The sequence below is a fragment of the Lissotriton vulgaris genome, chromosome 2_1, assembly GCF_964263255.1.
Source record: "Lissotriton vulgaris chromosome 2_1, aLisVul1.2, whole genome shotgun sequence".
NCBI lineage: Eukaryota > Metazoa > Chordata > Amphibia > Caudata > Salamandridae > Lissotriton > Lissotriton vulgaris.
The window spans coordinates 2,082,003,925-2,082,148,103 of NC_141687.1; positions in this window are offsets into that span (position 1 = coordinate 2,082,003,925).

Consider the following 144,179-nt stretch of genomic DNA (forward strand, 5'->3'; position numbering starts at 1 on the left):
AATTCAGACGGCCAGTCTCGTTCAGCTAGAAGAATGTCATAACCCTTAGAGAGCTTCTCCCAAAAGAGTACTATTATTTTTCTAATTATGTCCCCCTCTATCCGGAGTGTTACTTCATATAACTTGTGGGGTACACTAACCCTGGTGTCTGCAGTTTCAACTTGAATGCATTCATTCAAGTCCACTGTCTCCAGATGATCCTTCAGGATCCTGCGAACTATGGTGACTTCTGCTGCACTGTCTAGCATTGTCTGAGCCCACTCCCCGTTCTTGAGTTGTGTCCTCAATATCCTCGGCATGTCTGATCTTTATGCTTGCTACCTTCTTTTTGGAAAATTTTGCTTTTTTACTTTGGTGAACGGGTTCTTTGTCTTTGGACTAGACGTGTTCTTCCTTGTTTTCTGACCGTACTCTTCTTTCCGATTTCTGCGAGGTAGTCTGAAAAGATCGAGAGGGACGTATATCATTATCTTGATATCTGTCAGGTTCTTTCAAATTATCCCTATTCCTAAGGTTATACCTTTTTTCAGAGGGCTCCCGTCCCCCTCTATCCGGTGTGTTACTTCATATAACTTGTGGGGTAAACTAACCCTGGTGTCTGCAGTTTCAACTTGAATGCATTCATTCAAGTCCACTGTCTCCAGATGATCCTTCAGGATCCTGCGAACTATGGTGACTTCTGCTGCACTGTCTAGCATTGTCTGAGCCCACTCCCCGTTCTTGAGTTGTGTCCTCAATATCCTCCACATGTCTGATCTTTATGCTTGCTACCTTCTTTTTGGAAAATTTAGCTTTTTTACTTTGGTGAACGGGTTCTTTGTCTTTGGACTAGACGCGTTCTTCCTTGTGTTCTGACTGTCCTCTTCTTTCCGATTTCAGCGAGGTAGTCTGAAAAGATCGAGAGGGACGTATATCATTATCTTGATATTTGTCAGGTTCTTTCAAATTATCCCTATTCCTAAGGTTATACCTTTTTTCAGAGTGCTCCCGTTGGGGAGACCTACCTCCCCATTTATTTTATTTTATTTATTTTTAGAGTTTTCTATAGCGCGAACTTGAACCGATTAGGTTATCAGAGCGCTTTACATAGCACCAGTTCCGTTACAAGTTATCACAGCAGTTTACATAGAATCAGTTATGTTGCACATTTCAGGATCTTGAACCGATTAGGTTATCAAAGCGCTTTACATAGGACAGCCTTCGAAGTCCAGTGCCCTCCTCCGCCGTGTAGCGGGGGACCTCTTCCAGCCCTCCGAAGTCGTCGAGCTTTCGGGACTAGGCTCCTGGAATTTCAGCTGCCCCTTTACAACTAATTTGTTTGAGGTCATGCAAACACTAGTGATAAGGGTCAATTACGTACACATAGGAAGGGATATGACTGGCCAAACTCTAGAAGACGCATAGGGGTGGAATATGGTGTAAGGACTTCAGCGAATACCAAAGCTTAACATTATTGCAATCGGTCAAAGGTCTACTGCATACACTAATGATTAGAGTCATCTCTACACACATAGGGAGGGGATATGACTGGATAAACTCCAAGAGTCACATAGGCATGGTATTGGGGAGATCTTCCTCTGGACTGAGAACGTTTCTCTTTAGAAAGTGTCGGTTTAGTATTTTCCCACTTGTTTTTAGGAGTAGTGAGATTATTTTTAATAAACACCTTTTCAGGATTTTCTGTTAATTCAGGTTTTACTGGTTTTCCACCCAAACTATCTCTTCCTAATTCTTCATAAGATTTTTCAATAATTCTAGCAAGCTCATATGGTCAGTCTGTCATATCTGTTTCTTTTAACTTTTGGCGGATTGCCACGGATGCTGATTCACCTCTAATGTTAACTAATAATATAGCTGAGACCTGTTTGAAATCTTTCAGTAATTTCATACCTAGATTTAAGGCTGGTTCTGGATCGTATTCATTTTGAATCTGCCTCAGAACATCTGGTATTACCGCCATGGACGGTACACCACGTGTTTTTGTGTAGCTTGTAGCAAAGACTGTACCCCAAGGGTCACAGTCCTCCACATGGCGCTAGCACCATTGGTAAACAGATTTTCAGAATTCTGTGTTTCTCATGAGGTGTACTTTCAGGGAATACTGCCTCTATCTGAGTAATTTTGTGAGCTAACCAGAACGGAATTTGTTCCCTCTTTGCGGGTAATTTATCAATGACTGATTGTATAGTCTGTGGTGTCATTTTGTTTGTGTTCCCCTGGTGAGGGGTGTGCTGTGGAATCCTTACAGCTGGTTGAACTGTTAAAGTCCGCATGACATATTGAACCAATTGTCTATGTATTTTAATTAACTGTTTCAGCTGAGCTAACAGTTCTGGACCTGTCATTCCGTTAATGTCAGGATGTGGTGTGCAGCTGGCTAGTACCGGCCATGTTGCTCCTGGTCTACCTAGTGGACCGAGCCTGGCAATGTGATTTTGATGTTGTAGGGTACATTTAAACCAGAGCAGATGCTCCTGGTAAGTTAAAGGAATTGCAACGTCCTCGAAAGGAACGTATTCCGCTGGAGGTTCCTCTACTTTGTAGTAGTGGAACTCGTGTGTTACTGCATTTGCTGCAGGAAATGGAATCCATAAATAGAATACCTCTGTCTGCTGATAGTCATGTGCCTCTATAACAAAGATTACCTTACCACCTCTTGATGATACCACATTTTCTATAAGATTTATAGTTATGGTTGTCCTTACATTTACCGGGATGATTATTGAATCTGCGTCATTTTGTTGGAGATTTGTGTCATCTAAGACTGCTTGAGCTGATGCTCTAGCTCTCTCCCTTTCGTCGTCACTCTCCGACATTTTGCCGACTGAAAGTTTTTGCAGAGCAAAGTTTCAAGAAAACAAAGATTAGGTGCACAATATTTTGGAACACTGTATCCTTCAACGTTGAATAAACCCAAAAACTAATACATAGGATTTTCGTCCTACTCAGTTTTGGCGGATATAAACGTTTTACCCACTCCAGACGTCTATTGGAGTATTTTACGGGAAAAAGGGTTCTGTGTGAAAAGCACGACTGAGTTACTCTAGTATCTAGCGTTAAATTATCGCCTTACCAAACGTTGGGCACCATGTAGTGTAGTTCCTATATTCCCAATAGGCTCTGCGCATTGGAATAACATATACTATAGTTTAGACGTAGGACTGAGGTCAACTAGGTCTCTATCATATATATTAAACTTAATTGTGAGTACCAACTAGCTCAGAGGTCACTAGAAACTTTCTCGAATTCACAAGAAGGGATTAGTTTCTGACTACCGCATAAACATGACAACTTTGTTTCCCAAGAATAAGAAATCAATCTCTAGAGTCGCGGGAACAATAGATAACTATTTTAATCAGTCAATCGTGCATGCTTCTTTTCACTAGAGGTGCTGGGAAAATAGAGAGACAGGTGTTTTCAATAAAAAGTATTTATTGAATTGTCTTCTTTCTCAAGCATAGGGAAATGTACTGCTACAATCGTAATACTTGTAATAAAGTACAAGGCATATAATACGAACAGTATTATAAAGTAGTACTGTAAAAGCGTGATATGGTTTCTAAGCCATAAATTGCCTAAAACGTATAAAATACATACAGTGATAAATAATGACTAAAAGTACTCAACTTGTGCTTCTAAAATACGCCTAACCCAGTGTACCTAACCTAAGTCTAGTACAAGGGTAGAAGTAAGTAAGGAGTAGCTTAAGTTTAGTAGTTCTCTGCCAGGAATCTAATCCAAGCATTCTCTAAGAGGTCTAATCAGCTCCGTACCTTGGTTTTAGAATGAAGGAGGTCTTGTATCTCTCTCTCAGGACTCGATTTCCCAGATACCCGCAAGGGTAGCCCGGAAACACTGGAGCTGGATTTCTCGGCAAGAAAAAAGACAGAGTCTCTCAGTGCGTCAGCTGGAGGGTCGGCTTCAATCGGCACTTGCTGCTGCAGGGCGTCCGACAAGTAGATAGTCGATCTGCTCCAAACCACTGTGTGTTTGTCTGGGCAAACCTATGCATATTTATACCTTGAAGGTGCCGAGTTTGACGCATGATTGGACTTAATAACGTCACTCAAAGGCTTAATTCTTTGAAAACTCCAGGATTTCTTGGAGAACTCAATATTCATACAAGGGGAAGTCCCTAGCTGTTGAAGGCGGGTTTTTTCAAGAAATCGTTGTTGATTCTCGGAACTTAGTGGAAGTAGCCATGCCGTATTTGGGCTGCAAGGCTTAGGCCAAATATGGTAGTGATTTATATGTCTATATAAGGATATGATAAAGTATACCTATATAAGGTCGTGAATCGGGAAAATTTACACTAGGGTCCTAGAATCATTTACAACAGCTCTAGAGTAAAAAGAGAAAAAATTGAAAGCATAATCATAAACATAGTTATAAGCATAGCAAAGCATAGCATAATTAGAGTTCATTATACATTGCTCAGATAACCCAATAACAAAGTCATTAGGGTATTCCAGCTAAGAAGTCTCTAGCAGCAATCTCTGAAAGAAAAAAATACTTTTTCTCTTTATAGACAACCTTTAGCTTGGAAGGATTTAGTAGAAATGCTGTTGGAAATGCCATCTTTGTTGAACTGTGGCCTGGCAATAATCAGGGCGAACAAAAAACTCAATATCCTTCCCCTTCCTCTTGGTCTTGCTAAGTCATATAAAGCTTCTCATGATAAAAAGTTATTTAAGTAGATCAAGATTGCTCTAGGTTTCACATCAGTAGAACTGTTGCCAGAGCGTTTGTGGAAGGGAAATCGATGTGCTCTTTGCAGTTCGTACTCCCATCTCCATTGAGTTTGTTCAGGGATGGCTTCTGAGAATAACTCTTGGACAAACTGCCAGATATTACTCCCTTCAGACCCTTCGGGGATGCCTAGGACTCGAAGATTGTTTCTTCTTGCTCTATTCTCCAAATCGATTAATTTCCAGTTGATATCATCTCTAAGAGCAGTTAGTGCGGCGATTTCCGCCTTCTGATGCACCATTTCATCTTCAACTGAAGAAATTCTAGCCTCAGTCTCGGCAACCCGTGTAGTCAGTTCATTAGTTGACTTAATACCCCGGCGTACTGTGTTCTGATGTTTGCGGACTGCTCCTTGTGTGCGAAAAGCTTCTGCCCTTGTCTCCTCCCGATGCAATGTGATTACTTGGAGAATTGTGGCCAAAGTAATCTCAGTCTCAGTCTTAGACACAGACACAGACTCAATCTCCTTGTGAGCACAGTCATTAGAGACATTGGAGGGAACATTATAAGAAAGCCTCTCAGGCTCATTAGACACTGGTGTTATACCCAGATTCAATAAGGGGAGGGGACAACATGGGAGACCCATAATTTTCAAAGTATTCAATAGCAGACACTCGTGTCCCAGGCAAGGATGTTATAGGAGACGCTCTACGAACTGTATTACCTTCCATAAGGCTACCCTCATCCTCCTCCAAAGGCACTGAGCTTGTCAGACTTCTATCATCGGCCCAGTAATTTTCATTATTCTCAGAGCCTGATGAATTCGATAAATATGAGATAGAGTAGAATTTACCAACAGAATCCCCTGAATCAGCATCAGAGATAATTTGTTGCAAAATCCCAGGTTCAGAGGTAGCCACATCCATCTATAATAGGGTTTTACCCCCCCTTACTAACTAATACCTCTGTCATTTTTTGTTGTAAAACAGCAGACTGTTGGGTTTGTGAATCGAAAGTCACAGGTATAGTACTTCTTGTGTAGGATTCTAACTCTTAAGCTGGGTCTTCTTTTAAAACATGGCAGGAATTTAAGGGTTAGCAACGTCGACCTTGCCGGCAGTTTTACCCGAGTTACCCAAGTTCAAGGAGGAAGATCTGACTCTTCGCGCCGAGTTGTTAATCCCTAATTCTACATCAGTGGCAGTACGAGCCTGATCGCAACTTACTTCGCCCTCTGAAGTGCCTCCAACTGTGGCAGTTCACTGACCGTTGCAGCCGCTGCTGACACTGTAGCTGCTGTAGCACGGGTGCATGGTCCTTTTCCCTTTCCTGCAGCTCCGATGCCGGTGGCGTTCTTGGGAGCCATTGAGCCTGTGCGCGTTGGATAGGATGACGGAGTCACAGTCCAGCTCGGATTTTCCAGATTTTCCGAGTGTCTCGCTGCTGCCTGCCTAAGATGCAGCAGAATATCGGTTGCAGGCAAGAAGAGGGATCGGAGACCGAAGCCGGTTCTCAAGGTCGGTAAATAAACAGCAGAGTGGTACGCCAATCGACAATATATTTGTTGTATCTACGGGAGCCGCTGGTATCTAGAAAAGTCACTCAGCATCGCTCAGGATTTCAGAAAGGTAAAAAAACAATCCAATTCTTCCAAGTAGAGGAAGCCAAGGCGGTGGGGGGAATGTTATCGGTGAAGAGCTATCTTGCCTAAGTGATAAAATTCTAACAATGAAAATAAATGTATGTTGTTTCATACAAAGTTAAGTCTCTGCACATTCATTTATATATATATATATATATATATATATATATATATATATATATATATATATATATATATATATATATATATATATATATATATATACACACATTTGTTTCATTAGAGAATTCTTATGCTGAAGCATTTTTGTCCATGAGGAGCATGAATTTATTGAAATCTTAATTGAGCTTATAGTATACATTGGCTAAATTATGTCACATCTGTTTTTGTGCACTCGGTCAACCAGAACTTTCTGAAATGCCAAGTACTATTACAAAATCGGATTCGAAATGGACTAAATGTAATTTTCTCTTGAACTTTAGGGGTAAGCGAGAATCTAAGGAACTTATGAATCAATGCTTATGTCTTGCTGAAAACTGCAATACCAGATTTCTATGAGATTTTATCTACTGCATCTTGTCTAATTCTGTTTTGTCGGCCATCAGTGGGTTTATCAATTTTCATCAAGAACACTGCCAACTTAACAATGATGGCTCTTGACAGTAATTGTTTGGCTGCCCAAAACGGTTTGTATAAATGGGTAGAAATCAAATACCAAACAATTGGTTTTATTTGTGATCAATTGTTATTTGAATGCTACCAGGAAATCAATGTTAGACTTGTTAAATAATTTTCTTGAAGATCTTGAAGACCTCCTGTTAGATTATACGCATTGCAAATTTATAATAACTAGAGATTTTAATAGTAGGGGATGGGGAGAACACTGTGGGAGCTTCTAATGGAAAGGCTGATTATGGAACTAATGGTTTTATGAAAATTCACAACTTAGTGTCTGCCCAGTCGGAATTTGAGCTGAGAAATAAGGAGTTGATATTTCCCCCAACATGTAAAAATATATTGACCATTGACTATACGTTTTTATCCACAGGTCTGGCTGCACGATTACATTACTTTGATATCTCAAATAGAGCAGAAAGTGACCATAATCCATTAAGACGCTCGCTGAGTCTTGACTCAAAACCAGCTGATAATTCCATTAACGTGGGTATTTCAACAGGTGAAGAGTCTGGGAAGTTAGACAGAAGAATTGTGTTGCTATATGATAATAAATTCAAGGTTAGTACCTGGCTAAAAGATCGGGTGTATACTCTAACTAGCAACCATTTAGAAGGGGCCCTGCAGGGGTGGGGGAGGCTTATAGGGAACCTACAAAACTATTTATTGGAAGAGGGGGGTAGGCCCAAAATTCCACAAGGGGGGCACAAACCAATAAGGCCAGGTAATTTTTACAAGGCAATCACTGCGTCTTAAAGAACACTGAGTATCGCGCAGCCAGCTCACAGGTGTAATCCTTCTAAAACTACAGGTGCAGCAGTGAAATTGCCTAGAAGGTTACATAACAAAACAGTCTGGGAGATACAGAAGGATAGAAAGGACAAAGAATGGGCCAAAATCTCTCAGTTATTAAAGGATGCTAATCAAGCCAGTTTTTGGGTCTACATTAATAAATTAAAAAATTGTTATATGGTATTGGAAAATTGGGTTTCAAAGCAGCTTGGGTGTGCCATATTGTGGAGCTGTATGTGGAGCAGACTGACAATTAAATAGAGGCTGGACCGCAGTCCACCACAATTGTAACGTTTCATGGAAATTTGGTGGCATCTAAATGAAGTCTACAACATCAAGAGGACTTGAAAGCTGGGTCAGGCCAGCCTGAGGAAGAGACTTAGGTGGCTCAGAGCAATTTAACAAATAATGGGGAGGTGGCAAATCTATTAAAAAAGCTCAAATCCGATGGAGCCCCTGGCCAGAATGACTTGCCAGCCAGCCTTTTTAAGGAGGCTTATGGTTGGGTAACAATGTTGTCCGCTTTTTACAACTACTGTTTTTTAAATGTTGGTATACCAGATGGTTGGAGATGATCAATTTGATGGCCTATATTTCAGAGTGGAGATCGGACTTGAGCCGTAAATGATAGATTGGTTGACCTACTAGATATTGAGGCAAAAGTCTATGCCCGAATTCTTTTAGAACACTAAGAATCCTGTGTGGCCAGGGGAGGGGGCATTTTGCCGTTCTTTCAAACAGGGTTCAGAGTGGGGCATCTACTGTAGACAATGTATAAGCTCTTTCAGTCCTCAGGCACCATGCCCTCCAGAGGAATAGACCACCTCTCCTGAGCTGTTTTATAATTACAGCACAGCTTTTGACAGAGTGGATAGGGCTATTCTCTGGAGGAAGCTTGCAGCTTATGGCACTCCATTGAATCTGTTAAAAGCTATTACATCACTATATACAGAGACCTGGGTGCGGGTGTAAACTAGTACAACAACAATAATACAGAAAGTGAAAACAAACTGTGGGCTAAAACAGGGTTGCGTCCTGGCATCCGTGTTGTTTAATTTGTATACAGCTGATCTAGGGAAAGCACTGGATGAATGTAGTCTGGTTCCCCTTAATTTAAGCTCAGTCTGATTATAAATAATTCAATATGCTGATGATATTGTGGTCATGGATCATACCAAGTCGCAATTTTAAATGGCTTTAAATGCCTCGAGTAGACTCAACAAGGCCAACCATCTTGTGGTAAATCAGTTCAAAACTAAAGTCCTGATTTTTGGAGGTTACCGTAAGGTATATTGTGCTGACTTGTTGTTGTGGACGAGACAAGGAGACATGCTGGAAGACACTACAAGCTTGAAAGCCAAGTGAAAGTGAGGACTCACATCAGGAGTACCCCAGCATTCGTTCCTGACCCGGGGCGGCCGGTATGATCAACCATGGCTGACTCTGGTTAACACAGAACAAGTGTCCAAGAGTGGAGTGGCAGCATATAGTGCAGCCCTGATGAAACTGCCAAAACTTCAGTGGCAGTGAAACATGTCGGCATTTTAAATAGGTAATGGTATGCAGGACTAGCTACCAGCCTTTTTATTGGTTCAGCACACCGGTTTCCCTACGAATAAAATTGGTTATTGGGATCTGGGTGCTGTGTTTTGTGCACTACTTTATGTTTTTTGTTTGTCACTAACAGATGTCTCTGCTTCCCACTGTTTGTCACACTCCTTTGGTTGTTTGTTTTGGACACTCCTTTTGTTTCTTACTTTGAGAAACAAGTGACTACCGATGATGAGACAGAGGCTTGTCTGGAAATTACATACCAGTTTCCCCGTTGGTGGTGTTTCCATGAGGTGTCACTTGTTTTCTCACACATTTTTATATATATATATATATATATTGATCCAACGTTGCTGTTGTGGATATTTGGTATTGACCGTGGAGGGTCAGACAATCTGCATTTGGTTGTTCTGTGTCGCTGTCAAAGAAGTTGGGCTGTTTTTTAACATTTAAATTGGGACGTTAAGCAGTGAAGTATTCCCTCAAAAAAATTTTAAGGGATTGGAATAGTTATCAGTACAGTCCGACTGGTCTATCTCCAAGTAACTGACATTTGTGTACGTCCATTCAACAGGGTCCTTTGTTGTGTATCTAGTTTTGAGTGGAGGGCGACCCTGTATGATTCCCTCTGTGCTCCCATTGATAGTTGGAATATTGTGCTGACTATCTGAATAACTGAATATTGCTGATTTTAGTGTTAATTAAGTATTTGAAAATTTTGACTATTGTTGTCAATTATTTGTTTGTTGTAATGGTTAATTGTTATGGTTTTAATTAACTATACAATAAATATTCTACTACTACTTTTATGCTTATGAAACCTTACATGTCAGACCTAGATCATTGTTATCTTTTAGCTAGGTTTAGGTTAAGGCTGTTTACTGTTTCCTTGCTGTCAAAAGAGACTGGTATTTTGTAAAAAACTCTGGGCCCTTGTGGATGTGATTGTGTTTTGTCTAAGACATGTTGCACTTTGGGATACGAGTATATCTTACTGTTGTTAAAGGTTTTGAATTTTAAGCAAGCTAGACTGGCTAAATTACATCTGGAAACATTACTCTCTGATCGCATCTGTTTTTGCTATTGTTTGGTTTTTAACAGGTGCTATCAAAAAGAGGTCTTTGATGGATTTTTAATTAATCATACTTATTTAAACATGAATGTGTGGTTGCTGTTGTCCTGATTCTGTGGGGAGTTCTTAGGAATGGACTTTTAATTTGCTTGTATTCTATGTGCTTTTATGGTTTTGCGCAAAACCGAAATAAAGAAACTTAAACTGAAGGAGGTTGGCAGTCCAGGACAGAGAAGACACTGTTACTGTAACAGGAAATTCCATGCTGTTTCTCTTAAAAGCTAGGATCAAGTCTTTGAATGGTACATTTTATTGAGTGTTATTACTTTGTATCAACATCTGCTTGTGAGGAAAGTGCTATTTCTCAAAGCCCAAGACACATAGGCAAATAGTTTTCCTTCAAGGTTAATTTGCTTACCTGTGGGAGGTAACCTAGTGTCAGAGTGTAGTGAATAAGAAACAAATAGAGCAGAATAGTTCAATAAATAAAGAACTTAAGTCACTACATTACAAGTAAGGAAAAGTATACATGTTCAATAAATCAAATTAAGATAAAAATGAAGAAAACTGAGATAGAGGTTTGCACGTTATTTTAAGAAGCAAAGGAATCCATTCAAATCCGAGGGCAGACAGTATTGCTAAGTCTATGGGAAATATAAAACCATTTATAAAAGTTCCACCGTGTCTTCAAGAATGTTTATCAGGACATACTCCATGTGGCTGACTTGATGTACTTTGGTCAAGTTCAAAGAACACATGATGAAAGATGTTACCAATAGATATAGAAGCAAAGAACCCGAAGCCTGAGAAGCGCCCAGGAGTGGTCAGGTACATTTACCTGGCACTCTGAAATAAAGGCAAGCATAGGATTGAATATGATATTATTAGTACAAATTGCTAGATTCAGGTCAGGCAGCATGTGTAGACAGACATAAAGAAGAATGTTTTCCTTAGTGTGAAGTCCCTTTCTGGGACATGGAAAATGTGGAGCGCAAAGATTTCCAGCAAGCTGAGCAAGATGTGAGTAGGTTGTGAAACTCTAATAATTAGGTCCTGCTGCAAATATTGTGTGTACAGTGGATACCTTTGCAGGCTCATCTATTGCTGAAAGGGATTGAAAGGTCAATTGCCACAGAGTAGTAAAAACTATAAACAAACATGGCTCTTTGTTTACATGTTATATTTTGCTGTCGTTGATTGAGCTCACCCCTCCAGAATCAAGGGGTGGAGCCTGGATAGCAATGTTGAAACTGCAGTGTCTGTAAAAGTAGATGAGAAAATCTTTGACTACACTTCAAGTGTTCCCACTGTTTTCTCACTAATTTCCCCAGAGCCTTCCCTTTGGGTGGGGGTGAAATATGGGTGGGACTGTGGTCCAGCTGATAGAGTGCAGGCTCGCCTGCTCATTTTACCATACTCACCTGGGCCCATTAAATAATATACACTTTGAACAGGCAAACCTATGCCAATCAGCAATTTAGTTTAACCATTTAGGACCTATACCATTTGTCTTACCAATCCTTGTCACCTGTACCTAGAGTCCTAAGGGATCAAGGGTGTTAGCATGAGAGGCAGTAAATAAACATTTGCACTCATAAAATAACCACAGACTCGGGAAAGATTTAAACACTTTATCTATGAAAATTCTTAAATGTCAGAGTCCATACTAAATCAGTCAGAGCTTGCTCAATTAGAAAGAATACAATCAAAGCAAGGTGATGCCAAATTATTATGAGACTTTCTTTAAGCACTGAAACATAGGAAGGGTAAAAAAAAAGGAAACACTGCAATTAAATACTCACATGAATTTTATATTTACCTAGAATGATGTCAAGACCTTCCCTCGGCCACGGGCTGGGATAAAAGACAGGACTTCTTGTAGTTCAGATGCCAGTAAGACGGCACAGGTGTAGACCAGGACCAGTGAAGACCAAATTAGCATTGATTCAGGTTGGAACCAGGTACCCTCAGCTAAGTGCAATGCCAGCGTTACACCCCTCACTGCGGCTAACGGTTGGACCCCGATTGGGTTAGCGAATCTTCTCCCTCAGGAACCCCGATTGGGTAAACAAACTCCTTCCCAGAACCCCGATTGGGTTATTGATTCTTCTGACAGAGTGCTCCGCCAGCACCTCTGCTCCTGTATCTTCTGACAGAGTGCTCTGCCAGCACCTCTGCTCTCGATCGCCTATTGAGTGCGTTGAGTCAGTGACAGGTCAGTTATTCGGACAAGTCGAACAATCTAACTTGTTAAGCCTACCATAGTTATACCATTTTCCAGGGCAGTGTACCACAGCCCAATGTTGCAAATGTGTGTATTCCCTCAATTTGATTCGTCAAAAGACGAGGAGAGGTCATCACACTACACCAGACATGAGGTCACTTGATTCAATAATGCAAATTATCTTCCAGCCCATAAATGTTTTTCCCATGCATTTTATTCCACCCAACAATGAATGTTCTAATAGTAAATACAATGTAAAACAAGTTATCAATCTTTCTTCTTCTCAACAGGTCGCAGGGTGAGTTTCCCAGGTGCATCGTCAGGCAAGACTGTCGTTGGCATAGATTCAATGCCATGGCTTGTGGACTCTTGAGAGCGCAGCACATGCGCAGTCGCAGCACCCAAGATGGAGCAACATTGTACTTGATTGGTCCAAACACAAACTAATAGCAAAGTCAAAGAAAATCAGTTTTAGAAAAAAGAATAAATCAATGCACTGTGTACCACTTATCTCTACTCTATTCCCATGAATTTATTTTAACTATAGCATTAGGAATTTAGGCAGAATGAACAATTTAATAAAAGCTGCAATGCAAGCATTAGCACATGAAAACATAGAGCAGCAATCTTTAGTTCTAGTGCGCAGAAGCAAAGTTTTCCCACCAAAGCAGAAAGCACGTCATGTCACGTGAGTGTGACAGACGCATGCGTAGAAATTTAGGCCAATCGAGTTGCGGTTACTAAGAAGCACATTGTTAAGCTTCCCCAGCTTACTAGAAATGTTGTGTGGTGCATTGTTAGTAAGACAAAACATGTTGATTAGTGCATTACGGTTTATTTTGAGAGGGTTGAGTACAAGCACCTCTCTTTTCGTGCGAAACCTTGCTCCATAAATCTCCTCTTTGATGATATTTTATATCATCACATATTACGGAAACAGATGCCAACTTGTCAACATTTACTCATTTCTATTTCTTCAAACACTCTTTTAGGTTTTTCACCATTATTCATGTGGAAGTTTTTCATCTTTCTATACAAATCCCCATTTAATTCTTCAAGCTCCATTTCACTAAAGTTTCTTTCCTGTCCGTTCTGATTTACTTTATATGTCTTTTTATGTTCGCGACATTTGCAACAAATTATTATCTCAAAAAATAAGTAGTGCTACTCCCACCATTGGCATCAGTATTTTACCTACAAAATGTTCAGTAGGTAGTTTGTTTAGTCCTACGTTACTGAACCAACTACCTATTGAAGAGAGACCACTAATTAATCTCTTCAATGCACTATCAACCTCCAGTGGTTTCAATTCTTCTCTCAAATGGGTAATTTTTTTCGCGTACTTCTTAATTTCTACGCTTTTGTCTGGAATGTAAGAGCAACAATGTTGCGTCTTCAACATTCTACAGACTCAGCCCTCTTTTGCCAATAAAATATCAAGAGCAAGTTGATTTCGTAAAACTATTGATCTTACTGCAACTAGTTCGGTATTGATCATTAAAAATCCACGAGCAGTGTCAGCTTCTAAGCGATCCACCACTGTTGACACTTTGCAAATTCTTTAAGTGTTCAGAACTACTCCCACTGAAGGTTTTATTGCACTAAATATGTCACCTACAATTTCAGCAATTGATGCTCTTTTACTACGAGTTAATCCATTAGTTTCTTAATTTTTTCCAGAGATTTTCTCTACATGGTAAACCTTCGGGAATACTATTCCAAAATTGCAACTCCCATACCAATGATCAGACAATTTAAAATAGGCCTTGTTCCAACAAATTTAATAAATTCCAGGATAAACTGGTTCAGTTCCATCTTTGAAACCCCAACCCCCAATAATTTTGAAATTATGTTCACATTCACCGGAACCAATGAATATTTTGTTATAATGATCTGTTTTCTCTCTAAGGAGACGGAGTTTCCCTTTCTTTTTGAAATCCAACATCATAGCAGCTTGAGTCTTGCCATTAGAGGTAAACTCTTTATTTTCAGCCCATTTAGGAATCTTTTTTTTATGATCAGATGCTTTCTTATGGAAATCCTGTCTCCTTTTCTCTATTAATTCTAGACAAATCTTTTCTTTCTCCTGTAATATGCATGTTAGATTATCTTTTTGAGCCTTAGCTATATCTATTGATCCTACTGTAAGAAAATAATCTCCCATAAAATGTGTAGAATCACTAGTACTGGAAATACGATTCAAATTTCTATGTAAAGGAACTTCAGAAAACACTACATACAAATTGGAATAAAAATACTGCAATTTTCCAGTTCTATAAAGCAAACTAGCCAATATGCTACATGAAATACCATGAATCAGAGGTAAGTCATGGTAAGTGACCCCTTCAGTTACTGATGTGAGCAACTTCATGCACACATAGCAATTACTAATTTCCATAGATTCTACATAATGTAGCAAGAGATTAGCAAATACATTTAAATGAGTTCTATTGCAAGCTCTTTTATAATGAAAATCTCCCTCATCTGGTGCTCTAAACCTACTCCAGGTTGCCTAAGACTAACTGCTTTCTCATGTGTTTGTGTATCTACTTTCTTAGGTGAATCTGCTTGTTCAGGTATATTAGTTTTATTCTGCATTTCTTTGCTCATTAGGTAAGGTATAGCTAATGTAAATCCAAACCATACTATAACTACTATTACTATTCTACATGTGCATATTCTACAACATGTCTTTAGACAATTTCTTTTCAGTCTTCCGTTAACATTATAATCAGCCATTTCTGACTAAGGAGATGTTATCCCCTCTTTGTAACTTTTCCACCGACATTAACCTGTGATTCTTTTCTCAAGTTGGTCTCACTTCTTCAGTCTGATCAAAAATCAGTTTGTCATCATTCAGCTCTAGATTTTCGAAATGTTCAAGTATGACGTACGTCCACTCAGGTCCTTTGAACTTGTTATTTAGTCTTTTCAAACATGAACTTCTCCTTCCGGGTTGCTCTGTGGATGGTCCAGCTTGGCTTGATATTTTGTTTACTTGCTCTGGTTCTTAATTTATTGTTTTAAGGTGAAATTTCAGTCTTTTCACAAACCTAGACCATTTATCTCCTTTCCTGAGTCTTTTAGCTGGCACTGTGCTTTAACTTTCTTCAAATGCTCTTTTATTTTCGTTCAGTTGTGGCACTAGTTGTTCTTCATTAACTTCTGAATTTCTCCCTATCTGACTTGGTCCATGGCTTAATTTTGTTTCTTCTGCCTGGATACTAATCTGTTAGAGAGGGACATGGGGAACCCATTAAATGGCTCGGGACCATGGGTATCAAGTATTTATCAAAACAACACGTGGTCCTGAGCATACAAGAATAAGGGAAAGCAAAATTGTTGTATATAGACCACAATGGACTTCTATATAGTTCAGAATTCCTTGACCAGCCGGGCAAGGAATATTTAATGATTTGATAGATTATTTAATCTCAAAATACATTACATAACCCAAAACAGTGGGGTTATAGTAGGGCACAGTCCTGTGCCGTACAGAGGGAGGAAGTGAGAAAGTAAAAGTAAGTGAAAGAAAATATCAGGCAAACAAAGTGAGCTTACAGGTCACTGATATTAATTTACATTGACAGTGTATCCTGGAGTTACTCATACAAACAATAATATAGTGGAGTTACATGTATGAATTACTCTAAAAGGAGTCGACGTTTCGATCCCAAGCTCGGTTATAACGGGATCATCTTCAGGACAAGAGAGTAATTTTGCCTGAACAAAGCTTTTTTTAAAGAAACAAACACCTGTTTTTGGTAGAAAGCAAGAGGGAGAAAAATAAAGATATATATACAATCAATATTTGTATAGAGTAAGTAATAGTCAGCACTAGCATTGCAACTACGTAATTCGGAATCGCAGTGTCGAGTGTTGCCATGAGGCATGGATATTCTGTGCAAGGCCTCTCATAGTCATGCATGCTTGAGAGAAATTCTTATATGAACAGACGATTTCAACTCTTACAGCAATTGGTGATGGCGAACTCTAGGGTTACTTGGGTACGTGAAAGTGATCTGGGATCTTAAGTCGGCTGTGTGGATAGTGAGGCTTGTTGCCGTGATAAGGATGTGATGGTTGTGGGGGCATGGTGAGACCTATGCCATTCTATTGGTGCGTCTAACACGTGTGGTGGTGAATGGTCACTGACATGCGACCTACCAAGTTGGTATCATGAAGTAGGGATTTCTTCAGGTTGAGTGGTCCGATTATTGTGACCACCGCGTGTCACCCTGTTGGCAGTAAGGTATATTTTTAGTAATCATGCTGGACAAAAGGAGGGTAAAAGTAAGGGCGGGGGCATGTCCAATTACCATTTTTGAGGTATTGTTTCTTTTGGGCAAGGATGCTTGTCAGTACTGTGCAGGAGCCGGGTTTTAGTATTCAGTCACGGCGCTACTGTTGGTATAAAAATAGATGTTGGAATGACTTGGGGTTGTCACACGTGTCAGAAGGCTTTTGTTGTAAGGCAATTGTTGGGATTTACACATTACCGTCTGAGTTGCGTAGAAATATGTTTCTAATAAACCGGAGTCATAGCTTTGCGTGCACTCAGCAAAGATTTCACATACGCGTGTAATGCGTTGCTGTCAAAAGAGAATAAAATGTTTTTAAGGTGATGGACCATAGGGGGTGACAGATAATTATGTAAGCTCATGGGGCGGCATTACCCTGCCTTTGTATGGTAGGTATGCTTCCTCGAGGGAAGGGATGGGTGGTGTTGTTAAGGCTCCAAGGGTCTAGGATGCCTGCTGCAGCCGCTATTGGGATAAATTAAAATTAAAATTCAGGGTTATATGCTGAGGATATTTTTTAGAAAAAGGGGGAAAAAAAAAAAATCGAAAAGACCACTTTACCGAAAGGTAGTGGTTTCCGTATGCGCCGGTGGGTGTTGAACTGCAAACTCTGTGGGCAAAGGGACAAGAAGTTAGTCTATCGACGAGTGGTGATGGGACCACTAGGAATGAGCATTACTGTACCAATAGTGTCTTGGCGCGGGGAGTCCGTCGTGCGGCGATTTGAATGACGCCGACCTGGCTGGGCGGCCAGAAGGATGGCTGGTCCGCTGCGGGGCATAATGACAAGGATTAACGAGGATCCATACTGGAGTTAGCATAATGCTCTATCTCGGGGCAGTGGTAGGCGAGCTTACCGGGCGGAGTAGTCGATGCTCTGCAGGCGCTGGTAGCACGAGCTGTCTCTCAGTGGAACGCTTCCGTGTTGTGAAAGATTTGCTTAGTTATTGGTTAAAACGGGATCACGTGACAAGGGGATGCCGTGGTCCGTGTTCGCTTCATTTCTAGGGTGGCGGCCATTTCGAATTGGGGAGAACCCTTCTGATTACGGGATTCTAATGAGGATTAAAACACAGAAATATTCTGATTCAGATTGTGGGGAGGGGCCGCCTTATGGGGGTCAAGGGGGCGTGTGACTGTGAAAAGTGAAAGTGATTTTAAATGAAAGTGCCATAAAACGTACTCAATTTGTGACCAAATGTGATTTTGTGCATAAGTTTGAGTGACATTGATTCAGAGAATACTTTAAAATTAATTGTAGAACAACGAAAACTTTCATAAGATGTTATCGCAGCAAAAACAAAAGAACTTTCAGAATGCTGCAGATTTTTGGACCAAAGTTAGTGGTGCGGGACAGCTACGGATAGTAGCTGTAAGATTGTGCTTACAGCAGGGTTGTCCAGTCCTCACTCCTGTTGAGCCCTGTGTGGATAGTATCGAATTGGATGATTGTCTTGAATTCCTCTCGGTTGAGAAGTTGGGCCAAGTTGCCTCCTCTTTGCGGAAGTTTCACTGTTTTTAGCACTGTCCACTTGATATCATCCGCAGTGTGTTTCAATTCCACAAAATGTTCGACGAGAGGCGCGTTGGGAGTTCCACATCTGATGCGGCTTCGGTGCTGGCCAATGCGGGTCTTTACTTTCTGGGTGGTCTGGCCAACGTACATTTTTGAACAGGGACATAGGATAGCATAAATAACATTATGGCTATTGCAGTTAGTGAAGCTTTTCATTGTCACTGTGACACCATTATGGCTGAAATTCCGTGCCTCAATCGTGAATTCACACACTGTGCAACAACCACACTTAAAGTGCCCCAGGATAGGAGGTAGGCCCCAGTTGGTCTCAATTGTGGTCAATGGAGTAGGGGTTGGTAATGCTGCTCTTACTAGATGGTCCCTTAGTTTCTTGCTTTTCTTAAAAGCAAATAACGGCCTCTCTAGATGTATTGGGCCTGCATTTAGTGTGGGCTAGTGTTTGAGAATGGACTTCCGGATTCTATTGGAGACAGGGGAAAAAGTGGTTACGTACGCTATTCGTTCAGATTTGTCTCTTAGCTTGGGTGTCAGGAGGGCTTCACGTGGGCAGTACCAGGCCCTTTTGGAGGCCGTTTTAATAAATCTCCTCGGGTAGCCGCGTGCTTTTAGTTTGTTTGAGAGCACGTCTGCTTCCCTGAAGTAGTCTGCTTTAACTGAGCAATTCCTCCTGATTCTCAGGAACTGGGTATATGGTAAGGAGTCTTTTAGTGCCCTGGGATGGTTACTGTGGTAGCTCAGAAGGGTGTTACGTTCCGTGGGCTTCCTATGAAGACGTGTCAGTAACTCGTTATCATGATGGAAAATGGTCAGATCTAGTGAAGCTATTTGGTTTTTGTCATAGGCCAGAGTGAAGTTCAGGTCGGCACAGTTGTTATTTAGCCAATGATTAAAAGAATGCAGTGCGGGGATATCCTTGTTCCAGATAAGGAAAATGTCGTCTATATAACGACGCCATATGGAAATGCCTGCAAAAAAAGGATTGCTCTCAGTTAGGATGTTGCCAGTCTCGAGGGCATCCATGAATAGAATTGCCAGGTTGGGGGCAAAAATAGCCCCCATGGAAGTGCCCTTTATTTGTTGGTAATAGGTGTTGTGAAACACAAAATAATTCCTGGTGAGACATAGTTCAAGGAGCTGTAGAATGAAGATGGTGGGTACCCTTTGGGGACGAGGTCGTGAGTCTAGAATTTTCTGGATGACCAGTAGAGCCGCTGTCTGGGGGATGTTTGTGTAAAGCGACTCTACGTCCATAGTGCATAGAGTGTGGATTGTGGGGTCAAATGGGTAGTGTTCCACTAAATTGACCATCTCCATACTGTCCCTAACATAACAGATTGTGGATGGTACAAATTCTTTAATGAAGAAATCAACATACATTCCAAAGGGCTCTAGAATGGAGCCACATGCAGAAACTATGGGTCTGCCTGGGGGAGTGTTGATCTTCTTATGAACCTTTGGAAGGGTATAGATAACTGGCTGACGTGGGCTTTTTACATTGAGGAATAGGTGTTCTTTCTTACTCAAGAAGCCCTGAGAGACTGCATCTGTTGTGATCTTTAGTATAGTCTCTTGTATATTTTTGGTGGGATTCCCTGGTAGTCTCTGGTAATGATTTGTGTTCCCTAGCTGGCGTAAGATCTCTAGTTTATAAGAGTCAATATCCTGGAGGACAATTCCTCCACCCTTGTCAGCACTTTTTATGACAAGAAGGGGGTTATTCTTTAGCGAATCAATGGCGTCTTTTTCTACCCGTGGGATATTGTAAGGAACATAGAGTTTTTTTTTTCAATGGCACAGAGGTCTTTATGTACCAATTTTTCAAAGGTTCTGACCTCCGAAGGGATCATGTTGGCAGATGGAAGGAATGTGGATGGTGGTCGAAATGGGGTGTTAGCATTAGTTACGGGGGGAGGATGCAGTTGAAAGAAGGCTTTCAGGCGGATTAGTCTGAAAAATCTGAGAAGTTCAGTTTGTAACTCCATAAAGTCAGGGCGAATGGTAGGTACAAAGGAAAGGCCTTTCTTTAATAAGGCTATTTCAGGGTCCTGCAGTTAATGTTGGGATAAATTGAAAATTGGTATTGGTTCCGGTGGGGTGGTGGAGGGCAATGAGGAATTAGTGGTACCATTGTAGCTTACCACTGATAAAAATTGTTCCTGGTCTTGCGCTCCCCCGGGGCGTTGAACCATCGTTGCGGTTTCTTGACGCGACCTCTTTGGGGAGTGTTTGGTTGGCCCCTCGATAAAAAATTGGGCTGGGCTCCACCCCCCGTCTTTGATTGCTGGCTCCTTCACCTGGATCAGAGCTGTCGGAGGATTCCTCTGAAGTATCAGAGAAGCCGACTATGTTCTGATGTCTATTATATCTTCCCCAGGGTCTGCTGTTGGGGTTAAATTGGGGCCTATTAATGTGGAAGTCTTTGTGAAGATAGGGGTAGGTGTTTTCAACGTTGTAGTTTTTGATATCTTTTTTTATTTTATTGGACTTCTTGTTCTGTTCGATGCGATGGAATTCTGCTACTGTCTTTTCTACCTGTTCTAGCAGTTTTTTGCACTCTGCGGTGGGGTCAGAGTCATTGATTTGTTTCAGTAGGTCAGTGATTTCTATTTCTAGTGTCTTGAGGGTTTCAGTGGCTATATCAATACCGAGTGCTAGCCAGTGTCTAGAACATGTAGTGCCTATGTAGCTAAAATTAGAGATATACTTGGGGTTATCTGTGAAGATGCCAGGAATATTACGGACCTGTAGTCCTACTGGTATCACATCTGCCTTTAGGTAATCTGTCAACATTAATACCATAAGCTGTAGTCTAACTTGTTTCTTTTTAAGTTTCTCCAGTTGTTCAGGTAAGGAGGAATTGGTGACTGTGGGTACATCAGGGGTATGGGATAGTAAGGAGGGTCCCGAACAAAGCTGTTTAAGGTATTCTGCAGTGTACAAAGGAGCATGGGCTGACATTACTTTCAGGAATGAAGGATTTAAAGTTGGGAAAATGTAAAAAGGTAGTGTAATGGCACCAGGGTGCCCGACCTCGTAAGGACGAGGATTAAGGTTTCAAGAAAAACCCCTGCAATCATGCGATTGCGCTTAGTTCATTAGAGAGGGACAAGGGGAACCCATTAAATGGCTCGGGACCATGGGTATCAAGTATTTATCAAAACAACAAGTGGTCCTGAGCATACAAGAATAAGGGAAAGCAAAATTGTTGTATATAGACCACAATGGACTTCTATATAGTTCAGAATTCCTTGACCAGCCGGGCAAGGAATATTTAATGATTTGATAGATTATTTAATCTCAAAATACATTACATAACCCGAAACAGTGGGGTTATAGTAGGGCACAGTCCTGTGCCGTACAGAGGGAGGAAGTGAGAAAGTAAAAGTAAGTGAAAGAAAATATCAGGCAAACAAAGTGAGCTTACAGGTCACTGATATTAATTTACATTGACAGTGTATCCTGGAGTTACTCATACAAACAATAATATAGTGGAGTTACATGTATGAATTACTCTAAAAGGAGTCGACGTTTCGATCCCAAGCTCGGTTATAACGGGATCATCTTCAGGACAAGAGAGTAATTTTGCCTGAACAAAGCTTTTTTTTTAAAAAACAAACACCTGTTTTTGGAAGAAAGCAAGAGGGAGAAAAACAAAGATATATATACAATCCATATTTGTATAGAGTAGGTAATAGTCAGCACTAGCATTGCAACTACGTAATTCGGAATCGCAGTGTCAGGTGTTGCCATGAGGCGTGGATATTCTGTGCAAGGCCTCTCATAGTCATGCATGCTTGAGAGAAATTCTTATATGAACAGACGATTTCAACTCTTACAGCAATTGGTGATGGTGAACTCTAGGGTTACTTGGGTACGTGAAAGTGATCTGGGATCTTAAGTCGGCTGTGTGGATAGTGAGGCTTGTTGCCGTGATAAAGATGTGATGGTTGTGGGGGCATGGTGAGACCTATGCCGTTCTATTGGTGCGTCTAACATGTGTGGTGGTGAATGGTCACTCACATGCGATCTACCAAGTTGGTATCATGAAGTAGGGATTTCTTCAGGTTGAGTGGTCCGATTATTGTGACCACCGCGTGTCACCCTGTTGGCAGTAAGGTATATTTTTAGTAATCATGCTGGACAAAAGGGCGGGGGCATGTCCAATTACCATTTTTGAGGTATCGTTTCTTTTGGGCAAGGATGCTTGTCAGTACTGTGCAGGAGCCGGGTTTTAGTATTCAGTCACGGCGCCACTGTTGGTATAAAAATAAATGTTGGAATGACTTGGGGCAGTCACACGTGTCAGAAGGCTTTTGTTGTAAGGCAATTGTTGGGAATTACACATTACCGTCTGAGTTGCGTAGAAATATGTTTCTAATAAACCGGAGTCATAGCTTTGCGTGCACTCAGCAAAGGTTTCACATACGCGTGTAATGCGTTGCTGTCAAAAGAGAATAAAACGTTTTTAAGGTGATGGACCATAGGGGGTGACAGATAATTATGTAAGCTCATGGGGCGGCATTACCCTGCCTTTGAATGGTAGGTATGCTTCCTCGAGGGAAGGGATGGGTGGTATTGTTAAGGCTCCGAGGGTCCAGGATGCCTGCTGCAGCCGCTATTGGGATAAATTAAAATTAAAATTCAGGGTTATATGCTGAGGATATTTTTTAGAAAAAGGGGGGAAAAAAAAAATTACATCCTGTTGATCCCGTTTTAACCAGTAACTAAGCAAATCTCTCACAACACGGAAGCGTTCCACTGAGAGACAGCTTGTGCTACCAGCGCCTGCAGAGCATCGACTACTCCGCCCGGTAAACTCGCCTACCACTGCCCCGAGATAGAGCATTATGCTAACTCCAGTATGGATCCTCGTTAATCCTTGTCATTATGCCCCGCAGCGGACCAGCCATCCTTCTCGCCGCCCAGCCAGGTCGGTGTCATTCAAATTGCCGCACGATGGACTCCCCGCGCCAAGACACTATTGGTACAGTAATGCTCATTCCTAGTGGTGCCATCACCACTCGTCGATAGACTAACTTCTTGTCCCTTTGCCCACAGAGTTTGCCCATATCCCTGGTCGCCATTGAGGCATTTCAACACCCACCGGCGCATACGGAAACCACTACCTTTCGGAAAAGTGGTCTTTTCGCTTTTTAATTTTTTTTTTCCCCCCTTTTTCTAAAAAATATCCTCAGCATATAACCCTGAATTTTAATTTTATTTTATCCCAATAGCGGCTGCAGCTGGCATCCTGGACCCTCGGAGCCTTAACAACACCACCCATCCCTTCCCTCGAGGAAGCATGCCTACCATACAAAGGCAGGGTAATGCCGCCCCATGCGCTTACATAATTATCTGTCACCCCGTATGGTCCATCACCTTAAAAACGTTTTATTCTCTTTTGACAGCAACGCATTACACGCGTATGTGAAACCTTTGCTGAGTGCACGCAAAGCTATGACTCCGGTTTATTAGAAACATTTTTCTACGCAACTCAGACGGTAATGTGTAATTCCCAACAATTGCCTTACAAGCCGGTGTTGACCAGCTAAGTACCCTGAGGCAGAAGCCGGGGTGTCTGGGCTGCTACTGAAATAGCATTTCTTTTAAAATCTTGCTAATTTGCACTGTTTTCATGTTTTTATGCTCGATCTGTTAAAACTACCTAAAAAGCACTAAACAGCGCCTGAAGGGGAAGACCTCAATCCCTCATCAGCGTCGCTGCACCACGTGACTCGGGGCCACGCCCACCCACGTAGCCACGCCCACTCCAGGAAGTATAAAATCGCCGTGCTCGCTCTAAGCCGGTGTTGACCAGCTAAGTACCCTGAGGCGGAAGCCGGGGTGTCTGGGCTGCTACTGAAATAGCGTTTCTTTAAAATCTTGCTAATTTGCACTGTTTTCATGTTTTTATGCTCGATCTGTTAAAACTACCTAAAAAGCACTAAACAGCGCCTGAAGGGGAAGACCTCAATCCCTCATCAGCGTCGCTGCACCACGTGACTCGGGGCCACGCCCACCCACGTAGCCACGCCCACTCCAGGAAGTATAAAATCGCCGTGCTCGCTCTAAGCCAGTGTTGACCAGCTAAGTACCCTGAGGCGGAAGCCGGGGTGTCTGGGCTGCTACTGAAATAGCGTTTCTTTTAAAATCTTGCTAATTTGCACTGTTTTCATGTTTTTATGCTCGATCTGTTAAAACTACCTAAAAAGCACTAAACAGCGCCTGAAGGGGAAGACCTCAATCCCTCATCAGCGTCGCTGCACCACGTGACTCGGGGCCACGCCCACCCACGTAGCCACGCCCACTCCTCTCTCCTCCTATAACTATGCTTACTACCCGACAGCGCAGCGGTCGAGCGCAGCGGGCACACCTTCAGCACGCCGAAGACACGCCAAAGACTAGCCCGTCTGTGCCCGTCCGTGCCAGGACGGGGCAAGAGGCCGAGGCTCTCACTCCCACCGCTCCTCCCAGGCTGGTAAGAACATCTTCCGCTTTGAGAGCGCTGCGCCCTACCCCGAAGCCGAATTGCTCTCTGTCCAACCTCCACAAAGTCGGAACTCATGTTTGCTCCGAATGTAAACTATCCACCATCGTATATCAACCCCACCCCAACCCATCTAGGAGACACAGGAAATGCAAAATATTACGTAAAAACTTGCAGCCAACATACGTATTTTACAGTACAAACTGTAGATCATTGCCTAAGCATAAGCATGATATTTTTAATCTCCTCACCGAAGAATGTCCTAGCGCAGTCTTCTTAACCGAGACATGGCTACATGACAGCGCCGGCCCAGATGTTGCTATTGCCCTCCCCGACAACTACGCCATTGTCAGAATTGACAGGGAAAAACAGGTAGGGGGCGGGATAGCTATCATTTTTAACAGATAATTCAAATGTACTTTGGAATCTGTACCAATTCCAGATTGTGAAGCGGGTCTTTTTAAAATCACTTTGAACCCCAATTTTACAATGTCAGGCCTTCTGATTTATCGACCTCCAGGTAACCCCTCTCAATGGGTATCAAACTTTGCAAATCTTATCACTCCCTACTATATGTCATCTAGCAATTTCTCCCTGTTGGGTGATCTAAATCTACACCTTGAAGATCCCACCATCCCCTCATGTTATAATCTGCTGGAAGATCTAGCTGCACTGAATCTATCTATTATAAACTCTAGCCCTACTCACATAGCGGGCCATTTGTTGGACCCCATAATATCTAACGTCAGGGAACCCACGTACATCGCCACCGTACCTTCTGGCTGGTCCGACCATCATCTCATTAGTTTTAGCATTTCTTTCCCACCCTCCCCCAGTGTGAAACAAAATACTGATGCCACTTACAGAAAAAACTGGAAGTCAGTTGACATCGATGCTTTAAATGCGGCACTTAAACAAAACCCTCCTAGCCTTAACTCCAACATGGACCACGTAGCAATTGAAACACAAAATTGGCTAACAAATGCAGCAAATAACTGTCTGCCCTCTACTCGCACCAAAGGGAGTAGGCATCGTCCTCCGGCCCCATGGTTTAACGACAGCCTTAAAATTGAAAAATCAAAATGCAAAGTACTAGAACGCAAATGGCGTAAAAAGTACGACCTCAATGCCAAAAAAAGCTATCATGAAGCCAGAAATCACTATCATGCGGCTTGTACAAAAGCAAGAGCTGCTTTCGTCTCAAAAACAATTATCGAAGCAACTAACATGCCTAAAACTCTTTTCTCCAAAGTTAAGGAACTGGCAGGCGCACATACCACAGCTGCTGCACCCCCCCTAAGCGCTCAACAATGTCAGGCGTTAGCTTGTTTCTTTACTGAGAAAATCGATAAAATTATCTCAGACATCAAAACTAAAATTTCTGTTTCTGACCCACCCCCTCCATCTGACCCTATTCTGCCTCAACCCACTGCTTTGGGTGAAAGCTTACTGGAATCTTGGCCGACTCTTTCATTAGAGAATCTGAAAGGAATCCTAAAAACTGTAAAATCCGGCTCCCCTAGGGACCCCATCCCTATTAAAATTATAAAAAAACTGGATGACCAGTCCTTGAATATCATTGCCAATCTCTTAAACTCGTCCCTCGACCTCGCCACTGTCCCAGCCTTATGGAAGCATGCCATGGTGACACCCCTCTTGAAAAAGCCAAATGCAAACCCAGAAATACTGGCCAATTATAGACCTATATCTCTACTTCCTGCTTTTTCAAAGTGTCTTGAGAGACACGTTCACTCCACTTTAGCCACTTTTGCAGAAGAAAACTCCTTACTCCAACCTTCGCAATCTGGCTTCAGGGCTGGTTTCTCGACGGAAACCGCCCTATTAGGTGTCACCGAACACATCAGAAAACTTCTTGACCAAGGCCAGACGGTCGCACTTGTGTTATTGGACCTAAGTGCGGCGTTCAACACCATCTCTCATGAAACGCTTATTAGAGAGCTATACACAAATGGCGTATGAGGAAAGGCTCTGGATTGGATCAAATCCTTCCTGGCAAACAGAACCTTTCAGATCGCATCTGCACAAGCCGTGTCAGACACCCTACCTGCAGCTCATGGAGTGCCGCAGGGGTCCATCCTGAGCCCTCTGTTTTTTAATATCTATCTCAAACCACTGGCAGAACTTGTTGAAAAGCTAGGTCTAACGCTTATGAACTATGCCGATGACACCCAAATCATTTTTTCCCTATCTAATTCTTGTCCCCACTCCCCGTCGTTACTCAAGGAAGGACTATTAAAAATACTGAACTGGATGACAGCAAACCAGTTAAAACTGAACGGCGACAAGACGGAAATACTGATTTTGGGAAAGGACAAAGCTCTCTGGAACCCTGCGCATTGGCCAGACCAGATGGGCATTTTTCCTACCCCGGTGTCCCATGCTCAAAATCTGGGCTTTGTACTGGACAATGCCTTATCCATGGACAAGCAGGCCAGTAAAGTTACTGGCTTGTGTCTCACCATAGCTAAATGGTTGAGGAAAATCCTGTGGATGTTGCCTATGTCAACACAAAAGACCGTAGTCAATGCCCTTATCACATCAAGGCTTGACTACGGCAACATCCTCTATCTGGGCGCAAATAAATCTGTCATCGGACGACTGCAGGTAGCGCAAAACGCTGCGGTCAGACTCCTATGTAAGATTCCTAAGAATTCTGGAGTCTCAAACCATCGTCGGGATCTTCATTGGCTCAGGATAGAGAGCAGAATTCGTTTCAAGGCCCTGAACTACATGTTCAGAATAAAAACAGGAGTAGCACCAAAATACCTTCAATCCCTTGCCTGCCTCTACACGCCCAAGAGAAACCTCCGGTCTCAGACAGCAGCTTGCTTCTGCATACCAAGGTATAAACGTGCAAGATCAGGGGGCAGATCTTTTGCCTATCTTGGACCCTCCCTGTGGAACACGCTTCCCCCAGGCATCCGGAAGGAAGAAAACTATTGTAGGTTCAGAAAGCTTGTAAAGACCTGGCTGTACAAACAATAACCGCTTAAACAGTTACCTCCTTTCTGTCCTTATTTCTAGCTGTGTCTAGGCGCCGGGAAACCCTTCTTGGGTAGCTGTTGCGCCCTATAAATTGATAAAATAAATAAATAAATAAATAAATAAAACAACAAAAGCCTTCTGACACGTGTGACTGCCCCAAGTCATTCCAACATCTATTTTTATACCAACAGTGGCACCGTGACTGAATACTAAAACCCGGCTCCTGCACAGTACTGACAAGCATCCTTGCCCAAAAGAAATGATACCTCAAAAATGGTAATTGGACATGCCCCTGCCCTTACTTTTACCCTCCTTTTGTCCAGCATGGTTACTAAAAATATACCTTACTGCCAACAGGGTGACACGCAGTGGTTACAATAATCGGACCACTCAACCTGAAGAAATCCCTACTTCATGATACTAACTTGGTAGGTCGCATGGCAGTGACCATTCACCACCACACGTGTTAGACGCACCAATAGAACGGCATAGGTTTCACCATGCCCCCACAACCATCACATCCTAATCACGGCAACAAGCCTCACTATCCACACAGCCGACTTAAGATCCCAGATCACTTTCACGTACCCAAGTAACCCTAGAGTTCACAATAACCAATTGCTGTAAGAGTTGAAATCGTCTGTTCATATAAGAATTTCTCTCAAGCATGCATGACTATGAGAGGCCTTGCACAGAATATCCACGCCTCATGGCAACACCTGACACTGGGATTCCGAATTACGTAGTTGCAATGCTAGTGCTGACTATTACCTACTCTATACAAATATTGATTGTATATATCTTTGTTTTTCTCCCTCTTGCTTTCTTCCAAAAACAGGTGTTTGTTTTTTAAAAAAAAGCTTTGTTCAGGCAAAATTACTCTCTTGTCCTGAAGATGATCCCGTTATAACCGAGCTTGGGATCGAAACGTCGACTCCTTTTAGAGTAATTCATACATGTAACTCCACTATATTATTGTTTGTATGAGTAACTCCAGGATACACTGTCAATGTAAATTAATATCAGTGACCTGTAAGCTCACTTTGTTTGCCTGATATTTTCTTTCACTTACTTTTACTTTCTCACTTCCTCCCTCTGTACGGCACAGGACTGTGCCCTACTATAACCCCACTGTTTCGGGTTATGTAATGTATTTTGAGATTAAATAATCTATCAAATCATTAAATATTCCTTGCCCGGCTGGTCAAGGAATTCTGAACTATATAGAAGTCCATTGTGGTCTATATACAACAATTTTGCTTTCCCTTATTCTTGTATGCTCAGGACCACTTGTTGTTTGGATACTAATCTGGCCTTGTTTAGGAGTTTGCTGTATTTGACTTTGAGTTTGGCTTTGTTCCTCCTCCTCCTGAACAAGCTTTTCTACACCTATCTGGTCCTACTCAGGTCTTTGGATTTCTTGATTGTCTTCGGCCTGAACTTTTGCCCTAATCCCTATCTTTCCCTCCTCAGACTCTGGAGTTCTGGCTGGAGTTTCAAATGTCTGAGTACTCAATCTTTCCTTATCTGGTCCTCCTCAGAATTACTTTTGACTTGTATTTCTGTAATCCTTGTACATTCTTCTATTCCTGACTTATCCTCACTATCACTCTGTCTATCTAGATAAGTTTGACTTCTGGTTCTCACAAATTCTGCAGGTATGTCGACTACTGGAATCCATTCATCCTGACTGGTGCTCGGTTGTTCCTCATGAACTACTTCAGGATCAACTTTCTGAGACCCCTTAGCTGCACAACCTTCCGCTGCTACTTCATCAGGTCTGGTCACCCTCTTGGTATGACTCCCGTCGATCCAGTTTGGGATTCCTCTGCACTTTACAGCTGTTGTAGTAACCAATATCACTTGATGTGGCTCTCCCCACCTTGGTGCTAGGCAAGATTCTCGAGTATGTTCCTTTATCACTAGCCAGTCACCCGTATTCAGATCATGTGCTGGAGTTGATTGTCTGGTGACAGCGTCTTCCCCAACCTGGTGAGAGATAGAACGCACTTTGTCAGCCAGTTCTTTGCAGTACTCAAGCACTAAATCAGCAGATATATTTATCAGCTTGTGTTCTGGTACCCATGCCTGCCTCATTGCTCTTCCCATGAGTATTTCATGGAGACTCAAGCCTGTATTTTTGTCTGGAATGATTCTGAGTCCCATAAAGCATACGGCCACTCCAATTGGGTAGATTCATACATCTTCCCCAATCGTGACTTGATTGTGCCATTTAGTTGTTTTACCACTCCAAAGCCTCTGGGCGGTATGCACGGTGTAGCTTTTGCTCAATTTGCAATGCTTCACAGACCAAGCAAATTATTTCATTATTAAGATGAGACCCTCAGTCTGATTCAATCGTTACTGGAAAACCAAACTTGGTATGAGTTCCTTCAGTAGTAGTTTAGCTACAGTAATGCTATCATTCCTGTGGGTAGGGTAGTCTTCCTCCCATTTTGAAAACAGGCAGACAATGACAAAAAAACGTGCTTCAGTCCTCGGCAAGGAGGTAATTGGATGAAATCAATCATTCTGGAGTCGTGTGAAGGGACCTTCTGCCTTTCCAATCTTACCTGGCAACACTACAGTTCTTTTACCAGGATTCATTCGTTGGCATGTTATACACCTCAGGCAAAGACTCTCTGCTACATTCCTGAATCTCGCATTGAACCAACTCTGTCTGAACTGCCTAATCATCGCGTACCTACCTGAGGTGTGAGAACTTTCATGATACATCATAGCCATAGGAGCAAGCATCCAATCTGGTAACACAGGTCTCCCATCAAGGTAAACAATAACACAATCCTCAACCCTTCTTCGACATCCTATTTTCTCCTACTCTTCCTTTTCCTTCATTTCTGCCTCATTTTGCAAATCTCTCACTTCTTCCCATGTTTTCACTCTTTCAAGCACCATAAGTTGGCAGCTGTTTCCATGTGCATCAATTTTCTTATTTATTGCCATCTTACGTTTGGCACAAGGCTGGGCTAATTGGTCAGCATATCGGTTACCTGCGGTCACTCTGTCATTTTCAGATTGGTGAGCAACACACTTGACCACAGCCACTTCTTTTGGTAATTGAATTGATTCCAGCAAGTCTTTCACATAATTTCCATTCTTATTAGGAGTACCCAAAGAAGTCAGAAACTCCCTTTGCATCCATAGTTGGCCAAAGTCATGCACAACCCTGTAACCATATTGTCAGTGTATATGGTTACTTTCAAATTTTTCCCAAATTTGCAGGCTCTTGTCAATGCAACTAATTTGGCTACTTGTGCAGACTTGACTCCAGGTAAATACGATGCTTCCACTGGACCCCACAAAGTACACACAGCATAAGCAGCACTTAATCCTCCTTCCTCGTGTCTCATGCATGAGCCATCCACAAACAGCTCATATTCAAATGTCAACAATGGCTCTTCTTTTATGTCTGGTCATGGCTTAGTACTGTATTCTGTGAGGTCAATGCAATCATGCTCGAATTCCCCTTTCACTTCTGTGAAGTGTGAATCAGGTAACAGCGTAGCTGGATTTAAGACAGTGCATCTTGCAATGGTCACATTCCCTGCACCTAGAAGAATTTTCTCATATTTAGTCAGCCGACTCGGAGTCAAATACTGAGTACGTGTTCGGGTTAACAGAATCACCACTGAGTGTTGGACATACACAGTTACAGGTTGTCCCATAATGATGGATTCACTTTGCTCAAGACTCATGCAGGTTGCAGCTACTGCTTTCAGACAACCTGGCAATGCAGATGCCACTGGATCTAGTGTAGAAAAAAAATATGCCACAGGACGTCTCATTAAACCATGAGTTTGGGTCAGAACAGACAATGCACAATTGTTGCGTGCATCACAGAACAATGCAAATTCCTTTGAATAATCAGGCATCCCTAAGGCTGGAGCTGAGCAGAGCCAGTCCCGCAGCTTCAAGAAGGCAGTCATGCTTTCATCATCCCAAAAAGTGGGTATTTTGCTCTTTTTGTTGTCATTTGTATCAAAAGTTTAGCTACGACTGCAAATCCCACAATCCACTGCATGCAGTAACTTACAACTCCAAGAAACATTCTGATTTCTTTCTGTGTCTGAGGTAGATTCATGTTTCTGATTATTTTGATTCTTTCAGAGGTAACTCTTCTGACACCTCTTTCTATCTGGTACCCCAGATACTTTACATATGTGGTACAGAATTGTTACTTTTCAGGTGACACTTTATGTCCTCCTTCAGCCAAATGATTCAGCAATGCAATGGTATCAACAACACATTCATTTTTGAGTTTTAGACGCCACCAACAGGTCGTCCATGTACTGCACCAGGACAGACTGTTCGGGCAGCACCAAATATTCAAGACATTTATTCAATATCTGATTTAAAATCAATGGACTCTCTGTGTACCCCTGAGGGACAAGATTCCAAAAGTAAACATGGTCGTCGAATTTCAATGAGAAAATATATTTGCTATCTGGATGCAATGGTATAGAGAAAAATGCATGGCACAAATCAATTACCATGAACGATCCGGCTCCCCACGGTATCTGGTACAGAAGCACTGCAGGATTTGGCACAACTGGACAACATGGGATGACAATTTTATTAACTTTGCGGAGGTCTTGTACAACCCTATATTTTCCACTCGGTTTCTTTATGCCAATTATAGGTGAATTACATGGACTGCTCATAATTTCTTGTAAAATGCCTTGCTCAACCAAACACTTTATTTCTGCTGCAACACCTGCTTTTATTTCTGTGCTCATTTTGTATTGTCGAATATTTGCGTAAACTGCACCTTCTTTTACTGTCACTTTTACTTGGTCAACATTTGCCATTAATCCTACATCTTTTCCAGTGAAATCCCACACTTCAGGATTCACTGTATGCTGCAATTCTTTTGGGAGGTCTTCCACTAACATCTTTTTATTTTAAGCTTCTTGTTTGATTAACATTAATTTGTCTTTGTCTGGGGTTTGAATTTCAACACCACTTGGGATACAAAAGATTGTGCAATTCATTTTGCACAGTAAGTCCCTACATAATTGGTTCACTGGACTGGAGTCGTACACTACAAACTTGTGCATTTCTTTGAAATTACCTATTCTGATTTCCATAGGTTCTGTAATGGGGGTACTAATTTGTTTATTAGAAACGCTCACTACTTGGATCACTTCTCCCGAGAGGGGTAGGTTTGGAATGTCTGCTGTTCTCACAATAGAACAGGTAGCACCAGTATCCAAAAAAAGGTAACATCATTTCCCTCAACTTTTCCCTCAGTGTATTGACCTGACTGATCTACTGGCAAGGATGCGCCAAGCACAGACTCCTCGTCCTCCCCTCTCAGGCACCGTCAGTAACTGTCTTCCTCGAAAAATGCATCACTCAAAAGAAATTGTGATGTCACTGCGTCTCTCCTTCCACTTCCCTCCCGATTTATGGTATCCACTTTGTAATTTGCTTGGCTCCCAGAATCTGGAGTAGGTGCAAGTAGTAACTGATTCTATATTACCTGTTGCTGTGGCTTCCTTGACACCCCATTCTGCGTCTGTGGATCAAAAGTGTCATTTTTCACATTGTTACTCTATACAGCCTTACACTCATTCTTCCTATGCCCAATTTTTCCGCACCCATGACAAGGAAACTTTTTCTTGGCCTCCTCTCTATTGATTCTACCTCTTGGTTTACCCCCATTTACATCTCCTTGATTTTGATTATTTTTCAATTGATTTAACTGGAGTTCCTGCTGCTCTGCTAACTTTACCTGTGCCGCATTTCATTTTCTTCTAAATTATTTTGTTTATTGTCAATTTCATCCCCACAATATTTTGCATACTTAGTATTTCATCTACCGGCTAGGCCTGCCAGCAGATTTTATGATCTATAATCATTTGCAAAATTTCTGGTTTTAACCCTGACAGGAATCGATAAATAAAATGTGTCATGTCTTTTGTATCAATGCTTTCCAAACCACTGTACTGCTTAAATACTTGTAAAAGGCGTTCATAATATGCATGTACTGATTAATTTTTATTTTGGGTTGTTCTGTCTATTCTTGTCCAATCTGTGTCTTTCGGGGACACTTTCCCTTTCAGGAATGTTATGACTTGATGATACTTTTTCATGAAGTCATCTAATGGTGCTCCTGTCTTTGGGTCTCTTGGGTACTTAACATTAGGCCAATCAATCGTGATTTTACATTCTGGTCATAAATTCTCAGTGTGAGAAGTTGGCCTGGTATATGATGCTCACTAGTTCTAGTGATCACCTTGTACCATGCCAAGCAACCCTTATGATGATTGGTTTTAATTCAACCTTATAGACCAGCTATCCTAGAGGTAGCGTGGACAAAGCAGTCTTAGGCTAAACTCAGTAAGGCATGTGAAGCAAGCTGTTTTACCATACACAATCCCCTTGAATACCAAATGAAAGGACACCACACAGATATATATTGAAAATATATATATATATATTTATTAACTACAAATATCCCCTATACTCTTTATGAGCACAGAAGCACAAGCGTTAAAACAAAACACAGTTTAAATATACAAAAGTTGCACAATATGGATGAGCCCTAGGGGCCACCTAAACCATATACTAAAATAGTGGTATAAGAACCACCAATCGGAAAGGAAATAGGCCTAGGGCCTTGGGAATCGCTGGAGCTGATCGGGACTAGCAGTGACTAAGTCGGGAAAGGCCCGCAGGACTCGGGTGCAGCATTTAAAGTGCACGCATTCACCAATGCAATGTCAATGGTGCGTACAAGTTACAAAGTTAGTGTTTAAGGAACCTTCTGAGTGACCTAGAATGATGAAACTTTAGACACAGACACTAAAGGTGTATACCAGTGTGGGAACACCGGCGTTGCTGAGTTACCTCACCCACAGGAAGAGGGTGCACAGGTGCGAAGTAGTGTCGGGTTTTGTCACGCAGGTCGATGGTGCCTGAAGATGAAGATGTGGCAGGCGGCTCGATGTGAAGAGTTCCAGTGGATCCAAGGGTGGATCTGAAGTGGTGAAGACTTGAAAGCAGAGGGGACAATGTTCAAAGTCACTAGCCAGTGACTACTGTGGAACCAGATTGGAACCAGGCAATGTCGGGTGCAAACAGGCGATGAGGTGTAGCTTCTCTCTGCAGCCACGTGGACACGAAGAGGTCAAGGATGTCCAGGAGTCAATCATGAGCTGTCCCACAAAGGCTCTAGCTGATGGCTGTGTCGGCAACTTGATTGGAGCAAACAGGCTGTGGCTAATGCAAGCCACGCAGGAAGTGGAAAATGCTTATCACTTGGACCAGCAAGGTCAGAGCGGGTGCTCCTTTTTACAGGAGCAAGGACAAGTCTGGAGCAACCAGACCCACAGTGTAAATTGTAGGTTTCGTTGCCAAGATGGCCGCTGACCACGTGGCAAGTGGCCAGGATGGAGCATCAAGTGGCACAATGCAAAAGGGCCCCACGCAGATTGTGGAGATGCTGGGGGGCTGATCTTCAGTGAAAGAGCTTCTCGGTTGTGGGACTTTTCAAACCCCAAAGCACATTGTCGAGGGTGCCTTGGGTGCTGCGCAGTCAGCTTCTCGGGGGTCTTTCAAGATGTCCGGTCCCACGTCTCTCACTGCCTCCACGGGTCCCTTCTTTGCAGGGACTGTGGATCGGGCTGTGAGAAATCTGGTAGTCTGGGTCTCCTCAGGCTCTGGGCTCGGGCTCTGGCAGGAGGCGGCAGCAAAGCAGACGTTGAGGTGCTGGATGGTGCCTGTGTTCACAGGGTGGCCACTCCTTGGCCACAAGGGAGATGCTCTTCAGTCTTCTGTGCAGCAGAATGTCGAGCCAGTTTATGGGCCTACATTATTAAATTAAATTTCAGCAAAATGATTTGAAATAAAGCATTTGTAGATTATGCCATTTTGATACTCTGAAGGATGTATTACAAAGGGATTAAATACCAAGACTATTAAGAAATTCCTAGTCAGATATTTAAGATTATGTGGCACATAGCAAAAAAAGTATGTTTTATCTTCAGTATGTACACCATTGATTATTGCATCTATACCATGCTGATGGTTCATGAAGAGCTGCTCTTTGGGACCTTTCAGTCCTGAGCAAATTGAATATTGTTAGAAATGGGGATCTCTAATTGGTAAAGGTAGGTATCTTTGTCCAAGTAGGGACCCCTCTTCCTAGTCAGGGTAAGGGGAATAATTTCTAAAATAACCCCTGCTCACCCCCTTGGTAGCTTGGCATGAGCAGACAGGCTTATCTCAGAGGCAGTGTGTAAAGCATTTGTGCATGCATGCACTAACACAGCTAAAACACTACAAATGAACACCACACCAGTTTTGAAAAATAAGTAGAACTTTATCTTAACCAAACAAGACCAAAAATGGCAAAAATCCAACATGCCATACTGTGAGAAATAGTTATTGAGCAAAATAACCTTTAAATTGCAGGAATAGCTTGAAAAACACAGTTCCTCCAACTCTGTAGCTCCTTTGAGGGCTATCGCGATAATGAACACAACAAAGTTTAACGATTCCAGCCAAACGCGTTGGTATGGGTTAGCTCAAGCTTCAACAGACTCGGAGACAGTACCTTTACTGTTGCAGCCAACACAATGGTACAAGCTGGTCAGTGGCAACCATTGCGGTTGCAATGTAAGATGGAAGGCCTGCAGCGTGCGGTGTCCTCGCGGCTCAGTGCAGGCAGCTGCCCACTGACGGAGTCTGTGAGGTCAAGGCTTGCTTTGCAGGGTGAGGCGTTGCTCAATGCGCTGCTGGCAGGTCATGGTGCGGCGACCGAGCCAGTTGATCGTTGAGCCTGCCAGCGACAGAGTCGGTGATGTCTGTGCAGCGTGTAGCAAGGTGGAGTGTGGTACCCACAGGACACGGTGTAAGCAGTGGCTTGTTGACGGAGTCAGTGAGACCAGGGTTGTGTTGTGAAGCGAGACGGTGCTCTCTGTGGGGCCTTCAGGACACGGAGTCTCTGACAGACTCGGTGACGGAATCGGTTGCCCTTTTCTTCTGTGGCGACTGGAACCAGCAGAACCAGAGATGGTGCCTAGAAGGATGGTGAGGTCCTTGCTGTTCCTGAGACCTCTTGAGCATGGGGCAAGTTCCAATTCAAGCCCATGGAGATACTTTATCAAGTAGGATACACACACAGTTCCTCTCCTTGGCAGAAACAGCCACTGCAGGCCAACACCAGCCAGCACATGGCAAAGGGGCAGTACTTCTACTCCAGCTTCTCTAGCTCTTCTCCTTGGCAGGGGTTCCTGTTGTAAGTCCAAAAGTGATCTAAAGTTCTGGGGTCTGGGCCCCAATATTTATACCACAGCATCCTTTGATTTCTGGTGGCAGAGAAGCGCTGTGCTCAGTCAAAACAAGTTCTGTCCTCTCTGGTGTAGCTTCCTGGAAGGGAGTAGAGAGGGAATTGTGGAAGGCAGGCCCGGCCCATTCAGGTGAAAGGAAACCTCCTACCCCTACTCTACATTCAGCCAAGCCCTGACTAATCCAGACTCCTGGAGTCACTGCACATCCCTAGCCCCCTGTCACTCCAAAGCCAGATAGTCAATACACAGCCTGGCAGAGGCACTCTGGATTGCTAAGCAAGAAAATACCTACTTTCTAATAGTGGTATTTTCAAACACAGAATGTAAACCTCACCCTCGCTAGTAGATGCATTTTAACATTCTGAGTTAAGACATTTATTTTCCTACCTTTTTCCCATGGGTAGTTATGTTTATAAGATGATATAAGCAAGTTCCCCATTCTATTCTTTGGGAACAGGTATGAACAGTGAAAAACTAAATTGGCAGTATTTCACAATCAGGACATGCCACACACACCAGGGCATGGCCTACCTTTTACATACACTGCACACTGCCCACATTGGGCCTACCTTAAGAGTGACGAACATGTAAGAACAGGGAAGGATAGGCCCTGGCAAGTGTGGCAGTACCAGACTGCACACAGGCTCTACAATGGCAGGACTAAGTTACATTTACAGGCTGCTTATGTGGGTGGCACAATCAGTGCTGTAACCCACTAGCAGCATTTGATTTACAGGCACCAAGCACACACAGTGCACGGTACTAGTGACTGACTAGTAAATAAAATATGCCAATAATTGAATTAACAATCCCTAACAATAATTTACAAAAGAAAAAGTTACACTTTGGCACTGAAGAGCAGTGACAAAGTGCCTAAAGCATGTAGACCAGCAAAACAAAGTCAAACACACATCAAAAACACAGGAGGCAAGGGCAAAAATACAGGGGAAATCCTCATCAATGATGCCAGGTCTAACAATTACTATTATATTGAGCAAGAAAAAAATATCAGTTCTCTTTGGCTGAACGTTTTTGTTGTATTTCATAATGGAACTTGGATTATGGGAGAGTAATTAAAGGTCATGACATTCACCATTTATTTTTCTCTTTTATAAGAGAAGCTTAGAATTGCAATGTGCATACCCGTATATGTGGACTGTTCATTTTTAGCTGTCCCTCTGTAGTAGGCCAGTACTGACGTTCAGAATTAAATTTAACAAACTTGTATTAAACTGATTTTTCTTTTCCCTAAAAAATCTATTCTGATTAATGTGTACAGTAACTTTTCCTAGTGGAGGTGAGGGTCATTTTATAACAAGTGAGTTAACCTCGGTCTACCTTCTAGTAAAGAAACAGATTTTACTAATACTATATTTTGAAACTTATTTAGAACTTGGAACCTTCAGACCTTGAATCTAACCTTTTCTTCAGCTAGTGACCAGACTTTTTTGTGATATGTGCAAACGATTGTATTTCCAAGTACGGCATTTTATATTAAGGTATAACTTAAGGAAACTGTAAAAGGCACAATTCGATTTTTAGTCTAATAATGCCCCAATGTCTCGTTGCCGTCCCCCATTGCCTCATTGCATTCAACCCCAGCATGCAATAATATTGTAAAAGTTTCAGGTCCTCCTGTCTGCATGTAAATGCTCGTTTCTTGTAAGCTCCTCTGCTCTTTGGAGTTAAGTTCATGCTATATCAAAAAGTTAGACATTTCCAACTTTTTATTTACAAAGTTAGAGACCCTAACGCTAAGAAAGGTTGGTAAGGCTGCATTCGTTCAATTCCATGTAGTGGTTTATAAAATTATTTGGCATATGAAATGACATATATACATTCTTTGTACAGCCTATTTGAACTAAAATCCCCTCAGATGGTTCAAACAGGTGTTAATACTAAAGTCAGTGACAATCATTATATCAGCCTGTGAAGGATAAGAAGCTAATATGGCCCTTCTGGCCTTGCATTAATGTTTTTTTATATTGGAAGATAAAAAAGATACATATCACATAGTACATTCATTTCTGCGAGAAGGCCATATAATCTTAAATACGTTTCAGTTAGATACATTAATATAGTTTTCATAAAAACTCCTCAATTAATAAATTAAAGACGAATCCATAAATATTACATTACATATCTTAACTCTTTCTATCTTTTACGTTATACTAATTTTTTTCATTCCAAGACCTCCCATAGACTGTGCAACCTTTCATATGAGTCTGATCTTAAAGCATATCTTCTTTCCATTTCTTTAACTTTACTCAATTTTAATCGCAAGTGCCTCAATGTTGGAATTAGTTGCGATCTCCAATTTTGCATAGTAATTGATCTCATCATCAATACAAGAATATATATCCTTTTTCTTTGCAAAAGATCCATTTTTATATCCGACGAATAACCCAAAATTGCAGTTTCAGTGTTTATGGTATGGGGTAATTCTAGAACGCGGAGACAAATTAATTATATCTCAATCCAAAATACTATCATACCCGGACACCTCCAGATTATATGGGTCCTTGTACCCACCCCATCTTGATTACATCGGAAACAATTCGCTCAGATTCCTGGGTTTATGCAGGCGAATGTAAAATGCTTGCTTTAGAGAACACCTGTATTTTTACAAAGAATAAGTCATGCCTTAAAATTGAGAACTTGCAGGTAAAGCCTTATCAGTAGCGGGAATGTTAACTCCTGATCTATATTAGTAGAAGGAAAACGTGCTTCAACTCCCGTGTGAAATGTGTTGAGTTAAATTATTTATGTGAGTGTTCGGAGAGTCTCAGTGCTGTGATCCCAGAGCACAATGTAAGTAAAACATGAGCTGATTTGTGAGAGCTCTGTGGATGTGTCAGTGCTGGGTACCACTGTATTCTTTAATTTGGGATGAGCTGCAGGGTGAGAGCACTGTTTATGTCTCAGTAGTGGAATAATGCTGCAGAGTGCAGGTCAGCAGAGGTATATCACGGGAGCCCCTAAAGACCCATATCTAAATTCAGAGCATTGTGCAGTTAAGGATAGAGGCCGAAGTGAAAGCTGTATTAATGTCATGGTGGCAAGCTCAGACATGTATCCAATTACATCATATCTAACCTTTGAGCCAGTCAAGAACATTATGTGATGGCCCTACTCTACATATATGCGCTTGGCTGTAGTGAAGGCCTGCAAGGTGGGTAAAAGCTATTAACTAATGTTGCTGAATGACTTACGTCAGTAATGCTACTATCTGATTTACACGTGGTTATGTACAATATTTATAGTTAGGATGTTGCGTAGTTTTCAGAAACTCATCCTCCCTTAAAACTGGCGTTCCAATTCAAACAATCCTGTATCTCCCCACCCTCTCCTCATTATACCTTATTTCACGCCTTGTGGCACCATCTTTTTCAGTCTTGAACATTTAATGATGGTCAAGAAATCTCAGGCTCACTGCTCTTCAATTTTCCTGAATAAGACAGGGCTCTGGAAGCACAGTGATTGGCGAGTCGCTCTTCGAAGAAGTGGCATTCATAGCAGCAGTGTGTCACGATGACTTAGCTACATGGATTGATATTGCATTGCTGCTTGGGTATGGATTAGCTAATGTTTGAGAGTGAACCCCCTTACTATGCATCACATCTGATGCAGAGTTCAATCAAGTACAGTTGATGGGCGAGTAGGTCATTTAAGAAGTAGGATCCATAGCAGCATGGTGTCATGTTGACTCAACTAAAAGCAATGATAGCGCATTTGTTTGATTATGGATTAGCTAATGATTGAGGGAGAAAAGCCCTTACTATGCATTAGATCTGATGCAAAGGTCACAATCCATCCACTTCAAGCCCAAACTCAGTACAGTGGGTTTTAATTATTGTGTAAGTGATTGTGTATGGCTATGGTAGAGTCAACCCAAATAAAGTGGAACTAGAAATGGTTAAAAAAAGAAAGCCAACAAGAATGGTTAAATGTGAAATATATATATGTGCAGCATTTAAGTATGCAAAAACAACAGTTGATGGACAGAATGCAGAACAATGTCAGACATCTGTTGAACACATTTGGTTAATTGTTGACAGGGCATGTAGCCAAGAATGGCATATATTGAATCTCTATGTAATTGCAACACATTTACAAGCCATGCTGGTCTACTTGCAGAAATGTTTGGTATTCATTTTATCACAGAACTGATTTAGGTGCGGAAAGTATTTTTATGAGCACAATTGCTTAAGTCAAATTTGTCATCTGAATAACAACTGAGCTCATCAGAGCTTATTTTGTAAAAGAATCAGTGGTAAGCCCCAAAGGTTTTCTCAGAAGACTGCCACTGGTGCCGCTGAATGTCAAGGATGCCACACACCAAAACTGCCTAGCCTTGATTCCACGCATGCCTCTTTCATACCCCACCAATCACTCCCTGCCCCTTCTCCTCAATCTTGCAGGTTATTGTACATCCCTGCTTTCTCCCTTTGCCACTGTTTCCCCTTTCTCTCTTACTCGAGCTTTCTATTGTTTTTGACTTTCTCTTTCTTTTTCTGTAGCAAAGTCTGATAATGAAAAATAATACCTGCCACAAAAAATGAGTGGCAGTGGATGCTACCTGTGGTCAATGTCTCAATTTGAGCATTGTTCCACAACATTACAGTAAAGAATCAAAAGAAACTATGGAAATGTTAACTTGTGAAACGTATGAAGGCTAAAAGATATATATAGGGAGCAGCCGCAGTCAGTTGATAAAGGTGGAGGGGCCCCATCCCTCCACCTTTTTCTGGTCAGGAAGACTGTTTTTCCGCCTGAGCAAAGGTTAGTATGACAGACATACTTCATGGGCGAGTCAGACTGCCAGGTGCTGTACCTGCTCTAAATGCACAGGCACCTGGCTGCCTGACCCGAAATGTGCTGGACTGTAAATTTCACAGCCTGGTGTGGGTGACCTCTTCAGAACATCAAAGTCTTCTGTGAACCTCCACTCATGACGAAAGGGAGTGTCGCCAATAGACTCAGACGTTGTCAATTCATTATTATGCCCTGAAGAGTTTAGGGCTGAGTGTCCATCAGTGACACTCATCACAGAGTGCGGTGGGGATCAGCAGTCTCATTGACTCACCCCACTTTGTGACAGTTAAGGGATCGTTGTCTCATCTCATTGGCTCACACATGACAAGGTCAGCCAGTGAGGCTGTGGAAAGCCCAATCCTCCAGGAACCACAAAGGCTTCCTCTCGACACCACAGATCACAGCTGAAGTCTGTCAAGTTTTTATTTTTATTTTGGGTGCGTACATGCATGAACGGTTCTAGGATTATTGTGGCCCTGGGCAAAAGAGAATATGCGAGGCCCATCTAATTTGAATACCACAAGTCACATTCAGGGCTTTTTGCTTCTCAATACTTGTCCCCTCACTACAAGCTGCTTCATACTGACCCCTCCTGGGCTTGAGCCCACCCTCTCAGCCACCTTCTAGCACCTCTTTTACAGCTGATGAAGAACTAAAGGTGTGAGAGTTGCTTATCATCTGAAAGGGTTAAAACTGCTTGGGCACTAAACTGCGGGACAATGGGTGTCCTGCTGTGCCTTTGTATGGGTAGCAGGGCAGGAGACATGATAGAGGGACAAACCTCCCGGTCGAGAAGAGTATAACCTACAAGCTTCTCAGCCACACCTACAAATCCCTCTACAACATCGGACCCTAATACCTCAACGATAGAGTCTGCTTTCACGCACCCAAAGGAACTCTCCGATCCGTTGACCTCGCCCTAGCGGAGACCCCCACATCCTCAGAAGCAAAGCAGGAGGAATGGGCTTCTCCTACATCGCAGCCAAAACCTGGAACGAGCTCCCAGTCAGCATCAGATGCTCCCCTAACCTGCACATCTTCAGGAAGGACCTCAAGACCTTGCTCTTAAAGTGAGCCGGAGCTGCCTTACCCCTCCTTGCCCCCCCTCAGCGCCTTGAGACCCTCATGGGTGAGTAGCGCGCTTATAAAACCCTAATTGATTGATTGATTGACTGAACCTCTTTCTTTGTGACTGGTACTAAAGGATAGGTTCCCCCTCCCCGAGGCCTTGCCTCACTACACGATAGGAGTGAGGCCCACGAGAAGGCGGGGTACCCTCCTGTGCGCACAATTGCAACAAGACACCTCACTTTCAATTAGATGAGCAGGGGCCAAACCAACCAGTGCACCAAGCCTGCCAGTGGCGTATTAGTGCAGGGTCCCATGCTGGTGGGCTGAGTGCTTGGCCCTGGTCAGCTACCCACACTTTTCATGCCTTTTGTTGGCCCACCCTGCATGTGTGCATGTGTGTGTGTGTGTATAAATGTGTGTGCATTTGTACATTTGTGCATGCTATGAATGGGTGTGTGTATGTACTGGGAGTGTGTGTGTGTGTGTGTGTGTGTGTGGTGTGGGTGTGTGTGTGTGTCCACCTCAGCCCCTCTACACATTACGGGCTGCGACTGACAGGGAGCTGATCATAATGGTGTTAAATCAATAGAAACATAATTTATTGTAAAACATATGCCAATCCACACCCAGTGCCGAACTATATAGTTCACTTTTACTTGTGAAATACCTAGAAATAACATGTTTAGTTCCACACAATAAGAAATTAGTTTAGCATTTGCTTGTCCTTGTTCCAAAAATCCCTTCCAATCAAAGATTAATGAAGTAGGCCCCTGTAGCTTAACACAAAGACCGTGATTTTAAATTAATGTCCTCATTAGAGCTAAGTGTGGAGTTAATTACAGCGCTCTGGGATCCAACCCCGTGTAATTTGAGATTTCTGCGCGGTCCCGAGGTCCCTAATATGGCCCATCTTAAACCTCAGTGCGCTTCCCGCAGCCTCCTTTCTTTGTTCTACTGTCCTGCTGTTAATAGCAGCCGGCAGCAAAAGATACTCATGCAGCCCAGAGCAGTCCAGATAAGAGGAAAGGTCACGACCTTCCACTGCACGCTTCTCAGCGGACGGACACCAATCCGAAAACAAGAGGACACCTGTCAATGTGTGCTTGGCGGCGGGAACAGAGCATCACATTGAAGCAAACGAATACCCCTACAGTTGTAGTGGGCACAAACCTTACACGAAATCAATAATCAACTGGGTATTACACTAAGAAATCACTGAATCGTAGGGAGCAACGGCACCGATGCAAAGATGATGTGCATGTGTTATGGACAATTGTAAATGAGGCAAACAAGACCGCTGAGCGTTCTTAAACTGGGGTCTGATTATGTCACTAATAATACAAGAATTAAAGCAAAGGCACCGTGCTGGTGATGAGCCTGGCTCGGTACACATTGCACAAAGGGGGCGTTTAAACAGTGGATTGGAGCAAGATGAAGAACTTCTTTTAAAATGTTAATGCATACAGAAACAAATAGACACAAGTAAACGTTAAATGTCTAAACAAAATATTTATTAAACTTACAAAAAGGATGCAGGGTGCAAGTAGTATCAGCGTGAGAAAGTTCCATGGTAAAACTTCCAAAATGGAAACTCATAACTTGGCTTTACAGCTGCTTTTTATATTATTTACCGTGCAGCGCAATGAGTGTATATACATGCAGAGATGTGCAGTAGCTGTCAACTGGCCACCTCTGATACGGGTGACTTTCAGCACGTGCTCTCGCACAACATCAAGCATACTGGAGTTTACAGTAGACATTTTTATTTTCTTTATTCCGTTGTACATGACAGCGGGCATTTCTTCTTACCCTTGTGATGTTTAATTCTCCAGATTTTGCCATTATGTCAGTGGATAAACGAGAGTTCAGTTGGCTTAAAAACGTATTACAGGAACAACACTAGGTGGCATTTCTGAGTACTAACGACAGTGGTATTTGCTGTTGTTTGTCGCTGGGCACCCAATAATAAGCTAAATTAATTCCAAGTTGATGTTTTACTCAAAAAGTGCTACAGAGAGTGATGCTACTGTAAATACAGTTGAAGCAGACTCATTCTGTCCTTCTGTCCTCCGTGTTCAACTGTGCGATTTACCCTTCGGTAATGTGCATTTTTTTCCGGAAATCAAGTAAATTCAGTTCAATTCTTTACAAAGAATTTCTTTATGATGGGCTGAGGTTAGGGAGTCACAACAATTTGTTTTTTTTATTGTTTTAGGTTTGCATTGTTTTTCCTGGTGAGCCAAGAGCCTGGATTAAGGGATGCAGGAATCTCCTATGTGGGCAGTAAGGGATTATAGCATTGGGTATTCGGGAAGTGGTGGATGCTTGGGAATATATTTCCTCTGTTTTCTTTAACTTTTGTCCAGATTTTTATTATACACTGTTATTTTACTGCTTGGGTACTAGGCTGTTATAGGTCAATGAAATTTTCGGAGTGATTGTAATGGATTTTTGTCAGTCTCACTTTTGCCGTGATAAAGATATTTTATGGGACTGTGGATGCCAAATGTGAAGTCATGCCCAAACATTTTCTTTTTGGCTGCATGTGCTTCTTGATGGCTGGAGTGGTGTGAGGTGTCTAGGAGTCCAGGCTCAGGAAGGCAACCATTTTTAGAAGCAACCTAGCAACACACGTCCACTGCTTTGCGAGGCATGCGGTATCCAGTTTGGGTGTTTAGACCAAGCCCACCACTTTCCATTTGTTCATTCGTGTGCCTGTCAAAATTGCTGTATTTTCAATCGTGAAACGTTGATGGTTGTCACGCCTTTGGGCGTGTTTTGCCTTTCCTGAGGACTGCCTAGCTGCATGTCCCCTTACTCTGGGCTTTATTTATCATGTGTCTGGCACACGCTTTGTTCAATTGAATGCTCACACGCCATTTCTTGCATCCGCAGTAGACGCTCATGGCTTCAGCTTTGCCATCACACATGGCATCTATGTTTTCTGCTAATCACATTCAGTGGCAGTGTACTGCCTGTTCGATGCACTCCCCTTTCCCAATTGTTTTCTTTTGCTCACAGAACGTTTGTTCACCAGATCAAACATTTGTTCAACCGATGATATTTTTTATGCTTTTAATTTAGTTAATACAATTTGTTACTATCGGCATGTTTTTGGTAGAGTCAACGCCTAAACGTTAATCCAGTTCCCCCAGCTGTATCCCTAGAAGACATTCACACGCAAGTGCGCTGAGCAACAGTGCAAGCTTTTTTCTTGCCCTGCCACTTTCTGCGCTCCACGACTCACTTTCATCCAGCACTTCCTTGTTGAACCTGTAAACTAGTGCTGTCTTTGCCTCCTGGTGCCTCCATAACCAACTAGCAAGAATTCTAGCCACCAGCGTCAGAACAAGGCCATGCAGGAGAGGTGCTGCAGACGAGGCTGGGAGAACTCTAACCGCTGGCCCAGTGCGTCAATTGACGGGTGCTTTACAATTGATCATACTACAACGCCAATAGCTCATACTTTCAGTAATGCAAGACCTATTGCCTTTTTTAGGTCTCGCCTGGCGTCAGCAGCGCGTATGTATTGCTCTCGCCATGCAAAGGCCTTTTGTAATCAATACGGATTCCAGATGGGCACGCGGGCGGAGAGACGATGTGCACACGGACGGACAGAAGATGTGCACACATACAGGTCAGACGCACACATTGCGATCTTTTGCTTGTGATTAGAGGCTCTTTGAAGCCAGCGTTGTAGTGAGAAAGGTTGTCTCATTCAGCTTTGGCAAAGGCAGCCGGGTTTTTATTTTTGCATTGCGCTTTCACTTAAAGTGAAAGCGCGATGCAAATATAAGCAAGAGGCTGCCTTTGTGCAATGCCGAGAGCTTGTTTGTGTATGTCATTCCGAAACTTCACCTAAAATTTGCGCCTCTTCCAATGGTGATTTATAGAACCAGTATGATTTTGTTCATGTACAACCAAGTCCTGGGCACTCACAGAACAATTCACTAAACGTAAGTCCATATTAAAAGTCCATAAAAGAAGTGCGCAGAGGAGTTGTCTCCAGTTACTTTAAATTTTTCTTAAGTTGACAATCATAGAGCAACTAGCCGACACGTGTTTTGTCAGGGTAGAATAGATCCCTGACTCTTCAGGGCTGGGCTAGTGTAAGCTACGTAGTGTAATCGAAATGCCGGTGATAATTCCAAACCAGCACATCAGTAACAAAAGGAAACGTATGGTACGCCAAATCTGTAGGGATATCTGTCAAGGTGTGTACAGGGTGGTGTAACCGAAATGCCGGTGACAATTCCAACCCGGCACGTCTGAGATACAGGTGTAAATGGCAATGCCAAGTCAGTAGTGGTATCTAGATCCGCGGTTGCGGGATACGTATATGGCCACGGTGACGCACACGTGCGTGAATTCGAAGTTAAGAGTTTGGGTGAAAGGTGAACAGGTGTCCCAAGCAGTCAAATCCCATACACGTGAGCGAAGGAAGTTTAATCACGTCGACACGCATAAGTATGTACGTGTGTTGGTAAAAGCGTGCTACCTCCACCGTGGCTCGCCTCCTGAAAATAGTAGTGGTTCATGAAGATTAGGCTCTTTTTTATGCCACCCACTAATGGTAACTCTAGGCACCTGGGAGACCTTAGTACTTTGGAAAGGAGCCGGACTCCAACTACAAATCCCCTACCCCCCTCCGCCCACTCTTCCATGGCTGTTAGGCTTCTAAAAGTGCAGCTAGAGGGAGCAACAAGCTCATCGTTCATGCTCATTCAGTCCTTGAGGTCTCTGCGGAGACTGCTTTTAGGAGTTCCAAAACTACCCAAGGGTCACAAGGGCGACAACCAGTCCTCCTATACTTCATGCAGCATCATTTTCCAGATTTGGGCAGTGAGATGAATGCATGTATTTACCGGGAGTGAGTCCAGCCATGCTTAGTGCTGCTGACTGGAAAGATAGGGCTAGCCTTGAGTCTCTCTTCTGACATGGGGCCAGGTGGCAGCTATGTTGTTTGTTTGAAGTGTAAATCAGCATGTTGTGCACAATAATGCGGTAAAGAAAGTGGTTTGATGGCTGAAAACTTGACACACAAGGTGAGGAGATGATACTGACACATTCAGGGGCAGTCACACATATATTCGATAGAAAAGCCATATCCGTTGTGTAGAGCATTGCCGTCCCTGCAGATTTTAGGTCTTTAATGTGTGCGGTGTTTGCGTAGTGAATTTGTTTCACATTTTATAATCATATCCCTAGTGTGTCAATAATCAAAAGGTGGTATGGACGCATATACTTTAGATTTCTTTAGTTTTTGACACAGCAAATTGAGGACTGAATGTAATTTTGTGGCATTAGGGACTCAACCCCGCACACCCAGGCGTTCCCTTTTAAAACAAACAAGGCTAAGGGGGTTATGTTTAGTTATGAGAGCACATGTATGAATCTTTATACAGCGGTATGCCTTTTGGTGCATACTATGTGGGGATAAACAAGCATTTGCAATGCAATAGGTCTTGAATTACTGAAATGCTGAGCTATTGACGTTGAAAATAATAATGCAACGTCAGTAGCTCAAACGTTCAGTAAAGCAAGACCTACTGCATTGCAAATGCTTGTTCTTTGATCTCAGCTGCCTTCCTGCCCATGTGCTTCTTCACCATTTTCTGTGCATGCCGCTGAGATGGTTGATTAATATATGAGCTACAATTTTAAAAAGTGTTTGGCTGGGGTAATTGCTGAATAGGGCTGTTTGTGTTTAGGGCAGTTTTTACATTGTACTTTCTTTTGTTTGCTAGCTTTTATCTTGCAGTGTTCAATGAGCTACCCGATTGGTTTTACATGGAAAGGGGAGACCTCTCGGTCACCCCGAACATATGGCTGGGTGCCCGACCGCCCGGGAAACCTTTGCAGGCGGGGGGCGTGTTCCCAGTCGGTATGCCCAAAGTGGCGTGGTTGGAGCACGCCCCCGCTGCCTAAGAGGGTTGTCCTAACACCAGCCCCGAAGTCCGTGCACTTTTGGGCGGCAGGGGGATGCTGCCCCGCCTCCCCGCTGCAGGTTAAAAGGCATGGGGTTCCAGGCAGGCTTTCTCTTGTTCCCGCGCTCTGAAGGCTGCACCACTCGTCGCTCGTGAGCCCTCAAGGGAACAAGCTGAAGTTTTTTTAACGTGGTAATCGTTTTTTTTTTTCTGTTTCAGTCGGCGTGGCGTATCTGGCATCAGAGGAGCTGCTGGAAAACAGGCAGAGAGAAAACAGAACGTCGGATATGCCTGGAAAGAAGAGTGGACGCTTTGAAAAAACTCCTAGTGCTCACGCTGGGATCCTGTATTGGAGAGAAACCTTCCTGATTGTACTGCTACTGCTCGCGGAACCCGCTTTGCGGGTCCCGTTTCGTGGGGGGCTTTGAGTAAAAATCTGCGAAGCTTGGCCGTGGAGATTATCGCCCTTCGACAGTGGCTGTGACTGTGGGTGTTTGTACTGAGCAGGGCTGCGAGCGAGTTGCGGGCGCAGGACTTCAAGTCCAAGGAGCGCCCGCCTGACCCAAATGCCAGCACCTGGGCCGCTCTCCCTGCATGCTCCTCCCCACCATCGTGCATTTAAGCCCATGCCCCTGGATGTTTGTTGGGACGCTTTGAAAAAACTCCTAGTGCTCACGCTGGGATCCTGTATTGGAGAGAAACCTGCCTGATTGTACTGCTACAGCTCGCAGAACCCGCTTCGTGGGTCCCGCATCGTGGGGGGCTTTGAGTAAAAATCTGGGAAGCTTGGCCGTGGAGATTATCGCCCTTCGACAGTGGCTGTGGGTGTTTGTACTGAGCAGGGCTGTGAGCGAGTTGCGGGCGCAGGACTTCAAGTCCCAGGAGCGCCCGCCTGACCCAATTGCCAGCACCTGGGCCGCTCTCCCTGCATGCTCCTCCCCACCATCGTGCATTTAAGCCCATGCCCCTGGATGTTTGTTGGGATGCTTTGAAAAAACTCCTAGTGCTCACGCTGGGATTCTGTATTGAAGAGAAACCTTCCTGATTGTACTGCTACAGTTTGCGGAACCCGCATCGCGGGTCCCGCTTTGTGGGGGGCTTTGAGTAAAAATCTGCGAAGCTTGGCCGTGGAGATTATCGCCCTTCGACAGTGGCTGTTACTGTGGGTGTTTGTACTGAGCAGGGCTGCGAGCCTGTTGCGGGCGCAGGACTTCAAGTCCCAGGAGCGCCCGCCTGACCCAATTGCCAGCACATGGGCCGCTCTCCCTGCATGCTCCTCCCCTCTCACACTGACCATATAAATATAACCACCTAGTCCCGCTGCGCGGGAGCGACCGGGAGAAGCCTGGGACAAGGGCGGGACCGTCTTTGGCCATCAGGGGCCTTAGGAGGCTGGGCTGGGCCCGGTCTCTAAGACTTTAATTCCACCAATGTGGCATCAAGGTTAGTTGGATTTCTTAGCACCTTAAGATATACTTTACAGTTATGTCTAACTCCTTACCATCTTGTGTTGTGATGTCGATCCTCGGGCCCCTTGACAAATACTTTGAGAAAATTAATAAGGAAATAGATAAAGAACTTTTACGAGCTGAAAAGCGTGCTGAGCGACGTCGATCCATTGAACATTTGAAACAGAACCCCCTGCCCCCGTGAGTGACAGTAGTCCTACACATTTATTTATTAAGGAGCTTATAGAGCGCACAGCCACCCCAAAGGGGGTGTCCCGGCGCTACAGAGTACATGTCAATCAGAAAATGGAGCTACAGAATACAACAACAGAAAAGAGGTTATTTTAAGGGTTAGTAAACAGCCAAGTCTTGAGTTTCCGACGGAACATTTGCTCTGACTCAATGAACCTAAGGTCCAGTGGGAGGCTGTTCCAAAACTTGGCGGCAGCCACTCCAAATGTTCTGCCCCCGCTCCTGGCGCGACGAAACCTGGGTACCACCAGGAGACGTAGGCTGTTAGATCTTAATGTTCTGACAGATACAGATAATTTGAGTCTTTTACTCAAATAAACCGGGCCTGATCCGTTAATGGCACGAAAGACAAGGATTGGAACTTTAAACTGGATATGACGGGAGATGGGGAGCCAGTGCAGTTCTTTGCGATAAGCCGCTTCAGAGAGGCGGACAGGAATATTTCCGATTAGTCTAGCAGCTGCATTCTGAACAACTTGTAACCTTTCAATAAGGTAAAGGGGGGCGCCTGCATAGAGACTGTTGGCATACTCTAGATGTGCCGTGATAAGGGCATGGACAACAGTCTTGCGTGAGTCCAAAGGGAGATAGGGAAAGATCTTCCTCATCATGCGCAATTTGCCGAAAGAGGCAGATGTAACTTTATTGACCTGGGCTTTACAAGACATAGTGTTATCAAAATGGAAGCCCAGATTGCGAGCTGACTGAACTGGATTTGGAGGGGGGTTCAGAAAGGTAGGCCACCACAGGGTAGCAGGAGGGGCAGATTTTTGATTAAAGAAAAGAACCTCCGTTTTGTCAGTGTTCAAAACCAGATGGTTGGAAGCCATCCAAGAGCAGATGTTGCCAAGGCAGTTGCGAAAGTTGGAACAGTGGGAGTCAGAGTGGTCTCTAAAAGAAAAAACAAGCTGCGTATCATCAGCGTAAGAGACCACCCTGACCCCCCATGACTCAACTATCCTGGCAAGCGGGCCTAGGTAAACATTAAACAAAAGAGGGCTCAAGGCCGAGCCCTGGGGCACTCCACACAGGAGAGGTTTGTCCTCAGATTCAAAGGGTCGAAGAAGTACCCTCTGAGTCCTCCCTCTGAGGAACGATTTAATCCAGGTCAGTACAGTGCCTCCGATACCCAGCTGCTGCAGACGATCCAGTAGTATATCATGGGACACCGTATCGAAAGCAGCGGACAGGTCGAGGAGGACCAACATGGCCTCCTCACCCCTGTCCACACACTCACGAATCGTCTCCGATACCTCTAGCAGTGCAGTCTCTGTGCTGAAGCCGGTTCTAAATCCCGACTGGGAGTCATGCAGCAGCTGGTTAGTTTCTAGGTAATAGGCCAATTGCCTCTGAACAATCTTTTCCAGGATCTTAGCAGGTTTGGGAAGAAGGGATATCGGGTGGTAGTTACCGAATTGTGAGGGATCCGCATCTGGCTTTTTTAGGATGGGGAGCAGCATCGCCTGTTTCCACACTGAAGGGAACTGACCCCGGGTTAAAGAGGAATTCCATATGGAAAGGAGAGGACTAGTTAGAACCGGGGCAAGATTTCCCATCACTTTGGCGGGGACTGGATCCAGTGGTGACCCTGATCTAACCTGACAGATTAGTTTCGTAGCAGTATCAAGCGTAAGCTCTGGTAGGTCGGACAGAAATGTCGATCTATTCTGTACTGACCACCTCCCTAGTATTTTTCGTGATCACAATACATCTGTTATAAATTCTGGAATAAATATTGTTGATAACTGTAACAGTTCACCTACTATCTCTAATAGTATTATCGTTCTAAATACTCCAGTAGCTCCAATTATAGCCAACCAATCACACCTATCTCTGTCCAACCATTTATCCGATAAAGTAACCGCTACTAAGTCAACTCCTATACATAAACTAATGCCTATTCAAAGTAAAAATGATACTGGCACCAAATCCACTAAACTTCAAAGGGTGTCTTACTCCCCGCCTAAGAAGAAGAGGAGAAAAGGTGGGGTCAAAAGGAAAAGTTTAACCAACCAAGTTTCACCTCCCCCGGTAGAAATACCGGACGCTAATATAACAGTCTCGCCCGTGAGGGTTGTTCCTCTAGGGTCTCCTACATACCCCACCCCTCCTGCCATAGATGATCTATTATTCTCTTTGAAGAAAGAGATGATAGAACTTTTAGATAAACATTTAAAAACCCTTTATGCTCCCCCTTTTGGAGAGAGTTAGGATTTTGGGGGAGAAAATGGACAATCTATTAACAACCGCTGTCCAGAAAAATATTCACCATCCAATGAATTGTAACGACGGGTCTCAACCGAAAGACCAATCTCAACCTACAATACCGACCCATAGCAAACCATCTCAAATAACTGGAAAGCCACCTAGCAATAATAAGAAAGCCAACCCAATACCCAATTCAACACTAGCTAAAGAGAAGCATGTGCAGGCTCCAAATAAACCGATCCCCATTGCAAATAGTCAAAGTTTGCCCCCTGTGGTTGATAAATTTACAACCGTATCCCAAAGAAAAACCCTAACTCGTAGGAACAGAGTGGACCTACCCCCCGGATCGTCTAACTTTGTTATTGTTTTGACTGGTGTTCCCTCGCTCACAAATGGTTATCGTGAGCCAAATGCTAACTTGAAGAATAAAGTTATCTATTGGCTGAGAAATAATAGACCCCTTCCAGCCCATCTAAACAGAGACATTATCTCAGTGAGAAGGTGTAACTGGGTGGGTCTCCGTCCAAAGGATACAGAGGGCGACATTGTATCATCAATTTTAGAGATCCCAGAGTTGTTCCCTACATAAGTGACTGGTTCCCAGGAAACAATGAAGGAGGTATATCCACTCGAAATCTGAGTTACTTTTACCCCGAGCCTATGTTAAGACCACCTGTCTATCCTAGTGCTAGTGGATATACCCCCTTCCTGAACATGTTAAAACACTCATCCCTCTTCCCTTATCCTATCAATAATCCTAACTCTTCCTGCCCTCCTATCTGTTGTCAATATCCTCCTAGTTTTTTCCCCACATTAAATAACCGTACTAACTCTAACTGGTCTAATGACTATTGGAATATTCCATTGTCTAATCTGTATGAACCTTTGTCAGGGTTGGAATCAAATGATTGACTTGTTTCCCATAATCAAGTTTTTACGGTCAACCTAGATTGTACGGGTACTTTTATTACCCGAGAAATTGATTCCCATTATGAAATAATGCCAAAGGACATACCAATCTATTGTGGCAGGGAAAAGTATGAAAACTTAGGAGGGAAACGAGGTAGGAGTCAGGAAATTGAAGTTGTAACCCAGGATGCAGTGACTGCTGAGGTAGTTGATATGGTACCAACAGCGTGTCCCTACTGGGAGATGTCCTCTAGTCACAGCTCATTCTTCCCAACTGGGCTATCCAATTAATGATGAGTAATACCGTTGTTTACTTCACATTCATATTTAATGTTTCATTATTTTCAAGAATTCCTTCATTCTTCGTATTTATAAATCCAATCAAGTGTTGTTAATTCTCATTGTTCAAATACATCCATAATCCAATGCATTTCGGCTAACAAAAAGCCTTCATCAGGGATAAGGGTCTATAATTGAAAGAAATTGATGCATGAGGAAACAGAATCTCAAATTCGACATGTTGTAATTTCATAAATAAAGAAACTGAAATGGTGAACAGGCCAACGCCCCCAGGTTCAGATATTGGAGATGAGTCTTTAATCTCAAAACAATATGAGTCAAAAAATAGATCAAAACTAAGTCACCCATGTATACAAGAAAGATATAAACATACAATTGTCTAAGCATTCTCAAGAGATAAATGAACAAAAAATAAGAAAACTATGCAGAGATACAATGGACTATAAACTCGGGGAGGTGTACACCTGGGCTGAGGTGTATGCCCGCCGCTGACAACAGAAACCATATACACAAAGCACAGATACATCTTCTTCCGATAGTGATCAGCACTCTCGACAAACAACAACAGGAAAACCAAGATACCAACGCACCACTGAACAAACAACAGCCTCATTGGACACACAAATTGGCAGACCTAGTTCGAGTACAGATAGACAACAACAACAAAGAAATGGGGAGGCTTTTTTACAGAAAGGCCTTTCGGACAGAGACAAACCCGGAGGAGCAGGAGAAAAGGAAAAAGAGAAAGAGGCGCCCGTCACACGGAGCGTGACCAATACAAAGAAGGACAAGCCAAAGAAAGCTTAAACAAAACTAATCTCGTGATTAACATTTCAGGCACTACATTGGATTATATTACCAATGAAACTTTACAAAAAGGATTATCATTTGTTCCCACTACCGAGGCGGATAAACTGGAAATGGAAGTGACTCTCTACAAATTGATGAGAAAACTCCGGTTGCGTCAATTTTTTGACAATGTAGTTTCTGATAATAAAGAGAAAAAAGAAGATCAACTACTGGGGCTATCACCACATAGCACATACATTGCTCAAATTTCACACAAAACCTTTGACACGTTTGAAAATCTTGTTAAATTGGATATATCAAAACTAAGATTTGACAAAAAAAGAAGACAACACAATTTAACTAATAAACAAAAAGATGCTCTCAAAAACATTTCTAAAAATTCGGAACTTACTTTTCAGAAAGCAGATAAAGGTGGAGCAATTGTTATCTTGAAAACCTCTCATTATGAACAAGAGGTGGAAGCCCATTTAAACGATCAAACCATCTATCTACCATTGGATAATAACCCCACGGAACTGTTTTTTAAACATTTGCAAACTCTGATCAACCAAGCCTATGAAAATGGAACTATTAATGAGAGGACAAAGAAATTCTTGACTACTAGTAACCCAAGAAGTCCCATAATTTATATGTTACCTAAGGTACACAAGTCTCTTGAAAAACCTCCTTTTCGACCAAGTGTCTCTACAGTGGGTAGCATTCACCAACTTATTGGTCAACTGCTTGATCGATATCTTCAACCCTGCATGATGAGAATGAGGACTTATGTCAGAGACACAACCCACTTCCTTGAAATTCTTGAACAAATCAACATCGCTCCTTATGAGCAAATAATAATGTGCAGCATGGATGTCAAATCCCTGTATACGTCGATACCCCATCAAAAAGGCATAAAGGCCATCGAACGTGCCCTCTTGGAATCCGAACTTGAAGAACAATTTAAAGTGTTTCTGATGGAACTTCTTTATTTTACTCTATTCCATAGTAATTTTCGTTGGAAGAATCAATTTTACCTTCAACAGACAGGAACAGCTATGGGAAATTCAGCAGCCCCGGGGTATGCAAATATCTTCATGGAATCTTTTGAGACAGAACACATATTGAATCAAGAACCCTGGAAATCACAAGCAAGACTACTACTACGATATATTGATGATATGTTCATCATTTGGACTGGAACTAAAAAAGCATTAATGGATGCCATTGTAATTCTCAACACTAAAGATGAGCAAATCCAATCTACCTCAGAGATAAACAAGGAAAAGATTACATTCTTGGATGTACAGATATCTAGAACAAACTCTGGGTTTGAAACTGACATTTACAGGAAAGTTACTGATCGTAATAATCTTCTCCATCATAAGAGTTTCCACCCGGATTCTCTCAAAAAACACCTGCCATACTCTCAAATGATTAGAGTTAAGCGAATAGTTTCCTCTGTTAATCAATCTGAAATGAGAATTCAAGAAATGGTTACTAGATTCAAAGAAAGAGATTATCCTACGAAAATTTTGGACGAAGCTCAAACACGCTGTGCAACTAAAAGTAGAAGAGAACTTTTTTTTAAAACACACAAGGAGAAAGAAGCTACCAAGATGGTAGTGGTGTCAAAATATACTACCAAAAGTAACATTTTCAAAAAAATCGTGAAAAAACACTGGATTTTGTTATCCCAGGAACCTGATTTTTATTTAATATTTAAGGACTTTCCACTCTTTGCTTATCAACGAGCTCCTAACTTAGGTAGTCTAATTAAAACCAGAGAATCAAGTACAACCTTAAATTTCAGAGGAACATTGCCATGTATGAACTGCAGTCATTGTAACTGCATCATTAAAGGAAACATCATGACTCATCCGAGTAAAGGAATCAACATAAAACTGAACGTAACGGCAACTTGTGACAGTTCAAATATCATTTATCTTTTAAAATGCCCATGTGGACAAGGATATGTGGGCAAAACCGAAAGAAAAATGAAGGTTCCCCTAAATGAACATAAGTCTAATATTCGCAATAAATCTACTAAATCCACAGTAGCTATACATTTTCAAGGAGCTTCACACAATATCAGTCAACTGAGGTTTCAGATTTTGGAATTGGTCTCAAAACAAGAAGGGGTTGACAACAATAAACTCCTCTTGAAACGTGAAAACTTTTGGATTTACAAACTTGGTACCCTTAAGCCAAATGGGATGAATGATAGAGTTGAATTTAGCTGTTACCTATAGAACAACTATACTGACTTTATATGTGCATGATATGCCATTGAACGTTCTCTGTTAATCTATTCACCTAACCACAATATTTGTATTCCCTAATTGTACCCGATTTTTTTGACTCTTTACTTGTCTTTATTTTTTTGACTTTTTACTTGTCTTTACTAATATTGCGATTACAATGCCAAATCATAACCTCTTATCTTTAATGCGGCTTTTTCACTTCACACAAGTATTATGTGAAGACTTCTGTACCTGTTCCAACATGGCACTGACTTTTCCCTTTAGAAGAGTAGTCCTTTGTTTATTTTGGTTATTGATAGTTTAACCGGCATCATTGCCCGCGGTCTCCAAACGCGAGCAACATGTCGAGTGCAAACTCGGAGCTGCATCTTCTCGTTTTCAAGTTCACTACACTGAAAAGTTTGACCGCGAACAGTTTGTTCCTGTGTATTACATGAGCTGACCTTGATTAACTACGGAATTACCTTTGGCAGTGAAATCATTGTATTGTAATGAAAACAACGTGTGGTTATTTTTGTTTGAACGATTTTTCGAACCTGTATCGTTTACCTTGTAGATGAGGTGTTACTCTTTATTTGACGCTCGTTGTCAATTTGTTTAGATTTAAGTGCTTATTCTCTATTTTTGTGATTAATGCAGGTTATGCACAGTGTAATTTTGCTTGATATTAAGTTTCTTGTATACATGGGTGACTTAGTTTTGATCTATTTTTTGACTCATATTGTTTTGAGATTTAAGACTCATCTCCAATATCTGAACCTGGGGGCGTTGGCCTGTTCACCATTTCACTTTCTTTATTTATGAAATTACAACATGTCGAATTTGAGATTCTGTTTCCTCATGCATCAATTTCTTTCAATTATAGACCCTTATCCCTGATGAAGGCTTTTTGTTAGCTGAAATGCATTGGATTATGGATGTATTTGAACAATGAGAATTAACAACACTTGATTGGATTTATAAATATGAAGAATGAAGGAATTCTTGAAAATAATGAAACATTAAATATGAATGTGAAGTAAACAACGGTGTTACTCATCATTAATTGGATAGCCCAGTTGGGAAGAATGAGCTGTGACTAGGGGACGTCTCCCAGTAGGGACACGCTGTTGGTACATTTTTAACGCACCCAAGTACGGAGGGTGCACCCTAGAGCACGCCTGAATTGATTTATAATAAGAGAGAATTGTGTGTGCAAGTGTGACACAAACCTGTAGTTGATATGGTGACTGGTGACCACGGGGTCTCACAAAATGGGGTTCGGCCAACCAAGTTGGTAGCTTATGGGGAGGCCGACACTGGTAAAAGGAGAGACGATGTTCGCCCAGTAGATAGCTCAAATACTGGGGGTAAAATGTATGATGATACTAGTATCTCTGGGACAGTTTCAAGTGGTACTAAGTTTGGCTCCTGGAATATTGCTGGTCTTGAGTCCAGATTGTGCAACACGGAATGGGTTGATTTTATTAACCAATGTGATGTTTGGACCTTCCAGGAAACCTGGGCACTCCCAGTGGTGTTCCTTGTAGGTTACCTAAATTTCAATAAACCAGCAACGAAAGGCATTAGAGGGCGCGCTATGGGAGGCCTGACTACCTGGGTTCGTCAATATGAGGGTGTAAGAGCAGAGGAGGTATATACTGATAGCCCTGACATATTGACGGTAAGAATAAGATCATTAAAAGGCCTCGATATATTGTTGACTAACATCTATGTCAGGGGTACCCGGGGAGGAATGGTTGCACCAACCCTCCACATTCTGGACAACTTCCTTTCCGGTTCACATGTAAATGGTTTTACGGTTGTAATGGGGGACTTCAACTCCTGTTTTGAACCCTTGAGTGTAGGTGATGATTTAATTACAGAGGCTGAGGATATGACCTGGGGGATTCCCCAGCTTGAGTTAGCCCCGATCAGGAAATGGACGCAAACTGCTACATTTATTAAAGGGATGTGCCTGGACAAGGGTCTGCGAGCACTAAATGGCAGAGTGCGATCCGATAGGATAGGTAGATACACCTTTTGTAACGGCAGATATAATAGCCGTATAGACTACATTTTGGTAGGCGTTAAGATGTGGGCTTTAGTAGAGGACATGGTGGTCACAACTAGACCTGAAAGTGATCACGATCCGCTTGTGATGGAACTTAGGGATCACAGCTTCCTGGGGCGTGAGAACTACTGCCTGGATATTGTTCAGAAGGAAGTTGTCCTTAGTAATGATATGAGGAGGGTGCGGTGGCCAAAAGTCTCTGTTAATGTTGAGGCACGCAAGGAGATTAGAACTCTGGTCTTAAACTCCCTGGATGGAATCTTTTGTTGTGAGTCTCAGGATGATATTAATGTAAAAATTACCAAGACTCACACCAATCTATTTTCAGAGCTAAAAAAACATTTTGTCAAAACCATTTCCAAGCAGGGCAGGAGGGGAAAGCAGAAAACTTTATCCTGGTTTGATGAGGACTGTCGTCGAACTCATGGGGATCTGTTTAAAGCAATAAAGTTAAAAAACCATAGCCTAATAAAGGATTGTAGGAAGGCTTATAAAAATGCAAGCCATAAAGCTAAGTCCAACTGGGATGAGGAACGGTGGGCGATGCTAACCGAAGCATGTAGCTCCCGGAACATGTGCCAGTTTTGGCACCTACTAAAATGGGGTAATTCACAGGAAGATCGTCCAAGCCCCGCCTCGGTAGGTCAATCCCAGTGGGTATGTTTCTTTGAAGAACAATTTAAGAATTGTAGTAATACACAGGAATACATTCCAAATATTATCTCTAGTCCCCCACTTAAATTTACAAGTAGTGAAGTTAAACATATCCTGAAAGCCATTCCTGGGGGCAAGGCTCCCGGTCCGGATTGCATTCCTGCCAACCTATTCCAACAGGATCAGGACCTTTGGGTCCCTTACATAGTCCATCTGGCTAATGCCTTAGCCTCAGGTGCTGAGGTCCCCGAATCTTGGTTTGGGGCAGAAATCCTGCCTATTTATAAGAAAGGCAATCGATCGGTTCCCTCCAACTACTGGCCAATCAGCCTAATTGATGCAGTGCAAAAAATCATAGCCCGCCTTGTCCTTGGCAGAATTTAAGAATGCACTGATGAGTTTAACATTCTCTCCCCACTCCAGGCTGGCTTTCGGCCACATGTGAGTACTCTGGATCAGGCCCTTCGGTTCACCCTTCTTTATTGGAAGATCGTCACCATAGGAAAAGGACATCTATACGCGGCTTTCGTGGACTTAAGGTCTGCATTTGACCTTGTCCCGAGGGCCAAGCTATGGGACTGTCTAGCGAAGGTGGGTATGCCAGCTCCTCTTCTACACTTATTGGTCAACCTTCATGCCCACACATGGGGTAAACCAGGGGAGGTAACATAAACATTTCCAGTTTCTAAAGGTGTAAGGCAAGGGTGCGTTCTTGCACCCATGCTATTCTCTCTGTATATAAATGGGGTTACTCAATATTTTACCAATCAGCATACTGATGCCCCGACCCTGGCAGGATTGAAAATCCCAATCCTCATGTTCGCAGACGACACTCTTTTAATATCTAAGACCAGACAGGGTCTCCAGCAGGCTCTGTCAAGGTTTGAACTGTTTTGCTGCGAACATGAGTTAGAGGTAAATGTATCTAAAACAAAATTTATGGTACTAAGAGGGCACTCACCCATCTCAGCTAGGGTTACTATGGGAGGTACACCTCTGGAACAGACAAAGCTGTTTACCTACCTTGGAGTTACATTTAATGAGACTCTCAGTTGGGCTCACCAGGTTAACTTAATGGCACTGAAGCATATGCAGATTGGAGGAGCCTTGCTTAAAGATCATGAAAGCTCCAGTTCTAGGCCCATGTCCCCTTTAATAAAAATGTATGCCATGAAGGTTTTGCCATCTGTCCTGTACGGAGCGGAGTTATGGGGGCATAGTAACCTTGATTCGTTGAAAGTTGCCCAAAATAAATTCCTAATGCAGGCTATTGGCCTCCCACAATCTACACCTCGGCTTCCACTCTTGTATGATCTTGGGTGTCAGCCGGTGGAGGACATGGCTAGACAGCGCCCAATAGCATTCTGGCGTCGCATCTGGACTACGCCCGAACTTCAGCTCTACGCTAGAGCGTGTCTAGAGGTAATGGATCTCCCGGGCTCCTCAAACATAGGTTGGTTCAAGGTTCGGAGATCCACTCTATGTGCTGTGGGATATGAGGATCTTTGGCTAAACCCTGACACTGCAACTTTTCCTACCAAGAAGGATTTAAAGCTACAATACTGGGATTGGATGGTGAACATTAGACATACTGGATAGTCAGATACAAACCTTACTGGCAAATTCCTCGCTACGAAAGAAGTCTCCAGCTTTGAAAATTATTGGGATGTAATAACTAAGCCCTTGGACCGCAAATTGTTTCACCAGTTTAGGTGCGGCTGCTTGCCCTTAAGGGAACATACAAAACAGTGCGGCAAGGGTGGACCGGGACAGTGTCCTAGGTGCCCAGGACAGAACGAAAGTATTGATCACTTCCTTTTTGTCTGCCCCCTGTATACTGCCCATCGAGCTAAGTGGCTAAGACCAGTTTGTAGGAATCTGGGTATTCGCTCAGCGGCAGTTGCCAGAAGAGTGTTAAAGTCTGATCCATCACCCCTAATCGTAACTGGTGTAGCGAAATATCTAGGCTGGGCCTGGACCCTTAGAACTAGATATATTAACTCACCTTAGGCTATTGCCTTCATTTTACAGAAATGCTACTGATTATGTATAATTGTGTCTTTGCAAAATTTGTTAGTCCCATTAAGGTTATTAGACTAAGGTCTATTTTTTTATGACTCTCAATGAAGTATTGTATTCGATTCAATTTGGTCTTTTGACCGATTTTTATTCTTCCTTTTTATTATGTGAAATGTGTATGTATTTTAGAGTTTTTGTAAACTGTGATATATGTCTTTTATGATTTAATTATCGAATAAAGACTTCTTGATTGATTGAAGAGTGGAAAGAGCTCCGAGATGGAACGGATGCTTCGCACACTGGTAAACCAAGTGTCGGCGATGGACCGGAAATTTGGTAAAGTGGACCGACTGGGTCGCAGCTTAGCGGCGCTCCAGAAGAAAGTGGAAGCTCAGTCGGGGCCCTCAGGCAGACCTAAGAGGATTGTGGGGCCTGCTTTGCCGAACGTTACTCCAGGGGGGGATAAGGGAAAACAGAAGAAAGGGAAAGGGGGTCTTAGCGAGGCTCCGGTCCCGATGGAGGTTCCGCTGGCCCCAGTAACCCCAGCGGCCAGCCCGGTACCAGCACCGGATGGGGGATTGCCAATCCCTCTGATTATCACACCGCTGGATGAGGATCAAGTACCCCCCGAACTAGCGATACATCTGGCGGCCGTGTTGCCTTGGTTAAAGAAGGGAGCGGGGGGATACGCGGCGGCGGAAGATCCAGCTGAGGAGGCTAGGCAAATTATCGATCAGCTCAGGCAGGCAAGGGGCTCTGGGGCAGCGAATGTGCCTTCTATTCCTCTGCAGGTGGCGAACGCGGCCGCTGTCGAGCATCAGAATAAGGCGACGGACACGACCGGAGATACGACAGAAAATGGTAAGAGGTCGCTCCCAATAAAGGGGGAGGGCGCTGTACCTTCAAGGTGGGAATGCCTGGCACAACATGTTCCGATGGCCACAAAAGAGATGGTGTGGGCCAATAAATACATTAATATGTTTTCATTGTTGACGGACAATCGTGAGTTAGAATATGCCAAGACCCAGAAAGATTTGTGGCACCACAGTGAATGGAGGGCAAATATGGCAGAATTCAGGGTGGAAGAGTCTATGATGAACTGGATGAGGGCTTTTTCTGTTTTTGTAGCAATTATGGGTGAGCGAACACCAGAACTGTTGGGAGACCTTGCTTGCTACCAGAGCAGGATCACGGGCTTCCATGAGAAATATGGAGGGGACGCATGGAAAGGGTATGACGTGTTGTTTAGAAAAAAGAAAGAATTTAATGAATCACTGACTTGGGATTGTGTGGACACTGTATCTTGGCATGCGCAGTTCACGCCGGGATCAGTGTCGAGTGCAAACGGCTTCAGGGCTTTTCAGCAGAAACATCCACAGCCCTTTCGACCAGCCCACGGGGGAGAGACTCAGTCTAGATCGGGCGGGAATGGGAATAAGCGAGGGGTATGTTGGGGTTTTAACAAGGGAACGTGTAGGAGGCCGCAGGGAACATGCAGGTTCAGGCATGCCTGCGCAGGTTGTGGTAACACCTCCCACCCCGAAACTAGCTGCCGATCCAGAGGCAATAGTACTGGGGGAAAAGGGGGTACGAAGCAGGATTGACACGGTGCCTCGGATGACTAAACAATCGCCCGTGGATATTTTGGCTTTGACTCCCTGGCTGAACAAATACCCTGATCATGTGTCCGTCGGGATCCTGCGAGATGGCTTCTCGTATGGCTTCAGGATCCCGGCGGGTGATTTTCGGGGGGCCCTTGTATGAAAAAACCAACTGTCCGTTACGCACAACCCGACGGTGGTCGCCACAAAAATTGCAAAAGAGGTTCGCTTGGGGCGGGTTGCAGGACCGTTCGGTGAACTACCAATGGCCAATTTTGTGTGTTCCCCATTAGGGGTAGTTCCCAAGAAGGAGCCGGGAGAATTCAGGCTCATTCATAACCTATTTGCACCAAGGGGGGCTTCCGTGAATGAGGTAATCGATGCAGGCATTTGCAGTGTGAGGTATGCATCATTTGATGACGCAGTGGTAATGTTGAATCGCCTAGGCCCCGGGGCATTGTTAGCAAAATCGGATATTGAATCCGCATTTAGGTTACTACCAGTGCATCCCCAGGATCAGCCCTTGTTGGGTTTCGCATTTCAGGGGAAGTACTACATGGATATGTGCATGTTGATGGGTTGTTCAATTTCTTGTGTCTATTTTGAAATGTTTAGCTCATTTCTGGAGTGGGCATTCTCGAAGGCCTCAGGGCACCAACATGTTATGCATTATCTCGATGATTTCCTGTTTCTCGGCCCGGCGGGCTCTCGGGACTGTGCACGGGCATTGCAGGAATTCTGCGTGCTCATGCAGGGTTTCGGGGTTCCGTTGGTGCCAGGTAAGACAGTGGGTCCAACTACCTCCCTGGAGTTTCTGGGTATTGAACTAGACTCCGTGGAGGGTTGCTACCGTCTGCCGGCGGAGAAGATTGCCAAATTCAGGGCCTCCTTGTTGCAATGTCTTCGGAACGACACGGTGACACTGCATCAACTACAGCAAACAGTGGGACACTGAATTTTGCACTGAGGGTTATACCGATGGCTCCCCCTTTCTCCCGATCCATTGCCCCGGCCAAGGATGGCCTCAAAGAGGGGCACCATCGTACGAGGCTGTCGGCAGAGGTTCGCCAGGACATGCTCATTTGGCTGGCATTCCTGGCGGATTTCAATGGCCGGGTAGTCTAGAGCAAAGCCCCGGCCTCGTCAGCAGAATTAGGTTTATGGACCAACTCTGCGGGCAGTGTGGGGTTTCGCGCGATCCTTGGTAACCGATGGTCGTTCCCAGAAATGGCCAGCATGGTGGGAAACAAGTGGCTTGATGAGCAACATTGGTTTCCTGGAGTTATTCCCCATTTGGGTAGCGTTGTTGGCCTGGCCAGATGAGTTCCGAAACCGCTCGGTGATAATTTGGTCTGATAACATGACTTTGGTTGAGTGCATTAACCAGCAGGCAGTATGCTGCAAGTGGATATTGGGATTGCTGAAAGAAATTGTGTTAAAATGCTTGAAGTTAAATGTACAATTCAGGGCAAAACATGTGCCGGGAGTACTGAATAATGCAGCTGATGCGCTCTCTCGTTTCAAAATGCAGGCATTCAGGGATTGTTTACCCTCAGCGGAGCTAGTGGCTGCGCCATTTCCCGAAGCATTATGGCAAATCGGCGCCCCGGACTACAAAACCTCGTGGCAGCCAGTTTAGTGCCCAGGACATGAAAAGCTTACGAAGGGGCGTTCCGCTTGTACTGCGCCTTTTTGTGCCCTGCATGGGAGCATAGATGGGGTCAGGAGGGGTCCTTTACCCAATTTTTAGTGGCACTTCATGAGGAGGGCCGGTCGGCGGCTACCGCCAGTCGGTATAAGGCCGCCATATCGTTTATGGCTCAGCTCCAGGGGATCAGGGACCCGACGGACTCCTTTATAGTCAGAAAGGCGCTGCGTGGCTGGCGGCGCCTAGAGGGGCGCAAAAAGGATACCAGGCATCTGATAGGATTTGACAGGTTGACCGCTTTGCTGGCTAAACTAGAGGAGACATGCTCCTCACCTAGTGAGGTTGTCCTATTCCGGGCAGCATTTGCGTTGGCATTCTATGGGGCCCTGCGGGTAGGCGAACTAGTGGCTGCCAATAAAAGGGATACCGAGGGGGGTCTGCGCAGGGACCACACGCAAGTGAGGGGGGATTCCCTGCTGATCACGATTGCCAGGTCAAAGACAGACCAGGAGCCCCAGGGGAGTAGCATTGTGTTGCAGCGCGCTCCGGGTAGTCCCTGTTGTCCAGTGAGGCACGTTGAGGCCTACCTAAAACAAAAGGGGGCGATGTGGGGGGGGGGGCTTGCTACGGCATGCTGACGGCACCCCGTTAACAAAGTTTCAGTTCCAGAGGGTGCTGGTGATCACGATTGCAGCTGCGGGCTTGAACCCGAGTGATTTTGGAACTCATTCGTTTAGGATAGGGGCCGCTAACGAAGCGACGGGCCGGGGGTCTGCAGGCAGACAATGTTAAACAGTTGGGGCGCTGGTCTTCAAACTGTTTCAACGTTATGTGCGGTTGGACTACTTGGAGTCCAATAGCCTGCTGCGTGCCTCTCAGACAGGGTTTCGCCCTCACCACGGAACCAAAACCGCCCTCCTAGCGGTAACGGAAGAAGCGAGAGCCGTGTTGGACCGGGGAGGAAAAGTCACCATTATCTTATTAGACCTCAGCGCCGCGTTCGACACGGTTAACCATGTCATGCTATTACAACGACTGGCGGGCATGGGTGTGTCGGGCACGGCCCTGGAATGGCTGACATCCTTCCTGGCTGAACGTTTCTTTCAGGTCTTTGAGGGTGAGGCGGCTTCTCCTAAACACCCACTTAGGTGTGGGGTCCCCCAGGGCTCCTCCCTAAGTCCCACCCTTTTTAATGCCTACATGGAACCTCTAGACAGGATAGTCCATCCCTTCGGTGTGTGTATTGTCACCTACACGGACGATACCCAACTGGTGGTCTCTTTAGACCACTCTGAAGGATCGTCCCCCACCTTAGGCCCCTGTCTAGAGGTGGTTGCTAGATGGATGCAATCTTCTTGTCTGAAACTCAATGGGGAGAAGACAGACATCATCCTATTGGGCATTCCTTCTCCCTCTGCCCTTGCATCCATCTGGCCACCATGTTTGGGCCCACCCCGTCCCTAAGTCCCAGATAAAGAGCCTCGGGATCTGGCTCGACAAAGCCCTGGACTTCTCGGTCCAAGCTACCAAGACCGCCGCTACCTGTTTTGGGCTAATGAGGATGTTGTGGAAGGTGCTCCCTCTGCTCCCATTCCAGGCAAGGAGGGTCATGGTCCCGGCCCTTATACTCTCCCGCCTGGACTATGGGAATGCTCTTTATATGGGAGTCCCGATTTCCGTCACTCAGAAGCTCCAAGTCACACAAAACAGTGCGGCCCGCCTACTTTATAATCTTCCCCGCTGGCAATCAGCGAAGAACGCCCTAAAGGAGCTTCACTGGCTCCCAGTAGTAGCAAGAGTGCAATTCAAGGTTATGTGTATTTTACACAAATCCTTTCACCGAACAGGTCCCGCAATTCTACATCCCATGGCTACACCTTATGTCCCGTCCCGCTCCCTTCGTTCTTGCACCCTCCAGCTGGCAACTTCCATCAAAGTCAAGAAAGCCCACTGGGGAGGCCGCTCCCTTTCCCACAGTGCGGCAAAACCTTGGAATTCCCTTCCTCTATCTCTCCGAGGAAACAGCAACTATATGTCTTTTAGGAAAGCTCTGAAAACGCACTTGTTTGCCAAAACCTGCTGAACTACCTTGAGCCCGCGTTAAGCAATCAGTCACAAGCGCTGCGAGGCCTCCGGGTAGCCAGCGCTATACAAGTGCAATTTTTCATTTCATTTCATTTCATTTCATGTTGTAATTTACTGAAGAACTGCACTCACGCTTGTTGTCTTTTGTTTGGATTACAGTTTCACGAGCCTGTGACGCAGGGCGGAAATTGGGACCGGCCCAGTTTCAGCTAACCAGCACTTCAAGAACAAGGAATGGAAGACGAGTGGTCTGGGTTATGGGCCACTCATACGTGAGGCGTGCCGCGGACATATTCAGGGCAGGTGATGCGATCCACACATCTGAGGAATTTGGTTTCAGGGTGTCCTTCCATGGGAAGTGCGGTTTGTGTATTGACCGTCTACAAAAATTTGTGGAAGAATTGTTAGGGCGGCGCAGGTCACCTCCATCACTAGTCATAGTGCACATTGTGGGCAATGACTTGGTGAGGTTGGGCAGACGGGCTTTAATCGAACACAAACTTTCAGCAGTTAGTTGGTTAGCAAAGACTCTCCCGGGGTGCACCATAGCTTGGTCACACATGATTCCGACAAGGGTATGGAGGGGTGGGTGGTCCACGACAGCATTGAACCATTCGGTAAAGAGGGTCAACAATAAAATGGAGAAATTGTTTCGTTCTACCCACCTTCAAAGTATACCTCACGGTTGTATCTGGGGGGACCACTGTTATTCAGACGATGGGGTACACCTGTCCAGGGTGGGGAATGACATATTGATAGGAGACATGATAGCTTGGCTAGTGGGATTGAGGAGACATGACCTATAGGAGTTGTGGGGTGGCCAGATAGTCGGTCAACTAACTGGCCTGTGGCGGTAAGGTCATGATCGGTGAGCAGTGATTTCAAGGTCCCTAGTGGGGGCGCCACCCATTATGGAAGGGAGCGCCTGGGGAGGCGGCCATTGGCCCCTCCCATGGGGGGGCGGCACCCATTACGGATGGGATCGCCCAGGGGGAGACGGCCATAGGCCCCTCCCAGGGGGAGACAGCTATATGCCCCTCCCACGAATTTCCCGGGGGCCGGATATCCACTCCGGCAGAAGAGAGTGCGGGGAAAGGGGGGGAGTCCACGCTGTCCTTCTTACGGTTACCCCGCACGGGAACTCGGACGACCTTAAGATGGCACCGAGTGGAAGGGGGCCCCCATGACAAGGGAAGTTACGGTTGGCTACGAGGGTAAAGCCCTCTGCGCATGCGCCACTCACACGAGAGGGCGGAAATTTGGTGATAGGGATCTGACACCGGTTAAGACCTTGCCGCTGGCCCCTAACGATAGGATGTACAAAATTTGTATGCAATGCATTATGACATGATGTTAGACTCGGTTAGGAAAATAGAGATTTGTTAAGGTTAGCCTGGATACCTGTCTTCATCAAGTGTAATAAAAGTTGAATTTTGTACATGATAAATGAAACGTTTTAATTTAAAGTTTTAAATTTTGTTTCATATTTTAATAAATACGGCCGGGGGGGGTCGCGAGGCCTCCCTGACTTCCAAAAGTTTAAACTGTGTCTGTCTCCTACCATTGGGATTGGTGGTGGAAGGGGTGGCGGACATCCTGGTCCATATGGAAAGAGGAGACCTCTCGGTCACCCCGAACGTATGGCTGGGTGCCCCGACCGCCCGGGAAACCATTGCAGGCGGGGGGCGTGTTCCCGGCCGGTATGCCCAAAGTGGCATGGTTGGAGCATGCCCCCGCCACCTAAGAGGGTTGTCCTAACATCCTCCCGGAAGTCCATGCACTTTTGGGCGGGAGGGGGATGCTGCCCCGCCTCCCCGCTGCAAGTTAAAAGGCGCGGGGGTCAAGGCAGGTGTCCTCTTGTTCCCGCGCTCTGAAGGCTGCACCTCTCGTCGCTCGTGAGCCCTGAAGGGAACAAGCTGCAGATTTTTGACCCACCCACCAGCCCCTGTTGCAATAGTTTGGGAGTAAACAAAGTTGTGATTTGCAATTGATTGTGATGCATAAAATGTCTTCTTTAGGCAGTTTTTTCCCCATTGTAGACTGATTCCAAGATTGTGTATGCAATTGAACATTTGTCTATAGGCCTTTTTTCCTTTGTCGGAGTGTGATGAAATGTATGCAATAAAATGGTTTCTCTGGTATAGGACCTTTCCTCCTTTGTAGCAATGTTTATAGTAAATTGGATACTATTCTGGGACATCCGCTCTACAAGGGCGGGGTAGCAGGGAGGGATATATCTAGCTATGATTAGGCATAAGTTTGTTTTGTTTAGTTTTCTCCACTAGTAGGTAACTAACTGTCGTATTTATTTAGTCTTCGGTCGGGCGGTAAGGTCATGATCGGTGAGCAGTGATTTTAAGGTCCCTAGTGGGGGCGCAACCCATTATGGATGGGAGCGCCCGGGGGGAGGCGGCCATTGGCCCCTCCCATGGGGGGGCGGCACCCATTACGGATGGGATCGCCCAGGGGGAGACGGCCATATGCCCCTCCCACAAATGTACCGGGGCCGGATATCCGCTCTGGCGGAAGAGAGTGCGGGGAAAGGGAGGGAGTCCACGCTGTCCTTCTTCCGGTTACCCGGCACGGGAACTCTGACGACCTTAAGATGGTGCCAAGTGGAAGGGGGCCCCCATGACAAGGGAAGTTACGGTTGGTTACGAGGGTAAAGCCCTCGGCGCATGCGCCACTCACACGAGAGGGCGGAAATTTGGTGATAGGGATCTGACACCGGTTAAGACCTTGCCGTTGGCCCCTAACGATAGGATGTACAAAATTTGTATGCAAAGCATTATGACATGATGTTAGATTCGGTTAGGAAAATCTTTGTATTACAGATTGTTAGAAACGGGACCCTGGCCGGCCAAGACTCGCGTCGAGGTCAGTCAGGGATCGCCATCTCTAAAGTCAGGGCAAGGGAGTCACACACCAAGGCAACCCCCACTCGCCCTCTAGGTAACGTGGCGCGAGCAGTCTAGGCTAAACTTGGAGGCGGTATGAGTTAAGTATTTGCGCACGCACCCCAGCAACAACACCCAAGGCCCACCACAAAGAAGGACTCCACACAAGGATATATAAAAAAATAGCCTTTGTATTATAATAAACAAAACACATTAGATAACACACAAACTTTACACTGTGCCAGGGGCACGGGCAGAATTTACAAGGGGAATTATGTACAGGACAGGGCCACATGGACCACTGTCAGGGGTAGGCACTTGTCAGAAAATAATACTGGTAGGTATACACTTATGACGTAAACATAGAATGAGTAGCACCAAAATTATAAATGCAACACACTTCCAGTAATCACTGGAACAGAGTCAAGACCTCCTACGCAACCCTAAAACTCTGTAGGCAATTACGCAGGTAACTAGGACCTTCTCAGCAGGACCTAAGGAAGGAATACCAACACCTAAGCAATTCACTCTTAGCAAAGGGAAGGAAACCTAAACATAAAATGGGACATCAACAATCTACTATGCAGGTCACATTTAGCAAAGTGGATAACATAAAATGGGACATCAACAATCTACTATGCAGGTCACATTTAGCAAAGTGGATAAACATAAAATGGGACATCAACAATCTACTATGCAGGTCACATTTAGCAAAGTGGATAAACATAAAATGGGACATCAACAATCCTCTATGCAGGTCACTCTTAGCAAAGTGGATAAACATGAAATACCTAATCAGGTCACTTTTAGAAAAGGTAAGCGGACATAAACAATTGCACATGAGGTGCAGGTTAGAACACATGCGCAAGAATTACATAGCAAGAAATTACAATGCGCGGGGTGCACGTAGCACAACACTCACAAATGTCCCTCAGGCCAACTGGCCTCGAAAGGGGCGGAATGCCCTGAGTCTCAGTGTCAGGGAGGTCTGCGCAGGCAGCACAGAACACAAGCCTAAACGTGGCAACTGTCCACTAAGTGCTGGACAGTTGTAAATACAGATGCACAACGTTGGAGCCAGGAGGGCTCAAGAACAAAGTGGGCAAGGAGCCTCTCAGGGGCTCACAAAGCAAATAGGCAACTTAGAGCTTCAGCGCTCTAGACAAGGAATATGCCCCAGAGCCTCTCTCAGGGCTCACACAGCAAAACAGGCAAGCACTAAAGAGCTCAGCGCTCTAAAACGATAAAAATGCGGGCGAGGAGCCTCCCGGGGCTCGAGAACAGATGTGCCCCCACGAGCTTCTCTGGCTCGCAAATCAACTGGGCAGGTGGAGCCTCTCGTGGCTCAATAAACAAAATATGCCCCTCAAGATCGTTGGAGTCCCTCACGGGGGACTCTGGAATCAAGTACTGCCCCAAGAGCCTTTTAGGCTCACAACACGCAACTTGCCCCTGGAGCCTCGGGGTTCCCAATCGTCACGAGCGCGAGGTCGCGCTACGGGGGAGGGGCGGACACCGGCAATGTGTCCCGACGCCCCTCTCCCTTTTCAGGCACTCACCGGGTATCTGCTGGCGGGGACGGCTCCTCGGCGGCTCTGCTGGGGCCGCGGGCGGGCTCCTCTTCCTCGTCCCGGGGCTCCTCTTCACTCGTGAGCCTCGGGCAGGACACGCCGGCTGCTTCTCTGCTGCGGGGGCGGGACTTCCGGGTTTCCCGTCTCGGGCCGCGCTGCGATTGGTCAGCCGGCCCAATGCTTCTGGGTCGTCGCGGGCAGCGCGGCGGCCCGTTCCAGACAGGCAGGCGGGTTCTCAGTACCCGAGGAGTGGGCTCCCTCATGGTAATTACAAATCATAGAACGGGGCAATGCCGGGTGGGCTCCGGCTCCAAAAGTAAATATAAAGCGAGGTGGCACTCGCTAATGCCGCAAATCGGTGAAATAGGACGGGCAGATGCCGGGTGGGCACCGGCTGCACACAAAGCGCTCCCAAGCGCTTAGGGGCTGAAGAAAGCGCTCCCAGCGCTAGAAAGATAAGCAAAGCGCTATTGAGTGCTGGGGCACAAGGAAAGTGCGCCTAGCGCTATAAATCAAGATCAGGGCGCCTCCAGGCACAGGAAAGCTCCAGCAGGGTCTGGAGGCAGGCAGAGGGGCATGGCAGGGCCAGAGCCAGCACACTGGGTCTCCAGGCAGGGAGACAGCCAAGTGGCGGTCCTCTTGGCACTTGCAGCAGCAGCCCCCTCAGGCAAGATCCTGGAAGAAAACCAAAAACAGGACAAATTGTGTGGGGACACAGCCCCTTCTTATACAGCAAAATCCCTTTGTCTCAGGGTGCAGGGTGGGGGAAAACCAGTTGCAGCCGGTTCTGAAGTACTCTGTTTACCTCAACCACCCTCTCTATTCACTGGCAGGGCTAGGGCCATCAGTCGCACTACAGGGGGTGGAGCCAGCATTGTCCGGGGAATGTCCAGGCCCATCAGGGACCAGGTGCACTCCTCCGAAGCCATCAAGCATGCTGATCTCACACTCACCACCGGGCAGACCCATCCAGCCTTCCTGGAGCCAGGCTCACCAGCCAGCTCCAGCCAATCATACTGCAGACATATTTTACAGTAATATGCCAAGTACTAGAAATGGCATTTCTACACATGCCACACACATACCACATACACCATTGCGAAGCATTCATTCTCACGAACTCGCACATACCAAATTCGAGCATGCACTCCCCACACATCAGGAATTACTAGGGACACAGACATTCCCCATGCATCCCTATGGGAGAGCAGGCCAGCCTAACTACATGCACGCACTTTACTCTGGGACACAGAGAAAAAGTGCGCACAGACCAGAAAATCATCCACGCATATCACAGATTAAAAGCAAAAAGATTAGGGGTGAACCTGCCTTAAGGGCCAAGTCCAACACAACCCCCTTCCATCCCAAACGCAGGGCAGACCAATCACCACCGTGATGGACTTCCCTGCTTGGGGCGATAAAACACGGACGCGGGCCCGCAACTGCAGGGACACCCTCCTGTTTTACGCCACTGTGAACCCCTGGGGTTCTTTCTAAAACTATGGTAGGGACTCACTGGATTACCCCACTGGTACTCTCCAGCTGCCCTCGGCCAGGACCAGGCCCTAGGCCACCCAGGTGCCACTGGATCCTGCCAACTCACAAAGTGGGGGGTAGTAACCCCTGGCACATAACAGCCATTTTCCACTCTTCCTGTCTGCAAGACAGGGCTAGACTGCCACTGGTTCTCCAGCCTAGGGTCTACAACCTTAGGTGGACCAGGAGTCTCAGGGAAGGCTCTCCTCCCCTTACCTCTTCTCCTAGGGTTCCTCCTCCTCCTGCGAGGGGTACCCTCTAAACACCACTCTCCCAACCTAGGGTTTAACCCCTCAGGTGGTACCGGGGTCAGAGGTGGGCTTTCCCACCCTCTGCACTCCCTTCCAGAGTCCTGCTCCCTCCCAACCGGGGCGGTACCTCTGGAGAAAGAACTGGTCAGGACACTGATTACAGTGCTCCCACCCTTCAGGTCAGGCAAACCCTGAACCTGGACCTCCAACCTCCGGTCTAGAACCTTTGGTGGAATCACTGCCTGGCACTCCAGGACTTCTGAGGACTCACAGGTCACTCCCAAATCACTCCTTTCACTGGACTTCTGTACTCTCCCTCCTGGAGCAGTACTGCCAGACTCCACAACTACAGAAGCTTCAGGTCCTCCACACACTAGGAGATCTCCCTCAAGTGGACTAACAGGAAAGCATAGGTCTCCACCCTGGTGTTCCCTAAAGAAACCATCCAAGCTCTGAGGCAGGGCTTCGGGCATCTGGGGACTCTCGGTCTCACACTTAGTTCCGCTCCACTGAGACAGACAGCAAGCCCCTACACCCTCCTCACTATACTGAGACCTAGCTGGGCTACTCTCACCCTCCTCCACCACGCTGGGTTGGAGAAAACCTGACCCACTATTATTGGAATCACTCACTAGCGGTGCTAAGGAACCTCTTGCACCTTCCCATCGGTCGGCTTCCGCTGCAAGCTCACATGCAATGAACGATCCAAACCTCAACAGGTGCTGGCGCAACTCTGGCACACAATAACTGAGCAGGTGCTCTGTGACAACCATGCTAAACAAACTGCCAGACTTGCCGTTCACGTGAGTCTTTCTCCAATCAAACAGTGCTCCACAACACTCATCTTCAAAGTCTTCCCAAGACTGATGAGGCAGTTTCCTAAGTCTCCTGAACTTCAACCCAAACTCTTCTGCGGGGGAAACAGGAACCATACTCGGGGAACTGGGAGTGGGACTGTCTACACTAACACTTAAAAAGCTGCCACCACTGGACTCCACCCTCCCTGGGGAATCCAGACAATTACAAATGCACTCAGGGGGTAACCTACTCTCTTGGGCTACCTTCTCCCTGAACAGGGCCCTCTCAGCCACCAGCTTGGCATGCTCCAACCTGAGCTGTTCCATCGCTAGCTGATGCTCCCTCTCTTCCTTCCTATCCAACCACTCCTCTGGGGACAGGGAAAGGGATGGGGCGCTGGTACTGACACTGGACCCAGCAAGGGACTCCCTATCTATGGGGTCCTCACTCTCTGCTGACATCCATCCACTGTCATCACCATCCAACTCACATTCATCAACAGAATCTTCAGGGCTCCCCATAGACTCACCACCCTTATGGCGTGCGGCCCGGGCCCTATCTCTCTCACTGTGCTCGAGATCCCACTGATCCTTTTGCCATTGGATCAGGCTGTCCCTAAGCTGGGACTGAGTAACCAACTCACTCACCTCTATGCCTCCCTTTTCGCAGAATCTGACCAGCTCTAATCTACTGTACCTAAACAGACTACAGAGATCAAAAACTGGCTCCATTTTGGCGGACGTTCTCAGGAAAAGTTTGACACAGGGAACCTGGGGGTCTGAGCTAAACAGGAGAATACAATCAACAAAATTCAGCAAGATTCCTATCAGAGAACTTGCACTCCACTGTCCAACGTAACACACACTCATTCACACACAACCCTCCCCTCGGACTGGTAAAGCAGTTTCTACCACCCCTGATTTTCTCAACCTGACCACTAGCGACACAGGTACCAAACTCTGGGAGCAGGGCGGGGAACAAGGTACTGGACAAACTACAAATGACACCTTTCAGGAGAAGCAAAACTGAACTTCCCTAAAAAACAATAATTCCCAAAATGCGGTTATCTAAAAAATGCAGAGCTTTGAAGTGTGGCCTGTCGCCACTGTGGTACAATGCAAACACAAATCCTTATCCTCACCGCTTGCCGCCAATGTTAGAAACGGGACCCTGGCCGGCCAAGACTCGCGTCGAGGTCAGTCAGGGATCGCCATCTCTAAAGTCAGGGCAAGGGAGTCACACACCAAGGCAACCCCCACTCGCCCTCCAGGTAACGTGGCGCGAGCAGTCTAGGCTAAACTTGGAGGCGGTATGAGTTAAGTATTTGCGCACGCACCCCAGCAACAACACCCAAGGCCCACCACAAAGAAGGACTCCACACAAGGATATATAAAAAAATAGCCTTTGTATTATAATAAACAAAACACATTAGATAACACACAAACTTTACACTGTGCCAGGGGCACGGGCAGAATTTACAAGGGGAATTATGTACAGGACAGGGCCACATGGACCACTGTCAGGGGTAGGCACTTGTCAGAAAATAATACTGGTAGGTATACACTTATGACGTAAACATAGAATGAGTAGCACCAAAATTATAAATGCAACACACTTCCAGTAATCACTGGAACAGAGTCAAGACCTCCTACGCAACCCTAAAACTCTGTAGGCAATTACGCAGGTAACTAGGACCTTCTCAGCAGGACCTAAGGAAGGAATACCAACACCTAAGCAATTCACTCTTAGCAAAGGGAAGGAAACCTAAACATAAAATGGGACATCAACAATCTACTATGCAGGTCACATTTAGCAAAGTGGATAACATAAAATGGGACATCAACAATCTACTATGCAGGTCACATTTAGCAAAGTGGATAAACATAAAATGGGACATCAACAATCTACTATGCAGGTCACATTTAGCAAAGTGGATAAACATAAAATGGGACATCAACAATCCTCTATGCAGGTCACTCTTAGCAAAGTGGATAAACATGAAATACCTAATCAGGTCACTTTTAGAAAAGGTAAGCGGACATAAACAATTGCACATGAGGTGCAGGTTAGAACACATGCGCAAGAATTACATAGCAAGAAATTACAATGCGCGGGGTGCACGTAGCACAACACTCACAAATGTCCCTCAGGCCAACTGGCCTCGAAAGGGGCGGAATGCCCTGAGTCTCAGTGTCAGGGAGGTCTGCGCAGGCAGCACAGAACACAAGCCTAAACGTGGCAACTGTCCACTAAGTGCTGGACAGTTGTAAATACAGATGCACAACGTTGGAGCCAGGAGGGCTCAAGAACAAAGTGGGCAAGGAGCCTCTCAGGGGCTCACAAAGCAAATAGGCAACTTAGAGCTTCAGCGCTCTAGACAAGGAATATGCCCCAGAGCCTCTCTCAGGGCTCACACAGCAAAATAGGCAAGCACTAAAGAGCTCAGCGCTCTAAAACGATAAAAATGCGGGCGAGGAGCCTCCTGGGGCTCGAGAACAGATGTGCCCCCACGAGCTTCTCTGGCTCGCAAATCAACTGGGCAGGTGGAGCCTCTCGTGGCTCAATAAACAAAATATGCCCCTCAAGATCGTTGGAGTCCCTCACGGGGGACTCTGGAATCAAGTACTGCCCCAAGAGCCTTTTAGGCTCACAACACGCAACTTGCCCCTGGAGCCTCGGGGCTCCCAATCGTCACGAGCGCGAGGTCGCGCTACGGGGGAGGGGCGGACACCGGCAATGTGTCCCGACGCCCCTCTCCCTTTCCAGGCACTCACCAGGTGTCTGCTGGCGGGGACGGCTCCTCGGCGGCTCTGCTGGGGCCGCGGGCGGGCTCCTCTTCCTCGTCCCGGGGCTCCTCTTCACTCGTGAGCCTCGGGCAGGACACGCCGGCTGCTTCTCTGCTGCGGGGCGGGACTTCCGGGTTTCCCGTCTCGGGCCGCGCTGCGATTGGTCAGCCGGCCCAATGCTTCCGGGTCGTCGCGGGCAGCGCGGCGGCCCGTTCCAGACAGGCAGGCGGGTTCTCAGTACCCGAGGAGTGGGCTCCCTCGTGGTAATTACAAATCCAAGAACGGGGCAATGCCGGGTGGGCTCCGGCTCCAAAAGTAAATATAAAGTGAGGTGGCACTCGCTAATGCCGCAAATCGGCGAAATAGGACGGGCAGATGCCGGGTGGGCACCGGCTGCACACAAAGCGCTCCCAAGCGCTTAGGGGCTGAAGAAAGCGCTCCCAGCGCTAGAAAGATAAGCAAAGCGCTATTGAGCGCTTGGGCACAAGGAAAGCGCGCCTAGCGCTATAAATCAAGATCAGGGCGCCTCCAGGCACAGGAAAGCTCCAGCAGGGTCTGGAGGCAGGCAGAGGGGCAAGGCAGGGCCAGAGCCAGCACACTGGGTCTCCAGGCAGGGAGACAGCCAAGTGGCGGTCCTCTTGGCCCCAGCAGCAGCAGCCCCCTCTGGCAAGATCCTGGAAGAAAACCAAAGACAGGACAAATTGTGTGGGGACACAGCCCCTTCTTATACAGCAAAATCCCTTTGTCTCAGGGTGCAGGGTGGGGGAAAACCAGTCGCAGCTGGTTCTGAAGTACTCTGTTTACCTCAACCACCCTCTCTATTCACTGGCAGGGCTAGGGCCATCAGTCGCACTACAGGGGGTGGAGCCAGCATTGTCCGGGGAAAGTCCAGGCCCATCAGGGACCAGGTGCACTCCTCCCAAGCCATCAAGCATGCTGATCTCACACTCACCACCGGGCAGACCCATCCAGCCTTCCTGGAGCCAGGCTCACCAGCCAGCTCCAGCCAATCATACTGCAGACATATTTTACAGTAATATGCCAAGTACTAGAAATGGCATTTCTACACATGCCACACACATACCACATACACCATTGCAAAGCATTCATTCTCACGAACTCACACATACCAAATTCGAGCATGCACTCCCCACACATCAGGAATTACTAGGGACACAGACATTCCCCATGCATCCCTATGGGAGAGCAGGCCAGCCTAACTACATGCACGCACTTTACTCTGGGACACAGAGAAAAAGTGCGCACAGACCAGAAAATCATCCACTAATATCACAGATTAAAAGCAAAAAGATTAGGGGTGAACCTGCCTTAAGGGCCAAGTCCAACACAGATTTGTTAAGGTTAGCCCGGATACCTGTCTTCATCAAGAGTAATGAAAGTTGAATTTTGTACGTGATAAATGAAACGTTTTAATTTAAAGTTTTAAATTTTGTTTCATATTTTATTAAATACGGCCGGGGGGCTCGCGAGGCCCCCCTGCCTTCCAAAAGTTCAAACTGTGTCTGTCTCCTACCATTGGGATTGGTGGTGGAAGGGGTGGCGGGCATCCCAGTCCATATAGGTCTGTGTGTGGGTAAGACGCATTTTGGGCATACATTTGCGCTGTCTGGAGAAGAAGCCTCTGCTTTCCACGACTCAATGGCAGGGTTGACAAAAACACAAATATTAAAATAAAATGGAAAGAATACAGCAGCCGGAGAATAGGACAGACAGTAAAATTAAAGTATAAAAAAGGACAGATTAGGAGGAAAGGGGTAAAAGTGGAGTGGTGTGTTTGGGAGAGCAGGAATAAGGAGCAGGTTGGAGTGAGGAGTAAAAAAGGCCAAAGGGCCACTAGCTCGGTTAAAATTGTTCATGAGCTCGCAAGATGTTTAAAGTGTCCTTGCATTGATTTGCAGGCGTGAGGTGCCATAATTGTTTTTCACATAAATATGCTTACATTTTAGTGAAATTATCAAAATTATCAAAAGCAATATTACACAAATAATGCTACCCGATTAAAAAAACAACACTTTCTTTAATTTCCTTTTTACACTGCTAAGGTTTCATTATACAAATCGTAGGCAGTTGTGAGCATTTGTTTATTTGTAGCACTGCTGGAGTACAAGAGAGCGGAAATCTATGTGCAGGTGAACAGACATTTTTGGAAGTGACTTTCATACCACAGCTTCACATATGACTCTGCAACTGATTCTTACGTGCATATTGAACTGTTTATTTTCCCAGAAAAGATTCAATAGTAATTGTTCTAGATAAGAGCATCTAATGTCCTTTGTAAGGAGAAGCAAGATACCATGAATTTAAAACGTGGCTGCAAGAAAGGTGATATTTAGTGAGACTATGTGTTACAAGGTATAAAATAGTTTCAATGAAATGTTTAAAGCGCATATATGCCACGTTACAGCGCATGTGTTTAGAACACATGCCATTAGAAAGCAGTCATTACAACGACTGCGTTGTAACCCCGCAGTCCATTACAATGCAAATCATTACAACTATTTGCTGTAGGATGTTGGAAAAGTATAATTTACTATTCGAAATCCTGTCTGTGCAACAGTAGGGAAGGTGTTGGATTTAAAATCCAACACCTTCTGCCCACTACAGCAAGGGGTTGTAACAGCTTGTGTTGTAATGTTATGACATGTAACAGCGCAGTCTTTGTAATGACTGGGTTTTAATGGTATGCAATGTGTAAACATTGTTGTTGTAAACGATGTTTACCGTTTAAAGCACAGTACAAGTCACTCAGGTTTTTATGACCTTGTAAAAGAACTCAGCTTTTTGCCTTCTTCCCAAGGGAGTAGCCAAAAAATTAAATACCCACTTTGATCCCTGCCTCCAATGCTATCAGGTGAGCAAAGTAAATAAGCTGTGCCCAGCCTAGATGATCTCCCTTCTTTCCAACTTCCGTTCATCTGCCTCTGCATCCTTTAAGACTTTCATGCATCTATACATCTTTTCATTTTTCCATCCAACCATCCATTTACCATTCTCCTACCACTCCGACTTCTAGTCATTCGCATCCATAAAGGCATTCTGTTTCATACATTAATAATTTCACCCATCCTTTAGGAACTCACCCATCTATTTAGACTTCAATTTGTCCATCCACTCATTAATCCAGCCTTTTATCAATTCCGCCATTCTTTCACCCACCCATGCAGATATATATATATTTTTTTTTGTTTAGGAATTTTTTATTAATCATTTTTAAATAGAAGACAATACATATATCATAAATATTGGGAAAAATTACATATCAATAAGGATTACAAAACATATATACCGAAAAATAAGTAAAATTGAGAAAGGTAAAAAGAAAGGGAAAGGGGAAATATCAGGGGAAGAGAAAAGATAGTGGAATGAAAGGAAAGAAAGGTAAGAAAGAAGGAAAGGAGAAGAAAGAGAAAACAGGATTGTGCACGTGGGAACAATATAAAGCAGTCAAATAGGAAAGTTGGAAGAAAGATAAGTGGTGAAAGGGAGCCAGAGGAGATTGGATTTGATTGTTAGGGGAACAGAAGAGAATGAAGCAATAGCGATCCTATTTTCATCACAAATATAATTCCACCAAGTATGAACAGAAAGCTTAGAATTATCTTTCCAACTCGACAAAATAACTTTAAATGCAAGAGCAATAAACAGGTCCAACAATCTCGTAAAACAGGAAACAATATCAATATCAGTTGACAAAGATCCTAAAAAACATTTTGTAGAGATAACGTTGGCATACAAATATTCCAAACCTTATTCCAAAATGACAAAACAGGGGAACATTCATATAATTGATGTTTAAGTACCTCAGTTTCTTTAGAGCATGACCAACAAAGCGGAGAGGAAGTTTGGGAAAACTTATGAATACTAACAGGGGCAATAATAACTCTATGATATATGAAAAATAAAGATTGAGTAATACGAGCAGCAACAGATACTCTAAACAGTTTGGACCATAAACGATCCCACCACGAAACGGAGAGGGAGACACCAAGGTCAGTTTCCCAAGCAGTCTCTATAGTTGACTTAGGCCTATCCTTAACAGTTAATAACAAAATTGAATAAATAAGTGAAGCCTTAGGTTGATGAGTAGAGAATAAGGGGTATAGCAGAGACATACGGACAAAAGAGGGAAAAACATCAGGTATTGAGAGAGAAGATAGGTGAGACTGAATGCTGTATTCATTTATAAATGAGGAAGGTAAATTAAAGAAATTTTGCATTACCGGAAATGGAATGATAGATCCATCGACAAAAAACTGATGTACAAACAAAATATTCTTTTCCTTCCAGGGCTTAAAGTAAAACGATTTACCTTTGTATCTAAGGAATTTGTTATACCACACAACAGATGATAAAAAGCATTGTAAAGGAGAAAGATTGGAAGAGAAAACATTGTGTAAAACTGTTTGGGAGTATTTTAAAATAGGGTATTTAGTTAAAAAAGAACAATTTGACATAAAAACAGCATGTTGAAATGAAAAATCTTTCAAGATAGAGCGTTCTAGGAGAACCCATTTGATTGATTGTAATACTTTATTCGATGAACATACATCATAAAAGTACAAGCGTACAAACATATAAAACAAATGATCCATAGTACTGCAATTACATCTCATAAAACAGGAAAAAACAGAAATTATTTTAAGAAATTAACTTCCCCTTTCCCGAAATTTACACATTGTTCACCAATCTAGAGCGTAATATCCACGCACCCCCCAAATATTTGGCCACCCCACAAACAATGTACAAAGAAACCGTATTGGTTGTAATAATACGTAAGGCTGACATACAATCTTTAACCCCCAACTCCCTACATACAGGTTTCAGCCATTTAGTTCTAACAACTTTATACGTTGGGCAAGCAAATAGGAAATGGGGAAGGGTTTCCTCAGGACATTGGCACCCTGGACATTTTAATTCAGTTCCCCCCTTAGAATTCCATTTTCCCACAAAACCATTAAGGGGCAGGGTGCCATACCTTAATTTCAAATATAATGTTCTATGGCTGGTTATTTGGATGAAATCTAGGAACGGTTCTAGCTTCATGTGTGGTTTATGAGCAAGAAAGTTCGTTGTTAGCGTTCCCAAGTTTGAACTGTTATTAATTTTGGACTCAACCCAATCCCAGTACAATTTTTTTACACTTTCTTTTGGGGGTGGATCCTGTGACGCCCAAAACTCCCCCAGTCCTACTGACACTACTAGATTTTTGAGGTTGTTAAGCCATTTTATTTGTTTGGAAACATTGAGAGTAATTAGCTCATCCAACACTCGAGCGTACCCCCTTAATTCCTCGGTTCTTCTAAGGCGGACCCAAAATAACAAAGGCCGAAGCCGAACTTTGTCCGCAATTGACTTTTTACCCATGTCAAAAAATAGGGGTAACAAGGGTGAGGAAATCGGAAGTGACACTAAATCTCTGATAAACTTATTTTCAGCAATTACCAGTGGCCTAGTGTTTTCTGCCCCCCAAAGTTCGGCGCCATAAACTGCCGAAGATAAAGCCTTCCCTTCGTAGACTATTAGGGCCGGGGCTACCGGGCGGCTTATGGAAAGTCGTTGATTTTTTGTTATTGTACCGGACACCCTTTTTAAATTCAGTACCATCTTAGAAATATGGGAGTCCCAAGTCATACGGTTAGACAGTCTCACCCCCAGGTAGTCAAACTCACTCACAACCTCCAAGGGTGAACCACACAGGGTAACATGTACCTTTCTCAACTTACTATTGGGGGTTAAGACCATTAGTTTAGTCTTCAAAGTGTTGACAGTTAACCCACGGTCCTCACAAAATAAAGAGAAACGGTCAAGAAGCGTTTGTAAACCTTTGGGGGTTTTAGACATCAAGAGGGTGTCGTCAGCAAAGAGGAGGGTCGGGGTTTTCTCCCCGGCAAGAATGGGGGCATCTGCCGGAACCTCCCTCAAATGGTCCACCACCCCATTTATAAAGAGGGAGAATAGTGTTGGCGCCATCACACATCCCTGCCGTACCCCCCTGCTGACTGGAACCCTCTCTGTCAGTTGGCCCTGCTTTCCCCAACGTATTCTTGCATAGGTGTTCTCATGCATTTTAATAACTAATTGGAGTAGAGGGCATGGAAACCCCATAGCTTCAAGAATTTCCCATAACTTAGCCCGAGGGATAACATCGAATGCCGTTTTTAGATCAATGAAAGCCAAGTACAGGCAACCCTTGGTGATTGATACTGACTTCCAGTATACGGCACAAAACCGGAAGACTTGGTCCATAGCACCAACATTCCGCCTAAAACCAGCCTGAAAATGCGTGAGGATGTCATTATCCATTAACCAGGTCTCTACTCGGTTTATGATGACCCTACCAACTACCTTCTGGATAGTGTCAATCAGACTAATGGGTCTGTAGTTAGCCGGGTCCTCTCTGTCTCCTTTTTTAAAGATTGTAATCACCTCCGCACCTTTCCATGATGCAGGGATTGGGTGGCCTAGCTGGATAAGAGCCAATAAAGTAGCTATATAGTTAGCCCAGAGTGGGGGGTCATGTAATATAAGATCTCCCGGCAGGCCATCTGGGCCAGCTGCTTTCCCTGGATACATCTTTAAAATCGCCGCTTTAACTTCTAACTCGGAGAAAGGTAATCCGTTAGTCAACATTTCCGAACCAGATGCAATTTTACTAAACTCCAACGAAGACGGGATGGGAGCCTGAATAACAGGATTACAGTATAGTTTTAAAAAATGGGCATACCATTGCTGATCAGTAATATGATTTACAATTGGGCTACCAGCCCTCCTGTCTAACTTGTTAATCAATTTCCAAAATATAATGGAATTTTTACCACTGGCAGCAGTTTTAAGCTTCTGCCAGTGCTCTTCCTCCCAATTTTTTTTTGCCAAGGCAATGGCACCACGGTATTCTTTCCTTGCTAATCTAACTAACAGTGGATCCTTTAATTTTATTGCTGTGCCAATAGCTTTCCTCTTGGCTTTGCATTCTGCTGTAAACCACGGATTCTCTTTAGACAATCCGTTGGTCACTGCGGGTTTCCTTTGCGGTGTTTTAACAAAATTTGCTCCTACTTTGTCAATGAAAGTTTGGTATTGGTCCAAAAGTTTTTGGCCCATAGGGGGAGTATTACTTCTTACCATTTCGCCAAGGTTGGAAGTTTCTATTCGGACCAATTCCCTAATTTTATCGATTTTCCCCTCTTCAAGCTTAACCACCTCCCACCTCAGTTTCCGATTGCAATTGGATGGTTGAACATCCTTTGTGATCATCTCGGGGCCACCTTTGTTGTTAATCCTAATGCCCCAGTCAATTTCCATACAAAGTGGGTTGTGGTCACTGTCAGAGGACTGTTTAACTTCCATATCTTTTAGACTAGCCCAAGAAGGTACATCTAGGAAGATATAATCAATACGTGAAGGGCAGTTAATTCTATTGAAGGTCATTGCTCCTTCACGATCAGAATTTGTCCGACCATTTAATGCCCGTAAGTTATGGTCCAGGGCTAATGCATTCAACTGTAATGCTCTTGCTGTCCACTTTTTGATAGGCACCAACGTTAACAGTGGAATAGCCTGACTCACGTCTTCGGTATTTGAACCCATGACATCCTCCTCATCCAAAGGTTCAAATGTACAATTAAAATCTCCCCCCAGCAAGATTCTAGACTTAGGTGGAAGCTCGGACAATTTAACATCTAAAAGCTCAATCGTTGGGGAAATAGAACCACCCGGAGTCCCTCTAGCATATACACAAAACAGATGAACACAGCTCCCATTGGGACTTTTCAGAGAAATATGCAGGATATCGCTTGACAGTGTATTATGTAACATAACAGAATAATTCAAAATCACTTTCACCCAAATAAGCAGGCCGCCAGAGGGGCGCCCTTTGCCTATAGACACCGCTGGCACAAAGTAAGAGGAATACCCATTTTTATATTGGGGAGTCATGCACCATGTTTCCTGAAACATACAAATGTGGAACTTATCAACAAAGTCATTCCATTCTGGGATTTCAAGGTTTTTCCTTAGTCCCGCTATATTCCAAGAGAGAATATGGATGGACCGAGAGTCAGTGACTATTACCGGAGTTGAGGACAGGGGACTGCACTCAGATTCAATCGCTCTAATGGGCATATCGATCAAAGAATCTTCTCTATTTTCTCCACCAGTCTGTATTAGGACCCTATCACCTAGGGTGTGTGTTGGAAGTCAATCTACTCCCTCTAAGCTGCTAAAATGATTGAAACAAGGAAGAGGGGGGGGGTAATGTTGCTGGCCCGACCAATCTCCCTGAAACTGGCTAGCCCCCTGAGGGTATCTGCCTGTTCTCCTTCGTACGGTGCTCCATCCTCTATCTTCCCCTCCATCCCAGAAGTTAGCTTTATGATCACGGAAAGATTCTCTCGATCCCCATCTTGGATTGTTCGGAGCTCTTAACCAACTCCATCTATTGCTACGTTGATCATGAGACATATAAAAGTAAGAGAGCGATTTAACCTGAATAGGCGAGTTAGTGTCACATGGGGATCCGGCACATATGAATTCTACTGTGCGCGGGTCCCTAAATGTCACAACTATACAATCCCCCTGAATGTTTTTGGTCTTCTGGCCCACCCAAGGTGCTCTTTCTAACATAAGCATGTCACTGCGAGTATTTGGCGGTAAAGGATAATTTCTGTCAAGCCAGTAGCATACTTTATTCTTAAGAGCCCAAAATGGTTCAGATGAAGAGGGGGGTAGCTCGGTAACTCCTGTTAAGACAATTACATAAGGGTGAGCATCAGGGGGTAGGTTGATATTCCGTCGTGATTTAATACCTACAGGAGGGGCTGAGGGTGGTTTAGAATCAATTGTATTGGGGGATTTAGTACCTACAGGAGGGGCTGGCGGTGGTTTAGGACCAGTTGTATTGGGAGTTTTAGGGGCAGTAGTTGAGGCAACCTTCCCTAATAAAGGCAAGCTGGTTGACTTAGAGGGAAGGATGTTGGAGCTATTGTTAACAGTCTTGGCAGGGAGGATTTTAGCAGGACGCACATGTGGGGCCGGGACATTCCCTACAGCTGGTAAGGAGGGCAAGGAAGGTATATCGCCAACTAAAACTTGCCCTCCAGTGGTCTTTACTGGAAATGGTATTGGTTTACCTTTTAATTCTAGATTCAAGGCTTTCAGATTATCTTCTATGGCCTTTAATCTAGTTTCCATAGGGGCCAGAAGGGAAGCCATCAGTGTAGCTATAGAGCTCATAAAAATACCTCTCTCGTTTTCCTCCCCATCAGGTTGCTCCACCTGAGAACAATCCTCAAGGAAGTTTTCCAAACTTTGGGTTGAGGCTGTGTCATCGGGAATACCCAATGGTAGGGGGTGAGAAGCACGATGCTCCGCAGTTTTGTCTTCGCTGGTTAATACGAAGCCCACAGTATCGCTTTCTACCTCCAACCCACCAGACAAACAGTTTGGATCTCTAGGGGTTCCCCCCTCAACCAATACGGGTATTAAAACAGTGTTAATCTGTTTCGAACAATGCGAGGATTTGGGTATAGCACCTTCCCTAAGACCTTTAAGTGCGAGTAGAGCATCAGGTTCATTTGGATTATTTGGATGTACTATTAATGAAGTCAAAGAGGCAACTTGGGGGGTTAGTAAGGGAGTATGGTCCTCAGATGCAGTATGACTGGTAGAACCCGGTTGGTTTTCAGAAATGGATTGTGAAGGGTCTAGGAGGCGAATGCATTGGGAACTGTTTGGTGAGGGTGCATGGGCTAAAGGGCCTAACGATGATCTCCTAGCAACCTCGAGATCCCTGGACACTCTTCGTTCCATGAGGGCAATTCCCTCATCTATTAACGAGTGAGTGCGCACAATAAAATTATCCAGGGTTCCCGTCAGTTTGGCGGCGCTAGCAGCAGCCTTACTTCGAGTTTCACGAGTGCACATCCCTGGACCCAAAGGACAGCCCTATAAGAAGTAATGAAAGACACCCTTATTTATAACAATTAACAAACAATCAATAATAATAACCTGAAGATATGGCCCAGACCAGGCTCTACGGGTCTCGGAGGGCCACAGAGGGCCCGCCCTTTGCCCGGGCTTAGCCCCGGGCGCTACCGCGCGCTACCGCGCAGCGGGATCCACTAACTCTGATATAGAGCTAGGGGCGTTGCCGGCAGGGAGAGCAGCCACAGGTGTGACAGGCAGGGACTCTTGGGATATTGAGTCCCTGCAGTACTGCTCGCAGCCCTGCCGGTGCCTCAAGACGGTTGCAATCACTCGGTCTTCACAGCCCCAGAAAGTCCAAGAACCAGGAGGGCGCAGCGGGACCCGCGAAGCGGGTCCGGCAAGGTGTGGGTTGTGCAGAAGCAGGCGAGGGTAAAATCTTAAAATCGGCTCCCAGCGGCAGCAAACAACCAGTAAGGGTTCCCAGAGCACACTACCTCCAGCACAGTTTAAGAAGGGGCGGGGGCGTTGCCGGCAGGGAGAGCAGCCACAGGTGTGACAGGCAGGGACTCTTGGGATATTGAGTCCCTGCAGTACTGCTCGCAGCCCTGCCGGTGCCTCAAGACGGTTGCAATCACTCGGTCTTCACAGCCCCAGAAAGTCCAAGAACCAGGAGGGCGCAGCGGGACCCGCGAAGCGGGTCCGGCAAGGTGTGGGTTGTGCAGAAGCAGGCGAGGGTAAAATCTTAAAATCGGCTCCCAGCGGCAGCAAACAACCAGTAAGGGTTCCCAGAGCACACTACCTCCAGCACAGTTTAAGAAGGGGCGGGGCGTTGCCGGCAGGGAGAGCAGCCACAGGTGTGACAGGCAGGGACTCTTGGGATATTGAGTCCCTGCAGTACTGCTCGCAGCCCTGCCGGTGCCTCAAGACGGTTGCAATCACTCGGTCTTCACAGCCCCAGAAAGTCCAAGAACCAGGAGGGCGCAGCGGGACCCGCGAAGCGGGTCCGGCAAGGTGTGGGTTGTGCAGAAGCAGGCGAGGGTAAAATCTTAAAATCGGCTCCCAGCGGCAGCAAACAACCAGTAAGGGTTCCCAGAGCACACTACCTCCAGCACAGTTTAAGAAGGGGCGGGGGCGTTGCCGGCAGGGAGAGCAGCCACAGGTGTGACAGGCAGGGACTCTTGGGATATTGAGTCCCTGCAGTACTGCTCGCAGCCCTGCCGGTGCCTCAAGACGGTTGCAATCACTCGGTCTTCACAGCCCCAGAAAGTCCAAGAACCAGGAGGGCGCAGCGGGACCCGCGAAGCGGGTCCGGCAAGGTGTGGGTTGTGCAGAAGCAGGCGAGGGTAAAATCTTAAAATCGGCTCCCAGCGGCAGCAAACAACCAGTAAGGGTTCCCAGAGCACACTACCTCCAGCACAGTTTAAGAAGGGGCGGGGGCGTTGCCGGCAGGGAGAGCAGCCACAGGTGTGACAGGCAGGGACTCTTGGGATATTGAGTCCCTGCAGTACTGCTCGCAGCCCTGCCGGTGCCTCAAGACGGTTGCAATCACTCGGTCTTCACAGCCCCAGAAAGTCCAAGAACCAGGAGGGCGCAGCGGGACCCGCGAAGCGGGTCCGGCAAGGTGTGGGTTGTGCAGAAGCAGGCGAGGGTAAAATCTTAAAATCGGCTCCCAGCGGCAGCAAACAACCAGTAAGGAACAGGGCTATCTGTGAAGTCATATGCCAAGGAAAAGGATTGTTTAATCTGGAAGGCGGAGTGGTATGTTTTAAAATTGGGAAATCGAACCCCACCTTCAGTTTTAGGATGAATCAACTTATGTAAGGCAATTTGAGGATGTTTATCATTCCATAAAAATGTAGCACAAATAGAGTTTACACAGGAAAAATATTAATTAGGAATTTTGAAGGGAAGCATGGAGACAGAATAAAGAACATGGGTGGTGATCATCATTTTAAATGTATCTAATCTACCCCACCAGGAAAGAAATAAGGGGGACCAAATTTGAAGGAGGGATTGGAGTTTCTTTAAGAGGGAATCAAAAGTAAATTTGAGGGTATCAACTAGGGAAGATGAGAACCATATTCCAAGGTATTTGATTTTGGAAGGACACCATGTAAAATCAGTATTATTAAACATGTATTGATAGCAGATCAAATTCAGGGGCAAAACTTCAGTTTTGGATAGGTTGAGCTTATATCCCGATATAGAGGAATACAACCAAACCTCATCCAGGAAATGTGGAAGGGAAGATTCATGGTTAGACATATATACCAGCACATCATCTGCATAAGCAGACAATTTAGTTTCAGTGGAGGAGAGTTTAAAGCCAGTAATCTGAGGATTTGAACGAATCCTTTCTAAAAAAGGCTCCAGACATAAAATGAACAATAAAGGGGAGAGGGGGCAACCTTGTCATGTGCCTCTAGATAAAGAAAAATATTTGGAAAATTGATTATTAACAAAAATACTGTCCCGGGGTGCCGAATAAAGGAGTTTAACCAAGGAGATAAAAGAGGGACCAAAACCAAACCATTTTAGGGTACATGAACTGCCAATTAATACGGTCAAAAGCTTTTTCAGCATCTAGGGACAATGCTGCCAAGGGAACCTTAGGAGTTTTACTATGTGCAATGATATTGGAAAACACACGAGCATTGTCAGCAGCAATTCTACCTTTCACAAACCCCACTTGGTCAGTTTTATTTAGACGGGGAATAACGGAGTCAAGACCCGAAGCCAGGATTTTAGCAAAAGTTTAGCAGTCATAATTAATCAAAGATATAGGGCGATAATTTTTATACTATGAATGATCCTTGTCAGGTTTGGGAATTATGATAATTAGTGCATCCAAAAAGGACCCAGAGGCCTTAGCATCCAAAATAAAGGAATTAAACAATTGTAGGAGTTTTGGTGCAAAAAAGGTATGAAAAGAAGGATAAAACTCAACAGGAAGGCCATCAGGGCCAGGGGCCTTTGATTTTTTGAGAGAAGTAATAGCCTTAGTTACTTCCTGGAGAGTAATCTCTCCTTCCAGTTGCGCAAAGTGATCTGGAAGGAAAGGGGGGGGTCGTAGGCCTTCAAAAAAAGACGCTAAGTTTACATCAGAAGGATGCGTATCATCAGTATATAAGGACTGGTAATAATTATGGAATACATCAGCAATATCTTCATCAGACTGAACAAGTTTATTTATAGATTCGTTAAAAATAGGACCTACATTTTTACGTTCCGATTTAATTTTTAAATAATTTGCCAGCATTTCCTCCGCTTTATTCTGGCCACCATGGAATTTAGATTTGATTTTGAGGAGAGTGTTACAAGCTTCATTTGTGATAATTTTGTTGAGATTCGTTTTTGCAAGGATTAATTCCTGTAGGGAAGAGGAGGATTTAGAGGAAAAATAAAAATGTTCAAGTCGCCTAATTTCTTGAAGCTGATCTTCATATTTTTTCCTATTAAGTTTCTTTTTCTTTGAGACATAAGATATAGTAAATGCCTCGAAAAGCAGCCTTAAAAGCCTCCCAATTATTAGGTATGGAGTTATCAGAGGGATTATTGAAAGAGAAGAATTCATTAAAAAACTCCACACTTTCTTTCATAAAAACAGTGTCAGACAAAAGGAAGCAATTCAATTTCCAACGACTAAATTTAGTAGAAATGTGGGAGAGGTAAAGTGTAGTGGAAACAGGAGCATGGTCGGAGATAAATATGGAACCTATTGTAGATTTTTGACTGGAAGGGAGGAGAGATTTACTAACCATGATGTAGTCAATCCTCGAGCGGGTATGATGCACATTAGAAAAAAAGTATATTCTAGTAAATCAGGATTACATATTTTCCATGAGTCATATAAAGGACGCGAGGCAATGTCGGATTGAAAGCTGTTATGAGATTTGTCAGATTGGAATTTATTGGAGGATAATCTGTCTGAATATGGATCTAACCATTGGTTAAAATCACCAGCAATAACAAAGTCAGGACAGTCTATGGACGAAATCAGGGACTTAATATCTTTCCAAAATTTGGGATCGGGATGCACCGAGCCATATATGTTCAGCAATACCATTGTCTTGTTTTGGATGATAACCTTAGCCAATGCCCAGCGCCCTTCATCGCCATTCTGAGAGGAAACAATCTGAACTTTTAAAGATTCATGAAATAAAATAGCAACCCCCCCCTTTTTGTGAATAGCAGGAGAAAACACAACTTGACCCACCCTTTTTAGCTTATGAGATTCAACATCAGAGCAATGCGTTTCCTGAAGAAAAACAACCTGTGAGTGAAGTTTAGATAAACGAGACAATACCTTTTGACGCTTGACAGGGTGACCAAGACCTTGTACGTTCCACGAAACAAAATTACACATGATGGTAGGATGAAAGGATGGGTAACACACGGAGCAGACACAAGGCAAGGAGGTGACTACAAAAAGAGAAAAAACAGAAAAGTAAGATACATGAGAAGGGAACTCCCAACACATTCAGATCATTGAGACAACATACACCTGAAAACATAAAGAATACCGCCATGAAGAAAAAAATTAGAAGTAGAAACCACTTAGGAATAGAGTAGTACAGACAGAGGGAGAAGAAGCAAAGAAGCCAAGAAAAAGAATGTAAAGAGATAGGAGAGGAAGAAGGGGAAGAAAGGAAGAAAGAAAGCAAAAGAGTAGACAGATCAAGGCACAGGAGCCTGATTGGAGAAAAAGAGAACAACCAAGACATCTAGGTCGAGGACACGCCAGAGAGGGGACACAACCCCACGAGCTGCCAAGGTAAGGACATAAAACAGGAAAAAGGAAAAGGGTGTAAGAGCGGAACCTCAAGAGAAGGAACAAAGACAGGAATAAAAGATCAAGGGAAGCCAAAATGTAGACAAGCAGAACCCCATTGAAGGGTCAGACGAAAAGAAGCATTAGTTAGCAGTGCCCATATTTGAAGGAGAGACACTCTGTAGGTAAGAGCGTGGCGTTTGTGGATCATCAAATGATCGGGTATGGCCATTATGTGTGATCTTGCAGAAGCAAGGATGCAGTATACCATATTGAATGTTCAGCTGTCTCATCATAGGGCAGAGATTCAGAAATTCCTTGCGTCGGGCGTTAGTAGCAGTTGAAAGATACTGTGAGATAAAAATGTTATGACCAGACCATTGAAGATGCCGTTTGATCCTGGCAGCTTTCAGGACAGTCATCAACTCTGTGAACTCTAAGAAAAGCAAGATGATGCCACGAGGCTTGGTAGAAATGGAGTTTATACGGCCTAGACGGTGAACTCTCTGTATATTGAGAGGTGAGAAGCAGGTTGAAGATCCAAAAGTTCCTGTAATAATTTACGTATGAGGACACCATGGGGCCGATTATGATCGCGGACGGACTTGCGTCCATCCGCGATCACTGAGGAGGAGGGGACGTCTGCATGGGCTGCTGAGTCCCCTCCTGTGCGATTAGGATGTGACCGCCACCCTGGCGGTCACATCCTCTATTTTTAACATTGCGGCGGGTGCGGCTTCAAGCTGCACCCGCGGCAATGTTAAAAATGCAGTCATTGCATTTGCATGCAGAAAGAGGCAGGCACCTTGCGGTGCCTGCCGCTTTCTGCATACAAATGCAGGGGGGTACCATAGGTACCCCCCATGTGCACCCCCAACCCCCCTTCACCCAGGGGGCCCGCAACGGGCCCCCGCAGTGAAGTTACACATGCTTTTCCACGGCGGAAAAGCATGTTTTACATTCCATCCTAATCTGCCTGACGGTGTCTGAGAGACACCTTCACCAGATTAGAGCTTTTCCGCCGCGGTTGTAAGCCAACCGCGGCGGAAAAGCTGCGGACGGAAACCAGGACCCACCAGCCATCCTACTGTGGCGGTGGGTCTTTGGTCAGTCCGCTGCGGTTTTTCCGCATCCTCGGGGCCGGCGGTGGCTTCTGCCGGCCCCGAGGATGCGGAAAAACCGCAATCCTAATGAGCCCCATGTCTGGACCCTCCAAAGTTTCCGGAACACCATAAACGCGAAGGTTATTCCTCCGATTGTGATTTTCCAAGTCCTCCGTGTGTAGTTTGAGTTTGTGGATTTCTTGTTCCAGTAACAGGATTTTAGCTGAAGCATCCTGAAAATCGCTCACTCTTTGTTCTTTTTTTTTTTTTTTTTTTATTTTAGATTTTATTGCAAGCAAAATCAAATACATAAATCAAATTGGGACGAAATACAGAACCATACCTAGAGAAACAGCAAAAAGAAAACCAGAAAAAAAAGTAGCGACATAAAATAACAAAGTACATTGCAATTAATATAGAGAAATTGCTAACTTCCCAGTTCTTCCTGTATCCATTGATGAATTGGATCCCAGAATCTCTCCCCCATTAGTCTTTTAGCACGACCTTTCACAGCATAGATTGCTTGTTCTATGTTGTATTTTGCTAAAAGCCGGGCCCTCCAAGTGTGAAATTGTACCGGATCAGGACTTATCCATTCCTGAGTAACACAAGCACGATATATAGACATACATATGAATACAAGTTTTTTTTATCCTCAGGAATGATGATAGAGGAGGTGCCTACCAAAACAATCTCTGCTGTGAGAGTAATATTACATCCAAGAATTAAAGACATAAAAATCTGGATCTGATTAAGCACTGATGAAAGTATTGGACAGGAAAAGAACATGTGAGTCGCGTCTGCAGCTTCTAATGAGCATCTCTTACATGCAGTACCTACAGAAGCTCCCCATTTAGAGATTTTTTCAGGGGTATGATATAAATCATAGAGAACCATATAGTGTTGAGTGCGGGATCTACCCGTTAATAAAATAGAGTTAGCCAACGTAATGGATTCTTCTATCATTACAATTGTCACCCCAAGTTTTCCTGCCCAACGTTCTTGAGTTAATATTATGTCATCTGAATATGATGAAATCAATAAGTTGTACAGGAAGCCTATCTTTCTTTTGATGTATAGAGATTCAATCAGAGGTATTTTCTGAAGCCCTCAACGTTGTTCTGGAGATAAAGTATTAAAATAGCTGTGCAGTTGAAAGTATTTAAAATAGTCCAGAGTCGGGATATTAAACTTAGCCTGAAGAGTCAGAAAAGATATCATCTCATCATTCTGCCATAAGTCATTGATGAATTGATTCCTTGTTTACTCCATTTTAGCATAATATGATCTCTAAAAATATCAGGCAATATATAATTAGATGACAAGGGGGTGTATCTCAAAATCTTCGGTATCCCTATATGTTGCTTAATAATCTTCCATGCCCGGTATGCTGCTATTACAGTCTTAAATTTAATTTTCTTAAAATAACTTGGTTCAATATTTTTTAGAACGCAGCCACGAGCTTCTGCTCCTAAAGAAAATTCATAAATGGAAGGGAAGTGTGCTTCATGATTCAGGGCTTTAATGCCAATAATTAATGGATTAATAAACTGCAGTATTGATGCTAGATAGTAAAATAAAAAATGTGGTGTGCTCCATCCTCCTCTGTCCTTAGGTAAAGTGAGCTTTTTAAAAGCTCTGCGATGACGTTTATATCCCCATAGGAATCTGCCCGCCATTCTCTCTAATTGTTTAAAAAATTCTATTGGGAATTCAAGGGGTATAGTTCGAAAAAGATATAGAAATCGCAGAACTATTAACATTTTTAATACATTATTTCTGCCATGTAATGATAAGTGTAAATGGTTTATCTGTTCCAAAGTAGAATTTGCTTTTTTAAGAATGGGGGTAAAATTAAGCTTAGGTATATCAGATATTGGGGTTGTAATGTTAATTCCTAAATATGTTGCAGTGGATACTATATTGAGATGTGTAGGTGGAGTTTGACCTATATATAAAATTTGGGTTTTTGAAGAGTTTAATTTATAGCCTGAAAAAATGCCGAACTCTTCCGCTATCTCTTCAATTTTTGGGATTGTTGCTACAATATCTGTGGTAGTCACTACCACATCAACGGCATATGCCAATGCTCTGTAAGTAGTTCCAGCCACCTCCACAGGTTTTATGTCTTCCTCTTGATTAAGTTTATTAAGATATATGTCGATATATATTGAAAATAGCAGTGGAGATGAAGGGCATCCTTGTCGGGTCCCACGAAAGATAGAGAATGGGTTAGAATTACGAAGCCCAATTTTAATATGTGACGATGGTGTTAAATATAACGTTTTCAAAGCTTTAATAATTTTTGGTCCGAAGCCCTTCAAAGCCAGTACATCCTATAAATAAGGCCATTCCACCCTGTCGAATGCCTTCTCGGCATCCAACAGGGTGATTCCAATGGATGTATTAGTAGTTTGGGCCCAGTCCATCATAGCTATTATTCTTCGGACATGGTCCACAGTGTCTCTATTAGGGATAAACCCGTGTTGCCAACGTGAAACGATGGAAGATATCACTGTTGACATGCGGGTAGCTAAAATTTTGGAGAAGACCTTGCTATCAGCATTTAATAAAGAGATCGGTCTGAAGGACGCTGGGTTAAGGGGAGGCTTATCCTTTTTAAGGAAAGCCATCAATGTGGATTGACTCCAAGATACAGGTGGAGACCCTCTCTGAGCTTCTTGAAATGTAAGCAATAGGTCTTCTTTCATAACATTTCTAAATATCCTAAAATATTCTAGAGGGATACCATCGGGACCCATGGCTTTTCCCGTAGCCAACGAGAGTAAAGCTAATTCAATCTCGTCCCATGTAATATCCTTTTCCAGGGAGTTTGCTTGTAATTCATTTAATTTTGTAATATTATTTTCTCCTATAAAATTTAACAACATGTCATGAGAATATGTCATATTATCAGTTTTATACAGTTGAGAATAGAATTGTCGGAATACCTCAAGAATTCGTTCTGGATCCTCATGGACCTGACCCATCTCATCTTGTATTGCGCTAATAGAGTTTGATATTTCTTTCTCCCTGGTTCTTTTTGCAAGTATCTTTCCAGAATTTTCTCCCATTTCATAAATCTGAGATCGAAAGGTTGCAAATTGTTCCGCTAATTTGGCTGCAAATATTTCATAAACCCTGGCCTTATGAATATCTAGTGTGGTTTTAATTTGTTCAGTTTCTTGATGCCTGGAGATAGCTCTAGCAAGTTTTTCCTCCCATTCTCGTACTAGGTTAAAGTTCTGTTCTGTTTTCTCTTTAACAATTTTTTGTTTTTTAATTGAATAGGAAAGTGTTTCACCCCGGACTCCCGCTTTAAAAGCGTCCCAAGTTATCTGTATAGAAGTACTATTTCTATTAAAATGAAAAAAATCTTTAATCCATCTACTCATTGTTTCTAGATAAGATGGATCTGCCAATAATTTCCAATCAAATGACCAGGGTCTTGTAGATACAGAAGTACCAGTCATTGTCGGCACTTCAATTGCTATTGGATTGTGGTCAGAAATTATTTGAATAATGTGTTGTTTACTAGCCTACTATTTAAAAAAAAAATAATCTATGCGTACAAATTTCTGATGGGGATTAGAAAAAAACGTAGATCCAGGTGAAGAGGGATTTTTTATGAATCCCACGTCTTTTAGACCATATTCAGTTACTAGCCCTTTAACTGCATTATATGTCTTTTTTTTAAAACCAGGGTATAAAGTATCGCTAGATATATCAAGCCCCCCTGGAAGATGCAAGTTCAAGTCTCCGCCAAATATAAGCGAGGATGGCCAGCTCGCCAATTCTAAGCTAAGATAATCTATTATCTCGGGGTCATCTGTATTTGGAGCATATACTGAGCAAATTGTCCATAATTTAGCATTTATCTCAAGCTCGACTATTGCCCATCTTCCATATTGATCAACTTTTGAACGTTTTAAGCGGCCTCGACCATATCTCATCAGAATTGCCACACCTTTTGTGGTGGTGCCTTGTTTAGTACACGCTAATAGTTGCAAACCTAGATCCTTAAACATATTTCTATCACTCCATCTAATATGTGTTTCCTGAAGGCACATTATATCAATATTCATACTCTGTATAATCTGATTACAAATTCACCTTTTTTTCTGTTGTTTAATCCACACACATTCCCAAGAGCAAATTCAAATTTTACCCATCGTCATCATTTATACATTTTTCTTTTCTAGCCATCTGCAGATATCCAAGCTGTCTAATACACTGCTCATTTATATATCCATTCCAATTTCTATGTTCACCCCCTTCAAAGAAAAAGATCATAATAAACATTATTGGAGCTATAGTCAGATGATTTAGTAGTTTTCTTTTACTGTTTTTGCTTGCACCCACCACCCACCCTGGTGTCTCCCCCTCACTCCCCCCCTTCCTTTCCCCCCTCATCCCCTTCCCCTTGACCCCACCCCATCTCGGGCATAAGGACTGGAAGTCCCTAGTATGGATGATGTGAGAAGCGTCTGGTGTCTCACTACCCACTCCTTCCCATCTTAAATTCTTACTATTCGCCCGTTAACTTTGATCAAAAAAGATATATATATATATATATATATTCACTGAAAAACCCATAGGTTTTAGCCCATATATAGTTAGGGATTAGCATTTACAAAACCTTAATTTACTCGCACAAAACCATTGAAATTCGCATATATAGTTAGATGCAATAACTATATATCGCGCACCCGCAACCCACTGCTGATGATGTCACATATTACATCATTCATGACATGGTCAGTGACATCACTGATGACATCACTGATGACATCTCAAATGACATCACTGATGACATCTCAAATGACAACATCCAGTGACTGTATGTTTCTGTAAAGTTAAAATATGTCTTACATATTGAAGAATGAGTGGATGTATAAATGTTTGGATGAAGGATTTAGTAGGTGCATGACTGACTGTATGAGAGAATGATTAAATGTGTCTCACTGTGTGCATGGGTTAGTGACTAAACTGTCTTAATTTGTGCATCATTATGTCTGTTGTTCTGTAAACTGCTGCATGTGGTGATCAGTAGCTATATGAGTAACTATATGGGTTATTGATTGGTTGCCTAAATATTTGTATGGGAGACTGAGTGTGTGTGTGGGGGTGGCTGAGAGGTGTGTGACTCTGTGCATAGATGTGTGAGCAGTTGATTCAGTAGATGTATGGGTTCAAAAGTGCATGTGAAAACAGCTGTATGGGCGGTTGACTGTGTGCATGAGTGTATTGGTGAGTGAATGGATATCTCAGTGCTACATGTCAAAGTAAATACATATGTAAAACACAGTACATGTAAGAGTTGACATATATAAATAACTGTGCATAAGAGCCAGTGAATGTGTGAGTGGCTGTATGGATCATTGTGAACTTGTATCAGGGATTGTATAAGAGAGTAAATATGTGTTAGTATATGTTTGATTAAGTAAGGTGTGTATAACTGTATAGTTGAGGAAATGGAGGTGTGATTGATTCTTTGCATGACTGACTAGGTGTGTGAGTAACTCCATGGATGAGTGACAGTCTGTGAGAGTCTGTTTACACTGATTGTATCTAAGGTTATATTAGAGTCTGAAGAGGTTGATCGTATTATCACATGAATGATATCATCAGTGATGTGATCAGTAATGACAAATGAGATGTTATCAGTGATTTTACAAGTGATGTCATTTGAAATATCATCAGTGATGTCATCAGTGATGTCACTGACCATGTCATGAATGATGTCATTTGAGATGTCATCAGTGATGTCATCAGTGATGTCACTGACCATGTCATGAATGATGTAATATGTGACATCATCAGCAGTGGGTTGCGGGTGCGCGATATATAGTTATTGCATCTAACTATATATGCGAATTTCAATGGTTTTGTGCGAGTAAATTAAGGTTTTGTAAATGCTAATCCCTAACTATATACGGGCTAAAACCTATGGTTTTTTCAGTGAATTTCAATGGTTTTTTAATAGCAAATATCAAAAGCTGTCAAATGTCAAGTACGTGATAGGTAAAAACTTTTTCGTGTTTATGCACGCTGATGTGCTTTGAACGCTGCCCCCCCTCCCCTCTTTTCTCTTAGTAGTACTCTCTCTTTGCAGATAGTGAAGGGTAGTTAACGCAGGCCTTTACCCCCGTTGTAATCCGTCGTGCCTGCTTGTCTCTCCATTTGATTGATTGGTATCCAAGCATTTACTGTTTTACAATTGATTCTCTTTGGTTCATTCTCTATTTACAAACAAGCACAAAGTCGCAATACTCTGTTTAGTCTTTGCAGATAGTGAAAAATCGTGTAAAAAAATAAAAGTAATCGAGCAAAATCAGTAGGCCACTAATGGGATCTCTTTTTGACCTCGCTAAAATAGAAACATTAGGAACAACCCTTCTTGAGAAATACGAAAATAGTGAGATGAACTGAGCTCCACACCATGAGGGCTGCAAGACAGCTCGGCTCCGCCACCCACCCCGCCCAAAATAACGATAAACTCTATGCAAATATTATAAATATATACAACACACCAGCAAAGTAACAGGGTAAAACATTTTATTAAATAACTATTTACATAACTATTTTATACTTTTTGTTGCCTGATCCGGCTAGCTCAATCGATCGAGCATGAAACTCATAAACTCTGATAGCAAGCGTTGCTGCTGATGCTATGCAGACAAAAACTGGTTTTCAGTTTGTACATTCATCAAGATTTTTCCATCCAAGGCTGGTTGAGAGTTTGTAGAATGATAGCTTCAGATTTTCAACATACGGTGTGGTGGCGCAGACTGGGAGGGGGCGCTTGGGTCCTGCCCCCTCCCCAAGTCGTGTTGCCCTGGTGTGGCCTAAGATCGCCCCCGACATAGGCGGCCGGCTCCCGGGGTCCGGCTGAACTTTTTGCCTTTTGATGACTCTTCCATTCTGGACCTTGTCCCACAATCCGTTTGACCTGAAGACACGCTGTAGTGGGGCGCCCCTTTACCGTTTCAGTTGCCATTCTGCCCGCTTTTGCTACACTGTGCCTCTTCCGCCATTCAGCTGTTTACCGCCCGCTCTTGCGACTACAGCGTCTCGCTCACCATGTAGTTGAGTTGCTCCCGCTCTTGCGATGCAGCGATAGGCGGCTGCCACAAGACTCTCAAAATGGCAGCCGGCTCTTCAGATTTGGGCGTGATCCACTAAAATGGCCCTGGGACACCTTGGAACTCGGACGCTTGTCTGCTAGGGCTTGGGCCCCATTCTCGAAAGCGTCCCCTGAGCCTTGAAGATTCTACAAAAGTCTTGGGGGCCCCCGACTCCCGCAGGCTTCTGGTGGGGAGCGGCTGCCATGATTGCTCGTGGAATGGCCATGACTGAGCTACGAGATGGTGGTGCTCTCATGCTGACGCCAGCTTCAGTCTGAAACATCCAGAAACACTGTAGACTACCAATTCGATCAGTTCCGGTAGCGCCCCAACGTGACCCGGTAGGGAAGAACTTGCCCTCCCCTCTTTGACTGATGGTTCTTGTTGCCTGTCCCGTCTGTTGTCATTTAACAGAACTTTTTAGACTACTGAAAGGGGTTGTGTTCCGACCGCTGGTTGGTGGAGACATTTTGACTATATTCTGGACCTACGTTGTCGCGTAATGCGTTATATGACACGCCGCGTTAGCGCACCCGGAAGTGCTCCGGTGCGCAAAGCGCAGCTTCCCGGAAGCAATCCGGGGCGCGGCGCGTAACGTAAGCATAACAGGTCATGTGACTTGTTTATAAAACTTTTCATTGGTTCATTTTACTTTTGTTATTCTAATGATGAAAGGCTTGGTCATATGACCTAAAAATTACGCTTTTTATTGCTTTCGAACATTATTTCTTCTTAAACATATATGTTATAATGTTCCAGGCTAATGTACTTTCCCGGAAAATTTACAACTGTCCTGCAAGTAAAATATATTCCTTTTTTAGCAAAAGGGCGTTTCTTCGTCCCATGACGGAGCCGTTGACCAAAAGATGCTCGGCCTGCTGTCTTAGTCGCCGATACGCCTGAATATCAGATTCTTATCGATCACTTTATGTTGCAGGAGTAAAAAACACAACAGCCCTTGACCATTTATCTTAACTGCGTTCCTGTGTATTATACCTTTTATCCGTCATATAATTGGACTGCTTTATTTCACTTGCCTTTTACTGATTCGAAAACAGTGACTAAAATTAAAATTTTACCAATGTAAATACTACTACCATGTTTTGTTTTAAAAACCTTTATTGTGAAAATGTCAGTATACAAATACGGGCCTATAACCACGTGGGCCGGCCACGGAGCAAACTGGAATCGTATATGATGAGGAAACATTTACACTGTAGAGGAACCTAACGAGCGGGCCATTAGGTTGCAAGAACTAAGGTGTCTAACAGTTGCGGAATCGGTGGACGTACATTTTGTAATTAAAATACGACAGGGCCACTTACAATAAAATTTTCTAGATATACATTTGCGGGCAAGTACCATGGGTGACGTTAATTCGAACTTACAATAGTACAGTAATCAATAACACATCAGAACTTAATATCAATAAGGATGTCCAAATGTACAATCAGTACTCGTCCCCACACGCCATGTGCTTCAAAACTGCATACGTATCTCGTGATATCAAGGTTGTTCAACCAGTACACAACAAGGAGTTACGAGTCCCATTTATACCGGCGCCATTTTGGGCGAGGCCGGGCAGGTCCAGGATATAGTCAAAATGTCTCCACCAACCAGCGGTCGGACCAGAACCCCTTTCGGCAGTCAAAAAAGGTTCAGTTAAATGACAACAGAAGAGATAGGCAACAAGAACCAACAGTCAAAAGAGGGGAGGGCAAGATCTAAAGCCATTGTTCTACAAACTCTCAAGCAGACTTGGATGGAAAAATCCTGAAGAATGTACAAACTGAAAACCATTTTTTGTCTGTATAGCATCACCAGCAACGCTTGAGTCAGCTTTGTGTGAAGCCGCCATTTTGATTCAATCAATAGCGTCCCCTTGCACACATTCAGGGACCTGGTCGTGTCTTCAGGTCAAACAGATTGTGGGACAAGATGCAGAAAGGAAAAGGAAAAAAGTTCCGCCGGACCATGGGAGCCGGCCGCCTATGTCATGGGCGATCTTTGGCCACACCAGGGCAATAGTGAAGCTGCAGCAGGTGCAAATATGCTTCAGACAGTGTTACAAGCACTGCTCAGAACTCTCAACTATTGCACCCAACATCCAGGCTTGCCATCCGGATCTTGGCGCCTTGTGCTGGTTCCGACCTATTCACACATCGGTCCGCTACTGACACCACCTCATAAGCCAACGGGGCACCCCACGCCGACATTCGGCGCAGCATTGTAGGATGGCCACACCAGTGCGGCAACTTGCTGGACACCACCTCGGTGCCATCCAGATCTCGGCGCGTTGTGCTGCCTTCGGTCTACTGTAGCCGCAAGTGCGGACGCAACTCAGCTGGATAGCGAGTGAAACACCAAGGGGCGCCCCACTGCAGCCGAGGAGCCTCCATCTTAGGGTCGACGCACAGCATCACATTGCTTTCTCAAACAGCCCCCACTGACTGACGCGACCTCACAGGCCAATGGGGCGCCCCACGCCGACCTTCGGCGCAGCATTGTAGGATAGCCACACCAGTGCGGCAACTTGCTGAACACCACCTCGGTGCCATCCGGATCTTGGCGCGTTGTGCTGCCTTCGGCCTATTCGCACATCGGTCCGCTACTGACGGATTTTCTACGCTTTTTATACCAGCACGTAACGTAAGCATAACAGGTCATGTGACTTGTTTATAAAACTTTTCATTGGTTCATTTTACTTTTGGTTTCCTAATGATAGAAGGCTTGATCATATGACCTAAAAATAACACTTTTCATTGGATTAAAACATTTTTTTTTCCTCAAACGATGAAAGCCCCACCTTGTTTCTGGATGTTTCAGACTGAAGCTGGCGTCAGCATGAGAGCACCACCATCTCGTGGCTCCGTCGTGGTCATTCCGCGAGCAATCATGGCAGCCGCTCCCCACCGGAAGCCTGCAGGAGTCGGGGGCCCTCAAGACTTTTGTAAAATCTTCAAGGCTCAGGGGACATCCGAGTTCCAAGGTGTCCCAGGGCCATTTTAGTGGATCAGGCCCAAATCCGAAGAGCCGTCTGCCATTTTAAGAGTCCTGTAGCAGCCGCCTATCGCTGCACCGCAAGAGTGGGCGCAACTCAACTACATGGTGAGCGAGACGCTGTAGCCGCAAGAGCGGGCGATAACCAGCTGAATGGAGGATGAGGCACAGTGTAGCAAAAGCGGGCGGAATGGCAACTGAAACGGTAAAGGGGCGCCCCAGTACAGCAGACGAGCCTCCACCTGGGGAGGCCCGTTCACGCCGCCCCCCCCCCCCCCCCGGGGTGCCCCACGCCGTTTTTCCGAGCAGCATTGTAGGATGCCAAAACCAGTGCGGCAACTTACTGGACATCACCTGGTTGCCATCCACATCTCAGCGCGTTCTGCTGCCTTGGGACTATTCGCACAACAGACCGCTACTGACGAGGCCTCCCCCCGCACCACCCGGGACGCCCCACGCCGTTTTTCGGAGCTGCATTGTAGGATACCAAAAACCAGTGCGGCACCCAGGTAACATCACCTGGGTGCCGTCCAGAACTCAGCACGTTGTGCTGCCTTGGGACTATTCGCACAAAACACAGCTACTGACCATTGTTGCTTCTTTTTAAAAAAAAGGTCAATTACATATTGTCTTATATTACCGCCTTCATTTCCCTCCGGAATACCCAGGATTCGAAGATTATTTCTACGTGATCTGTTCTCCAAAATCCACAAGTTTCCAATTTATCTCGTCTCTCAGCCCTACCAATGATGAAATTTGAGTTTGTTGGCTTGTCATAGAGTCTTCTATCACAGATATTCTCCCCTCAGCCTCAGGGTATCTAGTGTAGTACCTGTCGCTTGTGGTTGCGTAGTATCCTGGATAGTATCCTGGGTAGTCTCCTGGGTCTGCAGATTCTGTGGTACAACCAAACTTAGGTCACTAGGGAGAGTAACTCCAAGTCTATGTTGCGGAACATCTTCCTCCTCATCCTCAGGCTGCTCAATATCTTCATCTTCACCCTCCTCCTGTCCTAATGAATCAAGCGATTCATGCTGTGACCCCAAACTCTTACTGCTCAGGTCATCTCTCCATCCGCCATCTCCCTCCGGGATATCGGACTCTAATGCCGCCGACAAGTCAGTCATTGAATAAAAATTGCCCGCAGAATCTAATGACTCAGCATCATCCACAACTAGTGTAGTCTCTGGTGCCTCCTGTGATGATTCTGTTTGTACAATAGTAGCTGGACCCTCAGATATCAGAAGAGATGGGGCTGATCAGAAACAAAATGTGCCATTTTCCAGAAAATTTCAGACGATTCCGTCCACAAACGCCAAAGTTATTAGACATAGAGGCCTAGATGTATCATCGTTCCTATTTGCGATTCCTTAATAGCGATTTTTACCGAATCGCTATTAAGAAATCGCAAAATGGGATGTATGTTTTAAATCGCTATTTTTTTGCGATTCCTTATTATTCCTAATTTGCGAATTCGCAAGTTGCGAATTCGCAAATAAGGAATAATTTCCCATTCATTCCTATGGGCCAGGAGGCCCATAGGAATGATTGCGAAATAATTCTCAAATTGCGAATTTGCAATTTGCTAATCGCAATTTGAGAATTATTGCAAGGGTGCAGGGGTGTCTCATGGACACCCTGCTGCACCCCTGAAACTTACATATGTGTGCATATGGCGCACATACATGCCCTTTGGGCATGTATGTGTGTCACATGCCACCCTCAAAATTGCCAAATTTTGGTTTTTGAAAGGATTTCGCAAATTAACACGAGCCTCAAGTTGGTGTTAATTTGCGATTCCTTAACCTGAATTCGCAAATTAAAAAAGTTTCATACATGGCATTTAAGGAATCGCAAAATTGCGATTCCTTAAATGCTTCAGCAAAATAAGGAATCGCAATTTTTTGCGATTCCTTATTTTGCTAATTTCACATACATCCCAAAAGATGCAAAATGTCCGTTTGCGATTCGTTAAGGCCGAAATTCTGCGAATTTCGGCCTTAACGAATCGCAAAATGCTTGATACCAATGATGAAATTTGAGTTTGTTGGCTTGTCATAGAGTCTTCTATCACAGATATTCTCCCCTCAGCCTCAGTCACTCTTGCGGACGTATCATTACAGGATTTAGCGACTTTTCTGAGATTATTCTGAAGCCGTCGAATAGCACCTTGTGTGCGCAAATTTCCTGCCCTTGTCTCTTCCAGATGCTGAATTATAAGCTGACAAAGGGTATCTAGTGTAGTACCTGTCGCTTGTGGTTGCGTAGTATCTTGGATAGTATCCTGGGTAGTCTCCTGGGTCTGCAGATTCTGTGGTACAACCAAACTTAGGTCACTAGGGAGAGTAACTCCAAGTCTATGTTGCGGAACATCTTCCTCCTCATCCTCAGGCTGCTCAATATCTTCATCTTCACCCTCCTCCTGTCCTAATGAATCAAGCGATTCATGCTGTGACCCCAAACTCTTACTGCTCAGGTCATCTCTCCATCCGCCATCTCCCTCCGGGATATCGGACTCTAATGCCGCCAACAAGTCAGTCATTGAATAAAAATTGCCCGCAGAATCTAATGACTCAGCATCATCCACAACTAGTGTAGTCTCTGGTGCCTCCTGTGATGATTCTGTTTGTACAATAGTAGCTGGACCCTCAGATATCAGAAGAGATAGGGGGTTTGATTTTGGGTTTTCTTTTGATCCAGTTTTTGAGCCACTTTTGCCATCACCCGTACCAGAACCAGTGCCTTTGTTCCGTCCTGCATCAGCAAGTATCGTTGACTTCTCATTTCCAGTTAGAGCGGTTTTCCCCATATTGCTACTCAGACAGGTGTTTCCAGGTTCTTGTAGCTTATTAGTGTTTTTTTTCTGTGCAAACATGTCCGGAATTTTGGGAACAGCCCCCAGCCTACAAGTCCCAGAATCCCCCATTAGTACACGGGTATGATCATTAGTGGTAGTTTCAGTTGAATCAGATTGAGGTAATAAAACAACTATATGGCCAGATACAGGAACAGAGTCAGAGTTATAATTTACCTGTTGTGGGTTCTGAAGAGGAGGGATCTGCAGGATGAGATTAGCAGTGTTTACAGCATTTCCATCATTTCCATTATTTTCGCTATTCTGTGCATTCTGTGTAGTCTGTATAATCTGGGCGTTGTGAACAGAATGGGAGCCTTCCTGCTCTGCTGTGGTTGCCCTCATCTTGGGTTTATTTAGTCTTTTAGCAGCTGTCATCGCAGGATTCTTCGGTGCCATTACTCCTTTAATATTGCCCCCACGTCGTCTCTGAGCTCGAAAACGGGTGTCAGCTACCGGAGGTTGCTGCGGACTACCGCTATCAGTATCCGTTGTGCGGGACTCGGCTCCAGTCCGTAATTATGATTTCGCTCTCAGAAGCGGGAGAGCTGAGCGCCACCACGTAGGTTGCAGCGTCCGGCGAACCCAACACCAAAGATCCAGCCGCATCCCGGGTCTGAGAAGCAAGAACGATTTCCGACAGGTTTTCACGAGACCCGCTCAAACAGAAGAGGCTCCTATAACATATCTCTCCCCATCACCACACGCCGGTAAGTCGCCGAGCCGCTAACAAAGACAGAAAGGGTTAGGGCAGCGAAACCACCGATGACGCTGCTCACTCGGACGCTGCTGCGTCCGCCATCTTGCCCCCGCTGAGGCATCCTGAAAATCGCTCACTCTTTGTTCTAAATTCAAAACTTTGCTCTTCATAATGACCCAACGCTCCTCAATCTGCTTAAGCTTTTCATTGGTGGCGGTCATGAACGGTTGAAGACCACGCACCTCCTCCAGAAAAGAATCCAAGACAGAGTTTGATGAAGACTGAATGGAGGAAGGCGGGTCATTTTTAGGCCGCTTTGGCTTGGCACCAGAATGGGATAGTTTTGGAGTAGGCGAGTCATTGGCCATGCTGAAAATGTGGAAGGTTGCCAACAAGCACCACAAAAGTGAGCAGAATGAGGTATAAAATATGAAAAGCTGGATGTGCCTATAATTCCGATGTGGTCGTGCTCAGAGGTGTCAAACAGCAGGGGGTATACACAATTTGAGCAAAGCAGACAGTAGAAGCTGAGGTAAATGCCCACAAATTACTGTCAAGGCACTGTGGTGGGAGACCTCCTATACACGTCGCATTTATGCATTAAAATGGATCATGAACCTTCATTTGGGGCACCTGCATGAGCCAGGACAAGAATAATTACCAGCCAATAAGGCAAACTTCACTGTAAAATACAATGCAGCACTATTGACATGGTGGAAACAGGCTGCTCCTTAAATTTCAGCATTCCTAAAACGGCGGCCGTAATTCCTGTCAGAGAAGAATAGTAGGATACTGAAAAGACATTGGGAAGTAGCAATCAGCAAAGAACTCGGAGGATCCTGCCAAACTGATATTAAAGAGGCAATGCGACGCTGCCCTGCAGAGTTAGAAGCAATTAATGGGAAGCGGTATGGTGTGGACGGAGATACACACAGACGCGGGCTCAGCGACCAAAATGGCGGCCGCCCTCGTCTCAGGAGAGGCACAAATTATCGCAATTCGTAATAGTCTTTTCCCTGCATGAAGGCATTCCGAAGCGGGTTCCTCGTGATCACCGCATCTTCCGCTGACACTGCTACCGAAACAGCCGTCCGAAGAACGTCAAAAATAGCCCTCACTACATCCGCGGGTCGAGTCTGTGGCGGAGCTCACGGGGAAGCCGTTCTCTCCCGATGGCGTGCAAGCCACGCCCCAGATATATATATTTTTAACTTACAAGCATTAGTTCTCTCACCCTTTCCAGCATTCTTTCATGTGCATTGTCCTTCCTTCTTAATAAACTCTTTCTTCTTTTTATAAGCCATCATTAATTTCACTCTTCCCTCCAGCCCTCTCTATCTCTCGCACAGTCTCAGTAGCATAGCTAGTGTATTGTGAACCTTAGTGCGAGGAACAATATGGCCCCCTGTTGTCATTTAAATTATAAAATACAGCAGAAATCAGAGGTTAGTGTGTCCCTTAGGCCTTTGGTCTTGGGTGGCACTGCACCTACTGCACCTATGGAGGCTATGCCTCCACTTACTCTTTTCCCCTCTTTCATCTTTTGGGCTTCTTTTTCTGTTCTTGCCTTTGAATCCCGGACCTCCGTTACAGTTTTCCTTACGCATCTGTCTGCAGAGATGTAGACAGACATGGCTCTTAAATAATGCTATGTCAAGACCACCCACTCTTAAGCTGTGAAATCAGGGTTTTCACTATTGCACTGCTTCTTCCTGTACATTCTCAGAGAACTTCTCCCTGACTTGCAATATTTATTTATTTTATTTATTTATTTAAGAGTTTTACATAGCACTTGCCGGACCCGAAGGTATCACAGCGCTGTAAATCAATCGTAGCGAGAGTCACACAATGTAGCAGCAATATACAAGGTGGTTCAAGACGCTTCAATTCACTTCGGAGGACTCAGCGAATATTCAGGTAACATTTATTTATTTATTTACGAGTTTATATAGCGCTGGAATCGACTCCAACTGGAGTATCTCTGCGCTTTTGGGCCGGTTTACATACACAGGGGAGTGAATAATGCTGGAGTTAGATCTCGTTTTTAAACAGCAGGGTTTTGAGGTGTTTTCTGAATTTAAGATGTTCAGTGCATAGTCTGAGAGTCAGAGGGAGTCCGTTCCACAGTGTGGGTCCTACTACAGACAATGCTTTGCCTCTGTGCCTGGCTTTTTTGGCACAAGATACTACCAGTAGATGGCTTATGCTGGATCTAAGCGATCTGGAGGGGATGTAGGGAGTGAATTTCTGTTCCAGGTAGGTAGGGCCTTGTCCGTTTACGCTCTTGTGAATAATACAGCATATTTTGAATTTTGCCTTTTGTCGTATGGAAAGCCAATGTAGTTTGCTTAGGAGTGGTTTAGATGCTGTTCTAGGAGGGGCATTTAGGACTAGGCGGGCCACCGTGTTTTGGACTACCTGGAGTCTAGCCAATACTCCCTCGTTAGCGGAGAGAATCAAACTGTTACAGTAGTCGATTCGACTCAAAATAAGGGCCTGCACTAGAGTTTTCCTGAAAGAGTCGGGCAGCAAGGGAAAAATTTTGCGTAGCATGCTAATGATGTGAAAGCATGAGCCTGCAACAAAGTTACTATGTTGTTTGAGTGACAATTCCTGATCGAGGCGGATCCCGATCAAGGCTTTTTGATGACCTGTTTAGGTTCTGGGACCGTACCAAGATCAGATGGCCACCTATCCGGGGTCCATAGTAATTTGGCCTCTCCGAATAGCATAACTTCAGTCTTGCTGTATGTTGTAAAGTGTTTCTTAATCTCCTTATCTGTCATCTGTCTTCTCATGCTTTCCAGCTTGTCTGTATTTAGAATGCTATGTATGTCATAGAATGCTGGCTATGAGATGGGCCTTCACTTGGTGATGGAAGGCTGAGTGTCCAGGAGGACTGCTCCTGGTGGGGCTAACTTAACTGCTATCTTTCCTACTTACTTGACCATTTAACTACCATCTTGGTTCACCTATACCATCTGTAACTTCAACTACAATAAATACTAACTTGGAACTACACCTTGACTCCATGAAGATTATTACATTATTTCATTGGCGACGATTTGGACTACCAACCCTGCGTGGATGCTATTTTAAAGGATTTCTACATTGAAATGAAATGAAATGAAAAATTGCATTTGTATAGCGCATAACCGCCCTGGGGCCTCGCAGCGCTTGACATTCAAAGTCTTCAACTACATCTAAGAACTCTAACTCTGCAACTAAGAACCCAAGCACTTACCTGCAACTATACATTGTTGGCTGCCCGTGCCCCACTGTTGCACTGTAGATAGTTGGTAGACATCCACTGTGCAACGGCCTTCATGCCTGCAGAGAAGGAGCTCCTTAATTCAGCTGTGAGAGTTTTAAAAGAGAAGAGGAGCTGCGTGTCATCCGCATATGACACAGGGATGAAACCAAATTTGCGCATCACTCTTGCCAGGGGTGCCACGTAGATGTTAAAGAGTGTTGGGCTCAGACAGGAGCCCTGTGGTACCCCTTTTGAAATCTCTACCTCCGCTGATCGATATGCACCCATGGTGACAGTCTGGGTGCAATCGGAAAGGAAACTCCTTAGCCAGGCAAGGGCTTTGTTCTTAACTCCTACGTTCCACAACCAGTCAATAAGGATGTTATGTGACACGGTGTCGAACGCTGCCGACAGATCTAGTAACACTAGGATCACAGAATAGCCTTTGTCCTGGAACATGTGCAGGTCGTCAGTAACAGACAAGAGGGTGGACTCTGTGCTGTGTTTCGGCCTAAAACCAGATTGGGAATAGTCTAGCTATTTCAATGTAGCTGGATAAGTGTTGATTTACGTACTTCTCTGTGAGTTTTCCCAAAAACGGTAGCAGGGAGATGGGCCTGAGGTTTGCTAGTTCGGTCCATGGTGCCTGCTTCCATTTTCTGGGGACAGAGCCTGTACTAAGTGACAGATTGATAAGTTTTTCAAACGTAGGACATAAGGCTTCCAGTAAAGTAGGCATAAGTCTGGCTGGAATGATATCGTCAGGGCTGCCACTTTTGATCTGCTTGGTGAGTGCTGACAACTCCTTTGGGGTGATAAGGGGAAAGATATCTAGGGTGTGAGAGTTTTGTTTGTATTCTGTTTCGTGAAAGGCGAGACCTGCGTCACTGGTCATGGTATTATTAGAATTGACTATTTTCTCGTAGATGGTGTCTATTTTGTTAGAGAAAAATTGGGATATTTCGTCACAGAGCTTTTGTGATGCTGTCGGTTTGACAAAAGATTGTAGAACTTGGTATAGGACCCTGGGGGAGTTGTCTGCGGCCGTGATAAGGGATGCTATTTGGGTTTTCCGCGCAGTACGGATAGCTTTATGATAGCTGGTTAATGAGTCTCAGTAGAGGCTCCTGTCGGTAGCTAGGTGGGAGATTCTCCATTTCTTCTCTAGCTTCCTAGCTGTTTGTTTTAGTGTCCTAAGGTCGTCAGAAAACCATATTTCTTGTTTGTTAGCTGGCCGGGGTCTAAATTGTTTTAGGGGGGCTATAGTGTCTATGGCAGTCTTTGTTGCTCTTTCGAATTTCTCGAGGGCATTTTCGATATTTTCCGAAGTGTTAATGGAGGGTTCAGTGAATTTATCTGAAAATGTAGTTTCGTTGACTTTGTGCCATTGACGTTGTTCGCTAGGAAGGGAAATTGGCCCATGGGGTGTAGGTTTGGGGTGAGGGGTATAGAACTCAAGGATAAAATGGTCAGTCCAGCTGACTTGGGTGGGAGGTAGACAGGTGACTGCGGGGAAATTAGCTAGTGTTAAATCTAGGGTATGCCCTGCCTGGTGTGTTGGGCCCACGTTACGTTGTGTTAGCCCCAGTAGGGAAAGGTCATTTAAAATGGATTGTGCTTCCTTGCAGTCTTTCTGTTCACTGTGTATGTTAAAATCTCCTACTAATAAGAAGTCTCTGTCATTGTAAACATAAGGTTCAAGATTCTCAAGTAGCGTATTTGAGAAGTTCCTGCTGGGTCCTGGTGGGCGGTACACTAGGGCACCCATTCTGGTTTGTTTAGGGGAGAGGGCAGATCTTAAGACAAGTAATTCAATGTCGGGAGTGCTTAGTTCTGCTACTATGGTCCAGTTGATTTCTTGTTTATGAATGATCTCAATCCATCCTCCTATTTTCGTGGGGCGGTCTAGCCTAATTATTTAATAGCCGATAGGAATTGCTAATGTGATGGAGGGGGTCGAGTGGGGTTTAAGCCAAGTTTCGGTGATGAAACACAGATCTGGCTTGTTGGTGGAAATAAGGTCCCATACTTCAGAAGTGTGTTTGGGTAGTGACCTTATATTGCAGAGGATGTTTTTCCTTCCAGTGAGATTAGGGGTCTTAGTGTTATTGTTATTTTCCCTGACTTTGGGGGAGGGAGTATAAGCTGTTACATTTCTCTTAGTGCAGGTTACCTGGACTTGCGTGGTAAACTGGGCTCTGCAATGGATGCAGGCAAAAGGACCCTCCACTAAGTTATTCTCATCCTTACCACACTCTTGTGTTTGTTTCACATGTAGATTCCGTAGTACCTGTGCAGAGTAGGTTATCCTGGAGGAAAGAGGGTTGTGCAGGTTGTGCATAGTTACCCCCATGGCCCCTGGTCCCGTCCTGTCGTGGACGGGCGCAGACGGGCTGGTCTTTGGCTACGCTCTAGAGTCGACGAGTGGCTAAATAGCACTTTTTGCTTAAAGGCTAGAGCGCTAACCGCTCGACTCAACTCTCAGGAAGTGTCTGGGCGTGTCTCTCTAAATAATTAAACAACAGGGGGTGGTGATGGACAGAGTTTCTGAATTAAGCAGAATACTCTCACCCAGTCAAGAGATCAGGGCTTAATCCAACACCGTTTTTTAGCTCACTGCACCAACCCAGCTCAGAACCTGGCTATATGCAAAAACACAGTTTTTTAGCTCACTGCACCATCCCAGCTCAGAACCTGGCTATATGCAAATTAGTCTGTCCCTGGCCCAGTGAGCTAAAAAACGGTGTTGGATTAAGCCCTGATCTCTTGACTGGGTGAGAGTATTCTGCTTCATTCAGAAACTCTGTCCATCACCACCCCCTGTTGTTTAATTATTTTGTCCACCATAAGCGTGGAAGGGTATACTCAGACGTGAGTCCCTAGCTCATTGCACCATCAGGATTCAAGCAAGCCGGGCCGAAGACGGCTGAAATGCCAGAAACCGGTCCCCGGTAGCTTGTTTCCTTCCCAGTGAAAGAATTGGCTTGGTAGTTTGGTTTGCCCTGTTCCCATGATACACTGGGCCAGGGACAGACTAATTTGCATATAGCCAGGTTCTGAGCTGGGATGGTGCAGTGAGCTAAAAAACGGTGTTGGATTAAGGCCTGATCTCTTGACTGGGTGAGAGTATTCTGCTTAATTCAGAAACTCTGTCCATCACCACCCCCTGTTGTTTAATTATTTTGTCCACCATAAGCGTGGAAGGGTATACTCAGACGTGAGTCCCTAGCTCATTGCACCATCAGGATTCAAGCAAGCCGGGCCGAAGACGGCTGAAATGCCAGAAACCGGTCCCCGGTAGCTTGTTTCCTTCCCAGTGAAAGAATTGGCTTGGTAGTTTGGTTTGCCCTGTTCCCATGATACACTGGGCCAGGGACAGACTAATTTGCATATAGCCAGGTTCTGAGCTGGGATGGTGCAGTGAGCTATAAAACGGTGTTGGATTAAGCCCTGATCTCTTGACTGGGTGAGAGTATTCTGCTTAATTCAGAAACTCTGTCCATCACCACCCCCTGTTGTTTAATTATTTGGGCGTGTCTCTCTGGCTCTTACCTGTCCCGCCCTCCGCTCAACGGTATTGGATACCGAGTTGGACCGGGGCGGGCAGGCTGCAACACTGAGCAGAGACTTCCTAAACGAGCCTTAATGACCCTGGCAGCTCCGAAAATGATCGTAAGTGCACAGTGGGTGGGTGTATTAAAATTATCAATCAATTCTAACACATAAGTGAAGTTAAAAATTCGTAATCAATTTTTAAAAAATAACGTGACAAAGTGTTCTTCAGGAGAGATCAGCAAAGCCAGCAGAGTCTTCTGCTCTGCAAATGTTTACCTGGCGCCAAGCGGGGTCGGGAGACACTGCCACTGTCTACCCTTACCGCAATCGGCCTTGCCTCCTCGCAGCCTAAATAGCCCTTTGTGCTTAAAGGCTAGAGCGCTAACCGCTCGACTCAACTCTCAGGAAGTACCTGGGCGTGTCTCTCTGGCTCTTTCCTGACCCGCCCTCCGCTCAACGGTATTGGATACCGAGTCGGACCGGGGTGGGCAGGCTGCAACACAGAGCAGAGACTTCCTAAACGAGCCTTAATGACCCTGTCAGCTCCGAAAATTATCGTAAGTGCACAGTGGGTGTGTGCATTAAAATTATTAATCAATTCTAACACATAAGTGAAGTTAAAAATTCGTAATCAATTTTTGAAAAATAATGTGACAAAGAGTTCTTCAGTAGAGATCAGCAAAGCCAGCAGAGTCTTCTGCTCTGCAAATGTTTACCTGGCGCCAAGCGGGGTCGGGAGACACTGCCACTGTCTACCTTTACCTTTGCTGGGGGTACTTCATATCATATATAAATCAACACTGTGAACCATTCTGATTAAAAAGAAGTGAAAGAAAATGTATATTGATTTATAAATGGGGAATATATATTTCTGTTCCACCTTTGTAATTACATATGGGACAAACATGTGCACTCAAAACCGTGAAACAATACTATGCAAATGTAACATCCATCTATCTATCTATCTATCTATCTATCTATCTATCTATCTATCTATCTATCTATCTATCTATCTATCTATCTATCTATCTATCTATCTATCTATCTATCTATCTATCTATCTATCTATCTATCTATCTATCTATCTATCTATCTATCTTAAAAGCAATTACCACAGAGTAGCACTTATTAAATGAAGCCATAAATGTGAGAAAGAAAAACACTAACTTCGAATTTAGATATTCCAATTTAGTTCATCACTTTTAAATCAGGAAACATTTGTTAATTGTGTTTTGCAATCTGCTGCCTTTTAGTGAGGTAACAATTCAGAAATAAATGCACAGACAATTTAAATGGATCTTCAACCAAACACACAAATTTTAGGAATTATCTTTATGTATTATAAAACAAATACATATTGGTATCACACATCACACAGCATTGCTTCTTCGCTGCTATTACGCTGTAAACTGTTCATCAGGCATTATGTCATTGAGTCTTCTTAAGTTCATATCCCTTCTATTTTGATTGGTCCCATGGTGCTTTGTGAGAATTGGTATGGCCTTCAGAGTGGCTGCAGAAAACATTCAATGTTTTCTTCTTTTCTTGGTTAGAATACATTTATGTTGAATGTTTTTAATGATCCTTGGAATGTGAAGCAAAGAAATACGACAGTGAACATAATATGTTTTGATAAAATGTACGACCATACATTGCATGATGTTAATAGGAACATTTTTACTTCTGTAGTGCTTTTTTTTTAAACCTGAAGATGTATTGTCTTTCCTAGAATGCTGTTGTATTTTCTTAAATATCGAGGCCTCGTTGACTGCAGGCGGCATAGTGCATATTCATTTTGCTACCAAAGATGTCTTTCTATTGCAATGAGCACTCTAGCGGCTTATCTGTTTCCATGTGTCTCATATTTGTATATGTCGTCATGGCTCTCATTTAACATTATGTCTTTTCTCCTGCTGCCATCCAATAAACATCTTTGTGTCTTAGCTCCAGGTCCTCAAATTCGGTCTGCCACTTTATCTCCTATGGTTCTTACATCTGCAATGAGTTTCTCACAACTGGTTGCATTTCTTACTTCCATCTGTCATGCTCCCCACTCTTTCCCTCAAGGAGCCACAAGTGCTATCTTAATCACTGGTCTCTTGCATGCTCTCTCAGATGATCTATGCATGTATGTAAGAGTATAGTATCTCTACAGCGCAAACCTATCCAAAAGGGAGCAGGGCACTGTATAGAGTCAAAGACAAGTAAAAAGTCAATGAATGATAGTGATAGTGATTCTGGGTATCCTAGGATCAAGGCAAGCATGTCCAATCTTCCTTCTTCGGGCATTCAGCCAGTCCTTCAAGCAGCATGGCAGACCTGGCAGGGTAATACTTCCACTGAATCTGCCACATGTCCATGAGTGTGCGATGAGTTGTTCTGAAGGTCCTCTTTTTAAACTTGGTGCCAACCTTTGTGTGGGTGGAATTCCCTGACCTAGCTGCAATGCTGGTTTTGGTCAGTTTTTCCACTTGGTTTCACCCCAAACTCTATAGGGTAACAAAAAGCAGGGCATGCCTAATATCCAGTTTCTTTGTGTGTGCTGTGAGCAAGGTCCTTTAAATATTAATCAGAGCAGGGCAAAGCTTCTCCCCACCCATCATGCCATGAAGACCCTCTCCCAGCTACACACAAGTGCAATTGTTCTCTCCGGACCCAAAACACATCCTTGATGGGAGACCTTAAAATGGCCCAGGGAGCTGGAAACTCCCAGAGTGGCCCCAGAAACCTTAGGCAGGAAAAGGCAAACTTGTAAAGGTAGCATTTTCAAAATCGAAATCTTAAATCTGAATTTACCATTAAAGAAGGTTTTAAATTACAATTTATTTGAATGTAAATGCAATTTCACTACCTGCTTCCAATCTGAAGTTAGCACTTATTATTTAAAATAAGGTAATTGAGTTTTAGCATATGAGAGAGATAAGCTTCATGGTGTTTATCTGTATTATTGGTTTATCAAATATGAAATGGAATGAACAAGTCCAAGCCAGTACAGACTCTCTTCCAGAGAGCTGACTATGCAGATATATCTGTCAAGAACACAATGGTAGGTTCAAACCCAACCCATTTTCCCCCATCATACTAAACATGTGGTAAAATTAGCTACAACGAGTCTCTCCGAGCACACTGCCATCCGAGGTCTAGGTAGCCCCTCCTACCTCATGTGCCTTGCCCTTCGGTGTAGACAGGTACAACACTCATAAATATTGAGGACATGTAAACTTGTCAAACTCTGTGGAGAGTCACTCGATATATCAGGCCCATAATTAGTGGTAAGCTTCTAGATTATAATGGACTGCCAGGGTTAGCGTCTCCATGCCCAAAATATGCCAAATCCTATGTAGCCACATCGTGTGCCTAGGAAATGCGTTACAAAAGGGGGTGGGGATGGACGTAGAATCCGAACCAATCAAACACTCACACCCAGTCAACAGATCTGGGTTTAATCCATCACCGTTCTTTAACCCACTCTGCCACTCCAGTTCAAACATGGCCATATGCAAATCAGTCTGACCCGGTGCCTAATGGGAACAGTCCAGCCCGAACTGCCAAGACATGCCTTCCCTGGACCGGAAACAAGCTTCCTAGGACCGATTTGTGGCATTACAGCCGTCTTCAGCCAGGCTTGCTTGAATCCAATGGCGAAGTGAGCAAGGGACTCACGTTTGAGCATACCCTGCCAACTCATGGGGAACAAAGCGGTACAAAAGGGGGTGGTGATAGACGGAGCATCTGAACCAATCAAACACTCACACCCAGTCAACAGATCTGGGTTTAATCCATCACCGTTATTTAGCCCACTCTGCCATCCCAGTTCAGACATGGCCATATGCACATCAGTCTGACCCTGTGGGATATATGATGTTACCACGCGTACTTTTAGCACGCATACCATTACCACGCATTTTTTACAATGCAGGTCATTTTACAACGGAAACCTTTACAACGCAATACACTACAACGCAGATACTATTACAACGCATACCATTACAACGTAAGTATAGGTAAGTATATAATATTAATATATAATGTAAATAATTATTTTTGTATTATTTAATTGAATTATTTATTATTTAATTATTAAATAGTTTTATTAATTAACTTAATTTTAATTTTATTATTTGTAAATATATGTTAAAAATACCCCTGTACCCCAAAACCCAAACCCAGCCCTAAAACCTAAAAATACCCCTGTACCTCAAAACCCAAACCCAGCCCTAAAACCTAAAAATACCCCTGTACCCCAAAACCCAAACCCAGCCCTAAAACCTAAAAATACCCCTGTACCTCAAACCCAAACCCAGCCCTAAAACCTAAAAATACCCCTATACCCCAAAACCCAAACCCAGCCCTAAAACCTAAAAATATCCCTGTACCCCAAAACCCAAACCCAGCCCTAAAACCTAAAAATACCCCTGTACCCCAAACCCCAAACCCAGCCCTAAAACCTAAAAATACCACTGTACCCCAAAACCCAAACCCAGCCCTAAAACCTAAAAATACCCCTGTACCCCCAAACCCAAACCCAGCCCTAAAACCTAAAAATACCCCTGTACCCCAAAACCCAAACCCAGCCCTAAAACCTAAAAATACCCCTATACCCCAAAACCCAAACCCAGCCCTAAAACCTAAAAATACCACTGTACCCCAAAACCCAAACCCAGCCCTAAAACCTAAAAATACCCCTGTACCCCAAAACCCAAACCCAGCCCTAAAACCTTAAAATACCCCTGTACCCCAAAACCCAAACCCAGCCCTAAAACCTAAAAATACCCCTATACCCCAAAACCCAAACCCAGCCCTAAAACCTAAAAATACCCCTGTACCCCAAAACCCAAACCCAGCCCTAAAACCTAAAAATAACCCTGTACCCCAAAACCCAAACCCAGCCCTAAAACCTAAAAATACCCCTGTACCCCAAAACCCAAACCCAGCCCTAAAACCTAAAACATACCACTGTACCCCAAAACCCAAACCCAGCCCTAAAACATAAAAATACCCCTGTACCCCAAAACCCAAACCCAGCCCTAAAACCTTAAAATACCCCTGTACCCCAAAACCCAAACCCAGGCCTAAAACCTAAAAATACCCCTGTACCCCAAAACCCAAACCCAGCCCTAAAACCTAAAAATACCCCTGTACCCCAAAACCCAAACTCAGCCCTAAAACCTAAAAACACCCCTGTACCCCAAAACCCAAACCCAGCCCTAAAAACCTAAAAATACCCCTGTACCCTAAAACCCAAACCCAGCCCTAAAACCTTAAAATAACCTTGCACCCCAAAATCCAAACCCAGCCCTAAAACCTAAAAATACCCCTGTACCCCAAAACCCAAACCCAGCCCTAAAACCTAAAAATACCCCTGTACCCCAAAACCCAAACCCAGCCCTAAAACCTAAAAATACCCCTGTACCCCAAAACCCAAACCCAGCCCTAAAACCTAAAAATACCCCTGTACCCCAAAACCCAAACCCAGCCCTTAAACCTAAAAAGACCCCTGTACCCCGTAACCAAATACCACTAATAAATGTATTTAAAAAAAGATAAACTTACCTATAATTATACTTACGTTGTAATGGTATGCGTTGTAATAGTATGTGCGTTGTAGTGTAATGCGTTGTACAGGTAATCGTTGTAAAATGACCTGCGTTGTAAAAGTATGCGTGGTAATGGTATGCGTGGTAAAAAATGCGTGGTAACAGTTACATACCGACCCTGTGCCTCATGGGAACAGTCCAGCCCGAACTGCCAAGCCATGCTTTCCCTGGACCGGAAACAAGCTTCCTAGGACCGGTTTCTGGCATTACAGCCGTCTTCAGCCAGGCTTGCTTGAATCCAGTGGCAAAGTGAGCAAGGGACTCACGTCTGAGCATACCCTGCCAACTACGTCAGAAATGCGTCTGACCCCCAATGAGAGAGTATCATCTGTAATGCTGCCCCCAGTGCCAAACTGATAAGGCACCCATATCTAGGTTTTTGGGGGAAAGGTCAATAGGTTTGGAAGCCCGAGTAAAACTCAGGATAGAAAGCACAGGAGTTATGTGTCCACGCCCTTCATAACTGTATTCCAGTTTCCTGGGCAATACCACAGTAAGTGTAGGAGTGTGCCTGCCCAGTGGCGGCTGGTGACATCTGGAAGTGGTGGCCATAACATTTGTGGTGGAGTGCACAGCGGCGAGCATGCCTGAACAACCTTATGGTTTTTCGGAGGGGATGTCCCCCCTGAGAATATTTTTTAGAAAGAGCAGGCAAATGGTACATTTTCAAGCAAATTTGACAAAGCAAGGTTAATAATCCCCTAGATTAAAAAGAAGTAGTGCTGAGCACATACTGTTGTGGATATGTCTCTCACAAAAGAGGTGTAAAATCGTGAAAGATATTAAAATGGACAGGATTTTCTGTTGTCGTGTTCCCAATTCCGAAAGCTCAATCCCTTCGGGAAAAATGTGTGTAATGGAAAAAAGGCCTTGAGGAAAAAGGCAAGTGTACAATAAGCTCTCTCTGTGCCATGGGAAAGTTGATGATAGTGAGTAGGAGGCAACTGGATGATCAAGGGCATATTTAACCAGTTTTTTAATTCTATGTGGTAAAGGCTTGCTCTGTGTGTAACACCATAAAAAGTTGCAATTTTTCCAGGTCCAGCGTTCGAAAAAAAATGGGTTGTTATTATTACATAAGAATGTTAACGTTTTTCAACACAAAATCAGTGTTTTACCACATACATGTGTGAATCATCTTTAGTAATGGTGCTACATCCAAGTGTAATGAACTCTGGTGAATTTTCTGTCCATTTAGATTAATGTCTTCCTCGTCACTGCCTCTTGTATCCGCCCCAGGGCCCTTGCCTCCCTCTACTCATCTCTTCCCAGCTCGCTCCTCCTTTAGCTTTTCTCCTTCTTGTGTGTTTTGCTGTTCACCCTATGTGGGAATGGTATGCCCAGACGTGGGTCCCGTGCTCACTAGGCCACTGGAGTCAAGCTATCCTGGCTGAAGATGTCTGATAACCAGAAACCGTTCCTAGGAGGCTTGATTCCGGTCCAGGAAAGACATGGCTTAACAGTTTGGGCTGGACTGTTCCCATGAGGTACAGGGCCAAGACTGATTTGCATATGGTCATGTCTGAACTGGGGTGGCTTGGTGAGCAAAATAACGATGGATTAAACCCAGATCTGTGACTGGGGGTGAATGTTTTGCCATTGTGCAACATTCCGTTCATCATCTTGTGTGTTTTGCTGACCCTTGCTACTAACCATAGGTGATTCTGTGATTCCCCTGGTGACCTCCATCCTTGAGTATTAGTCCTGTTTGGGTAACCATTTCATATTCCACTATTTTAGTATATGTCCCCGGCCCCCACATAGGGGCCCATGTGTTTTTCCATGATACGTACCTGGTTTTGAAGTATATCTTGTGTGTATTTGATATCTCCGGGTAGGAAATATACTAAGTTAGTGCCTAGTGTGTATTTAATAAATACAAAGTATGTTATAATCACCTGGTGTGGTTCTTTCTTGTGTGAAAGCTTGCTGACTGACTATGTGGTAAATGTACCTGCATTACACCCTCTTGAATAAGCTGTGGCTGGTCTTCTTTGCTATCCTTCGAGAGCTTCGGTTAACAGAGACCTACACATTATTACTAAGGGGTGCCTGAACTATATACTGAGTCAGCCTTATACAGCTGGTAGCAGAGTTTGTGTGCCTAAAAGTTAATCAATGCATGCATACCTTTTGTGGCCTACGGAATAGTAGGTGTAGTTCATAACTTTGGGGTGGGCTATGCTTCATAAAACTCTAAATCCAGTCGCCCTCAGCCACACTACATCTCTCCCAGAGCTTCAGTCTGGGCAAACCATTGCCCCAACCTAATTAGGTTTCTGCTCACAGCTAGATTTATGCCATCCCATCAACTTTGCATAGTCGGAAGTGGCCCTTTTTGTTCCCACAATGGACGCTTTAAAAGTTGCTCCTGGTTCTCATTAGGGGCTTTAACAGAGGCACCAGTAAAAAAAAAAAACCCCATCAGGAGTCAGGTGCACAAATAGCCTCCCCATATTTCAGTTACCTTAGTAAACAGTCCCCTGAAAAGAACGTGAAAAAATAATGCTACCCCTCCCAGTCTTGGCGGAGTTAAAAAAAAGTAATGCTTCTGATAGAGACGTGACTTCCATTTACCCCAGTCCCTGGATAGCAGAAGTGTCTTCTGGAGGAGGGATATGTCTTCCCTACTATGCTCCAGAAAGGACAATGCCGCCTTCCACTTTACTGGGTTCTATAGGTCTCACTTTGAGGGTAATGATCTGCAGGTCTGTGGGGCAGGTGTAAGTGCTCACTTCTCCCTTCTCACCTAGCTGGGGCAGAACACCACAGCTAGAGTCCACAGTGAGTGTCAGTGCACATGTAGAGGAGTCACAGGCTTTGCCAGGATTATCTAGACTGAATGGAATAATAACACACAGAAAACCACCCCCACCCAAGGAACATAGATCAGAGCAGAGATAGGGCAACAAGCAAGTAGTCCAGCAGACACTGCCATACATTAGGGAGGTCCAGAGATTGAGTACACGACTGACGGCTGGGCAGTCCACATTCAACGGTTCAGTAAATCTTCCGGCGACCACCACGTTCAGGCAAAGCAGAGTGTCACCACAGGACTTCAGGCCCACATGCAGCACTGTTAGGTGCAGAGCCAATTTTTAGCAGCATCCTATCCGTCTGGGTCACCGGCAAGGCTGTTTAGGAACACTATTCTCTTGTGTGCAGTTGTTTCTGGGTTCGGGCAAAGACCCTTGAGAGGTGTCCCAGTCCATCGCCATCAGCGAGGCCCTCCCTCAATGCTTTTAGGAAAACCATGTGGCAAGTTCCAGCCACCCTCTTCTTTTTGACATTATTACTGTTTTAATACAAAACGCAGACTATATGTTTAGTGTTTAGTTCTCAAATGTGTACATTTGTTTACACAGTCAACACATAAATACATTGACATTTCGACACCAAGAGCAATGATTTTTCGGAAGAGGTCTTCATCAGGACACAAAAAAGGTAGCATGATCTAGGAAATCTATAACTTGATGTAAGCAGTAGTGTATGTTCTTCAGTATCAAAATGTATATACTTTGAAGGATATCAAACAGAGTCTTGAAAACAGTAGCCAATGCAGAAACATGAGAAGTCCATCAAAGTATATACGACTAGATGCTGACAGTATGTGTTGACTGTGCAAACAAATATACACATTTTAAACGTGAACTTAAAATAGAGTCCATGTCTTGACAAATCAATTTTATTACAGTCAACCATAATTTTGTTTCACTATTACACATTTTTTTCATTTTTGTCACTAAGCACTTAGCACATTGCTGTCTCCTGCCTTCAAACCTACTTTGATGTGCTGTTGGTTAAAGTCTGCCACCTACAAACTAGCCAGACTTGGGACAAAAGTACTACCCATGTATGCTCCTTGAGTTTGGTGGTATAAATGATCTAGGAATTGGAAAAAGTTGTCTTTCAGTGAAAAGAGGGTACATTCTATAATGAAGCTCACTAGTGTCGGAGGTGGCCTCTCTTCTGACAAAAATATGTGCTCTATCACAGCCAGGGAGTCATGTTAGTGTTCAGTGCCTTGACATCGAAGGTGACTAGTAAGTCAATTTGGATGTCATCATTGATGGCTCCTTGTAGATTTAGGACTTCAGTAGTATATTTTACAAAAGAAGGAGTCTTAGTCACCAAAGGTTGAAGGAAATGGTCGCAAAATTGCAAAATGAGCCAGCGGAGAGATCTTATGCCTGAGACTATGGGTCTACCCCGAGAAAGTTGGGTACCCTTATGGGCTTTGGGGCGGGTATAAAGGGAGGGATTCTTGGGGTTCTAATTAATCAGGAACTCCGACTCTTTCTTACTTATCCAGTCATGCGCTTCTGCTGCGGTCACCAGTGCGGTTATCTGTGTACTCAGTCTTTTGGTGGGGTTCTCGATAATAGGAGTGTAATAAACCCAGTTCCCTGGCTGTCATTGACATTCTATTGCATAGGAATTAGCGTTCATGCTCACTATTCAATCAATCAATCAATCATGCGTTTGTTAAGCACTACTACTGACCCGTGAGGGTGTCAAGGCACTGGGGGAGGGGGTTTCACAGGTTCCATTCCATCAAGGGGTCGGGTCTGTCGAAGAGCCAGGTTTTGAGGTTTCTTGTGAAAATGGGAGAGATGTTGTCTGTCTAAGGTGGAGAGGTAGGGCGTTCTAGGCTCTGGCCGTGAGGAAGGAGCAGGAGCGGCTGCCTTATCCTTTATCGGCAGGTTTTATACTGATCGTGGTGTTGTTGCCTAAAGTGCATATGACAATGGTTTCCAAATTAGAAATATTGTAATATGGCCGGGATGCCCGCCACCCCCTCCCAACACCAATTCCCAATGGGAGTAGACAGACACAGGTTTGAACTTTTTGGAAGGCGGGGGGGAGTTACCCCCCGGCCGTATTTATTAAAATATGAAACAAAATTTTAAACATTAAATAAAGGTTTCATGAATTATGTACAATTTTACATTTATTACATTTCGATGAAGACATGTTCTTTGGCTAACCTTAACGGATCTCTAATACAAAGGTTTCCTAGCCGAGTCTAGCATCCTGAAAATGCATACATTCTAAATTAAAATTGTACATCCTAGCATTAAGGGCCAACGGCAAGGTCTTAACCAGTGTCAGATCCCTACTACCAAAATCCCGCCCTCACGGTGTGAGTGGCGCATGCGCAGAGGACTTCACCCTCATTGCCAACTGTAACTTCCCTTGTTGTGGGGGCCCCCTTTTCACTCGACGCCATCTTAAAGGTCGTCCGAGTTCCCGTGTGAGGTATCTGTAGGAAGGACAGCGTGGACTCCCCCCATCCCCACACTCTCTATCCGCCGTCGCGGATATCCGGCCCCCGGGAAATTCGTAGGAGGGGCATCTAGCCGCCTCCCCCCTGGGAGGGGCCTATGGCCGTCTCCCCCTAGGCGACCCATCCTTAGTGGGTGCCGCCTCCCCGTGGAAGGGGCCAATAGCCGCCTCCCCCCGGGCGCTCCCATCCATTCTGGGTCGCGCCCCCCTCTAGGGACCTTGAAATTACTGCTCACCGATCATGACCTTACCGCCCGACCAAAAAAATAAATACGACAGTTGTTTTACCTACTAAGGGAAGAAAAATTCTGACATAGCCTTGATGAGTCATCAACTTCATTTTTCCTACCAGGGAAACATTATCCTAAAAACAGAAGCCACATCATTATATGAAACATTCCCTTACTTTCTCTACAAAGGAAAAAAGGCCTATGCATTTCTATTTAATCACTTTATTCAAACAACATTGCCATAAGGGGCTGGTGGGTGGGTCAAAATTACCGCTTGTTCCGTCGAGGGCTCACGATCAACGAGTTGGTGCAGCCTTCAGAGCACAGGAACAAGAGGACGCTTCTTCGGATTCCCGCTCTTTTATTCATCTGCAGGAGGGCGGGGACCCTCCTCCCGTGCGCCTACTGGGCGTGGTCTTCCGTGCGGGTGTCTAGGACAACCCCTCCTAGGCAGGAAAGGGCGTGCCCCGGCTACGCCACTTCGGGCATACCAGCCGAGCCACGCTTCCCATCCAAAATGGTTTCCCGGGAGGATCGGGGCACCCAACCATACGTTCGGGGGGACCGAGTGGTCGCCCCTTTCCATATGGCAGGGATGCCCGCCACCCCCTCCCAACACCAATTCCCAATGGGAGTAGACAGACACAGGTTTGAACTTTTTGGAAGGCGGGGGGGAGTTACCCCCCCGGCCGTATTTATTAAAATATGAAACAAAATTTAAAACATTAAATAAAAGTTTCATGAATTATGTACAATTTTACATTTATTACATTTCGATGAAGACATATTATTTTACTAACCTTAACAGATCTCTAATACAAAGGTTTCCTAGCCGAGTCTAGCATCCTGAAAATGCATACATTCTAAATTAAAATTGTACATCCTAGCATTAAGGGCCAACGGCAAGGTCTTAACCGGTGTCAGATCCCTACTACCAAAATCCCGCCCTCACGGTGTGAGTGGCGCATGCGGAGAGGACTTCACCCTCATTGCCAACTGTAACTTCCCTTGTCGTGGGGGCACCCTTTTCACTCGACGCCATCTTAAAGGTCGTCCGAGTTCCCGTGTGAGGTATCTGTAGGAAGGACAGCGTGGACTCCCCCCCATCCCCACACTCTCTATCCGCCGTCGCGGATATCCGGCCCCCGGGAAATTTGTAGGAGGGGCATCTAGCCGCCTCCCCCCTGGGAGGGGCCTATGGCCGTCTCCCCCTAGGCGACCCATCCTTAGTGGGTGCCGCCTCCCCGTGGAAGGGGCCAATGGCCGCCTCCCCACGGGCACTCCCATCCATTCTGGGTGGCGCACCCCTCTAGGGACCTTGAAATTACTGCTCACCGATCATGACCTTACCGCCACAGGCCGGATAGTTGACCGACTATCCGGACCCCCCCACTCCTCCTAAAGGTCATGCTTCCTCAAACCCCTTAGCCATGCTATGAAGTCTCCTATGAGTAAATCATTCCCCTCCCTGGACAGGTGAACCCCATCATTCAGATACATGTGATCACCCCGAATACACCCGTGAGGAATGCTATGCAACTGCGCGGAGCGAAACAATTTCCCAATTTTATTGTTGACCCTTTTCACTGAGTGGTTCAACGCTGACACAGAAAGGCCCCCCCGCCGAATCTTCCTGGGGATCATGTGGGACCAGGCAATCATGCACCCCGGGAGTTTCTTAGCCAACCAGCTAACTGCTGACAGGATGTGTTCTAATAACACTCGTCTTCCCAGCTTCACTAAATCATTGCCCCCCAGGTGCACTATGACTACAGATGGCGGTGACCTTTGCCGCCCTAAGAGACCCTCAAACAACGACTGAAACTGGTCAAAACAGAGCCCGCCCTTCCCATGGAAGGTCACTCTAGTCTGTACCCGTATTCCCCAGATGCATGAGTCGCGTCACCTGCCTTGAATACTTCCCCGGCGCGCCTCACATATGAGTGGCCCACGACCCATACCACTCTCTCTCCAGTCGGTGATCCTCGACCGCTGGTCTCCTGATGCTGGGTCGACTTCCCATTCCGCCCCGTGTGACAGGCTCGTAAAACTGTAATTCAAACAAAAGACAAGAAGCATGAGTGCATGTCAATTGATCTTTACAACATGTGCAATCGCACATACCTTTTAAAGCAGTTCGAGGACCAACGGCCCAGCTGCTTTACTTCCTCCGCACTCTGACCCCGGGCTGTAGCCTCAGTAGCAGCCCCAATCCTAAATGAGTGGGTCCCAAAATCGCACGGGTCCATGCCCGCGGCAGCGATTGACATTGCTAGCACCCTCTGAAACTGAAATCTCGTCAGTGGGGTGCCATCCTTGTGCCTCAGCAAGCTCCCCCCCATGTAGCCGTCCTCAATGCCAAGTATTCCTCTACGCATTTTATCGGACAAGTGGGGGAGCCTCGTGCGCGCTGCACGATAACACTATCACCCAAAGCTCCCTGGTCAGTCTTTGACCTGGCTATCGAGATCACCATCGAATCACCCCTTATCTGGACGTGATCCCTGCCCAGGCCTCCCTCTATATCCTTCTTGTTCCTTGCGGGCAGTTCGCTCACCCGCATAGCCCCATGGAATGCCAAGGCGAAAGCTGCCCGGAACAGAACTGCTTCGTAAAGGGAAGAGCACGTCTCATCTAGTTTTGCTAAAAGTAGAGACAATCTGTCTAAACCAATCGGGCGCCTCATATCATGCTTGCGACCCTCGAGGCGTTGCCAGCCGCGGAGTGCCTTCCTAACCAAAAAGGAATCCGTTGGATCTCTTATGCCATGCACCTGTGCCATGAACGAAATGGCCGCCCTATGTCTATTGGCCGTTGCCGCTGATCGGCCTCCTCTGTGCAGCGCAATCAGGAACCCCAGGAAGGAGTCCTCCTGACCCCAGCTCTGTTTCCCTGATGGACCCAAAAATGTGCAGTAGGAACGAAACGCTCCTTCGTATGCCTTCCTTGTTCTGGGCGCTAAGCTGGCTGCCACGAGGTCTTGTAATCCGGGGCACCGATTAGCCATAGTGCTTCGGGGAACGGTGTGGGTCCGCTGTGGGTAAATAGCCCCTGAAAGCCTGCATGTGTGAACGAGAGAGTGCATCAGCTGCATAATTCAGTACTCCTGGCACATGTTTTGCCCTGAACTGTACATTCAATCTCATGCAACGTAATACGATTTCTTTAAATAATCTCAAGATCCACTTGCAGCGGGCTGCCTGCTGGTTAATGCACTCAACCACAGTCATATTATCAGACCAAAACACCACCGAGCGGTCCCTGAAGTCGTCTGGCCATGCCATCAGAGCAACCCAAGTGGGGAATAGCTCCAAGAACCCAATGTTACCTGTCAGACCGCTGGAGTGCCACCACGTCGGCCATACTTGCGCCGACCATCGGTTACCAAAAATGGCGCCAAATCCCACGCTCCCAGCTGAGTCAGTCCACAGACCTAGTTCATCCGAAGAAGCTGGTGGCTTGTTCCACACAACTCGACCGTTGAAGTCCGCCAGAAATGCCAACCAAATGCGCATATCCTGGAGAACCTCTGCCGACAGTCTTGTATGGTGGTGTCCCTCCTTGAGACCAACCATAGCTTGTGCAATAGAGCGTGAGAAGGGGCGGGCCATTGGTATCACCCTCAAGGCAAAGTTAAGCTGACCCACTGTTTGCTGTAACTGGTGCAGGGTCACTTTCTCCTTGCCCAGGCATTGTGTTAAGGAAGCCCTAAACTTGGCCACCTTTTCCATCGGTAAACGGAAACATCCTTCCACAGAATCGAGCTCAATTCCCGGAAACTCCAGTGAAGTAGATGCTCCGACCGTCTTACCTGGTGCCAGTGGGACTCCGAACTCCCGCATGAGGATGCAGAAGTCCCGTAGCGCCTGCGCACATTTCGTATCGCCGGCTGTTCCCAAAAACAAGAAGTCATCCAGATAGTGCAAAACATGCCTATGCCCTGTGGCCTCGGTAAATGCCCATTCTAAAAAACCGCTGAACATTTCAAAATAGGCACAAGAAATGGAGCAACCGATAGGCATGCATTTATCCATGTAATAACTCCCCTGAAATGCAAAACCTAACAAGCGCTGATCTTGCGGGTGTACCGGGAGCAACCGGAATGCCAATTCGATGTCTGATTTCTCCATCAGCGCTCCGGGGCCCAGGTGATTTAACATGGCCACAGCATCATCGAACGATGCGTATCGCACCGAACAAATATCTGGGTCAATGGCTTCATTCACCGAAGAACCCCTTGGGGCAGACAGGTTGTGAATGAGTCTAAACTCTCCAGGGTCTTTCTTCGGGACCACCCCTAACGGGGAACACACGAAATCCGCCACCGGCGGGCGATGAAGGGCCCCACCACCCACCCCAAGCTGACTTCTTTGGAAATTTTCTTTGCAGCTACGCTTCGGTTGTGCTGGACAGATAACTGATTTTTACAAAAGGAGTCCCCCTGAAAATTCCCCGCCGGGATGCTGAAGCCATATAAGAATCCATTCCTCAACACCCCGGCGGATACATGATCCGGGTATTTGTTCAACCAAGGAGTCAGAGCCATGATATCGACAGGTGTGGGCAATCGGTTACAAAGTATCACCTCAGTCTTGCTTAGACCCCACTTTTCCTCCCGTTCAGCTGTTTTTAGATCTACAGCTACTCTCCGGGTGTGAGGAGTTCCCACAGCCCGCACACGCATGCTTGAACCTACATGTTCCCTGGGGCCTGCTACAGTTGCCTCTATTGAAGCCGTAACAAACCCCCCGCTTGCCGCCATTCCCGCCGGTCTTGGGCTGATAGTCCCCACCGGCACCCGCTCGAAAGGGCACCGCGGGCTTTTGGCGAGCTGATCCCGCCCCGCTCCCGCCCGGCGAGGACGTACCTGCCGCCCCAGGCAAGAGCTGCTTGTGCCATGACACCGAGTCGAGGCAATCCCAGGTCAAAGTAGCATCAAACTCTTTCGCTTTTCGGAATTTCATATCGTAACCTTTCCACTCGTCCCCCTCGTACATGGTATAAAAATCCATAATTCTATTCTGATAACAGGTCAACTCGGTCATGATTTCAGGCTTTCGTTCCCCCAAATATCGAAAAGGCCTTTACCCAATTTGCTACCGTCTCATCGACTCTAAATTCCGCCATCTTGGCCCGTAATACACTGGGGTGCCATAGATCTTTCTGGGATTTTGCATATTCCATCTCACGATGGTCCGTCAACATTGAAAACATATTCACATATTTCTCCCCCATATCAGCTCTTTTGTGGCCGCAGGGATGTGCTGTGCCACCCTTTCGCGCCTTGAAGGTAATGAATCCTCCCCTGCCATTGGCAATGTGTGCTTACCAGGTTCGGCCGTCGTGTCTGCCGCCTTTTCCCGGCTAACCGCAGGTCCTCCCGGCGCCACCTGTGGGGGAACAACAGGAACATTCGCCGTCGCGGCCTCTCTCGACTGCCGTAACTGCTCGATTATTAGTCTAGCCTCCTCGGCCGGGTCCCCCGCGGCCACTGCCCCCCCGCTTTCTTCTTGAGCCATGGCAGCACTGCCGCTAACTGCCGCAATTTGGGGGGCATCTCCTCATCGTTAACAGGCGTAATTACAACCGGGATGGGTAAACCTATATCTGGGTTTGGTACCGGGCTGTCCGCCGGTGTGATGGGGGCGATTGGGGGTACCACAGGAACCGGAACCTCCCCAGAAACCGCCCTCCTCTTAACACGCTTCCCCCTACCCTCAGGGACAACTCCCGGCAAGGCCGGGCCTCTTACCTTCTTAGGACGGCCTGAGCTGGTCTGGGCCGCCAACTGTTTTTTAACATCGGCCAAACCTCGACTGATCAAATCAACTTTTCCGATTTTTCGGTCCATAATCGGCATTCGATTCGACAAGGTGCGCAGTACTCTCTCCAACTCAGAGCTCTTTCCTGCTTTCTTTCCGGCCATAGCTTCGTGTATTCTGCGCTGGTCGATCAACGAGGACTGGATCTTCCGTATTCCAAGGAACTGAAAGAGAAACAACAAAAATTACGAGCTCTCAAAATTGCCGCTTGTTCCGTCGAGGGCTCATGAGCAACGAGTTGGTGCAGCCTTCAGAGCACAGGAACAAGAGGACGCTTCTTCCGATTCCCGCTCTTTTATTCATCTGCAGGAGGGCGGGGACCCTCCTCCGGTGCGCCTACTGGGTGTGGTCTTCCGTGCGGGTGTCTAGGACAACCCCTCCTGGGCGGGAAAGGGCGCGCCCCAGCTACGCCACTTCGGGCATACCAGCCGAGCCTCGCCTCCCGTCCAAAATGGTTTCCCGGGAGGATCGGGGCACCCAACCATACGTTCGGGGGGACCGAGTGGTCGCCCCTTTCCAAAAGTGTGTTTTGGTGGACACCTTTCCACCGCTCTCTGAGCCGCCTATTCAAGATTGAGTACCTTATTAGGAATAATGCCTGCCGAGGGAGTGAAGGTGGATTTATTGGTTAGGCCAGAATCGGTGTTCTCAGTTTGTGGTTTGTCAAGGAAGAAAGCTTACAAGCTAATCTTTTGGAAGAACTGATGCAGTTTATGGGTAGTGCAGAATTTGTCTACCTTGGGTGTAGGGATGAATCCCATTCCTTTCTGAAGTACATTCTTTTTGGTTTTAGACAGAAGCCTATCTGATACATTGACTAACAGTTTTTCTTCAGGCTCCTCTTTTTTGGGGCGTTTCAATTAGTGTTCTTGCCACTGTACATGCTTGTGCTAGGCGCCTCTTTTTCTTTTCCCTCTGCCCAAGTCTCTGTCTAAAAAAGGAGGCTAGTAAGGTTGGGGAAAGGCAAGAAGGGCTAGGGGTCCCTGAAGGTACATTCGGTAAGGATGCCATCCCAATGGGAGCCCTCTATAAGGAGGCATGCCAAAACACATTAGGGCGTGGTTGTTGACCACGTCTTGTTTCATCACTGCTCTGGCTACCTATGCTGGGATTGCTGCTCCATAAGGAGTTACGTCTACATGGAGGGATTCTCTCATCTGATGAGGATTCACACCCACCCGAATAGTCTTCACTTAAGTAGGGGTAGACTATCTCCTTATCAAATTTCTTAATGTCCCTTTGAAGTTTGGTGCTTTTCTACTTCATCAAATGCTCTCTGTTCTCAATTATCTCATTGTTCAACTCTCCTAGCTTAATTTTGTGGATTGTTATCTCAATCCCTGTTTTTAGGGTATTTTCCACTATGTTTATTCCTATGGTCAAGGCATCCATCAACAGTTTTGCCATGTTTATTATTAAGATGAGGTAGTTCCTGGTGCATTTCCATGCTATCAGGGACCAGTCTCTCAGAAAAATTGGATCTTTCAGGAAAATACATGGAAGATTTGAGACTAGCAACGCTCAGAGCGATAATCGCCTGTAAGTATTCTATCATCATTGTGCCATGCAAGATGATCTTAATTCTATTCTATTCCATTCTAGGTTTGGTAAAGCGCGACAGCTGCCCCAGCGAAGAGGCGTCCCGGCGCTGAGAGGAGTCACAGAACCTACCAGGGAGGGGGAAGAGGGAGAGTGAAGAGTTAACCAGAGGGAAACAGGAGGGTCTTGATGGCTTTTCGGAAAGTAGGAAGGCTGTCTAGGGAACGGATGTTGAGGGGCAGAGCATTCCAAAGCTTAGGTCCTAAGACCCTGAAGGAGCGACCTCCAGTGCGACAAAGCTTTGCGCGGGGAACGCTCAAGAGAAACTGGTTAGAGGAGCGCAGATCACTACCAGGAACGTAGGGACTGAGGAGATTTTGTAGAAGAGTGGGACTTCCCCGTTTGAAAATTTTGAAAATCGTGATAAGGGCTTTAAATTGAATTCTGGAGTCAACGGGCAGCCAGTGAAGTTTGCGGATGGTAGCTCTGGCTGAGCACCTGCGGGGAAGGCCGACCAAAGCTCTTGCCGCCGCATTTTGCACGCGTTGGAGTCTAGCAATTTCTGCTTTGTTTGCGCCTAGGAGGAGGACATTCGCGTAGTCCAAACGAGAAAGGATAGTCGCTTGGACGATCAGCTGGCGGACCTTCGGGTCGAAAAAACCAAGTATAGAGCTGAGACTTCTCAATAGACCTATACAGGTGGCGGCCACCTTCTTGGTGTGAGTCTGGAAGCTGAGTGAGGCGTCCATCCAAACTCCTAGATTTTTTACAAGGGACTTAGGGAGTGGGATGGAACCAAGGGATGACGGCCACCAGTGCTCATTCCAAAGGCTGGTGTTTTTGCCAAGGAGTAGCACTTCCGTTTTTCCCACGTTCAGTTGTAGGTAGTTATCCGTCATCCATTGCGCCACTGCTGCCAGGCCATTTCTGAACCTGGAGGCCGCGATGGAGGGGCTTTCCGTGAGGGTGATGACCAACTGGGTGTCGTCGGCATACGACACCAGCGTCAGCCCCCACTCTTTGGCCACCGCCGCAAGAGGCTGCACGTAAAGGTTGAAAAGGGAAGGGCTCAACGCTGAGCCCTGAGGAACTCCCTGTGCTATGGGGTGGGGTTTGGAAAGAAAAGGGGGGGCTGACACCCGGAAGGATCGGTCCTTAAGGAAGGAGCGGAACCAGGTCAGAGCGAGGCCAGAAACTCCGGTCATCTCCAGACGCTTAAGAAGGATGTCATGGGATACCGTGTCAAAGGCTGCAATGAAGAGTTGTCTCTTCATTGAAATTAATGAGGACCAGTCATCATGTAGACTACCCGAGGCTCTAGTGCCCACTGTATTGAGCAGTGGTGGGGCTTTGTTATTGTTTCTTATGCCAGCCTTTATTTACTTGTGTTGGGGAATTTTAGTATATACACTTCTCAATATTTATCATTGATGTGGAGCAGACCTTTTCTGTGAGCAGCATGCATTCCTTTAAAAAAAATGATACCATATGATTTACTTTATTTAGCATACTTCTAAACGTAATGTTTGTCGATAACTCTAGTACTCCAATTACAAGTTGGATAAACAACATTTATGATACCATTAGGCCTTAGTGGAATTTCAATTACATTGGAGTAATTTAATTAATTTCTGTAATTCTGTATTATTCTACGATGTAGAATTACCGATAATAATGTGCTTTCTCTTGCTTGCGTAATTAAAAGTACATTGGGGGATCAATCATACGACAAGAGCACATTTAGAGAGCCATTTTGGATGCAAGGGTGCATTTTGCATTAAGAAATTACTGCTTAATACCAGGACTAAGTTAAGTGGGACTCCTACCGTAAGTGCTCATTTTTGCAAGCATGAGGGGCTGTTCACTGTCACTATACATGGTCTGTTGCATTTAGTGTAGTTGCAGTTTAGACACTCGGGGTGTTTTTGCACTAAGAAAATAGCCCTAAAAGCAAATTTTGGGGTAATTCAAAGGTATTACACTACACGGAATAACATGAAATACACCCCTCCCCCAGTTAAAATATAGAATCTTGGTAATACCCCTAATGAGTGCTTGCTGGAGCCTAAAGGTAATGTTGCCGCACGCCTTGTTAGAACACAGCATGCTCGTAAGTTAAATTATTGTGTTGAGGCACAGATAAGAGCAAACCAATTGTGCAGATAATCATCCGTGGGCTCAAAGAATATTTCCCTTAGAGCTTGTTCGAGCACACAAACCCACGATTCATGCATATGAATAGTCACCGCTGGCCAACAGTCCTGTATCTGAGCAGAACATACACGTAATTGCAATGAAGGGCAAACTATCCCATCATGCTTTGTGTTCAATTGAGTTCACTCAAGATGTAATTGGAAAACAAATAAAGAAACACCATCATCAGGACAGACACAAGTGATTGTCTTGTGATCGGGCTACCAAATAATTTGATGGGGCTTGTTCCTACCAGCGCTTTTTATTTGCAGGTAATAAAGGACGCTACACAAACCTTTGTAAGACTAGAAGATAATTAAACTTTCCACCGTCTCTCTCTCTTTCTCTCCCATTCTCTCCTTCTATCACTGAACACATAGATTGAATAGAACAAAATAGTAATATTAAAAATGTCATGGAAAAATCGAAACGATTATGCCACTTTTTTTTTTACATGCTTTTTGGATTTAAATGCTGAGTTGATTTAGTCAGAAACCCATCTATAGTCATTCCTTGTCTTTCCAACGACGCGGAATTAATGCTTTTTCATTTTTGACTCAGGCCTCAGAGCCAGCAATCATTTGCTTTACTTGTCACATGGATTTGTCACTAATTGAATAATTGTGAAGGAGATGTTTCTTCTAATCTTTTTAATCAGCACGTTTTTTTTTGTCGAAAACGTTAGGCCTGGATTGCCAGTAGAGGCTGTACTCTGATCCCTGTACTAACAGATGTTTGTGCCGGGATTAGAATTATAAATTGTATGAACACGTACCACACCGCATTATTTACGCATGACAAAATTTCTCATCTCATTGTTGGTGTCATACGTGATTTAATGTAGTTATTGTGGTCCATACCAGCATTGTGTATGTTTTTCCTGTGTGCTAAGACTTGATGCCAATCACATTGAAACCCTTCAAGAAGTTAGCATTTTCCTATTTGCTTTAATTTGGTACAAGTATCAAGCCCAACTTTCTGAATTTATGCTTAAATGGGGAGTTAGATATTTTGGTATTTATTACTCTATACCTACAAAGGTCTACAAAATGGTCATTAGTGATTGAATTACTTACTTGCTTCAATATAACTAATGCACTGTTTAGTTTTCTTTTTACTGATTGACTCTATTGGAGTTCTCCAATAATTAGGGAAATTCCAAGCAAAAGAAACATGCACGCACATGCGTTCCTTGTTTAGGTTTAAAAAACATTTTAAGTGAATTTCTCACACTTATCTGCAGACTAGAGCAGCAAGTGGAAAATCCTTGCCTAACTACCACAGAATATGCAAATGGACATCAGTTACCCTACTATTCACACAGGAGAGTTGGGGAATATATTTTAAGTTAGGGGAATTTGTTTTAGAGCTAGCAAAGAAAGGATTTATAAAGCTAATATTGAAATATGTACATTTCCTCATACCAAAATGTGCTTGACAGCAAATGTCACTTTTTTGTGATCATCCATATTTTTTGCTGAAGTTGATTGCTAGATTTAGAATCTGAATGCCGGGGCATTGTTGTTTCTTTTGCATATGTTGACCTAAGTGGGAAGGGTATGCCAAGACGTGGGTTCCGTTTAGGCATGGGCGAATTTTGCGAATCTCGCGTTCGCGAATTTTGCGGATTTGCGAACTCGCAATCCGCAAAATCCGCGAATTCTCGCGAATTTGCGGATTTTTTTTTTGTGTTCGCGCGGGTTTCTGCTAGTTCGCAAGGGTTTTTGTACAATTTCGCAAACGCGAACTTACCTGTCGGGTCGCAAGTTTTGCGAACTTGTTGTTTTTACGTGTCCAGCCTGTTTGGGACACTCTTCTTCATCACTGCCACCCTCTGTCACCACTGCCACTCTCTGACTACTCATGCCACCCTCTGGCTCACCCATGCCACCCTCTGTTTCATCACAGCACCCTCTGGTTGTCCAGTGTACATTATTGTGGCAAAGCAAAGCACACCTTCCCTGCCTCAAGTGACCTGAATTAATTTGGGGCTGATTAATGTGTCACAGAATATTTTTTTAGCTGGCACCTGCTTCCTTAGTGCTTCCTGATTAGTGATCTTTTGCACTTGCTAAGTGCTTTCATTGTTGCAAAATTAGTTACAACACCTGCCCTGCCCCAACTGACAATAATGAATTAGGGGCTGATTAATGTGTCACTGGATTTGAACTTCCAGCCTGGCTCCTGCTTGTCTCCCTTAGCTGTAATTCAGGACCTTTGTGGCATATGTGTAACTATTCTGAGGGTCAGAGCAGTGTCACATAATAGTTGCAAGTAGGCAACTGAACTCTGGAGGGGCCCCTCAGGAAGCACTACAGGAAATGGCTACTCATGATGAGCTTGAACTTTTGAACCTGGTAAGTAGTTTCAGTTTTGCTAAGATCGTATTTCTGCAATTTAGCGCTTATTCGCGGGGCGCGAAGTTGAACTGGGAAGCCGCGAACTAACGCGAACAGTGCGAGCAAGCCATAAAATCCGCGGCTCGCGGATTTGCGGATTTTGCGGGAAATTCGCGAATCTTGCGGATTGCGAATTTACCGAAAATCCGCAAAATCCGCGAGCGGAACGGATTTTCCGCCCATACTTAGTTCCGTTCTCAATACACCACTGGATTCAAGCTAGCCTGGCTGATGAAGGGGGATGTCCTAAAACCGGTCCCAGGATGTTTGTTTCCGATCCAGGGAGGAACTGGCAAGGCAGTTTGGGCTGGACTGTTCCCACAAGCAACAGGGTCAAGACTGATTTCCATATGGTTGGGTCCAAACTGGGATGGTGTGGTGAGCAAAAGAATGATGGATTTAACCCAGTTCCTTGTGACTGGGGATGAATGTTTGCATTGTCCAGCATTCTGTCCATTAATTGTTTCTTTTGCATTGCTGTTCAGTGCCAAAAATGGGTGCTCTGCCCCCAAAAACATATAGAAATTGGCTAATCCTTGATTGGTTTATTTAACACTTCTGCAAGGCCTTAGTTTATGGTGTAGAAACTGCACTGATGGCATAGAAAGTTAAATGTCACCTGTGAACTGCAACACCTATTGAGCGATCCACTAATACAACAAGAAAAGCATGGCTTGAGGCCTACCAATGTAACTTGACTACTGCAACCCTTTTTACTGGGAAAATGACTTACTTTTAAATATTAAAAAGTCACGGCTATGTAGGCCTTGTTGGCCATAAGGTAGGGTGCATGGTATTTAGAAATGGGGCATGAACATTTTTAATGCTGCCATGCCCCTGTAGTGGCAGTGAAACACTCTTTACAATTAGGTTTTTACCACGTTGTGCATTTACCACGCATGTATTTACCAACACCCCTTATTCATAACCTTTTTGCACTTCCCTAAGTATGGCAGGAAAGTGAGTAACTTCCTCCTCTGTAGTCACTGCAAACAGGTTCTGGGACCAGCTCCCTCCCCACTATGATTGGAGCCTGGCTGAATAAGGGAACAAAAAAGGTGCCTGTGCAGGTGCTGTCCAGCATCTGCCGGTGACAGTGGAGGCCCCTATGAAGTTAATCAAGTTCCTGGGTACTGCCCCCATGTCCATCCAGCCAGAGGAACAGAAATGCCACTCCACATCCAGGCCTTTGTCTCTGCTCTGTGAGCAATTTTCACAACTCATTTAGAGACTGCTGCAAAGGTGGGTAGGGTTGCCCCTGGAAATGTTTACTAATTTGGCTAACGAGTGCCCAGGAAACACGCCCTCTCACTAGCTGGTGCCAGGCATACATTTGGCTTCTCCAAGCACCATCTTCCAAACACTTTCTGTACCTGTGGGAGAACAGTTTGCACTTGCGGTTTGAACCCTGTGAGGAGAACTGAAGGGATAGATTTTCTCCCACTTGTACCCCTGATAAAGAAGTGGACTCCAAAGGTCAATTGGCTGACCTCATGTCTGGCTACATTTATACAATAAGCTACAGGAGGTCTTTTTCCTAATGTTCCCAGATGATCTGTAGTAGCTGCAGCTGGACTGTATTCTGCTCCAGCCGCAGTCGGTAGGGGAGTACCTGCCGGGCGGTGACGTGGGGAGAGGGAGGGGCAGGGTGGGGGTTAGTAATGTATGGATAATGGAGGTTTGCAAGTAAGTAAACATTTAAATAAATCAAACGAATTTCGCTGCGTGCACTGCATTGCATCCACCTTGCTCTGTCTGACTCACCTCGCTTCCAGGCTCTCATTTCCAGAACATTCACTTCAATCCTCTAGCACGACCATTTATATGCCTTGCAACTCTCTCGCACCATCTCATTTCCTTTCTCGCCCACTTATTTTACTACTCCTATTTGCCATTGTTGCCTTCTTTATTTTCCTTCCTAGCTCCTTTTTAGGTTACCACTCTCTGTCCCTCAAACTCGTGTCCCGCTGTTCTTAGAGGTGCTTTCTTTCTGTGCAGTGAGCTATCTTATCTTATCTTATCTTAGGTGCAATTTATAAAGCGCACTGACACCAAAGCTTCCTGGCGCTGATAGAAAGAGCAAATGAGGGAGGAGCACAGATGGCAAAGTTCTAGCTAGGTTTTGGAAAAAGGTGAGTTTTTAACAGTTTTCTGAAGTTCAGGAAGGAAGGGGAGGATTTAATTGAGAGAGGAAGGAGGTTCCCGAGGACAGGAGCTGGGTAGGAAAGACGGCGGCCACCGAATTTCTTAGTTTTGCTTTTAGGGGTGACTAGCAAATCGCGGTGGGCTGAACAGAGGTTACGTGTTGGGCAGTGAGGGCGAATGAGAGATTTGAGGAACACGGGGCCAGAGCAGTGAAGGGCCTTAAAGGTGAGACAAGCCACCTTGAAGGTGGCCCTTCGGTCGACTGGAAGCCAATGGAGGTTGATGAGCAGAGGCAAGGCAGATAGCCATCTGGGGGTTCCGTGAATCAAGAATTGTGGAAGACCGTGATAGATGGCGTTAGAAAAATCCAAGCGGGAAAGTACCAGTGAAATGACAGTTTGGGTAAGTGCTGCAGGGGGAAGAAAGTGACGAACTTTGCGGATCCTCCGAAGTTGGTGCATATAAGAGGAGACCACCGCTCCAACTAGAGCCTTAAGGGAGAGTTCGGCGTCGATGATTACACCCAGGCTCTTTACTATTTTAGCTGGGGTGGTGGGGAGCCAAACCCCGGAGGCCAGAACTGCGGGCCCCAGTGGGTGTGACTTGAGTCCAGGGAGGAGGAGCTCGGTTTTACCGGGGTTCAACTTCAATTGGTTCTGGTTCATCCAGAGTTGGATGTGGATCATGGCTCCGTGGAAGGTTTTAATGGCGTGTGGTGAATTGGGAGAAAAAATGATTTGTAGATTGTCGGCATAATAATAAGTGACGATGTCCCATTTTAGAAGAGACTGAATCAGTGGCCGAAGGTATAAATTAAATAAAAGCGGGGAGAGGGAGGAGCCCTGGGGGACTCTGCAGGACGTAGGTGTTTTTTGGGCAGTGTAAGGGCCCAGGCGAACCGCCTGTGTTCTTCCCGTAAGGAAGGGTTTGACCCACTCAAGATCAATGCCCTGGATGCCTGCCTGCTTGACACGGCGGAGAAGGATGTTATGATTCACCGTGTCGAACGCGGCCGACAGATCCAGTAGGACGAGGGCTTGGGGGATCCCTGCGTCAGCATTGCTCCTGAGTGTGTCAAGGACTGCCACAATGACGGCCTCTGTGGAGTGGTCAGGTCTGAAGCCAGCCTGAATCGGCTCGAGGTAGCAGGAGGATTCTATAAAGCTTGATAGGCATCGGGTGACATGTGCCTCCATGAGTTTGGAAAAATATGGGAGGAGGGAGATGGGGTGATAATTCGACGGCTCCGTCATGTCAGCAAAAGTTTTTTTTAAAAGGGGTCCTAGGATGGCCTCCTTAAAGGAAATGGGACAGATGCCGCTACTGAGGGATCTGTTGAGTAAGAGTGTGATACAATCTGGCAAATTAAGACAAATGCTGCGCAGGACAGACGGTGGGCAACAGTCGTTCGGAGAGCCAGATTTCATGCGGGTGGCTAGTTCCGCTAAGGAGGTGGAATCTAGAGCAGGGAAGGTGGTGAAGATCGAGGGGTTGTTAGAAGAGTTATCCGGTGGTGGTGATTGGGGAAGGGGAGGGATGTATTTTTTGATTGTAATGATTTTTTCTAGGAAGAAGGAGTTCAGGGTGTCACAGGCCTCCTGAGTGGGGGTCTGGGCTGGGAGGGTTCTGTTGTCTGTAGTTAGCTCATTCAGGACTCTGAATACCTCCTTGGATTTGTCGGCTGCCGAGGAAATCCTATTGGAAAAATGTTCCATTTTAGCTGATCGGATAGCTGCTTTAAAATCTTTACGTGCAGCCAGATAGGACTGTTTGGCTGAGTCAGAGTAATCATGTCTCCAGGTGCGTTCTAACTGGCGTGTTTTTAGTTTTTGGGCTTTAAGGTCGTCAGAGAACCACCTATGGGAGTTCCGATGTCTGGTACGTGGAAATTTTACTAGGGGGGCAAACAGGTTACTAGCCGACTCTAGCCAGGAACCGATGTCTTGTTCTAAACCATCGATATCGTTGGAGTCAAGGATGATTGGGCAGGAGTCGGCCAGGGCGGTGAGAAAATCCTGGGAGTCGTACGAGCTCCATTTCCGAGGGAGCCCACCGGCCATCAGGGGGCAGGAGTCTGACCGGCAACTGTGATGATGGTGTCCACCAAATGGTGGTCAGACCAGGCACAAGGAAGAATGTCTGGTAGGGACAAAGCCAGATTGCAAGTCCAGATCTGGTCCAGGATATGTCCCTTGATGTGGGTGGGTTGAGAGATGTGTTGAGCGAGATTTAGATTTTTTTAGAGTCTCAAAGAGCTCGGTGGCATGAGGGCCAGCGTTAATGTCGTCAAACCAATAGTTTAGGTCGCCAAAGATAGCAAAGCGGGAGTGCAGCGTTAGAAGGGAAGACAGTTGTTCACTCATGATAGAGGAGAAGGACGGCATAGGGTGTGGAGGCTGGTATAGGAGGAGGAGAGCGAGGGGGCCGGTGTTGGTTTGCACGCTAATGAGTAAGTTCTCCACCTCAGGGAGGGGAAGAGAATAGGAGGAGATAGAATTCAGGCGCTTAGATATAATGGCCGCTACCCCACCCCCAGGCCGGTCGTCGGGACGGTCGGCGTGGAGGATATAATAATCAGGGGGGAGGGCCGCCAGAATATCCGGGAGGGATTCAGATGTAAGCCACGTTTCCGTGAGTAAAAGCATGTCATATCTGCTTTCCACTCTCACGCTCGCTTTCTCTGTTTTTTTCAAAGCTTTATTGTCATGTTTCATTCCTAAGTATCCGTAATGAGCAATTTTAACACAATATCACTTATAAAAACACCTACATCATATCCCAGAGACAACAGAAACTACTGACCAATCAATATGCAACCTACTCCATCAAAAGAATCCTGGAAAAAGATGTAACATTTCCAGTCGCGGCTGGCAAGCAAGGTGGGGGGGGGGGAAAGGGGCGGGAAAGGTCACGCGGGGGTGGTAATTAAAATGTACCTTCCTCCGGATCACAAGCCACCGCTTCAGGTCCTGTTGCTCCTGGCTGACATGGCCTCGTTTTACCTAGGCAGCTTCCCTCCCCTCCCCTCCCCTCCCCTATGTTCATATTTAATTTAATATCCTGGATAAGAGGTTCTAATGCCAACAGAAACAAAGATGGCAACAGGGCGCAACCCTGTGTAGTACCTTGTTGAAGAGTAAAAGATTCAGAGAGAGAGCCATTAACAGCAATATGGGCCGAAGGCCTTAGATAAAGGGACATAACCATTTTTCTATAGGGCTCCCCCAAATTTAACGTGTGCATAAATTGTTTTAAAAAAGCCCAAGAGACCCTATCAAAGGCTTTTTCTACATCTAATGTGATAGCAAAAGATGGATCTGTTTTAATCACTGCAATCTCTAGAACATGACATAATAACCGGGTATTATCGTTAGACATACCAGTTCTGAGAAATCCAACTTGGGAATTACTGATTAATTGTGGGAGGACAGTATTAGGTCTTGTAGCTAAAATTTTTGCACACATTTTACAATCTAGGTTGATGAGGGATATTGGCCTATAATTCTTAGGTAAAGCGGGATCCTCCCATTCTTTTAGTATAACAATTGTGTTAGCTTCTGACATAGAGTCTGTCATTGTTCCATTATTCCCTATATGATTGAAGACTTTCAGCATGGTCAGTTTTAATTGATCTGAAAAAGTTTTATAAAAGGTGGCTGTAAAACCTTATTATCTTTCAAGGATGTGATCGACTTCTCAACTTACAGAGGACTAATTGGTTTTCTTAACGTCAGTTTGTCTGCTTCGGGCATTTGGGGTAGATTAAGCCTAATTGAGTATGGGGTACACTCCTCCAATGTAAAGGTTTGTATAAACCCTCATAAAACAACTTAAAAATATTTAGGATATCCTTCTACTTTGTATGAGTTTGGTTATTAACATCTTTAACAGTTGAGATAACATTCTAGTTCTGTTTATGTTTAAGATATGAAGCCAGTAATTTGCCTGCTTTATTGGCTTCACACAGATTAAGGGCTTTGAACTTATTGATCCATACTTCCACCCGTTCACTCAAAATGTTGTTATATTCATATTTCTTCTGTGTTAACAAAGTGAGAATAGTAGTATTGTGTGAAGACATGGCATGAGATTCTAAAGGGTAGATGTCTGGTTCTAGTTGAATCAATCCAGAGTTCATACGTTTATTTATCTTTTTTTTATCTAAAAAATGATTCCCCTAATGGTAGCCTTCAAAGCATCCCAAACAGTGTTTACATTGGTTTCTGCAGAGTCATTATGTTTGAGATAGTCTTTGATAGCTTGCTCAATTTTCTTCCTATCCTCCTGGTCCTTTAGAACACCATTATTAAAACGCCATCTTTAAGGCGTAGGTTGATTGTGGCTACTCACCAATTTGACACTAATACACGAGTGATCTGACACTAACCTGTGGGATATATTTGATTGTTCAATGAAATGTGTAAACTAACCGAAAATAAGAATGTAATCAATTCTAGTATAAGAGTTGTGGGGAGTAGAGTAAGAAGTATAATCTCTGGTGTCAGGATGTTGAAGACAGCAAGCATCTTTGAGAATAAATTTAGAACATATAGTCTTAATTATGGCATGGGACCCGGTAGGATGATAATGGCAAGTAGATTGTCTAGCGATTATTGAATCTAATTGATTATTAAAATCACCAGCAAGTATGATAAGATCATCTTGAGGAAGATGTTCTATGGTACTTGAGATACCAGTCCAAAAACAGGATCATCTGTGTTGTGCCTATATATGTTCATCACATGAATACAATCTTCCCTTTTCTTTAAGTGGATAACCAATAGCCTACCCTCACTATCATGAGTCTGTGACTCCGGCGAAATACTAGACTTTTTGATATCAGAGTAATTACATCCTTTTTTTATGATCTGCCGCAGAACAAGCAATTTGTGAACTTCAATTGTATTTAATGAAATTAGCATCTTCTTTAGATAGTTTTGTTTCAAATTGATATCCCCTTTAGATTTAGCCAAATAATCAAACATTTTGTGGCGTTGAATTGTATGATTAAGACCTTCCGCTAAATTATATGACCTGCTTTGAGCCATCACATATGAAGCTGAGAGAACGGTGTATTTAACGTGTAGACTGTGCAGAAGATCCTGACTTCTAGAATAAATTCTATGATGATTGTGAACACTTCAAAACACACAATAAGGTTCATTACATACATAGCACTTAGATACTGTTGGCAAATGAAACCAAAATATTGTTGACCCAATACAAAAAGTAGCATAGGAAAGAGAAAATAAGATAAAGAGTGAAATTAAAAGATGACAGAAAAAAAGAAACAACGAACAATGGGAATGCCTGAAAGAAAAAATAATTCACATCCAGTAGACAACCACTTCTTCAGGGCTTTCTCCCCCAACCTCCCCACACCCCCTCCCTTCCCACCCTCTCACGCATATCTCGAGTGCGGAGGTGCGACGGCAGGAACATCAAACTACTAACAGAGCAACTCTAGAACTAAAACTGTTAGAAAAACTTTCAAGAGTACTTTGAATATCACAAAATGAGATGTGAC